The following is a 143587-nucleotide window of genomic DNA, read 5'->3' on the forward strand; positions in this document are numbered from 1 at the left end:
AAACTCACATTGGGCGGTGAGCTTGAGATAGGAGATACACGTATCATCTTGTTCTCCGCATCGCTAACTGAGAACTGTGGAAGAGAGCACCGAAACGTGAGCGTGGGAAACAGATAGCGGCAGGAAAGTGGGAAATATCCCGGAGGTTCGTTGCACAGAATGGTGCAGGCCAAAAATAACCAAGACGTGAACCTCTGCACAAGCCCTTGGCTAGTCCCAACGAAACTTGCCTTTGTCAATAATACCAGCGGGCGCGTTTCGATGGAGGCGAAACGCAAAAGGCGCCCGTGTGTTCTGCGATGTGAGTGCACGTTAAAGATCCACAGGTGGTCGAAATCATTCTGGAGACCTTCACTTGGCACCTCTTTCTCCCTTTCAACTTTCACTCCCTCCTATATGCCTTCGCTTACGGCGAATTTCGGGTGTTCACCGTGATGTATAAGACAATTAATGCGTCATTTCCTTTCCTCAATGAATCCAATTCTGAATAATACCATTGAGGGTTCAATAAATATAGTATTATAGTTTATGGAAACGAAAATAGCACAAAGGAGGACGCGTGCGCTGTTTTAATGCCATAAGGCCCCGTCGTCCAGAAATCCAGTGTCGGCGTTGTCGGAAACGGAGTTGTAAGCGAAAAATCATGGGCATGGCTCTGGCAGGTGATCCCCAGAGAGCCACTTAGGTGGTTGGTGGGCCAGCTAAGTCACGTGACCTTGCGGCGTCATCGCAACATGCCCACCGGATAGAAGATGGTCTGCCAAGGCAGGTGACGATTAAATTAATGATTGGTCACTCGGGACGAGGAATCTGGGCCGCAAAAGGCCCACCGCTGGGAGCTGCTGCCATCGCAGGGCAGTGGCGCATCGCTTAGCCGCTGCGCCACTGTGCCAGTACCGGTTATGAGGACTCACAAGGATCTATGAATGTTAAGTAGAGAATGACCTTCTGCGTATATGAAAATTAAGCCATTACGCTTTCGCGTCATAACCTTAAGGCGGAGCTTAAGTGTTCCCTCTAATTTTTCGTTTCCATAATGTCACCCTTGGTAGTGGTGGTGTTAGTGCACAGGAGAAATTAGCCTTACAGTGTCGTGTGGGAAACTGCTACGGATCAGTCTCTGATTTGAATGATTTTGTCGCTACCGCTTTTCCACAAGGCCAGTGCGCTCAAAAAAACTCACCACGCCACCTCGCCTATATGCGTAAATTTGGCTCTTCTGCGTGTTGTGAACCATTTTTTTTAGAGACTTCGATTGGGGCAACCTAAGGAGAACGAACGTTCTGTTGGACGTCTCTCGCATCGCCTACCCTGAAGACCCCCGAACTCAGCGGCGATGAGTGTGACATTGCCTGCCTATTCTCACGGCATCGTGAGCGAGAGACTGCTAGAAAATTCTAGAAAACGTCCTTCTCGTGCGCAACAGTTTATAAAAATTGACACCAGCGTCGGCTGCAGCAGTTCGAACAGCCCGAAGAGTTCTAATGTCTAAAGGCGTGGAGATAGAAGGACGAAAAGTAGAAAGGGTGGTTAAAGAGAACTAAAAATAAAATTTGCCCGGCCCGCACCTCCGCCGGCACAAAGGGAGTGAGTTCTCGCTTGGAAAAGCCAGGCATCAATTTGAAGTTCGAGTGTTAAACAGACACGATCCCATGACTTCAGAAAAGTCGGCGTTCTGCACGTGCGATATGCTCAACTATGTGACTCGCCTCTTTCGCGACCACAGTCTTCGAGTTTGCGTCCACTATCACACTTACGGACTAATAATAATAATAATTGGTTTTTGGGGAAAGGAAATGGCGCAGTATCCGTCTCGCATTTCATTGGACACCTGAACCGCGCCGTGAGGGAAGGAGGGATAAAGCAGGGAGTGAAAGAAGAAAGGAAGAAAGAGATGCCGTAGTAGAGGGCTCCGGAATAATTTCGACCAACTGGGGATCTTTAAAGTGCACTGACATCGCACAGCACACGGGCGCCTTAGCGTTTTTATGGAGAAAAAACGCTAGGGCGCTCGTGTGCTGTGCGATGTCAGTGCACGTCAAAAATCCTCAGGTGGTCGAGATTATTCCGGACACTTGCTTTATGGACACTTACAGACTAAGAAATTAAAAATGACTACCACCAGCCTGGACTTTTATAGAATCCTACGTCATAATCAAACCCAGAATAAAAGATGTGTTACAAGCATACCGCAGGCGCTTAAGACTTAATATTCACTAATAAAGCAAACAAGTTCCTTCCATTCTTAAAGAGAATGCGCGGTGTTATGTTTCCATGGTAGGACGACGCTGGAAAAAAAAAGCGCCATGTATGGTGCATTACTGCTTTGGCGTGGCTCAAAAGTCTTTATAACACCCATGCAAGTGCGACCTGTGCCTTAGTTATTTCCAGGCAGGAAATATACAGTGAAGTCCAGAGCAACCTTCAGAGTTATGTATATATTTCTATACTTAACGGCAGATTCCTGAGCTCATATTATTGCTGGATATTTAGTATACCATTATGCAGACTACAAATGGACTGACTTTTAAACGCGGTCCGTTAAGCTTAAGGCATGCCGGAGTTTTTCCTGGTGTCTTCATTGAGCAACTTCGTTCCCACATATTAAGCGCCATATGCGAGGTATTGATGTAAAGAAAAATATATAAAATGTGCTGACACCATGTCATCGCAAAGAAGTTGTAAATACGTACTGCGCAAGTTATGAACAGTTCACACAAAAGCAAATGATCGTACCGCTTTTGTGTCAAGGTACTCCACGTTGTCTCTTATCTTTGTTCTTTCGATACGCAGTCGTGGAGACGGCGATACAAGAGATTGTTCTTGGCAGCTGTCTGCATCATCACAGTGTCGGCCACTTTTATGAGGAGTTCCCTGCCACTTCACTTTAAATCCAAAGGTAATCCTTATTTTTCGTACAGATGCCATGGCATGAAAATTCTCCTCGACAGACTGGGTACAAGGCAAGGATGTCCGTTAGTACATAACCAACAAATCTCGACCGAAACAGTTTTGAGCTAGAAATCGTTTATGAACGCATTTTTTTTCATATATTGTGAAATTTTACATTGACAATCAATACGTCCGAAGATCTTCCGTCTGCAGGCTTGCATTTTTTTTTTTGCTGTTCACGTTTTCGCTATCGTCAAAAGCGTTCCCCATTGTTTTTCTATGGCAGCCTTAACTTCTCGATGTGGGCGATGGAACCACTGTAAAAGAAAGACTTTGCTACATATCGGAGGAATGGACCATTATCTTCAATAAATCTATACCAAGACCTTACAGTTTTGCAATATTCAAAATTTTTATTCAAGAATGTTTGACTGGATATCTCTGTACACTACGTTCACCTTGCGCCCGCTATCCTGGTGCGGTGCAGGAATTGTTTTCGCAGTCTGTGCTCTAGATGCTCTGCTTGTATTACTAATTCATAATTGCAATGGTTGTCTGACAACAAAATTAACGTATTCCTTCCTGTCTCTCTTATTATGGTTTAATTCTTACGTCGTTTACTCCTAGAATATCGTTTATTTACTGTGTTTATTCATCATTTACGCTTTACTGCGAATATGACTGTCCACTGCTCAGTGTTTATTTTGCCCTCATTGTTAACATTGTAGAGATTCGCAGATTTCTATATTGTGCTCTGTATGTTGTGTGTTACTGTAGTGTTGTTATTTGTTGCACACTTCGTCATACTTTCTAGCGTGATCGCTTCCCCTATGCGAACATGAGTAGGCGGTGCTGCTTTGAGGTACCAACATCTCCTTAAGTGTCCATGTCCAAAAAGGAGAATAAAAAGAAAGAAACCGGCTGGTCCCGCTTCTATCAGGGCTCTCACAATCCATGGCCGAATAGTTGACGACGACCATCCTTTTTCGTTCAACGAGTTTCGGCGCCAAAAATAATGCCGCCCGTACTCTAAGTTGAGAGTCGAAGCTTCCTAGTCAGGCAAATTACCGCAGTCTTTGCAACACTTCAGCATAATAATAATAATAATTGTTTCTTGTTGAAAGGAAATGGCGCAGTATCTGTCTCATATGTCGTTGGACACCTGAACCGCGCCGTAAGGGAATGTATAAAGGGGGGAGTGAAAGAAGAAAGGAAGGAAGTGGTGCGTTAGTGGAGGGTTCCGGAATAATTTTGACCACCTGGGGATCAGCAAATGTCGCTTTTGCACTAGATTTCCTGCTCTCCTCATGCGTTAAGTTTCGATTTAGTGCGAGAAAAAAACGAGATTTTCTCGTGCTGAGAAGCTTTAGAAAATGACTTTTTCTTCGTTTAAAAACTACTGAGGAATAGTCGCCTTCGTGGATGCAGGTTCGTCATTGGCAATGAGCCGCCAAACCTCGTTAATTAAGAGTTAGTAATACATTTTACATTGACATTTTACAGATGACATTGCCTTGCTGAGTAACTCAGGAGGGGAACTGCAAATCATGATCAGTGAGTTAGACAGGCAGAGCAGATCGATGGGTCTAAAAATTAACATGCAGAAAACCAAGGTAATGTTCAACAGCTTAGCAAGGTAACAACAGTTCACAATTGGCACCGAGAGCCTAGAAGTTGTGACGGAATACGTATACTTAGGGCAGGTAGTGACAGCTGATCCGGATCATGAGAGGGAGATAACTAGAAGGATAAGAATGGGGTGGAGCGCATATGGAAAATTCTCGCAGATCATGAGTGGCAGTTTACCAATTTCCCTCAAGAAGAAAGTGTACAACAGCTTTATCTTACCGGTACTCACCTATGGGGCAGAAACGTGGAGGCTAACGAAAAGGATTCAGCTTAAGTTAAGGACGACGCATCGAGCCATGGAAAGAAAAATGATAGGCGTAACGTTAAGAGACAGGAAGCGGGCAGAGTGGGTGAGGGAACAAACGCGAGTTAGTGACATGCTAGTCGAAATCAAGAGAAAGAAATGGGCTTGGTCAGGGCATGTAATGCGAAGGAAAGATAACCGCTGGTCCTTAAGGGTAACGGAGTGGATTCCAAGAGAAAGTAAGCGTAGCAGGGGGCGGCAGAAAGTTAGGTGGGCTGATGAGATTAAGAACTTTGCAGGCAAAAGGTGGATGCAGCTGGCAAAGGACAGGGTTAATTGGAGAGACATGGGAGAGGCCTTTGCCCTGCAGTGGGTGTAGTAAGGCTGATGATGGTGATGATGATACATTTTAGTTGATTAGCTAGGGTTAACTGACAACCTCTTTATAGCGCCTTATGTCCACCGGAACTGAATGTCCTCCTGTAGATGTTTTCTTTTTTCTCTCCAAAAGTCTACCTTTAAGAATTTTCGAAACTGTTCGTTAGAACACTCAGTATTTTTCATTAGTGGAAGTCTACGCACTGAAGACCTGGGGTGCCAGGGCGGGTATTCTAGTGAAGGACTTATAATAAACGACGGCTATAACCGGTTTCAATGTCTCGAGCCAAAATGTCGTTATGACTGGGCTTTAGGAGTTCAATTCCGTCAAAATTGTCCTGCGCTTCCGTGGTTGAATCCACGACCTAGTGGCCACAGACCATTTATCAGCCGGCAAAGTGTAATACTTTAGCAGTTGTGAGAAGCGCGTCTTCCTTGATGTGAGGTACAAAGAAAAAATTCTAAAGACGTTGTCATTCGACACTTGCCGTGCGGAAATTTCATTGGCGTTGGGTTCCCAATAACCTCGAACTCATTCTTTCAGTTTTCCCACCGCCGAAGCCGGAAACGGAACAGCCACCGCTGAACAAGTACACTTGCAAGAATGAAAACTATCGCCTCATAACGTCGGCCATGAATTCATCTAATCTGATGCTACAGAAGAATCTGCTATCTAAGAGCCCTCCTGCTCCGCCTTTAATGCCCTATGAAGACGGATCGGTGTTTCCAGAGAGCTCAGTCAATAACCTGTTTCCATATTCGGCATTCCTCGATCAATCGGATGCTAATTTTTGGATAATCACCATCGTAAGCTTCGTGCCGTCCTCGAAGGAATTGTTGCGACGCGCAAAACTTGAAACACGCTGCTACATGGACTATGGAAACGGGACACAGAGAACGCTAATCAAAATTTCCGATGTTCCTGAACACCTGTATGGTCCGCACAAGACATCACTCGTGGTCTGCATGCCCCACAAGAAAAATAGCCCCGTACCGCCCTTACGAGTGGCTATTGGTTCAGCGAGGAACGCTTCAAATCTGCACTGGATGAAGGTCTACACACCACAGACTTCACAAAAGGCTTTTCTTTCCCTCTGCCTAGCTCCATTTTTAGGGAATTACACGAGACTCACTCTTATGGTCGAGTTTTTTTCGTACTATACGGCCATGGGTGTGGAACAGTACCACGTCTACCTCAGTGACGATGTTACAGAAGATGTGAAACTTCTTCTTCTTCGGCTTCATTCCCGGGGCAAAGTTAAGATCAACTTCCATAGGTGGAACGTCGACTTCAACAGAAGCTTTGTTCCTGTTTACGGCCAACTGTCGGCATTACACGACTGCATTTACCGGTGTAAGACCTCATCAAAATACGTCGTCTACGCCGACGTCGACGAATACATAGTTCCTCACAAGGACCAAACACTTGTCGAGGCCATCACCCGCCTTGAGCGAAGCAACCGAAATATCTCGCTGGGTATCATACTTATTAGGCAGTGGATGTTCTGCTACGAATACCCTGCCAACCACTCGCTTCTACGAAGCCAACCTTTCCTCCACACAAGGGCGCAGGTGGCACGAGAGAGCAACGCTTGGGAATATAAGGAGCGCTCTAAGTACATCGTGGCCACCAAGGCAGCGGTTATTGCTGGAATCCATTTTATATGGACGCTCCGTCCAGGGTGGTGGGAACTGCGAGTCGCACCGAGTGATCTCGTTGTGAACCACTACAGGCACTGCTGCGGCACATACACCACGATGAGCAATCCAAACCGGGTGATTCTGAATTCTACGGACATCGTAATAGACAGAGCAATCGGACGTTTGAAATGGGACATCATGAAGTCGCCTGCTTTCCAGGCCATTGCTGAACTACTAGAATAGTGAGATTAAGCGAGAATAGTGAGCAGACATTTTTATATCAGTCAACTGAATTATTAAACAAGGTTGAGGAACTGTTAGACTTTAGCGCTCCACTGGGTACTTTGAAAAGAAAGTTAACCGCATTGCTACTAGCCAATGTTGTTTCCTTTTCTTGATCAGTGTCATTCTGTTCCATTTCTGTTTGTATGTACGTACATTCGTTCACAAAATTAATATATACAGTGCAGTTGTGATATATGTGCATTGTGGCCGTGTAGTGCGTATTAAAGGTGTAATATGTTTCTACTTGCGTAAATTCTGTACTCTTGCCTTTTATATGTATTTCCTTCTTTTATCACTGCTGTCGAAACTGTTTACTGTAGGGGCTGGTACCTTTCGTCAGGTCATTGGTACATTTAGTCCCAGTCTCCACTCGATATGACGAGGAAATAAAGTTCATTCATTCAAAATGAAGAAGCCACGCAAAAAAATTCCTGAGCATTAGTTATAAGTTTCCAAAATAGATGATTATTTTCTGTTTCCAGTCAATTTGACAAGCCGATGAATTGAATGTATCGTGTGAAAGTTGTTCTGAATTTCATGTCATGTACGTGACGTGAGTTGTGCGACGAAATGCAAAGTACATTAACTAAAGTGAAAATGAATGAATGAATGAAGTCTCATGTCAAGATTTCAAAACCGCTTTCAAAACTCCATGAAATGCACAGTACAATGTATGACGCCAATTTCTAGTCAGTCAATCATCCTACAGAGCAGAGAATTGCCAGTAATTAAGCATGCCCGTTAGGACAAATAAAATTAATCCTGTACTAAACACGCCAGGTGCAAAGGCACGCGCGCAAAACATTTGACTGCTTGCTAGAAATCTTTTCAGTGCTTTACAGGATCGGTGCCTTGGCGTTCGGCAGCTGACATTGAGGTCACGGGTTCAATCCCAGCAACAGCGGTCACGTTTCGATGGAGACGAAATACAAATACGCATGTGTGCTGTGTGTCGCCAGTGCGCTTTAAAGGTCACCAGGTGGTGTATATTTAGCCCTATGCACCACTCGTAGCCCATGTGCCACTGCAGTACGTTAAACCACACAGTTATCTTTACAATTTGCCTTTAGTGACGCATTAAATACAAGTGGCTTAGACAGAAATGAGGAATCAGTTTGAATTATACGTAAGTTAGAATTAAGAGAGTTTGAATTAGCATAATACCACTGTAGTGAAATTACAGAGAATGTTTACGGCATTCGAATCGGAGCGAAAGCACTGATTTGTGCTACGCAGAAGACGGCGGTGAGCAGGCAGCGCCGCGGGCGGAGCAGATGGAAGTTTATGAAAACGACGCTCTCCAGTGCACAGCGCGAGAGAAGCGCGAGAGAGTGGTGCAGTTTAACAGGCGGTGTGTTGGCTGCACCGATAGCCTAGTGTTTGTGGTTTGTGACATAACAAGCAGTCAGCACCCCATGTCAATAGAACACCACAGTTAATAGAACACGTCTTTATTGATTGCTGGGATGCGCTGCTTTTTTGGGACGTGCTCCAGCGTACAATAAAGAAATACTTATACCTTTGACGCCGTATGGGATACGATTCCTGGACTTTGAGCCGGATATTTATAAATACGATGTAATTTTCTTTCTTGGCCTGGACAGCATTTGGTGAAGCAGGATCACTGTACGACACTGCGATGAAGATGCGTGGTCTGTCCGAGATTTTCTTCAAAGAAAACATATATAAGCTGCGTGAAGTGTACAAGGAGCTCTGTTTTGGAGATGAAGTTATCGATTTGATGGGAGAGTTGTGTTCTTTGAAACAGTTTTGATTTTCTCACGTGAGTGAAACGCATGTCCGCTCTTCACGTTTCAGAATGTAGCGCAGAACACGTTTGTGATCTGTTGTAAACTGTCGAAACAGGCAATAAAGAAAAAAAAAACAAAAGCGCCGATATCCTAGTGGTCTCGCTGAGCGGCCCTTGAAGGAGATCTGCAGGCGCGGATTCGACTCCCAGTAATGGATATTTATTCAATTTCCTTTTCTCTTTTCCACGGCTCAACCTCTAACTCAGCTGAAGGTGAAAACTAGGCACACGGCGATTGAAGGACGAGGTCCCGTAGCGAAGCTTGCGCTTCAATATTCGGGATTTTGATATGGCGCGCTGAACGAAGTTAGGCAACTGTTAACGATGTTTCAAGGTCATCGAAGGAGCAGATGGGAGAAAAGGCGCAGGCAGGCTTCTAGTGAAAGCGTGCTATTCAGGGGTTACTGAAAAGAAATGACACTGATCATCTCAGTGCGCAAAATAATAATGCTAATTATCGTCATCAACAACATCGCCTTGTCGGCGCCTGAGAGAGAAGAGCGAATGCTTTTCATTGTGTGGTCCATTTTTGCCCCCATATAAAAATAACCACCCTAGTACTGCGCGTTCCAGAGTGGGTTCAGGAAGAGAAATGACTCGGGAAGATAATGAGGAAAGGCAAGAAAAGTATAGAACAATATTATCGGTTGAATTAAGAACTGGCAAACGTTAACTTTTATAGATCAACAGTTGTGGGTTGGGGTGAAAACGGGCCCGAAAGCTTCCAATGGGGCCAGTGTCTGGAAGCAAATAACGAAATTTCAAGCATTGCAGCCTCAAGGCCAGTCATGCTCGACTGAAAGGGCCCTTTGGTGAATGGCTATATTTTACACTAGTAATGTTTTCTGTGCGAAGCGCTACTTGAAGGGGTCGAATCCAGTCAAGAATTTTGTGTGAAGCCTGGGAGTAATTCCGGTAAGCTCACGTTAATTCGGACGAGCTTCGCGCAAGCTTCAGGCAATCGAAGGAAGCTCGGGTAAGTTCGGAGGAGCGTTGCGCCAGCTGTAGTCAATGGGATGAGTGCGTCGCGCCAGCTGCAGCCAATGGGATGAGTGCGTCGCTCTAGCTGTAGCCAATGGGCGGATCAGCGTCGCGCCAGCTGTAACCAACGGGATGAGTGCGTCGCGCCAGCTGTAGTCAATGGGATGAGTGTGCCGCGCCAGCTGTAGCCAATGGAAGAGAGCGTGGCGCCAGCTGTAGTGAATGGGAGGAGAGCGCCGCGCCAGCTGTAGGCAATGGGAGGAGAGCGCCACGCCAGCTGCAGCCAATGGGATGAGTGCGTCGCGCAAGCTGTAGCCAATGGGATGAGTGCGTCGCGCCAGTTGTATCCAATGAAGGAGACCGTGGCGCCAGCTGTAGCAAGTTCGAGGAGAGCGCCGCGCCAGCTGCCGCCTAGTGGAGAGACTGTGTGAAGATAAAATGCGAGCAATGCGGCTTCGTATGCATGCAGATTCCAGAAAGAAGAGGCGAGGAATGAACACATGCTTTCGCATCTGTACATGGTTTAAGTATACGTCAAAACCAATGTACTGTGCGATGTGATCACTGCGCGTTAAAGGACCCCAGGCGGTCGAAATCTCCAGAGACCTTCACTACGGCGTCCTTGAGAGCCTGAGCCGCTTTGCGACGTTAAACCCTCATCTCATCATTTGTCAAACTCATTATTTTTGTTTTTGAGCACATAATTTGATGATAATTGGTGCTATAGCTGCGCCTTCTGTCTGACTGCTACTGTCTGGTAGGCGCCTGTTCGGCCTGAGTCAAGCAGCTTTTATCCCAGAAGACCAGCTTCCTTTCTGAAAAATAAAATTGATTGTTTGATTGATTGATTGATTGATTGATTGATTGATTGATTGATTGAGTGAGTGAGTGAGTGAGTGATTGATTTATAAACCTTTCCACTTTTTTTTACTTACACTGTGGCCTTTCTAAAGAAACATGTTGCAGTTTTCCAAATTAACGGAGCGCCGTCAACAGCCATAAATCTGGCGCTCTAGACATCAGAATTCTTAATTAGGTTGCCCGTAGTACACGGGGCTGGCGAGTTTCCAACATTTCTAACGCACATCGCGAACTTCCCGGTTCATCTCGGAGAAGACTTCTTGTGAGCTGCGCGCGTTATCAAAGTCTATTCATCTTGTCTGCGCCCCGTTTTATTTCGCGTGGTTCCTAAAATGCAATCGGTAGCCCATCGCAAGCTAGGCCGCTTTTTTGCGTTCAAATGGAATGTTTGACTTACGGCCAAGGTCCCCGTTACGACTACAAAACATCTCGGTTTCCTTGGCGCAATGCACAAACAGTAGCAGGCTAGAACTATCATGCAGTCCCTTCAGTTGGAGATCAACATCAGTTCTACACTCTGGACGAGCGCGCCACTTGAAGTCAAGGGCAGATTGTTCGGGTATTTTCGAATCCAGCCAGCCAAGTTTTCCGGAGTGCAAATGAGTTCGTTCTTGCAGCACCATCAAGCGTGAAACGACTAAGAACCAGATGCACTCTGAAAGCCATTTTTGAGAAAAACAAAGTTGGTCTTTGGACCAATAATATCTCTTAGCAGTAGAAGCTTGGCAAATCGTGCTTGATAGGTCTTTTAATGTTGTATTGCATGACTATCACCAATGGACTACATACCGTTCCGGCTTTGAGTTATTGATGAATTCATTCTCCTCCTGACATTTATTTGCCGACCATCCTGGCCGCCCTGGCTATCTTGGTGGTGCAACTACCCATGACAGGCGTGGTCCCGTGTTTGAAGCTCGTACAGTGAAGAAAATTTCCCCAAGTGTGAGGTATCTCTGAAAGTTGAGTAGCTTTCCATTGAAGCCGTGTGGTGTGGCTTCGGTTGGTCCTGATAAGCAATTGCCCCCTTATTTTGTTGCTCCTTTTGTAGCAAAATAAGGGCAGGTCTTGGAACCAAGACAAGAATGTGTCATGGCTGCTCTTTTTAAGAGGTTTTGGTTTTAACTTGGTGTAAGTTGTTTCTTCCTGTGCATTGTCATTGAGAATCCGGCTATGAAATGGGGCTCCGATTAAGATGTGTTTGAGGAGGGGTTCGCATTTTTTATCGGAGCAAGCCGCTGCTTCTGTGGTAATGTAATGAATACAATGAAGAAAGATGCGACAAGAACTCCGAAAGGAAGAAAGCAGGCGCCACCCAATCTCTGCTTGCCAACAAAATATTCGCTCACAATGTACCCTCAGCGTCGAATGGAACGCGAACAGGACGCCTGAAACGTAATCTAAATAATTCAAAAATATTAGCTGGTTCAAAGAAAAAAACACAGCCTTACTTCGTTACCACTTACATGCAACCGCCTTCGCACTATGATTTCGCTTGTGTTGAACTTTGGTTAGGTTGCAGAAAAACCGCTTATGAAGTGATCGAAATTCTTTTCTATCGGCACACTTCTGTCCAAAATTAGACAGTTCGAGTTTGAGAACATAAGTGACTATATGGGCGCTGACTCTTTGACCTGAGTGGCAAATGAAGTGGAACTGAGCTTTTTTCATGCACCAGGAATTTCTGAGAAAATAAAACGATCTGCCTCGTTTGTGTGCATAGTTATTTAGCACCTGCTGTTGGCCGCATTTCAGAGGCTGTTGCAGGCTTGGAACATAAAACTACTCATAGATAACAAAGATAAAAAGGCAATGAATACAGTGTATACATGAGGTTATAAACTGGTTGAAGAAAGATCACTGCACTCCTTGGTTGCAAGGTGTACTATTGCCGCGGTCAGCTCCATACGCACAGCTTCATGCATCCATAACGGCTTCCCAATCATGCCTGATCCTGTATCTGTATAGCGGTCTGTGAACTGATTTTGAGGGTTTTTAATAGTATACTAATAGCAGCAGGGGAACCATAGTCTCTACTTTACATCGAATACCCGCCATACGAGAAGCGAAATTTTCTTTTCAGACTGCGCGATTGGGGCCGCACTAGGTGTTGCAACAGCTGTGAGGTGCTGTAAACAAAAAGAAAAAAGTGAACAGCGACAGCGTAATTTTAATTTGGGCTGTAAAAAGTCATGCAACTTTTGTTTTCTTTACAATCCAGTAAATTGAACTGAAGCACTGAGGGCATGGAAGGTGCTTTGACGCAAGAGTAAATTATGCAGCCGCGGGATTATTCTGGACATACTATTCTGTAGAACACATTTCCGCAGCGGACGCGCTCAAAGCAAGTGTCGCGGTCGAACTCACTTCCTGGAATCGCCAGGCTGACGTCACGCAGTGTGCAAGTGCCCTTGATTAGATGTCGGCTTGGAAAGAATTAATCTTGCGGGACTTTCAAGACAGTCGAGTGGTCGTACATTTCTCCGGAGTACAAATGCGTCAACGCGGCTGTCCTAGAGAGGACGAGGATGCGCTTATCGCCTTCGATCAAGCACGCTCCGCACGTGGACCGGGGGAGCACCCGAGGTCGCCTCCAGAAATCGCGACAAGGAAGTAATTCCCTGTCCCGAACCGAACGAGGCGAGTGCAGCGCGGGCCATTTAACGCACTACCGCAGACACCACAGTAGAAGTGACGTAATCCAGTTCTTCTCAATTCAGTTAGCCGAAGTTTTCACAAATCGGGCGGATCCCCATCCCAATCCCACGCCTCTCCTAGGACCGTATGGTGACAGGCTAGAACGCCTTAGGCTAGAAAAGACATTTCCCGCCGCCACACGAACAACTGTCCTCCTCAGATGCCATCTACTGGAGGGGAATACAAACAAACACATGTCCAAGTACTCACATTTTACACAAGATCAGACTCACACAATACCCAAGTTACTGTCCCTGGTGCAGAGCAAGCCCCACACTCTACCATTCATCGTGGGAATGCCCGCACAAACCAGAGAAAACAAAAACTAATAGTGCCACACCCGACACACGAGGAGTGGGTGGAGGCCATGGCCAGCGACAACCTGGACCAGCAGGCCTGGATCGTACAGTAGTCCGCAAGTCAGCTGCCGCCAGCGGAACCCTGGACTAGGGGCCCCGACCACCCGTCTGCTGCGAATTACTCTTTTCTAAATAAGTTTTCTCTCTCTCTCTTTCTCTAAACGCATCCAACACTCACGCCGGACTTCTCGCATCACGCAAAATAGACGAACTCGACGAATCAGGCCCCCTGGATAGCTGCAGAGCTTTTGCCTCCATTTGGCCCGCGAGGTAAAAGACGCCAACCACGGCCAAGCGACCATCCCACCCTTTATCCTTCAAGAGACCGCATCCACTCGCCTCAAAGGAGCCAAAACACGTGCGTCCAGGTAAAGAACGCTCGCCTGCAACAGTATCTCGTTGCGCCATCTTTACGCTCGACGACAGTTACTAACGGTCCGGCCAGCTAGACGAGCGCCTTTGAAAGTATGCAAAGCAAGCCGATCGATTCAAGCGCAGCCGCGGGCGCTGTAAAGCTTTTACTTATTTTTTCTTTTGTATGTATATATACTAATGACTACCCTGTTGCAGACCTTGTTTGTTCTTGATCGCCCGCGTGCCTTCGAAGAATGTGGTGCCGCCATCTCGTACGCCATTGATAGAAGGCCTGATCGCCAAACTGGCATCGACCGACGAAAACAACGGCCTAATTGGCTCAGAGCGGAGCGGGTTGGCGAGAAAATGCTTCGCGCTTACATAAGGACCGGCTCTCGTGTTTCCGGATTTTGATGTATGCGCCGCGCGGAGCAGAAGTGGTCGCTTGCAAGTGCGACGCCTACGACGCTTTGGGATGTATTGACGTCACATATTTAAAGGCAAATATAATTCGCAGGATCTATAAACTCACTTGGATGTACGGCATCACGGGCGCGCATGTTGTTTGGTGTACCTTGGGTGCATGCACTTTGCCATGACGATTGTGTGGGCCCTGGGGCCGTTCCTCGATCATGGGCAAAAGCCTCTTTTATGGGTAGGTGCTGGTGCCATGATTAAGAATGGGACTGCGCACGATTAACATGGACGAGAGGAGAGCTGGACAGGAGAAGGGTCGCGACTGATTTTATTCTTATTCTACGCAGTTCCGTTCTCAATAACGTAAGACGGATTCACTTACCAGCGTGTTCTCTTGAACTTGTGCCACGACCAAGTGCCTGCTTCCTGGACAAAAGCCCGTGTATTGGGCAAACGCCTGTTCTATGGGCAGGTAACAGTGACATCGGTAGGGGCCTATGTATGGCAACAGGTCTGTGCCTTGGGAAGTGCCTGTGTATTTCATGAGTGCCTGTTCCCCGCCTTTGTCAAGTGCATCTGTCAAGGCCAAGTGCATGTCATTTGTCGTGGTCGTGGTACTGGCGTTATCCTGAAGGCCAGCATCTATCTGAAGAGGACTGCGCTGGAGCACTCATAATTCAGGCTTATTCACGTTGAACATGGCGAGAGATTGATTGCTGAACCGTATGTCTTTTTTTTCTACATACTACAACAAGGGCTGTCGAGGAACCATAACGCTAAAGAAATATGCTGATTGCTCCTATTGCTTGGATTCCTATTCGTGATTAGCGGCTGGGATGAGGACCAAGAACTGTTTGGTTCCCTCTTTGTTTCCGTTACCGATAATATAAATTCTAGAGACTATGACGAATAAACGGAGTGGAAAGCCAGCGCTCTGCCTATATGTCTACCCTAGTCTTTCTTGGTCTTCGTGCTGCATTATCTAAAGAACAATCGTCGTCCTGCTAGAGTTTCTGACCTTGCTTGTAAATTTTCACACTCTACGCAGCTGCGTCCCTTCAGATGTTTGGAAGAGCTTTCTCCAGTACATCTTTGTAGTCAAGCACCAGTAGTTGACTGCATTACGAAAAGTATATCACAAATCACGTGGATTTAACGCTATGGTAAGTTCGGCAATTTAAATAATGAGGCCTGCAAAACGTTAGTTCTCAAGAGCTTCCTCTGCCAGAAATGTTCTGCATACTTATGTGCCTTCGATGAATGCGATAGAGTCGAAAGCCATCCAACGCCGAATGTCTTTGTCTAGCCTGTTGGCGGAAAATCAATTCACTCTCTGAATAAGAATTCAGGCAGTGCATAGGTCATCTTTCACACCTAACGACACTACCCCTCGGCTGCTCTCTGGTTCACTGGCTTCGATTGGGAGAAATGGGTCGCGGAAGCGATTAGTTTCCACAGTCATGCCTGGTGGGCGTCCATTAGCCTGCCTTCATGTCTCGGTCAAGTCCGAGGTGATGTAAGCGATAATGCCTTTCTAGTGACTCTCGATTGTCGGTTAGATTCGCCGCGCCAATACCCGTTGTCGGGCCGCTTACGTTTTGACTCAATGTGTTTCTTGGAATGTGAGCAGCTTGTGTGGCGATCTCTGTTTGATACCCGTAGACATTGTGCTAAGGCATAAGTTAAGTTGAATGATAATGAAAGAACGTTACGGACTAGTATTTGCGACCAAGCAAAAAACCTCTTTATAAAGAGCAGATGTGTTCTTCCAGCAAGTAAGAACAATCCCCACCAGCCGCTGCGGTGGCTCAGTCATTGAAGTGCTTGGCTGCTGACCAGAAAAATTCGGGTTTTATCCCGGCCGCAGCTGTCGCTTTCCGATAGAGGCAAAATTCTAGAGGTCCGTGTGCTGCGCAATGCACGTTAAAGGACCCCTTAAGGTCGAAATTACCCGGAGTCCTCCACTGAGTCGCTTTGGGATGTTGAACTCCATATACAAAACCAAAGCCAACAACAACAAACCAAACCAAAGTGCATTAATGTGACATCATTAAAAGGCTTATCGGGAAAGAAAGGCAGTCGGCAGTATTCTTGAAATAATGATAATAATGTGTAGTCTGCGATAAAATTCTCTTATTGGCTAGAGGCAAGTGACGTCACGTGACCGGTTAGTACCCATTGACCGGAATGACGTGACGTAACTAGACCGGAGGTTATGTCAGTTCTAGCAGAGCATCAACAGCCTCTAATGGTATCGCATTGGCAACACTAGAGGTAATTAGGTGTCGTTATGAATTGTGTGTGCACTGTATTGAATACCTCTAGGCATAAGTGTCCTGACTGTAAAAACACTTCTGACATCTGTTATTGCCTTTACGGCACTAGTGTATGAAGGAGATTTCTTTTCCGTTAATGGCGTGAGTTTTTGAGGTGTTGACCGAGACTGGCAGGGTTCCTCAATCATGATTCGCAGTAGTGACGTGGGCCCACCCGACAGTGCACCGTCTATGGTCATGTACGTGTTCGAAGAGTGCCTGGTGGATGTGGTCTCACTGGGCCGCGTTGGGTTTGTCCTACAGATATCGCTATTCCTTGTTAGTGTTCACAACACAAACGCGCAGTAGGAGCACTGAACATTGGGCATAGGGAGCAAAACGTAGTGTGTTCAGCTGAACCATTAGCACAGACGCTTCGAATTGGGCGATCATGCACAATGCAGCTTGTGAGCAGCAGATGTTGCGCTTGCATTGGACTTCCTTTGTACAATGCATCTGATGCAACTTTTAGGTTTTGTGCGGAGAAAAACATTAGTCTGTGTCGCGTTTCTGCGCTTTAGAGAACGGCGCTTTAGTCTTTTCAGAAACTGATATGGCGTCGTCTTGTCTGCCGCTGATAACTCACCACTGCATGGCTCTAACAACCAGACTATGGTAATAATAACAGTTAGTAAAACTCTGTTAATTGCCGGGTTACTAAGCGTTGTTTTCAAAACAACCGATGTCTGCCGCGACTGACCATTGGCTGCTGGAAAGATGTTCTTTCCCTATCGGCTGCCCTACAATCAAAAATTGTTTTTTCAAAGTGGGTGCAGAAGTACCTGTTGGTTGAAAGGTAGTCTATTACCACATGAAAAGTTTGAGAATAAAATAAAGCGAAGAATAAATAGATCATAGAACACTAATGTGAGTGTGACATGCTTCGCCGCATTCTCTTTTCTGATTAACATCGTTTTTTCCAAGACAGAAAAAACTGATAGGACTGACATGCAACGTCACTCAAATGTGTAGATTGTGAAGGAATCACACAGATCAGTTGGACATGGCCGATCGAAATCCGTCCTCCCTAGACATTTGCCTTTGCTCTAGACATGTACCACCGAGTCCACCCTCTGGTAGACAGTCCGGATGTATCAGAGGGTCTATAAATTCACTTAAACCTGCCACATGAACATATAGTTCTTAGATAAGCTTCCCAAAACCATAGCGACACCTTGTCGCCGATGGCCGCCTTCTTTTCCTTAAAACGAATTTCTGGCCGATTATGCCCCTTGGAATCCGCGCTGTTTAAATGCGTCTTGCAAGAGAATGGGACTAGCGTGCTATAGGAGAGGCTGCTTACCAGCAACTTTGCTTGAAGGGCTGTCATGATTGTAGCTACGAGCCACGATTTATGTGCAGCAGTGGTCGTAGAAGGACGATACCTGAGTCCATGTACTGTACATGCGATGTCACCTCCTACCGTTCCGTCACCTCCATCGGTGAATTTATAGCATGGGTAAGCCTTTGGAGTAGGGCGAGGCCGTCGAAGAACAGCCTTGCGTCTCAGTGGACATAACAGCGCAATTCGCTATCCCATTCAACATTCAGGTCCCGGTACGACTTGGGCACGACATGTTGACGCGTGTGCCTACGTACCAATGTTATTGGCCTCGGTATGAGCGCGGCTGTGCGGGAGGGAAAGAAATGGTAGGCGGACAAGGAACTTGTCGCTAAATGGCGACAGGCTTCACAGGGGACCTGACTAGGGCCAATGTCGCTTGTAATACGCAAGTGCAGAGGACACGATAAGAAGCGGCCTATCGGCGGTCCGCAGAAATAGCATCCTCATCGGCCTGCAGTTGAGAGAGAGAGAGAGAGCTTCAGGTACGACAAGCAGTAATGGCGACAGCGACCGCTTTGGCCAATGCCATAGAGCCACTGCCAAAAAATTCAAAGGGACACCTAATTCCATTATGAAGTCGACAGTATGACATAATCCCGTCCGGCAGGGGGGATATATTTCAAAAAACAGAGACGCTCACCAGTAAAATGAAATTTGAATTTTCTTTTACTGGTCGGCGTACCTGTTCTTTCAGAACTAATTCCATTATGCAGTGGCAATGTGCTAGTACTGACAGTGTTATCTTTCCCGGAAGTGACACTTCCAGGATGGTGATATCTCTTCCTTCCAACCAATTGGTATGCTCATGCCTGGTGACGTCAATTCCCTGCAGCCAATAGATAAATTAAATATATTACTAACGACGCATTTTGGCTCCATCGGGCTTCTAATGGTATCGCGTTAAAAACTATTTCCCGCTCAGCTTCCAGTATTCTTGAGCCTTCGTCGAAGCCATGTTCCTATAGCTGCCGCGTTGGTTTAGTGGGCACAGCTTTCGAGTGGTGAGCACGAGGTCGCAGCTGTCAGTTGCGGCTGTCAATACCTCCCGCGCTTTCATAAAGACGGACTGAAGGTGTGCTGCCTGCTGTACGATGTCTGTCCACTTGAAAGAAGCCAAGGTGCCCGAAATCAATACAGAGCCGTCCAGTACTGCATCCTTTTGCCGTCTACCCCTTTTCACTTTCTCCTCCATCTTTTCCCTCGCGGCACGGTTTAGCTGTAGAACATCCTGAGAACATTTCTCAATGAAGAGTGTGCGTTAATAAGGTTCCCAGGGTACAGGCTGTGCTTTTCAACAGTCTGTTCTGGCCATTAAGACGGGTATCAAGCTACCACGGTTGTCAGATGTGAGAGCTTTACTCTTCTTATACCCTACAGGGATTTTCAGATTTGGGGGTGTCATGAATACATCACTAGTTGCACTGCTCAAAGGTAGAGACCCTGTGGCCTGGAAACATTTAACGCATCCCGTACCTCTTCGAGAGCGTGCCTTTAGTGTTAGATCAAAGGAATTCAGGGACTCTTCAGATGTGCTATGCCGTGTCTGTCAGCAGGATCGAAACCCTCACTCTCGCGTACAAAAGAGAATACCAGCGTACTGCCACTCCGCTCTTGTCGACCGCGTAGCATACCGAAGTCGCCCATCGGACAGAGACAGGCGCAGTGCGGCTGTAGGCCAGGAGTGCGATAGGGGTCCTTCGCGAAGAAGGGTGATCACCGCCGGAGAACCGCGCCCAGCGAGGGGGCGCGAGCATGCTGGGCCGGCCTTGCTCCGCAAAAAAAAGGGCGAACGGGCAGGACTGACAGGACCCGAGGCGGCCCCGCTGACCGGTGCGGCAGCCGAGGAGGTCCGTTCGTTCCGACGACGGCGGCGGGCCTCGGGCGCCTTCCCCCCACCCCACCTTGTATAAAAACCAGAGCCGGCCAGGAGAACAATTACTCTCCGCTCTCGGTTTGTTATCGCCAGCCACAGCCGCCGCCGCAGCCGCCATGAACGCTCTGGTCTGTATGGAGCACGCGCACGTGCTTGCGGCGCGCACGCCACTCGGCGTTTTCTTCCGTGACACCGCGAGCAGTAGGTCCCTGCACGCTGTCTGCCGCGCGACGACACTGAGCTTGGAATGAAACTCGCGCGAGGCGTCATCGAGGTGGGCGTGACGCATGTACCGGGCCGAAGGACGCTTCCGGGACGCGGTGTCGACGCTTTCAGGTGTCGTCACGGGTTCATGTCGGTGACGTGGGCAAGTTTTGTGGTCGGGGCGCCATCTATTAGGCGATGCGGGACCTGATCAGCTCACGGGGCTTATCTGAGGACGCTTCCGATAGGAAATGGCAGTGGCATCGGCGCTTTTTGACGTCAAGGATTGGTGTCTGTGACGCAAGCTTAATTTATTGGTGCAGCGCCATTATCTCTTGGAAGTCGGGTGATTTGCGTGTTGGTGCTCGTCGTGGCTGATGACTCTATCTTGAGCAGCTTGCGCCCTGAAGTGGTTCTGATAGCGCAGCGCTTTTCCGTGCCGGGTTAGATTCGTGTTAGTGACGTATGCACACATGGCGGATGTGGTGCTACTTGTGTTATTATTTAGAGAACTTGTCTTGTGCCATATTGGTGCCACTGTCAATATATTTTCGAAGGTCGTGGAGGTTATTTTCATCCAGAAAGCTGATCAGTCTCCGGCTCTTAACGTTGGCCGTCACAGACATGGAGAATTCCCCCTCCCTAGAAGCTCTTAGACCAACTTTCTCTAGTCGTCTTGCTCTTTGTTCCAGGACATGTGAACCGCGCCGGGTGTGGAATATTTAGAACATGTGTCTTTTACTAAGTGTGGTAACCACTGTTTCTTCTTGAAGACCCCGTGTACACGTCAGCGACGGGGTAAGGGCCGCCCCAGCCTTTGTGTAATCCTTCTAAGGGGCATCTCCTCCAATCTATTTAATGTGTGAGAGAGGAGGTAAGTGCACGGCGGAATTAGGTAGCGTGTCGGTCGCCTTAAAGAGGACTTCAAGATGGGGAGAGTGGAGCGGAGGTCGAAAGGAAGGGTTTTTGGGGAGTTATTCGTGGCAGGGGCTTGGTGTGCAAGAGCGTCCGCTGTCCTCTGGTCAACACTCTGCAGTTCTTCTTGCGGGCAGTGTACCTATATGCGTTTCATTATTCTGTTATTGGAATCTTTCTCCTGAGTAATGCCTAATGTATTTGTAACTCTTATCAGTTGCCTAATTGCCGCCGAAGAGTCGGTGTAAATATGGGCTCCTCTTATAGATACAAAGTTATTTATAGCCTCCTCAGCCCCAGGGGGTCGTAAAACTTCACCACAAGTGGAATCGGGTGGTTGCACACATGTTCCCAATGCGTGATTAACTCAGTGCGAAGGCTGCGACGGTCATCACGTACTTTCTCTTTTAATTGTCTTGTTGCCTGTCACAGTTCACCAAGTTTACTCAGTGTATTCAACTGTGTATATTCCTGGAGAACCGGGATATATGTATTAGTTTTGGCAGCACCGTGATGGCGCGCACTCGGTTGCTATTTACCGTTGCCAGCGCCGCTCATTGTCGGCTCGGCAATCGATGAAACTGAGCCAGGTATAGTATGCGGGGCTTAGGTAGGTACTGAACATCTGACCATCTCAGTTCGGCCTCCTCCTCCCCTAGTTGATATGCGTTTGATCAAGTGTAACGTAGTCACTGCTCCCTTATGTCCTCTGGAGCAATCGTGTTCCTTTGCCAGACTTATGAATGTCAAGTCCAAGGACTCTCAGCTCGTACACTTCTTGTAATGTCTAGTTTCGAATTTTTATACCACGACTTTTTTAGCTGCCAGTTGCTTTCTTTCGTTTTTGTTATCCACGTTAACGTATCTGGACTTCTGGGGTGAGAGCTCTAATGCTGCTCCGCGAATGTACTCTTCCTGTGTATTTAAGACCTCTTGTAAATGAAGGTCCCGCGTCTCCAAGTGTTTATGAGTGGATCATACTTTGAAATCATCTGCGTAAATCATGAACTCTACTTGTGGTATTTCCGCTAATTTTCACGCGAATCGCATCAAAGATATATTAGACACCTTTATTATACCGTTTACTATGTTACCGATACCGGAGTACCAGGAGGCCATCCACCGCCAATACGCACGACCTGATTGGTCCCGATGCGGTAGGCGTCCATGTGGCTGCCGGGTACCTGGAGCCATCTGGCGCCCTCAAGTGGATCTGCGCATGCGCACTGACTGCGCCGGGCTCCCAGTACTCTGCTAACGGTAACACGGTACACTGTAAACTAAAGGCGTCTATTAAATAGTAAAGAGGCTACAAGTGAACCCTGTGATGAACCATTGTTTAGGCGTAATTACCTAACTGTTCTCTATTTAGGCGGATAAAGAATAACAGGTCCTTAAGCAGGATATGTACAACTTTCATATTATGTACCACCTAGGGCTGAGCGTTCCAGCGAAATCTGTGTTTATTTAACGAGCCCACCTTTTTTAATTATGTCACACGTTTTCACTAGTGGCGTTTATAATTATCTGTCCTGCAGGAATCATCTAATTTTTTAGAACACCTCGTTCGTTGCTACAGCTACGTGAATTTCAACATAACATCGAGGTGATGACGCAATGGGAGATTGAAGCTGATGGGTCTTTTGTAACTCTTGCCTCACGTTATAGCTGAATTGGTCAGAGCAGAACGCTTCCCGCTGTGCTACCGATCTGAGAGAGCAGCTCGATCGAGAACAATTAGTGCTAAACGATCGTATAGACTAAGATCCCATCTTTCCCTTCTTCATCGTCTATGTAACCATACCCAGCAATTTTGTACAAGAGCATTTTTGAACGAAAAAGTGTTTATGAACAAAATTTTTTTTACATATTATAAGACTTCACTATGACAATCAATATATCGGCAGATCTCTCGTGAGCAGGCTTGCGTTTTTTGCTGTTAGCGCTTTTGCTATCGTTCTCCATTGGTATGCTATGGCACTCTTAGCTGCTCGATGTGAGTGATGGAAACACTTTAAAAGAATGATTTTTCTGCGCGTCGGAAGAGTGAACAATTGCTTTCAATATTTCCTGAGCAGTAGCTTACAATGTCCGAATTTTCAAAATTTTCGCCCAAGAATTCTTCACATGCACCTCCCCTCACGGGCCCGTTTACCAACTGCAATGTTCATCTTGGGCTTTTCTCTGAGCATGACGTTTTTATTTTACGGTCTGTCTCTCTTTGTCGTTTATCGTAGCGTGCTGATCAGCCTTTTGGGGCAGGCAGGATGTATGATTTACAAAAAAAACATTTGTTTGCGTATCTCTGTACCTTGTGCTTTTGTCGGCGTGTCCTTGATTCAGAATGCGTAATATATACAGCAACTCAATCATGGTGGTATATGTAGCAAAAAGCTGCGCACACTATATGCCGACGTGCGCCAAGTCACAGAAACTTGTATTTTTTGCTCAGCAAGCAGCATGACGTGCAAAAACCCGGCGGACCGGCGCTATTCTGCCATGCCTTACCTATTCGCCTCGTATTGTTAAGCTTACTTTTCTTAACTATTAGTGCGATTAGTTAACCCAAGAATATGCGCTTCACGGAACCTTTTCCCGTAATATAGCGATGTCCCCTGATGCTCCTGCCTTCTTCTCGAACGAGTCCTCAAGTCTTCTACGCCGCGAAAATACCAAATTGACCTTTATTCTGAAATTCAGGTCCGAACGATTGCCTAGCACAAGCAATCCGACATTTATTCTCGCCAAGTTGCCGCAGTTTTTCCCATCATTAACACCTTTCAAATGAGGCACGGGGGAGCCCACAGTATACACTGCTTTTCGACCTAGCCCTTATCTTCGTCACGATCTTTGAAAAAAAAAATAGTACAGAGGTCGGGTCGTAGTTCGTATTTCAAACGTAAATGAGATTGTGTACAGCGGCCGTTGTCCTCGGTGTGCTTGCACGGTCTTATTTTTATAAGACCATCCCCCCCCCCCCCCCCCCCCCCCCCCCCAAGTATGCGGCTACCTAAGCCAGAGCTCAGCTAGCACTTAGCGCATCCCATCCCAATAGGTGTTCGTGAGCGAGCTCAGTGAGAGAGAGAGAGCTAGCGCCAATCGTTACCGTCTTGGACCTTGGCGTTCCTAAACGTCGTGATGTTCTGCCCGGTTGTAAAGAGTCTTAAATGGCTCGCTTCCATTACGGCGCTCTCAATACCCCACCGAATAAGAAGAGAAAAAAGAAGTAGAGAAAAATAGGAGCGGCCCGCGGGCGCCTTTGATTCACGGCTTCACTTTGTGCCGCGTCGGGCCGTGCGCAAGGCTGATGCTTTAAATGCGCGAGGCCATTCTTTCTAGCTTTCTCATTTCAATTCGTGCAAGCCTTCAAGGTCTATCTGCTCTCGAAGCTACGCTGTTGATTGGTGTCTACGCCGCATTCGTACACCGTGAGGAAAGTGGTTGCTCAGGGAACTAGAATCAGCGTTTTTTGCCGATTTGGTGGAACGTTCTCAGCGAAGGTTTTTCTTGTACGCTTATTCTCTGCGACGGCGCTGATCTTTGCTTAGTGAGATAACTGGCAAACACAGGAGACGACGGCGTTTAGAGTGGTTTAAAGTTGTACAAAATCGAAAAGGGCTGTTTAACGAAGTAAAACCAGGCTAGTCTGTATCTGCAGGCTGAGAAACATGCTTGATGTGCGGGCGTTGTCGCTGCTTTGAGCGCATGCACTCGCTTGTTAAGCAGCGGTTGATAAGTCTCAGCTAGGAAGTACAAGTCTGCTCGTTTAATTGCTTTCCGGGCCTTGACGATGCAGGTCACCAGAGCGGCTCGTTCAAATACAAGATAAAGAGCTATTGCATACAAACCCGTTAAAAACGATAACGATCGTAAAAAGAAGGCAATTAAAACCGTTATCATTTCCAGAGTAAGAGGACTTGATAGCAGTCGGGGTTTTTCTTTCCACCAGTGAGCCATCATGACAGGGGCTTTAAAGGGGATCTTTGATTTTAAAACGTGAAGGTTAATGAGAAAATGAAATCTGTGCTCTAAACATCTTAAATTAAATCCATTTATGCTGTCCAATGATTCATTTTTACGAATTTTATTGAGAAAGGGTTTGAAATTGGCATGTTTTCGCGAAAGGAAAGGAAAACGCGAGTGGGAACGCATAGCGCAAGTACAGAAAAGGCCGTACAAAGAAGTCGGCATCGCGCAACAAGCCATGCCAGCAGAAAACATGTAATAATTCATTAGTAGACATGGGAGTATTCAAAACGAATGGAAATCATGCCGTTTAGACAGTATTCTTTTTTTTTCTCTCTCAGCTCTAGTGATCAGGTGGCACGTGTTCTCTACAACTGCTCTCAAGTTTTCGCATACCTAAGTGATCGTTTCGAGATTGCCCATTTCCTGAGCAGTCCTATCTTTGGCTACTGCGATCGTACAGCGCAATGGTACCGCGCAATCGCGAACCCATCTCGTCTACAAGGGCGTACCGCCAGTTTTTTATTTTTTGCCGCCGGTTTTTATTGTACCCCCTCCCTCTTTTCTTATCTCAAAATCTCTACTGATTACCGTTGACTTCTTCAGCCAGTCGTTTTGTTTAAACGCGAAAAATAGCTTAATATCTCGCTTACTACACGAATGATTGGTTTAGGCGCCCAATATATTATCTTAAAACATCACGGTAATTTTGTTGGAAGATGTTGGAAGCGGCGTGTGGTCTATGGGTGCGTAAAACGCGCTTTCCATCAAATTTGTTCGTACGATGTACACAATGCGTGCCGCAGTACCAGTGCGAAAGCTTCTAATGAATGCACTCCAGGATTCTAGGATTTAAAAATGAGCACTTTCTAGTACGCAGTGTTCCTTTCGTTTACATATTTTTACCATTAGGTAAATGTCACCACGTCCATGGCCTTACACCATTGAGCTTCTACCACGTGTCTAGTTCTTTTTTGTTTTCAAATTTTCATGGTACCTGTATAAGCGAAATTCTACATTTCACTTCTGTTGTGCAGATATTTTTGTTCATTTTGTTCCTTGACTTTTTTTGTGCTTTCTTCCTCCCTCTCCTATTTTTTTTTGTCGGCTCCCGCACAGGATTTTTTCCCCTGTCTGATACCAGAGTAGAGAAGTCGCAAGTGTAAGAAAAAAAAGAAAAAGGTGCTACAAGCCGTGACAAGTAGTCATCGAAAGCTTTCTTTGAGAATCGAGGCAGCTTTCTTGCTGAAATATTCTTGTATTACCATTTATTCTACAGCTTGTGCCAATGGGTTGGGTTGTGCTTGGCTCAGTGGCGCATAATCATATAAGGCTACCATGAACCAACCTCAACTTGTTCCCATGAATCATTCCTTGCCATAGCTTCCTGTTTTGTTCTCTTAAAGCCGTTTTTTCCTATTTAACTACTCATCCTGAAGAGAGAAATCAATTCTTTTCACATTATAGGTAAGCCTTCTACTTTAGGTTACATCACTGCAAAAATATTTTCGTTCAACAGGACTTCTCGGATCGAATTTTTGCAGGTCGCCCACAGTGGGGATGTGCAATTTTCATTTTGATGACAATAGGACCAAAAACAGCATAACTCCGCTGAGAAATGGGGCCTTTTAAGCTCTCATCTTTCCTCTTATGTCTTTAAGCTCGATTGTCAGCCTTTTCGCAACGTGACAGACGGTCGCTGTCTCACTAATAATGATGTAGATAGACGTTGCTACAGCTGTCTGACGGTGCGCCACCCGTGTTGCGTGCTCAGCTCGCCGCCGTTCTTCTGGGCCTGGCGTCCTACGCCGCCGCCGGAGGCTTCACTCCTCCGTCGCCGTACGCCGCTAGCGTGTACGGCCCCGCCATCGGATCCGGAGGCTACGGATACGGCGGACGCGGATTCCTGCCCCAGGCCTACAACCTCCAGGTAAGACGCCACACTGATCACAGTGGAACGGAGCAGGACGAGGACTTCGGTAACTCTCTTCCCATGTAACAGGCTTTTGACTTTTTCGGAAAACATGGGGAAGCATTGAAGAACGAAGCAGATGGAGGGGGAGCTGGAAATGGGACTCTTGGAAGCACACGATGAGCACGAGGTTGGAGAGAAGCATCCCTCTTTTTTCCACAAAGCCTGAATTGTGAAAAAGGAATTTTAGAAGAACTCCATACCCGCCGCGGTAGCTCAGTGGTTAGGGCGCTCGGCTACTGATCCGGAGTTCCCGGGATCGAACCCGACCGCGGCGGCTGCGTTTTTATGGAGGCAAAACGCTAAGGCGCCTGTGTGCTGTGCGATGTCAGTGCACACTAAAGATCCCCAGGTGGTCGAATTTATTTCGGAGCCTTCCACTACGGCACCTCTTTCTTCCTTTCTTCTTTCACTCCCTCCTTTATCCCTTCCCTTACGGCGCGGTTCAGGTGTCCAACGATATGAGACAGATACTGCGCCATTCTCTTCCCCCACAAGAAAACCAATTATTATTATCATTAGAACTCCATAACGCTTCTCGTGAAGCCTCTCCCCCACAGCGATTGTCAATAAATAATTGCGCAGAGGTGATGAAAAATTTGTTCGTGTTAGATTGAACTAACAATCGGAGCGGTTTAGACTAAACTTTAGTCGACAGTATTGCCTGCTCTTTGGCCTCTGTTTTATCGTCGCCCTGAGCGCAAATTCGCAGACACTTAACTAACGCGCAGTTGACATCTCTACGTTTTGTTTCATTGCATGCTCGTGAACTAACCCAAAGTTTCTGGGAAATTCTGGCTTCGAACTTTGCTATGAGATGTGTTTTTTGTTCCTCCCGATATTATGAAGAATGAACTTTGAAAAATGCAAGAATTAATACCCTCACTCCGGTAGCACTTCTTCGTGCAATTGTAGACTGCCAAGGGAAAACCTGAATTGGCGATAAAATGACAGGTTAATTGTAAACGACGAATCCTTGATTTGTGCATAAAGATATTGGCATTGTCTGGTGGTCACTCTAAGCTATAATTAGGTGTGCTTTATTTGTCGGCAACGGAATGCTCTTTATCCATCAACTGTGAGTTGTGGACCCAGACACTCTTGCCATTTCGCATCCAATTGATAATCACGGGCGTTTACAGGTTCGTTTCGGCGGTGGTATCAAGGCTGGCGTCGCCCACGGAGGCTACGGACACGGCGGCTACGGTGTTGCTCTGGGAGGATACGGAGGATACGGCCACGGCGGCTACGGAGTTGCCCTGGGAGGCTACGGTCTCGGCCACGGCTACGGAGGATACGGTCACGGTGTGCTCCTCGGCGGATACGGTGGATACGGACACGGTGGATATGGAAAGCTCTACGGTTAACTGGTGCGTATTGTCCACCTGCCTCAGAGCTATGTCGTTTTGTTCTGGTATCTGTCAGCGACAAAGTGTGTTGACGTTTACTAAGAGAGAGAGCTTGCCTGGAAACTCGTCCGGACACGTTAATCCCCGCAATTTGAAACGCAACCAGCAGGCCGCCAAGAAGAGCCGTGGATGTGAGCTTCTGGGCTGTATTGTCCACTGGAATGGCTGCCACAATCGGAAGCATAGTTCCGCGGCTGAATTCGAAGCTCTTAGCTACGATGCGCTTCACAGTCCTATGGTTGGCAAGGCCTTAGATATGGACTATATTTCCTGAAGTTCATGATTCTCAAAAACCGCACGAAGCTCTGACTTTGCTCAGGGCAGACAATATTAACTGTGTTTTTGTTTCTTTTCGTTTTCCAGACTCACCTGAGTAGCGGCGACATGCGTGTAAATTAACACAGAAACCCGGGCAAAGGCTCCGCAGGACGGATACGCTACGTGTTCGCCATCGGCCGATGCGCTAGAGTACAAACACCCCGAATGTGCACAAAACACTCTACAAAGCTTCCAACACTGTTTACACATCACGAACACTTTTCGCGCATTCTTCTGTACAAGGAACACAATAAAACACGTCTGTAAATCTTGTGTGGAAGTCGTTATTTCTTATCTTCAAAAAAGCACCGGACCATCTGGAAGTATTGTTAAATGGGCGAGTTGCTATCACGCCGCGGTGATAAACTGCGAAGAATACAGTACACCAGAGAACAAGATCTAGACGGGACTGACGTTAACAGTCGACATAATTTTTAATTCCTATTTTTTTAGTTATATCTTATTGAATCCGCATCTCGCGCCTAGTTCACGTCCGTGACCCGAGTTTTCCCTCTAACTACATTTTACTCTCCAGGGATGCGTTTTGTTGTAGGTATGTGCATATTTATGCTTCGTGTTCAAAAGAATTCAACCCACCAAAAAATCTCTGTGTCTTATGAAACTTACTGCAAGCGCTTCACGTGCAGCAGGAAGTGTTTTGGCTAGTCTATTACAAAGCGTTTTTGTTCAATTGATAATCGTTAGTGCTCTATGTCCCATCATTATGTTCAGCGCGCATGTATATTGTCTCTGACGCTACTGTATAGCTATTGGCGCCTCTACAGCTGCTTGACATATCAGCGTACTTGAGGCGCACATCCGCGCTTAGCCATGTGACGACCTCTATCGGGCAGTTTTTCACACGTGATTCTCACCAGGCTGCAGAATGTGCCAAATGTTTGGAAAATAGCTAATCAACCAAAATTCGGAGCCAAATTCATGTATTGTTTATTTTTGTTTTTGTCTTTATATCGCTAAGAGATGAAGCTCTTTCAAGCACTTCTCACTGGAATCCAGGTCTCTAGGAATGCTTATTACTAACAAATAACATGGCGCGATTTGTTAACCACAAATATTTCCAAAATCTTTGCGTTCGTCCATATTTGCCTCACTGGACCCTCTCTACAGGCCTCTACCTTTCTCTGCATCACCAATATGTAGCGCGCCGAAGCTTGGGAAGTTATTGTGTTGCACCTCATGCAGTCACAGTAACTACCTGCAGAGCTTAAGTACAACAACGGCTCCATGTCACTGTACTCTGTTCATCCCCTGCGCTTTTAATCTTCCTCAAAAATCAATGCCTATTAATGTCTTAATCTCAAAAGCTTTTTCATTATTTAAGAAGATACTCGCCAATGACATCCGTTCTTATGATCTTATATAGAGCGTCCCCTTTTTAATGCACCTTCATAGGAGGGCCTCAAACCAACGATGTCGCCTGACTGTCATGACGCTGAGATTAATCCCAATTAAGTATAGCTAATCGCTTCTCATCTACCACTTCCTGCAATGTCACGCTTTCAGATCCAAGTGGATCAACCCCGAAGCCATGAGAATCGATCGACACCATTCACTGAAGGGTATCCCTTGAAGTGCATTTTCTGCCTCGTTCTTAAGCGGTACCCGGCTAAAGCTCCATATAGAGTAACAATAATAAAATCTCCCCTTTACAGTTCTTTTCTGACCCTCGAGCTTTCACAGATCACAGAGAATGCACGGTTCTTCTGGAAGAATTTAATCAGTGAGATCTATATGGACGCTGCAAAGTTCGATTCTGAGAGTATTACTTGCAATTCTGCAGAAGATTTCAGTGAACATCAAGAAACCGTCAGCCTGTGTTTTTATTCTTCAATAGGCGCGGCCCATACCCGGAAGGTACTATCGAACTACTTGGTTATCTCCTTGGTCATTTCGGTCATCCTGAAAGTTTTGCCGCCTCAGCTACGCTGGAGCATTTGCCAGCTCCCATCTCCGCTTCCCAGCGGCGTTCTCGTGTACGTTCCCGCATTCCTGATCTACGAGCTCTATTGTCTTCAGCTCTGCGGACAATAGCGTTTTCGGGCACCACGTTGATGACTGCTGAGATCCTTCCCACTGGAACATGGCTTCAATATCTGCAGCGGTCAGCGAGAAAGCGACTAAGGTGGGCGGGTTTCACACGCGAGGGCATCGCATTTTGTCTCTCGTTCTCAGTGCTCACCGGCCAGTTCCTGTTGGGCGTGGCGAGCCAAAAACCCGAGGCGGCCGACCTTGTTCGAGGTATGCGCGCTGGCTTTTTTTAATGAACGGCGCCGGCGCCTTGGCGGTCGGCGCTCAGCGTTAAGCTGTGCCCTGATTGCGAGTGCTGACAAGAGTCGAGCGGCGCGTGCGACGGCGTGCTTTTGGGCTTCCGCCACTGCTTTGCTTTTGTTTTACATTGTGCCCTGGGCAACGGACCTCAAGGCAACTGCGACCACGGCGCTGATAAAGCGTGTCCCGCCGCGTTTGCAGCTCGACAAGGCCTGCTACAAGGGACTCACGGCGTGCGTTGGTGGATGGCGTTGCGTCAGTTCTCACTGCGACCCCTGATGCCAAGGAAACGGCATAGCTAAAGTATTTCCCCGTTGTCGTTTAAATGTGTCATGTAGTGACCTTATGCGAAATTGTCATTGCGTAAAATTAAACAAGCACTATGCAGACAAACGCCCCGCGGTGGCTCTGTAATTAAGGCGCTGGCCTACTGATCCGGAGTACCCAGGCTCGAACCCGACCGCGGCGGCTGCGTTTCGATGGAGGCGAAACGCTAAGGCGCCGTGTGCTGTGCGATGTCAGTGCACGTTAAACATCCCCAGGTGGTCGAAATTATTCCAGAGCCCTCCACTACGGCATCTTTCTTCTTTCAATCCCTCCTTTATCATTTACCTTAGGGCGCGGTTCAGGTGTCCGGCGAGGTGTGATACAGATACTGCGCCATTTCCTTTTCATAAAAACCATTTTTTATACAGACAAGAGCTCAGAAAGGAAGTACAGCATTTGACAAAAATATATAGCCCAAGTGGTTTGCTTCCAAGGCGCGTAGCAGTGCTCTTTAGCACTTTTCACAGTCCTAAGCTTGGGAGAGTTAATGACTTAAGTTCTTCCTGCCTTTATGAGATTATTGTTTCTGAGTATGCAAGAGGAGCCGCACTGCAGGGCTTAGAAGCAGGACCCCTGGGCTGTGTATTTTTTACAAAGACTGTACATAACCAGTGCTTGTCTTTTGTACAGTCTTTGCCAAAAGTTTACAGCCCTGCGGGGTTTTACTTTTAAGCCATGCACTCAGGCTCCTTTAGTATACCTGGGATCCCTGAACTTCGGAGGGAATAGGTAAAGAATTCCTCTTACCATGAAGAGATTTAAAACGCTGGCGGTGTATACTGAGCTGGAAAGCGGGGCCCAGATGCAAACCCCCCTAGAATCTAAGCGTTTGGCAAAGGGTGTGTCTATGCCACCATATCAGTGTTGTTGTTTTGTCAAGATTGTTTATATCACGTATGAATCGGCAGCGACTCACCCAGCCCTCCGTATTGCGTCAGTGTTGTGTAAAGCTTAACGTTAAGGCTGTGTCCCATGTGCATGCGTCAATCTAGCGTTTAAGGGGCACATATGGTTCTTGCAGAGAATGCAGTAAAATAGTGGTACTCGATTCCATACGAGGAAGCAAACAGCATAGAAGACCACAATGAAGTGCAATAATCTACAGTATCATAGGCTTCACACTGTCACGGCATCTGCTTACCGCAGGAACATACCGAAGTGTGCACGGCCGTTGAAATACGGCCAACTAGAAACAAATTAATCAAGACTTGGCCAAGGCTCGAAGCAACTGATCCAAAGTACTTTCTAGCTGCAATAAAATTCATCGGGTCACATCAATAGCGATGGCATGAATCATAAAGGCTTGCCATCATGGTTGTGTACGAATAACGGCAGGACGAGGCTCCGAACTGTGCTTTACTAGGACATATGTCATGACAGCGTGCTGGCAGTCATCCTGAACCTCGTATTTAGTGGCGTATCAGGCATGATGGTTTTTAAAAAGGGAGTTTTTTTGCATGCGACCTGTTCTTTAGCGAAGGCATTTTTCAATATTTATGGCTGGAGGAAACTTAAAGCCTCGCTTTTTTTTCATCAAGACAATGTTTATTTTGCAGCTGTAACTCATACACTTGGGATGAAACTATGCTTGACAAGCCTCGAGTTATAAACTGAAATACAGCGTGTGCCAGATAAGATCGAATAGTTGTACCTGCTTAATCATTGTCGTGGTCCTGAACTCTGCTCAAAGGTATTTTCACTTAGAGAGGCAGCCAGAATAGTGCAAGAAAAGCGCTGTGATGTCTCGAGTGGACGTACAGCCAGTAAGTCTCGTATCACTTATGAACACAATACAGTGGTGTATGCAGCAAAGTCGCCAACCTCAAAGTACAGCAACTCAATTTTACGCAGGCGCACAGAAAAACAATATCTGTTGTTGCTGGAAGCTATAAGCTTGAATCAACATGTGGTTTTCTAAACAAGCACTTCAGTAGATGAAAACTTGTCGAGTATGCAATTCGCCTGCTAATAAAATGAAAAAAAAAATACGTTTCAATATTTCATGAGCATCATCTGAAAGAAGATGCGGTAAAAGCACTCCGTTTAGTTAACCTAAAGTGGCGAATTTAGCAGAAGGACCATGGCCGATTTAGCACATCCTAATATAAGCTATGAATGTAGCAGCAACGATGAAACCAGGATGATGTCAATAAAAGCTGCAGTTAGTATAATCAAGTGACGTCCCCTAGGTTGTCGCTTACGCGGCGATGGGGAGAAATGGCCAAGGCAAGCGTTGCATTGCAGTGTGTATTGCAATGGCTGTCGCATTCTTTTTTTATGTCGTCGTATATAGTTAGCATGCAAACTCCAGAGTGAAAGCGGCAGCCGATGTGAGATGGACCCCATCTCTATAGTTTTACTCTCCGCGCACTCACCTTGCACTCACCTTTATCAAGGTTAGTCACACTCACCTTGGCAGGCTACCGCTGTTACGCTGTTATGCGGACAAAATTCATGCGCCACTAATCTCAAAGTTGATCTCTTCCGGTTAAGTGATTCCAGGGAGTTTCGGAATGGGTGGCATCTCTAGAAAGCTGGAATGTAGATACCACTTCTGCACCATTTTTACGTTGAAGCTGGTCTGTAGTGACAAAATATCCAGCTTAAGGAGGCCTCAACGGTTCTGAAACCACTTAGTCGTTCCTCTTGTATCGTTTCTTTTTTTGTGGAAATAATACGTTAAACAACCCTTTTGCAGCGCTTTTTCTGCAAATATTATGTTAAACGCTACTTTCGTATGGCTTTTTGAGCAAATAGTACGTTCAACAACACTTTTCCATCGCTTTGTGTGGAAATAGTACGTTAAACAACTAACGGCGCTGGTTAAACCTCTTTGGACAACTGTTACCTAATCACGATGGCGATGGTTAATAAAACCGCTTTTCCAGGCTTCGGCCCCTCCCTGTGTTGTCTTTTCGACCGTGTTTCAATTAGGGTAAAACAACATGATATACCAATTTTGCTTCGGCATCAGCGGCTAACGTTTGCCTCTGTCAAAGCCTTTCGCTTCGGCGTCGCCCGTCGCGGACGCTAGGTGGCAGCACCTCCCAGGAGAAAGTTTGCGCGGTTGTCCTCCGACTTCGTCGCCTTCGCATCGCCCGTCTCCTTCCCCTCCTCCTCTGCTCGCTCTTGTTTCGAGCGCAACGTAAAAGACAGAGCCAAGCAGCAGCCGTTTGCAAGGCCATCGCAGGCTGCAATCGCTCCGCAAACCCCGCGCATTCGAGATGGAGCGAGACGGCTTGCGCGCCGCCGTTCGGTGCCGGCGCCGATTAATCTGCGCTCCAGCTGGGTCGGCCCGGTGCGACCTACTCCAAAGAACCTTCGCCATGATAAATGTATGCATTAAGATAATCCTCCCTCCGGACCCCCACATCACTGCCGCCATAAATAAGAGCGCACAAGAAGCGAACACTTGCGCTCGGGGCAAGTCGTCGGTGTTTTCTTCAAACCCACGCATTCGTTTACAATCGAAGTTTTCCACGATAATGAGAAAGATCGATTCCCTAGACTCAAAAAACACGCCAAGCTCTGCCGAGCTCATGGCGCAAACAATGCTTCCAACACAGGGGATGGTATTCACGTGTGCAAACATACGATTAAAGCCCCAAATACATAGGTGACGGATGCCCGTTTATTAAACAGTTTAAGTAACCACGCAGCTGGTTTCGGTATTTTTAAAGACCGTGAATAAGGACCGTCAGAGGCTGTTCCGCAGCCCTCCGACGAATGAAGCTACAATTTACTGGCAGCGCCTGAACGGACGGCAGAAAACAGAGTTCAGTGCGGGCTTTTACCAAAACGATGATCTTTTTCTTTCTCTAGGACCAAATGCTCTCTTTGTTCTCTGGCTGGTACTTCCAGCGCAGAAGCAAGTCTTTCCGAGCGCACTGCTAAATCACTTCAAAATTTGCCATTAGAATGAATCAAATGTTGAGGTTGGTAGAATCACAACTCTTGTTGCTTGCAAGGCCATGAAATGTATACAAGATTTGAATACTGTCGCATCGTCCTTAATTAGCAGGCGCTTCCCGCCTAGTGGCTCTGTAATTTATGCAAATTTATTGCTTAAGTCTTTCTGTTATTCTAAATGGCCAGTAAAGAAAACATTCTATGGCCATATGAACGAAGCGATGGTTTGTGTCCGTGAAAGAATTAGCGGTCTAATTTCATATGCGAATGTAGAAGAGTGCAGTAGAGAAAACAGTTTAACGCAATGGTCTTTGAATTCATGAGCTCGAGGTAAAACCAGTTATCCTAGCACAACGCTATGTTGAATTTCTTTTCACAACGATTTTCCGCCTCAGTGATACACGGTCGTGTCAGTGTAGTTGGTTGCACTGCAATATTACAAGACAGGGTGCGGTTTGAATGCACGTTTCCCGCTCTGGTCCCTCTAAAATACGCTCCGAGATGTGCCCCAAGACTTGGCCGCAAATTGGTAGGGGCCTCGAAAGCACCGGAACCCCTGCATAGTAAACATTCATACACATCACCCCTGTAGCATCCTTTATAGAATCATTTTGGTGGCATTACATATTGCTTCATGAGGTCCGTGATGTCCATGTCGCATAATGTTCTGCCTCCAGTTCCCTACATTTGTGGTGCGCCAGGCAGTCACAAGAGATGTTTTAATTTTGAGCTTTGTTGAGACTGGCGCATTATATACGCAGCCTCTATTGCATTCATCCTACAATCTTAAGTTACCTCGTTATGGAAACTTTCGTGCGAATAGTGGCAATTTTATCCGATACAGTGGCTTATGGCTTCGCGCCATACCTTTGCAGTATAATTCGCGCCTAAAATGCGGGACACAGACAAGACGATCGGTTGACATGACCACTGATCTGTGCTCCGTCGTTTAGTCTCTTCCAATGTTTGACAAGGTTAACTCACCAAGTAGCTTACGGTTTTAAAACACTTTTTGTTCGAACACCTTCCTGCTTTGACTGAACGAATGTCCGTCAGTAAGTGGAGGATTTCCTCTTTTATGGTTGAGAATATAGTTTTTTTTTGTTATCTTGTAAGGCCCATCTAAGCGAGATTGTAAATTTCCGAAAAGAATATCGCGGCCTATTTTCGGCCCAGTCTATCACGTTGTACGCTCATCCAGACTAAGAATTTCGATGCACTCTGCCGCCGTCAGCAATCAAAGTGGCAGTCCTGGGGTCTCTTGTTCAGCCTGTAGCGGCTGTACTGGGGGCTTCTCCAGGGAACCCACACGCCGCCGAACAGTCCCGGGTCTGCGTCCGCGTCGCCCAGCCTCTCGTTCTCCCAGGGTACGTAGCTGTCGCCGTATATGATTGCCTGCTTCATGCGCGCCAGGACCTGCGCAGCAGTTTCGAGTCCCATACTATTGCGTCACTGCTGGCCATGCTGCAACTGAGAAAGAGGACACTGTCCAGTTACTAGGATTACTAACCGGCACATAATCAATTGGGTGTACTTGCCAACTTTGTATTTAGCACGTTGAAAACGAGGGTCCATGCAATGAGAGATAGACTGCCAGAGTGTGCCACCGAGTTCTGAAGGAAGACAGCACAGTTGTGAGTGTTGCATTTGGGTTGTAAGCCCCAAGGGTAGCGTTGGCCTGGCGGCCTGGGGCAAAGCTGGAAACATCCGAAGGTCCCGGCAAAGGATGACTCGACTGGCAACAGAACAACTTGTTTATTCTGGCATCGCAAAAGAGCAGCCGGTCAGGGCGACCACGTTACTCGAAGGAAGGAATCGAAGTCTCTCCCGCGTCCGGCGCAGCTGTCTTTTTTTATACCCTCGGAGTCGAGGGCAAGAGGGAACGGCTTGGGAAGAGTCATCCGATACGGCGACGCTTGAACATGTTCAGGCGTGACGGGCGCGTCCGCCAGGCCGGCGCCGGTCAGACCTCCTCGCCTCCCAGTTGAGGAGCTCCTCTCCCCGGCTGCCGCGCTTTGACAAGCGTGGGCAAAACAAGCACACACACACACACGCACGCACGACGACACGTGGCACTGAAACATGCCTGGACGCGCTTGGCGGGAGGCGTCGCGGCGGCGATGAACGAAGCCGCGGCGTCCGTTGCATCTGCGCCGGCTATACCGCGCGTCGTAGGTAGGCGAGACGTAACAGACCGCCCCGCCGGGAGAAGGAGATCCCGATGGTCAGGGGACTGCATCCGCTGTCCAGAGGGATGTCGCTCGATGATGCTCGTAATCGAAACCGATCGTCCCTCGACGTTGCTTGAGCGCAGCGCACAGAGAAGGCCTCGTTCACGGGTTCAGGATCACATAGGACACTGTAAAGTCACTTCGGGAGAGTTGCCATTTTTGTGCTCGTTCCCAGCAAGCGTTAGAACTACGCCGAAACGCAACCGCTCAGTCAGCAAGCACGAGACAACCCTCACTAAGCTCTGCCAGGCTCTTTCCCCTTTTATACTACTGCCTAGTTCCTTACAGTAGTCAAGCAGCACTCAGAACGCGTCCACAAATTGGAAAATTGCACTAGAAAGCACATAATCACTTTGAAACACTAAACAAAAGCAATATGTTAAAAATCCTGCCTCAGGAAGAAAACATCAGTAACCAACAACTTTGAGGCGGATTCCTACGTTAGGGGCTTCGACTTAAGCCATCGGCGTTACCGTTGAGACTCCCCTTTTTGTAACGCACCTCAAAGGAATATTGTTGCAAAGCGAGGCTCCAGCGCAGGAGGCGGCCATTTTTGGGAGAGATGTTCTGCAGCCATTGGAGAGGGCAGTGATCCGTCTCAATGATAAACCTCGAGCCGGCTAGGTAGCATGACAATTTCTGAACGGCCCACACGAGACACGCACACTCTTTCTCGGTGGCGCTGTACGCCTGCTCACGACAGGTCAGCTTACGACTAGCATACAGGACGGGGTGTTCCACTTCTCCATTGTCCCTTTGGCACAGTACAACGCCCATGCCTCGCTCACTAGCATCGCACTGAACAACGAACCCTTTGGTATAGTCTGGCGATCGTAGCACAGGCTGGCTTGTTAGGGCGCTAAAAGCTCTCTCCTTTGTCTCGCTCCAGACGACTGTTTGGGGCTCTGTTTTTCTTAGAGCATCCGTCAGGGGAGCCGCGATATCGGAGTACCTGGGGATGTACCTCTGATAGTAGCCGGCGACACCCAAGAACGACCGAATATCGGTCTTCGTGCGCGGTTGCGGGAAGTCTCGCACAGCGGCCACCTTTATTTCAGAGGGGCGGCGACGACCCTGTCCAATCACGTGACCGAGGTAGACAACCTCTGCCTGTGCTAATTGGCACTTGGGAGCCTTGACTGTCAAGCCCGCTTCGCGCAGGCGGGTTAGCACTGCCCGCAAGTGTGCCATATGCTCAGACCAGGATGCGGAGAATATCGCTAAAGCAAATTCTTCCTGTCCCCGCAACACTTTGTCCATGAGGCTTGAAAAGCAGTATGGCGCGTTCTTCAAACCAAAACTCAAAACTTTAGGACGGAATGTTCCCATTGGTGAAATGAACGCCGCATACCTACTAGCCTCCTCTGTAAGTGGAACCTGCCAATAACCCCTGACAAGATCTAGGGTGGAAATAAACTGAGCGCTACTAACTTTCTCAAGGCGCTCCTCGATGTTAGGGATCGGATAAATTTGATCCTTAGTGATAGAATTAAGCCTGCGGTAGTCGACGCAAGGACGAGGTTCCTTGCCCGGTACCTCAACTAAAATCAAAGGGGAGGTATAATCACTCTCACCCGCCTCAATAACATCGAGCTGTAGCATTTTCTTTACCTCAGCCTCCATAATATCGCGCTGGCGGGGTGACACCCGGTACGCCTTGGATCGTACTGGCTCTGGCGAGGTAAGTTCTATATCATGAGTAAGGACAGAAGTCCTACCAGGCCTCTCAGAGAACTGACCTTGAAACTCTTGTAAGAGTTGGTGTAGTTCGGTTTTCTGCTCAGGCGACAGCGGTGCTTTACTGATTAAGTCACTAATGACCTGATCAGTGTCTTCCCTGTTCGTCACTGAGCTTAGTCCCGGAAGCTCGACCGGAAGCTCTTCTAACTTTCCCGTGTCGTGCATTTCATCTCCAGTACCTGGTGCCTTCAACGCTACAGGCTCAATTTTATCCAGTTCTGACGTGCTCGGAATATCAGCTTGCTGCGCCTCCGACCCTTTCTCATTGTTCGACAACGTCGGCCCCGCAACTACCGCCTTTGCAGCGAGCTCCCGAACTCTCGATCTGGTTAAGGCCTGAACGCTAGCCTCACCAAACAAAAGCCCCTTCTCGCGCAGGAGGTGATCGGACCTGTTCGAAAATAGGTACGGGTACTGGGGGGGCAGCCTAGATGACACTACGGCCTCAGTCTCAAGTGCTCCGAAAGGTCCTTCAATAAGCACTTTTGCTACGGGCAGACACACGCTATGAGCTTCCACGGCTTGCTTGATCCATGCGCACTCGCCCGTGAACATATCGGGTTCTACGTAAGAGGGGTGAACTACATCCATTGTAGCTGCGGAATCACGAAGCACTCGGCACTCTTTCCCGTTCACGAGGAAGTCTCGCATGTAAGGCTCGAGAAGCTTCATGTTCTCGTCAGTGCTACATAATGACAAACACACGACTTCTCTTTTTGTTTCTGGACACTGCGCCGAAAAGTGACCCGGCTTCTGGCACGTATAACACACGCGCGCTTGCCTCCTCTCGAACCGCTTTCTGCGTTCGGCTTCGGCTGCCGCCGTCTCCTTACGTTCGGTCGGACTGCTTTCACTCGCATCCGCACTACGCGTGTCCCCCCTTGCTCTCATGGGTGTGAACTTCGGCCTCTCAGACTTGGAGCCAAATTCACCCTTTTGACCGTCCTTAGCTCCGCGAGCCCGACGCGTCACAAACTCCTCGGCTAGCTCGGCGGCTTTAGCCACTGTACTAACGTCTGGCCTATCCAAGACCCAGTACCGCACGTTCTCAGGTAACCGACTATAAAACTGTTCTAGCCCGAAACACTGCAGAACTTTCTCGTGGTCACCAAACGCTTTCTCTTCTTTGAGCCACTCCTGCATGTTTGACATAAGCCTGTAGGCAAACTCTGTATATGACTCATTTCTGCCTTTTTCATTTTCCCGAAACTTCCGACGGAACGCCTCCGCTGACAGCCTGTACTTTTTTAGCAGACTCGATTTCACTTGGTCGAAATCCTCTGCCTCCTCTCTCTTCAAGCGAGCGACTACGTCGGCCGCCTCGCCGGGTAACAAAGTGAGCAAGCGCTGTGGCCACGTTTCCCGAGAGAACCCCTGCTTCTCGCACGTTCGCTCAAAGTTAACCAGGAACAAACCAATGTCCTCTCCAAGCTTAAACGGCCGCATCAGGTCAGTCATTTTGAACGATACCCGTTCTCCTGCACCGTGTGCCTGACTTCCATTACGAGCGCGTTCCATCTCTACCTCGAGACGCTTCATTTCTAAAGCGTGGTCGCGCTCTTCTTTCTCTTTTTGCTCTTTACGTTCGCGCTCCTCTTTCTCTTTTGTTCTTTCCGTTCGCGCTCCTCTTTCTCTTTTTGTTCTTTACGTTCGCGCTCGTCTTTCTCTTTTTGTTCTTTACGTTCGCGCTCCTCTTTCTCTTTTTGTTCTTTACGTTCGCGCTCCTCTTTCTCTTTTTGTTCCTCTCCTCAATGGTCTCAAGGCATTCCGACAGCTCGTCATCCTCAGCCTCCAACTCAAGAATCGCCCTTAGCAGTTCTGGTTTTCTGAGTTTGTCTGAGACATCAAGACCCAACTCTCTTGCAAGCTCCAGCAATTTCGTTTGCGCAACGACTTCAAATCCATGGCCTGCTCCCGAATGCTGCTTTCTCTACTGCCTACTATTGTCTTGCCGCAAACTAACCCGGCAGCAACGACAACCACAATTACCAGCTCTGTTTCTGACACTAACAAAAGCCTGGCAAAACTCAGAAGAAGAAAGTCCCGCACTCACCAAACCTCGCAGCCACGAATTCAGCGCAGTCGTTCCGCTGCAGGCAACCAGTCATCACACAGGGCTCGTTGCACTGCTCCCGGATGGTCGTTGTTGCTGCTCAGCATACAGTTGACCGCATATCTTCGCTGCTGGCCTCCGTTGTCGGGATCTCACCGCTGGCAACCAGTTGTTGCATTTGGGTTGTAGCCCCAAGGGTAGCGTTGGCCTGGCGGCCTGGGGCAAAGCTGGAAACATCCGAAGGTCCCCGGCAAAGGATGACTCGACTGGCAACAGAACAACTTGTTTATTCTGGCATCGCAAAAGAGCAGCCGGTCAGGGCGACCACGTTACTCGAAGGAAGGAATCGAAGTCTCTCCCGCGTCCGGCGCAGCTGTCTTTTTTTATACCCTCGGAGTCGAGGGCAAGAGGGAACGGCTTGGGAAGAGTCATCCGATACGGCGACGCTTGAACATGTTCAGGCGTGACGGGCGCGTCCGCCAGCCGGCGCCGGTCAGACCTCCTCGCCTCCCAGTTGAGGAGCTCCTCTCCCCGGCTGCCGCGCTTTGACAAGCGTGGGCAAAACAAGCACACACACACACACGCACGCACGACGACACGTGGCACTGAAACATGCCTGGACGCGCTTGGCGGGAGGCGTCGCGCGGCGGCGATGAACGAAGCCGCGGCGTCCGTTGCATCTGCGCCGGCTATACCGCGCGTCGTAGGTAGGCGAGAACGTAACATGAGGCTAGCATGTACTGCTCAAGAGCACAGGAGAAATAAACGAATGCGAGCAGCGCTCATAACTAGCACATGTTCTGCCCTCTGGCGGGGGTACCTTAAACTACTAAAAGCGACAAGGGAAGGGCAGAACAAGTGGGAACAAAAGAAAATTAGGCAAAAAAATTTGCACTTAGGGAAGCCTCTCCACTTCTCAGCGAAAAAGTTGATTAGCCGGACTTAACCGTGGTTAAGGAAACTTATGCGACAAGGCTACTAACCGAGGTCGGTCACCTCAATCGGCGTTATACATGGTTAATGAGATAACCGCATTCGACTTTGCCGTGCAACCGCACGCAGCCACGTTTAGCGATTGCCGCGTTGTCCTTAGCCGTGCTCAAAGTATCCCTTGTCACAATCGCATTTGAAACCACAATTCCTTGTCTAGGACTGGAGCGTTTCGAAATCATGTGAACAAAAGCGACACTGATGCGCAATAGAGGAAGATGGTGCCAGTATCATTAAAAACAATAGCACAACCCATAGTGCTTCACGTTCAGCATGTGTTGCGATTCAAGCTTCGCAGTGAGCCTCCCGGAGTGTTCCATACTGCAAAGGTGGACGCAATGCAAGAAGTACTTTATTGCTATGCAGTGAATGATTACTCTGCATCAATGACTGAAAACCATACTTTATCTTTTATTTTCTGATTAGTTCTTCGCTAACGCCTGACCCGTTAAATGCACTTCAGAGGCCAGTGGAAAAAAATTACTGGCTTGTCTGTGCATGCATGCCGAGTGTTCGCCCCCATTTGTCGTAGTTTCTTACAAACTACAATAGGTAAAACGGGGTGCGCAACCATCCAGCATGTGGTGAATGTGATCGAGAAAACAAGTACTTTATTTAGATCATCGGATTCCTAATGGCGGCCGCAGAGGCATTCAGTACATGGTTGGTAAATTCTACTTTATGGCTTTACCGCCTTCAGCACTTTTTTCGGCCCGATACAGTGCCGTAATTTTTGGCACAAGAGATAAAAAGAAAACACACAGCAAAGTAAGCCAAAAAAAGTTTCAAACAGAATTATGTGTGAACAATGAAGCGCTGGCAGACGACAGACGAAAGTAGGACGAGACAGACGAGGACTCCTTTCGTCCGTCGTCCTGCCAGCGCTTCATTGTTCACAATGTGAAACTAACTCGCCCAGCAACACACCCTGCTCAAGAATTATGTGGTTTGAATACGTAATGCTCCGTTACCGCTAGTTACATCTCGTCGGAACATTGCACGGTGTGTTAATGAGAAGTAAGCCAGTGGGGTTCAGCGAAAAACGGGCTAGCCTGCCTGAAAATATTCCCTCTGGCCCTTGGCCATAACCTGCGACTGGATAGCTGGCTACTCCGAGGTTGTCGAGGTGCGATTCCCAGCGGGGCATGAGAACAAGTGCTAGGCTTAGTGCATGTTGGACACCGCGGGAGCAGTAGCAATGAGAGCCTGGGCAAGGGGGTAATTTTTGTGACCCTACGTCGACAATGACATTGAGAGGCTTGCCAAGTCATCTGGGGTTGGCCATCCACATGAATCTTGCCCACTGAAAAGAGCGCGTCTTCAAAGGAAGCGAGCAAGAGGATAGTAGCAAGCGCAGCATGCTTATTTTGCTGAACTTAATAATTATTACAAAATGTTGTTAATTGCTACTGAGCCATGCAGAAAACTGCATGAAGTGAACAGTACCAAACCTGCGCTGCCTTTTAGTCTTGTTTTAACTGGTACAAAAGCTGCTCACGCACAGCGGCCAATGCTTCCTTTTTTTCAGAAGCCCAGAAATTCCTGAAGGAAATGGGGTTCAAGCATATCTGAAGTGTACTCTATTATCCGACAATGAGGAAAGGATAGAGTTTGAAACAAGGTAGACCTTGACCAATGTCGTCATGCAGAATAGCCCCTTTCCTGCTGCGCGCAAAAAAAGTTCACAGTGACACCAAGTTAGATTATGTTTTTGGCAATGCGATATCGTTAGAAACTGTTAATGCCTCTACCGGAAGAGACTTCGCGGCAGGTCTGATGACTTAACTTCCGTCCAGCCAATGAGCAGACTTGTTGACGAAAGACATTTTTTCCTGGTGAAGCTTCTGACGCTATCTCATTAAAAAAAAAAGTCGGCACTATGCGCTAGCTTCGTTTAACCTTCTTTTGTTCGGCTCCATAGAACCATTTTCCTATATGCGCCCAACAACTTGGACACCTAGTCATTGTTATGCCTGTAGTGAGAACCATTTTTTCAAATGCGCCCAACAACTTCGGCACCTATGCCTGTAGTGATAAGGACAGTTGAACTAGTTGGTACTGCATCTGTGAAAACAGCAGCGCAAACAGACTAGGGACGAATCCAGGAACGGACACCACAAGCGCTGACTCGGAACTGACGGTTCGAGAAGAAAACGCACAATTGGAACGTAATTTTTGCGCGAAGTTTTCATTGTGTGGTAGTAGTTGGTCTCACGGTTTTTTGTGAATTTCTATAATGTGTACTTTCTTTTAGAACGACTACTTTCTTTTCGAGTAACTATACTTGATTTATGTTCATCATACTTATTTGTTGTACATTATTGATTATAAGTGTCTCTCCTGATGGATTCTGTATTTTCTGATGGTTTCCGCACAGGGTTTTGCTAAAACGGTTTTTATTTTGTTTAAATATTGGCACGAGTGTTGTGCACAATTTCAAACATCATGTTAAATTGTTTTCGCTCAAAGTGCTTTGTTGGTTTTTCTTCGTTAGTTTATTATTTGCTTATTCGGAGTGCATCGCTACCAACTTTGTTATGGGGTCAGGGGACCCAGCCAGGTACAAGTTTTGTACCTTTTGTCCCCGGCCCTTAGTTTTCTGTACTGAGAACTAAAATGTTAATAAACTCAACTCAACTCAACTCAACATGGCGACTCGTATTCATGCAGGACGATCGATGGGTCGATATAACTCACGTGTGCTTGTTCTTGTAGTTATGGTAGGCTTCTGAAACTACTAACGCGAACTGATTAGGATGCCGAAACAGAATTGTAAATTTATAAAAGAGAAGTTGGTACCGTGGGCATTCATTACAGTGCTTGGCTAGATTTAGAGGTGGAGTTTTTTTCCAAGGACTGCGTTTGCTCCCACAAGCGCATATTTAAACATCCACTAGAAATCCAGCGAGCCTTAACCTACTAACTCGTTCGCTGAAACAGCCCCTCGTGGAGTTAGTAAGCGATTTGTACAGTAATTCCAAGCAAGCTAAACCAACCTCAAATTTAAAGACTTTTTGAGCGTCCAGACTTAAATGAATGGTTGCGGAATCTTCCAATTCAGCCAAGGATTGTATGAACGCAGGCGGTGTGACCTTGTTTGATAAAACGACATTTTTTTGGCACGTTATTCAGCTGGCTCGGGAGGTTTCGGAAGCATACCATATCTACTATAACAACGCATCAGCGACACACCGAAAATCCTGCAATAGAAAGGGTCGTCAATCTTTGATGCGTCTGACTTGTCCGCATATTTTCATGTTGTTTCATGTTCAGATTCTCGAAATTATGAACAAAATCTTCGTTTTCCTATTAAAGGCGTAGTGACGGATTCGCGCTAGCGATATCTGTTTTTTCCTTCGTTCCTCGTCTCTTGTCGCTAGCGTTTTTAAGCACCCCTCATCACTGAATTGAGGAAAACGAAACAAATTTCTACCAAGCGGCAACGCGACTTCTTTGAACGAAATGTTCCTACTCAATCATGGAGTGGAATGTTCGGTCTGAAACATGCAGCCATCGAGAAAGTTATTCTCCGTGTTCCTAAGGCAGCAGCTCAATAAATGAGGGGGGGGGGGGGGGGGGGGGTAAAAAATAAATAAATAAGCAGCAAATAAATATGCAGAGGCGGAAAGGAAGAAAGAACTTGAAGAAAAGGAAGAAAAGGAAAAGAAAAGAACTACAAAGGGCTGCTAAAGAAATATAGTCTTAGCTCGCCCTCCAATTTCTAGCAGGGAATGCGACAAGCTGAATATACACGTATACATTAAACTTTCAGCGGACACTCCCTCAGCACCGCGGGTAGGCGCAGGAAAATAGCGGGCTGGTCATGAGTGCCTGCCTGTGGAACGTATCCTTGAGAGCAAGACCGATGGAATTTCGGCTACGTGTCTAGGGGGCCCACACCCCGATTAGCGCACTCTGCGTCTTTTCGTCCTTCAATCTTTTTTTTTCTTTTTTTTTGCCTGAGCGACTTGCATGCTCGTTGTACTGGAAATTTCCTTTGGCCAGAACAGCTGCCTGTTTTGCAAGTTGATGAAAGCGCATAGTTCCGGGAGCACAAAGTAAGGGCTCTTTGTCTTCGATGTATTCAGAACCTTTTAGGCTGTTCTTATTTAACACGCCATAGACTGACCTCTTAAAGCATTTGCACAATGCTGACTCTATAAGCATTATTTCTACTAGCGATAAAGGGGAGTGCCTTTTAGCTTTATTTTTTTAATTTCGATTGTATGATTTGTATGCTCAATATCACCAGAGGCGACACAATTGTCACGTTTCTTTTCAATAATTTGGAGAGTACTTAAACTCGAAGCCAGAAAGAGACAGTATTGCTAGTCATTTCTAAACTGTCTCGCCTCTTTTTTGCCAATAAGGAGAAAGAAGAGCTATGCCATCTCAATCTCATAAAGTCATCGCCCTGACATTTTACGAAATTTAGTCGGCCAGCCGAATTATTTCTGATATTTCCACTGCTGCCGCTTTCACTCTATATAGATTCCGTGAGTCACACAGACTATCTAGAAAACCTTCTGCTGCTCTGCGGAAAAGGTGTTCTGCTGCCGAAACGCAAGCATTGAGCGAGGCAACGTACAAAATATACTCGCACAAGGGAATCAATTTTTGTTAAAAAATTAATGACAATTATTGGCAATCCCTCATGTAATGCTCCATACCAGGGGTTTTTGAGGTATCAAATAAATAAATAGTGTGCTAATTAGGTTTGGTAAAACTTACATCGCGTCAAATTAAAATTTCCCCAATTTTTCAAGTTAATCATTGAAACAAGGCTATACGCGTGCGGTCGTTTGGTGAGTAAATATCGTATGGTTCTTCATTGCTATTTGGTACTTGTTCATCGAGGTGGATTAATTCCCATAAAATATGATACAAAATTCAGTCTTCATTTCTTTCTTAAACATCTGTGGTGCACGCAGGTAACCAAGTTGCACATTTTAAAGTCGGGGACGTGGGTATGGTGCGAGGCACTGTGGGTCCAGTACAAAAACACTAAGCAACATGACATGAAGGAAAAGGCAAGTCAAACAAGATTAAATGTCAGGAAAGCAAGAACTCCCAGAGCAATTTTAGGCAACTTAACCACCGAGCGACCTCTAGCCGATGGCCTACGCTTTGCCGTACATATGTATTACTTAGTTGTACATTATTTTCACGCAGCTGCAAGCGCGAGTAGTTCCTCTTTATGTTTAGGTAAAGGGAAGAAGAATTCAGAAAGCGCTCGGCACCAGGGCACAGAGAAACGCAGATTTCACTCGACAGCCCCAAAACTGCTCATCTTGCGGGTAAACTGGACTGTTAATGAACAACTGCACGGGCTAGTAATAGTAATCCTGTGCTCTCCCACAACGCTTATGTACTGAATCTGACACAATAAGCGGGGCTTCTCTAAGTACCTTTTTTTCTGTGGAGCTCAAAAGCAAAACATGGCAGGACGATTAATGCTTTGCAAAGCTGAGATTCAGCAATCGCTTTCAAGCTATCTATATTTTAAGATAAATTGAGGTAGAGAATATGATAATGATGTATTTCGACTATCCCTCCTCTCCAGTCCGCCGCTACAGGTGCGCGCATTCATCGATAACCCTATCAGGTGGCGCGCTTCACAGGCGTTGCGCGGATGGACCATGCTACATTCCTCCGCTTACGCCATACTATCCCTCCTCGTTACACGGCCGCCAACCTGCAGATGGCTCTAATAGTAACCACCCATCCTGTTATGAATTCGTACGCCCTCGCCATGCTCTCCTCCTTCCAATATAGTGCTCCTACACTTACTTCCAGGGTGTAGCTACCCTCCGTGTGGTCCTGTGGCTACCACCCAGCGGTTACGCATTCGTCTGCTCATGTCCTGCCCTCCACCTTCTACGGGAACTACCCTCCGGTTATGATTTTGCTATGCTATCGCCATACCCTCCTCTTTCTACGGGAACTACCCTCCGGTTATGATTTTGCTATGCTCTCGCCATACCCTCCTCCTTCTACGGGAACTACCCTCCGGTTATGATTTTGCTATGCTCTCGCCGTACCCTCCTCCTTCTACGGGAACTACCCTCCGGTTGCTATTTCTCCTTTCTCGCCACATCTTTATCCTTCCACCTACATAACTAGCTGCCCTACGGTTCCCGTATTAACTGGTAACTACTCACCGGTTACGCCTTCCTATGCTCTTGCCGTACCTTTGTCCTTCCACAAAAACCCTTCTCCTCCAGTTTCGGTAACAACCCTCCATTGGTTCCCGTGGCAACCCACCCGCCGGTTGCGCCTTCCTGCTCTCTTGCCATACAATCCTCAACCCACGCCAGCCATCCTCTGGTTAAGCGTTCTTTCCTTTCTCCACACCCTGTTCCTTCCACGGTAACCCTCTTCCGGACGACTCCCGTGGTAACAGCCGTCTGGTACGCTTTACTACGATCTCGCCACACCCTCCTCTTTGCGCAGTAGCCCTCCTGTTCATTCCAAGGTAACTACTGTCCGGGTGCATCACGTGGCAACCACCCACTGGCTGAGCCTTCTTAAGTTATCGCCATACCTTTCTCCTTTCACAATAGCCAGCGTCCGGTTGGGGGATTTAACCGCTCTCGCGACAACCTCCTCCTTCAACTCTGACACCCTCCGGATGGTGTTAGCGTTCAGGATGCTATGCGAAACAAATCCTGGTTTCAATCATTTCGAGCGGAGTCCTACGATAGAATCTGAGTGGTACCACTTACTGCGGGATGCTTCTTCACGATGTTGTTCTGCTCGCAAGGGTCCTTGTCCAGATCGAAAAGGCACGGCCCGCGGCCCACGAGGCAAGCACCAGGTTTCTGCACGTCTTCACACTCCACCAGCGAGCCCCTCTTGATGGGGTCAGTGAGGTTGAAATTCTTGCCATGGAATTGCTGCAGGACCTGGGCGTATCGGAACGACGCCAGTCGCTTCACTTTTATCCACCTCATGTTCTTGTCTTCGAGGATTTACCATTAAAGGGAAGCTAAAGCACTTTTCGAAAAAATTGAGTTCCATGCGGCATTTTATAGTTTATAGTCCGCTGAAAAAAAATATAGCATTCGAAAAGGGCAAAAGCTGTTTTTTTTGGAAGAAAACGGGCACCAGCGTCTCAGGGCGCCGATCGAACGCCGCGAATGGCCGGGATCGTCGTGACGTCGTCTACGGGGATCTCCGGCCAGCACCGACTGTGTTGCTGCGTAGCGCGTTGCTTCAGCTGCCTTGAGAACTGCGTTTCGCAAATTATGGATCCGTCGTTCACCAAAGTGCGGGCCGAAAAGCAGCAAGCAAAGCAGGACGGCCGGCAGACTACCCGTGAATGGCGTCACTTCCGCCAGTTCCATCCCCCTATTCGGCGCTTACGGAACCGAAGAGGGCGTGTCGGCTACGGATTTTTAACAAGCGATTGCGGCTCATTTTGAAAACAGAATCGATAAAAAATTTACACACATGATTTTCAAAGTCCCTTCTTCCCAAACACAGCGTTTCATGCAATTTGAAAACCGTTTCAGCTTCCCTTTAAGGCTTTGCAAGGCGTCTCCGCAGAACTGTCGGTGTCAAGATTTAGATTGGCTTCAAATTCATTAAAAAAATTTGTAGCCGCCCCAGGATTTTTCTTTCCTCGTGCTCTGTTCACAGTAGCAATAGCTGGAGGTGTGGATTTTTTGACCCATGGTACTTTTTTATTCCATTTGGAAGCCTTCGTCCTCAATACAATAGAGCCCAGGAACACGAATAGCCACTGATTTCGAAATTTTTTGAATGCATAGAATGTTTCACAAATTTAATCAACGAGCAGATTCACTTCAAGTGCAGTCGAAATTTTCTTTACAGACTCCAAAATAAAATAATCAAACTAAACTAGGCTGCGAATCAGTTAAAAATGCGGCGAGAGCCGTCATTGCTCGCTATGGACAATTTTCAAAAACCTGTAAGTCTGTGAAAAGCTATTTTTTTGTAACAAACTGCCACTCACAGACCGGTTTGCATTCAGTGCTCTACACACAAAAAATTACTGCAAAAAGAAATGTGCCTGTCCTCCTTATTGAATTTTTTTTAAATAGGGACCTTGCGATCTCCAAAATATTTTGCGTTAAGAAAATTCTACAACTTAAATTTATAAATTGCATCATTCAAAACGGCAAATGGTAAGATTTACATTTGAATTAAAATATATATATACACGAGAAATAACTTTTGTATTCAAATTTATTCTTAAATATATTAGAACCGCTATTGTAATTAAAACATCAATATTGTGACTTGTAATTTAGATAACTACAATTTTCAAATTAAAAATGTTTGCACATTCGGATCACGAATTGTTTTAGATTGAAGTTCAAGTTACAATTTTAATTTTAATAAAAAAATAAAAGATGCAATATAAAGTTTTAAACGCAATTTTGCATTTAAATATGAAATCGGAATTAACTTTGCATTAACGATATTTTTCACATTAGAAATTGAAATCTGAATTGAATGTAAAATCGGCCAAGCAAAGAGCAAAAGCTCCACGCACTGGTTGTTAGGAATTCGGCTTCTTGGACGGTCCAAGAAGGATTCCAATCTCGGCTGCGTGGAGATGGGAGGAGGGCCAGTGCCTGTTTTCTGGTTCCACAAATCGTGGTGCTTTCTTAGAACTGCGTCACATGACCGGATGCCGACTTCTATCTCCTAAAGTAATTTAACGCTCTGATATTTCCCTCCAAATTGCAAATAGGTATGCCCTTTTGGTTAAAAGAGTAGCTTATTATTTTATTAATTTGGTATTATTTTCACTCTTATCTACCGCGAATGTGATGCACATTTCAACTGAGTTGAATGGAGCATTGCCTCCAGGTCGTCTTTCAGACGACACGATTCGCCTCCCGCGATGATTTGACGCGAAAGATCTGATCCGTTTCCATTCGATCTTTCAGTTTACGGCACACATTCCAATGTGTGTCTCCGTTTTTCAAACAGCAGCCGAGGAGGCAATTGCGATTTGTTCCATGTGAAACGCGTCTTGAAGACAACATTGACACGCAGTTCCAACATTCCAGAAAGCTCCAGTCACTGCTTTTCATCCGGCCTATTGTTCTGCAGTCACCAACATAGCAACATTTATAACCAAAAAGACTGTTCGGCAGTTTTCATCGACCCGCCGCGGTGGTTCAGTGGTTAGAGCGCTCGGCTACTGATCCGCAGTTCCCGGGTTCGAACCCGACCACGGCGACTGCGTTTCGATGGAGGCAAAACACTAAGGCGCCCGTGTGCTGTGCGATGTCAGTGCACGTTAAAGATCCCCAGGTGGTCGAAATTATTCCAGAGCCCTCCACTACGGCACCTCTTTCTTCCTTTGTTCTCTCAATCCTTACTTTATCCCTTCCCTTACGGAGCAGTTGGGCTGTCCGCCGATATGCGAGACAGATAGAGCAATTTCGTTTCCCCAGAATCCAGTTGTCCATTCTTTTTCATCGCTCTGCTTGGTAAAAGGAGAACAAGTTCGCAGTTGGTCTTCAAGCGGCCATGTTGTCACGCTTAACCCGACAGTGCTAGTAGTAAACTCAAGTTAAAATTTTTTCGAAACTCCACAGAACCCTTATCATAGTGGTTTTTCGAAGCAAAACGAACATCATACAAACACAACATCAGGAACAGATCTCGGCGCACACGCGGCTTCTCGCTCTCGCCATGAAATAACTCACAAATATGGTAACAGAGAATCAAGAAAAACACTCCATTGCCTAATATGCGTTCAGTGAGAATACCGGTTACGCATATGATGCAGAGGGTAATGAATAAAAATAAGCTGAGCTGCAAGCGCCGGTTTTTATACTTATACTTGCACTGAAAAGACCTCGTATTATAAACGTAAGAGCGTCCTAAGTCGGCAAAAATTATCCGGCGTCGGCGACCGGTTGAATCCTCGTGGTCGGAGAGGCTGGAGCAACTGGCCGCTCTGGGAACCTAGATCAGCCACCTAGACCACCTCTTAGGCTTCATAAATTTCAATTGCAATTCAATTCTTTATTCACCAGAAAACTGGACGGTCTCCAGGGCTAAAAGTTGCTGCCTACAACTTGACTGGGGCCCTGGAGCCGTTTACAAAGCGGCAGCAGGCATTGGTGGCAGAGTACGCTAACATTAATTACAAACACTGAGTAGCAGAAGGCATCAGAAAACAGAGACCTGCTGCATGATTTATCACAACAATAGATTCACAACCAGGTCACCGTATTGTGCGCAAACTGAATGGCAGGCGGCAGTTAGATTATGATTAACTAGGAGTGCAAATAAAATGCTTCCCTGTTTGGTGAAGTTTACGCGGGTGTAACGTCCAAATGCGGCTCAGGCTGTGATGGACGCCGTAGTGAAGGGCTCCAAAAATTTCGACCCACTGGGGCTCTTTAACGTGCACTAACACCGCCTTTAGAATTTTGCCTCCATCGAAATTCTACCGCCGCGGCCGGGATCGAACCCGCGTCTTTCGAGGCAGCAGCCGAGGGCCATAACTACTGAGCCACCGCGGCGGCCTTTCTCCATGTCGATCGTCTTTTCAGAAGTGCTGTAATGTACTGGATTTGGTTTTCAGCTTACCTGCAGGATTAATTTGTCGATGTAATTTTCGTACTGCGCATTTTCTTTTTCAAAATGATCGCTAGGCGCCACCCCTCTAAGTAACCATCTCGTAGTTTGTAACGTATGCGCTGTATATTCTCTCTATCTCTCTCTCTGGGGAAGTTTCGCGACTGGTATTGATCACATAGCTCCGTAGAAATCGTAAGCAGCAAAATGGCCGTGGTAGTCTGCGGACGACCGCACCTTGTATGTCTCGCTGGACGAGACGCGCCTTTTGAAACTGGATGCCTGCTTGAGCTCGCAGCCGGCGACAGGGAATCGGCCCCCCTGCCGTTCCAGCTTGACGTTGGAACGCTTGGAGATGAAGCCTTTGTAGTTTCCCAGCTGGATGACAAAGTTCGCACCGGCCAGGTCGAAGCAATGTATGATAGACTTGCGGGGAGACGGGACGTTCTTGCTCATTGCGGGCCACTGGTTGAATGAGTCAAAGTCGGCGAGGTCACCCAGGACCTTCGGGTCACCGCCTGCAAGGAACAAGATCGGCGCCTGTCATCACAGAGTCCTTGCGCAGTAACGGCAAAGTGGTTACTTCGTTTAAGCAATGTCCATTGTGTTCTTGAGCTTCTCTGACCCTGCGTCAGGCTACATCTCTGGAAGTTGCCCGTCACGTTTCGAGGCTTTACAGTGCAGGCCAGGTAGGCTCCCTACAGAAATATCGAGTGTAAACATAGCACTGTGTGCTGCACCCTAGTGTCTTTTCAGCTGCTTCCTTGCTGATTTTCCCGGAATTTCCTGGAACGTGACCCTCAAAAGCTGACGATGAACGTATTAGTAAGTTATAGCCTAGCGCGTTCCGTGATCTGCTACCGTGATCCGCTTCCCCGGGGCACCACTTTGTATTGCTGATTGGCCCCGACGCGGCAGGTGCGCACGCAGCTTACTGTAATGTAGCGCCATCTAGATTCGCCATGGCGTTATACGCACGCGCAGTGGCGCCTTGCGGAAGTGGATCACGGTAGCGGGTCGCAGATCGCGTTATGTTATAACTCTCTATTGTCACGTTACGAGAACACACCGTAAGCTTTTCTGTGCAGATAAAAATTTCAGAAACAGTGTACCGGCAACATGGAAAAGAGTCGGCATCCAGTCCGTGACGTGCATGAGCTGACTGGACACCCGCGCCTGGTTCTGAAGCAATGGGCTCCAGATGAAAGCCGGGACCCGGATGCCGCCCTCGAAGTAGGTTTCCTTGGTGCCACGGAAAGGCCAGTTGAAGGACCAGTTGCTGCCTTCCATCTCGTCCACAGGTTGTCCGCCGCTGGACGAGACGAACACGAAAACCGTGTTGTTGAGCATGGTCCGGTTGTGCAGGGTGGCGAAGATCTGACCCACGGATCGGTCCACTTCGGCCAGAGCGCCTGTACCGCAGAAACCAGAAACGCGGATACCAGATTCTTTCCGTCCACTTAGTTCTTGACGTATTTAGCGGTTTCCTCCGAGTCCCCGCCGTGAGCAACAGCCGGGGAGAACTCGGCTGTAGCAACCTGCCCTGGGTGTTAGCCATGAAACTTTGAGAGGTAAAAGTCGCACGCGGTTCCTGCTGCATCAAGTACTGTGCATAAATTGGACAACGCGGCGGTTTCCCGCCTTTTCTTCGTCCTACTCTAAAAATTGCGCTGTCGTGTATTCCTAGCTTTCGTGAATTACGAACTAGCCTGATCAGCCACGCTCGAGAGTAGCATTTGATCCCTCTAGCGCAAGCGGCGTAGAACAGCCATGTCCTGTTGTACCCTTCCTTCCATAATGTTGGACATAGCAAAGTGAAGCACGCTCCATGTTATCGCGCTATGCACCTTCTCGTGACGTAGTTGCTGCGAAGGCCGATTAAGCACTCTAAAACTCGCCATTGTAAAGCGAAGCTCACGTAGTAGCTCTCTGTCGACACCTTTAGCGTCCTCTTAGCCTCCACAGCGCGCCAATGCCCAGCGACACTAGCGCACCCGTGGTGGCAAAAGCACCGAACTCCTCCCCCACTGCTGTACGTCATCATCATCGGAATCAGCCTGACTACGCCCACTGCAGGGCAAAGGCCTCTCTTATGTCTCTCCAATTAGCCCTGTCCTTTGCCAGCTGCGCCCACAGTATGCCCGCAAACTTCTTAACCTCATCCGCCCACCCAGCTTTCTGCCGCCCCCTGCTACGCTTGTCTTCTAGTGGAATCCACTCCGTTACCCTTAAGGACCAACGGTTATCTAGCCTTCGCCTAACATGCCCTGCCCAAGCCCATTTCTTACTCTTGATTTCCACTAGGATGCCATAAATCCGCATTTTTTTTCTCATCCATTCTGCCCGCTTCCGGTCTCTTAACGTTACACCTATCATTTTTCTTTCCATAGCTCGCTGCGTTGTCCTTAGATTGAGCTGAACCCTATTCGCTAGCCCCCACGTTTCTGCCCCGTAGGTGAGTACCGGTAAGATACGGCTGTTGTATGCTTTTCTCTTGAGGGATATTGATAAACTTCCATTCATGATCTGAGAAAACCTGCCACATGCGCCCCGCCCCATTCTTATTCTTCTAGTTATTGCCCTCTCATGCTGTAGGTAAGGCGACACGGATTCCTCCGATCGTAGCACTAATAGCTTTACTGCAAATTAATAACTTTGTTGGTGGTCACGAATGCGCGATTAGTCTTTGCTGCCAAATGTGATGGTGGTTTTAAAAGGTCTGTCGTCGTTTGGGTCCATACATTCCTGTCGCCATGAGTTGTTTGGCTTTATTTCGCAGGGCACTGTCCAGGGCTGAGGCGCAGAGTTAAATCGACTTTTCCATCGCTGTGAGTTTGGCCCCGTACTCTGTATCCCTCAGCGCCTCCCGTATTCTTGTACATTTTGCTACTCTCTCACCTGCCAGCAGAATCCTTTTCCGGAGGCCGATGCCCTCGAATGTGTGCAGGTACTTTAGAGGGCACTGAACAGAACCGTGGGAGTTGGCTGCCTGGACGCCTTGGTGGGCCACGAGCAAGAAGAGTGGCTGCAGTGCACGGCATAGCGGGAACCATAAGGAAGCGCTAACACGACTGCAGGAGGCATTAATGCGGGAATACAGTAAACGTCTACGTTTTGGGTCCTGCCTGTCCAGTTCATGACTACCCAAAATTTCTCCACGTGGCTGAGCATCTAAAGAAGGAGGTAATGAGAAGGTAAACGCAACATTTACACGAGGGGTGGCGGCGGTGCAAACACAATGCAAACCCAGAAAAGCCCTTCACAATCCGCGCTGGAAGCGTGCTTACTCACTGAATTACTTCCGACAAAATCACTATTAATGTAACCCGTGGTGCTGATCAGTAAACTCACTGGATACTGATGAGCTCTCAAGGACTAGCATATGTTTGAATCACAAACTTCTTTGGAGGCTTCACTGCCGCTTACGTCTAGCTTGCTATTTCAATGAGCTTACCTTAGTTTTGTCGTGGCTTTGGATGATTTGGACGGCCCTCTCTGTAAACAGGCGGGTTGCGTACTTGCCCGTCTGGTTCCAGAGTACCTCGCTGTTGAGCCGCAGGTCGAATCCGTGAAAGTCTCCCGGCTTTGGCTGCACCCAGAAATGAAAGAAACGTGAAATAGTGGGAACCTTCAAGTCTATCCTCTCTTCCTGTCCCCTCACCTCTTTCATTTCATTTCTTCATTCTGCCTGCTGTCCTTTATTTCCGCTGCCCCAGCTCAGGTGCTTCAGTATCGATGGCAGATGCCGGGGCTAGCAAAAATCTTTTCCTTCCTTTTTACTATTATTTTTAATAAAGCCACTACCACCACCACCACCTTCAAGCAGAAAGAGCATTCAGGGTGCCAACGAAGCATGCGAATGGGAATTACACCCAAATCAGTCTCTGGCTAAAGGAGACCGAGCATTCTGGTTCGGAAAGCAGAGTCGTTTAGTATAGCCTCAGCATTTCAAAGGTTCAATTTGCTAAGTCTCACAATGGCAGTCGCAACAGGAACGTTCCTTCGCGGACCGCTACTTTCTGCTGACGTTTGCCTTGTATTTGCGTGGCTTTAGCGCGCAGCAAGGCATCTTTTACTGGTATCATCATCGTGGAACAATAAATACTGCCATTAACTTTAACCAGTTATGAACATCGTTAATGCACTTTAATTCAAAATAATAATAATAATAATTGGTCTTGGGGGAAAGGAAATGGCGCAGTATCTGCCTCATATGTCGTTGGACACCTCAACCGCGCCGTAAGGGAAGAGATAAAGGAGGGAGTGGTAGGAGATAGAAGAAAGAGGTGCCGTAGTGGAGGGCTCCGGAATAATTTCGACCACCTGGGGATCTTTAACGTGCACTGACATCGCACAGCACACGGGCGCCTTAGCGTTTTTCCTCCATAAAAACGCAGCCGCCGCGGTCGGGTTCGAACCCGGGAAATCCTGATCAGTAGCCGAGAGCCCTAACCACTGAACCACCGCGGCGGGTGACACACGTTGGTCGAAATCGAGTTTTGGTGTCTGCTTCCTGCTTTTTGCTAGTAACCAGTTCGGTTCTTCATTGCTTTGGAAATTTGTGCTCTAGATTTAGGCTGGTAGAACAAGCGGCTTTATGTTGGTGCACAAAATAAAATAACGGGTGGTGAAGTTTGTGTTCGTCAGGTTGGTTCTGATCGATGGCTCCGGCCATCGCCTCACATGTCATAGCTAGGAAAAATTGCCGTTATTGGCGATCTAATGTCGTCCAAAGACAATGCAGGCACGCAGCTGGCCATTTGTTCCCATGTCAGCTCTCGCTCTGCGTCTGCCTGTGATCCAGCCTATCCGGGTTTCCCCGTGACAGGTTCTATCATAATTGGGCAAAACAACAAAGGCGGCAACATTAGCCGCGTTCATAGCAATGAGTTATTGAAGCGCAATAGAAGCAGTTTTAAAGCTCAATTTCTTCCAACTCGGCATTGGAGCTAAAGTGCACTTTGCTGGTATCGGTGCATAACATGGAAGATAGAACATACGGCGCTCAACCGTTTTCAGACTACAATGTAACAATGACCAGCGATGAAGTGTTGATTTGGCATGGTTTGGTTTATGAGGCTTTAACGTCCCAAAGCGACTCAGGCTATGAGGGATGCCGTAGTGAAGGTCTCTGGAAAATTCGACCACCTGGGGTTCGTTAACGTGCACAGACATCGCACAGTACACGGACCTCTAGAATTTCGCTTCCATCGAAATGCGACCGCCGCGGCCGGGATTGAACCCAATGAAATGTTGAAATCGCGAAAAGAGTGAATCTAGTTTCGCTGCCCGTAATAAATTTTCTTGCTGTAGTGTATAGTTCCGAACATAGACGGCGCAACACGTCCGTTTTAGCATATGAGACACGCGGTCGGATATAACGCACGAAACTTTTGGGTTGAACTCAAAAAAGTCACGATACGAGCGTTTAGGCAAAATTTTTTAAATAGCGACGATGCTCGTAAGTCGACTTGCAGGACACAACACACTTTCCGTGATCTAGAAAAGGGCGCTTCAGGGAAGCATTACAAGCAGTGAAGTACAGTGTCTCACATCAGTCGACACGTGTGTCCAGTAGTCACCCGGTCCGCTCCATTTGGCAAAGGCCGTGTCGAAGCCGCGGTTCTCGGGGATGAAATCTTCTTTGTAGAAGCCCAGGTTCCACTGGGATTCAGTGTTCACACATAAAAGAGAATAAAATACGGATCAAACACAGTCATTTTTTTCACTGGTTGGTTATTTCGTCTCAGGCGCTATATTTAGCAGCCGTCTGCAACCTGGTGCTTGGCCTGCCTCTGAATTCAAGATATTGCATCACTTTTTCAAAGCTAAGCGTAATAGGGGTCGTATTTTGCAGCATTTAATTTCGTTATTTCATATGATCGTCCGCTGCCATTGACGTATAGTGGAAAACGTACACTGGTCGGGGCACAAGCACACCCACGATGCCTTTTATTCGTATTATCGGGGTCCTACGCTCAATGCTGCATTGCAGAACCGGCGCCGACCTACGACGAAGCACAATGACGCGTTTGAAAGGCCTGACGAGTTTTTTCATCGCCACTTCCCTCTGTGAAAAAAAAAATTGCCGTGGCTGTGGAACGAACCGGCGTAGAATGGTGCATGTGATACGGCCAGACTGGACAAGGTGGCGATATGACAGCTACTGCAGGCGCCCCGTCCAGACCGGCCGCTTGGCTACATCTTCATGTTTTCGTCACGTTTGACGTCACGACCAAATGAAGCGAAAACTAAATCAAGCGTTACAGAATGACGCAGCAGATTTCCAAGCGTTGTTTAGCAGCCTTCATAATGAATTCTCAGAACTTTCATTCAGGATCCAAAGGTACATGGGACCATTACCACAACTGCCATCATTATTTACCGCAAAGAAGGTCACGTACTTCGTGACGTAACTTGAGTTCTTTCTTCCTCGCAATGCACACAATGGATAACAAATAACGTTCCGAAAAAAAGAACCGTGCTAAAATGTTACGTGTTTGTAAAAAAGGCCTCATGCATACTGGCAAACCGAGAAATTTGAGCTTTTAGATAATTATCAAAGATTTGTGCCCCTTATCATGTCGTGCGGCATGCGATGTTCAGTCATAGCTGGAAACTGTCTAGTTTGATAAGTCGTCCCCTCATTAGAAGCTTTCGGCTGTACATTTGGCCGTTGAATTAAGCCATGGAGGCTCGAGATTAAAATGAGTGCACAGCTGGAAGCAATGACCAGTGCCGGCGCTATCCAGGAGTCACATCTTAAATTATTTCCCGCTGTCTTGAGCACCAAAACTCGCTGCACCCAAAACCTGTGGAAGTGGCCTTAAAAGCCTCAAAATAAGCACTGAAATATTTTTTTTTTGGCCCCACGAAATCTCGCTTGTATACAGGGTCTACTGAAAGTAACTGGAGACATACAGTACATCCAGAAGCATATTTGTGAGGATGTCGTAGTGTCGTCGACTGAGATGTGGTCCTCCGCCCTGTCCTGTCAATAAGTTTTCAATGAAGCCTGCCATCCAATTCTGCACATAGGTGTAGCATAAAGAAATATCAGACACTTTACCTGCGCTACTAATCTGAAGCCGCCCTTCACAGGTTGGTGTGAAGATTACCGCAGCCTCTGTCAATCCTATCACCAAGGAGGGCCAGTTAGCAAGCGGGAAGCCCTGCACCGAAATCGCAGAAAGCGAGGCGCACACGCGCAAAGACTTACAACGCCGACGAAATGCGTATCGTAGCCCAAAGACTTCAAGAAGTCGGGAAGCGTTCTGAAAAGTGCGGGAAGAGCAGTTGGTTGCGAAGGCCGTATTGCCTTCGTGATACCTGCGACGAGAAAGACGCATGTCAAAGTCAGTAAAGCGTCTAAGTTTGATACTTCTTTTTTTAAAAGATTACGTTATTATTATTAACTTGCAATCAAAAGAGTCACCCGCCGGGGTGGCTCAGTGGTTAGCGCGCGGCTACTGATCCGGAGTTCCCGGCTTCGAGCCCGACCGCGGCGGCTGCGTTTTTACGGAGGAAAAACACTAAGGCGCCCGTGTGCTCTGCGATGTCTGTGCACTTGAAAGATCCCTAGGTGGTCGAAATTATTGCGGAGCCCTCCACTACGGGCATCTCTTTCTTCCTTTGTTCTTTCACTCCCTCCTTTATCCCTTCCCTTACGGCGCGGTTGAGGTGTTAAACGATATAAGAGACGGATACTGCGCCATTTCCTTTCCCCCAAAACCAATTGTTATTATTATCAATACTATTAATCAAAAGCGTCTGCGTATAATGGTATACTATGAATGCAGCGTCTATTCTGGGCCCTCTATCCTGTTTAAACAGTTTTGCGTATCTGCGAGGCATATTGCTTACTGGCGAGACTATCGCACAGTGCGTTGAAGTAATCTCTTAATATGCAATGTGCAGCTGGTGTACGGGGTTTTGCGGTCCTGAAGCCACTCAGGCTATGCAGTAGGCAGTAGCAGAGGGTTCCAGATAATTTTGACCACCTGCGGTTCATTAACGTGCACTGACATAGCACAGTATACGGGTCTTTAGCAGGTATTGAACATAACTATGAAACAACTTTATACCTTTTTTCTACTCAGTCATGTATACGACTAAGTGAGGATCGTAAAGTTTTGCACGGCTTTTTCTGCGGTGGTTTTCTTCATGACGGTTGTCCCTCGTCAGTGGAACGTTGGTTCGCCCTGATACTATACCTTCTCCACAGGAACTAGGACTCTGTAGCTTTACAGTGGACATAGTTCGTGTGTCTATAAGCGACGTAGCACTATCTTGAATTTTTACCTGCACATTTTCAGCTGAGGTACAATTGCGCAGCGTGTCAAAAGGGGAAAAAATTAACTGCAAAGGACCCATAAGCTCCGCCTTAAGCGTACGACGCGATAGCGTTTGTGGGTTAATGCCCATACATGCGGAATTGATCTTTCGCTAATTTACATTCATGAATCCCTGCGAGTCATCATCCCACTCCAGGCGCAGCGGGACAGCGGTTAAGCAATGCAGCACTGCCCTGCGATGGAAAGTGCTGCCACCAGTGACAGCACTTTCCATCGCAGGGCAACCGTGGCAGCACCAGTGGGCTTGTGCGACCCAGGTTGCCGTTCCCGAGAAACCTCTCGCGACCAATCATCAATTTTACTGTCACCTGCCACGGTGGGTGGTTCGCTCACAATTCCGACACGCACGCAGGTTGTGATGACAGCAGAAAGTCAAGTAACCTAGGTGACTCCCTTAGGTGACTCTAAGTAACCTGGGTGACTCCCCTCCAGCTACGAGGGAGGCTTGAAACGGTCGCCGACACCGACTCCTGGTAACACTTTTCAGACATGGTGCATTAACGCTCTCGCCTTGAAACCATGCAATCAATGAAAAAAAAAAAAACCTTCGTGCGTTGTGCATCTGCCGGAGAAGTAGCTGCCCTGTGCGAAATCTCTCAGTTTAGCAACCGAATCTTGGCGATGTATTCAAATGCCACTGTGGGATGACCCTTGGAGTTATATGCCATGAAAGTAAAAAAAAACTGACATCAGATTATCAAAGATGCTGGTAGTTTCAGCGCTTGCGGACACTGACTCCGAGCAACCAGTCTTCTTTGTGCAGCAATGAGATCCTATGTGGGGCCCGCTCACTGGCTCAGAGATCAAGCTACACCTGCGTTTATCCAGCGCACAGCTACACCTGTTCGGACGCACCTGCTCGGAAAGGATACACGCCAGTCAGGAATCCAATCTTGGAGCCCACGCCGGAAGGAAGGGTGTAGTACTTGTGCAGAATGACGCCGTCGGCGGCCAGGGCATCGATGTTGGGCACGCGCACCTGTCGGGAGCCGTGGAAACCTACATCGGCCCAACCCTGCGAAGAAACAGTGGCGCATTACAGTGGTACAGTGGTTCAGGTGGTACAGTCGTACACAGACCTGTTTCGAGCGCTCGAACTCCGTTTCGTCTGCGCTCCGCAGCGCGCGGAGTGACGTCTAGCGGCAGCGCCTGGTTCGAGAGAGCGCATCTTTGAGCATCGTCTGAGCGTCAGACACTCGATATCTCAAACCAGGAGCTGCCGCTAGACGTCGCTCTGCGCGCTGCGGAGCGCAGACGGGGCACGGAGTTCGAGCGCTCTAGACAGGTTTGTGGACGACTGTACCGAAGCACAAAAGGTCGTACACGTAACAGCAACAGCAATGAAACTAAAGAGTTACCTAACAAGCCGATTAAGTATGGCAGTGGAATCACAGGTTTGACTTGTCTCCCAAAAGGAAAATAGCGAAGGAGGAATTAGTGCTTTTCAATGAAATTGAAATGACGAACATTCATGTCTTAAAATTAAAGTGGAAGTTAGAGCTTCCCAGGTGTTCAAAGAAAATGCGCAACCCTTGCTTGACTGTGTGCCTACCAGAACGAGTTGAATTTTGGCTTCGACTGTGGGCAAAACGGCTGGGAGTAGGGAAATTTTTCAAGTCTGCGTTGACATCCAGTAAGACGACTTCTATACAGGTAGGCAGTAAAAAAAAATGAGACAGTTAACATCGTCCAATGTACAAAACATTTTTTTACGAAAAATGTTCGGAGAAAGTAGTTTATCGCGTACACATCCTATATGTTCGCGGCTGCCTTGGTCAAGTCAGGCTGGTTCATCATTTTGTGCTCTGTTAGTGACGTAACAAATGGATAGATGGCTGCCCCAGTTAACTTCTCTGATTTGCAGTTGATAGCACACACATTATCTGCGGAAACAACAGGCAATCGCTTGCACTGGTGGAGCAGCTGTGGTGTAATTTAGCTTAAGGCGTAATTTTATACATAGGGGAAGTTTGGCACTATAATGTGCCAGCAAGGAATTATATCTGAAATATAAGGTTGAATACAGAATTGTCAACCCTTAGAACACAGCAGAAAGAAGGTCTATACTTCACCGTCTTGCCGTTATAAAGAAGCGCTTTATATATTCTTAGTTTTTCTTTGTTTTTTATTATTTTTGACACAACACACATCAAGTCAGTTTAAGCATTCTCGAAGTGATTTCGCAGAACTTCCACGTGGGTTCTAGAATGGTTTCGTTACCGGGGCATCGTGTCGCGCTACGCACGATTTCGTCACATTTGGCCGCCTTTTGTCACACAAGCATAACATTTTGTCACACAAGCGGAGCTTAAGAGGTGCACAGGCTTGTCCATACATAAATTGTGTATAGACAATGCATATACATCTTATAGACTCTATTTCCTTCCTATAGATATTTATTTTCGTCGATTCATAGTATATAGACTGTCTATAGACAAAAGTCTACTGAACGTTTATGGCCATAAACCTATATATTGTGTATAGAGTCTATAGACAGAGGCCTAAGGACAGTCTATAGACTGTTTAAAAAAATTTTGCAAGGGCGCAGTGGTTGGGCAGTTTAACATCATGAGACGTGCGGCAAGCAATAATAAACAGCTCGAAACTGCATTACATACAACACAAGATCGGGTTATTTATATGTCCTGGCGTGACATAACCATCATCACATGCACATTATGTCCGCTGAAAGACAAAGACATGTTACAGTGATCTCCAATAGACACGTGCTCAGCTGTTCCCAGTCATCGATCCCAACAAATTTCGTAACATCATCTCTCTAGCTTTCCAAGTACGCACTACAACTTAACAAGTGCATGAAGCAGGAGGACACCAGTAGTAAAGAGCAAGAAAATACAATGCAAAAAAACCTTCCACGCACCGAACCCTACATAATAGCACTGATCAAAAATTCCATGATATTCAAACCCCTTTCACAGAATTCACTTAATGAGGCACACTTGCGCTAACAGGCCACAGGAACTTCAAAACATTTTAAAAGAGAAAACATGCATTGAGGTGCACTCACCAAGTCTTCAACCATGATCACAACAATGTGCGGCTTCAACTGTCCTGTGACGACGAGAGCTGACGGCAGCACAAGCAGGAGGACCACGGCATTGCATACCTCAGGCATATCGATAGCCTCCCAATTTATGGGCCACCAAAATAAAAGACGAGTTACCCCCCGACCGCCTGTTTCTCAACGGCGTGCTTAAGAGATGCCTCTGCATGTCTTCACTGTGTACACATACGGGCGTGGATCAGGCCATGGTCGATCTTCACGCCGGACGCGGAGCTGTTGCTCTTATAGCCATTGCCGCCGATGATGGCACAGTCGGCGCACCAATGACAGGCATACTTGCGCATACACAAAGGCAAGATCGGATAAGATAATTTTGTGCTACGCACCAATTGTTCAGGCAGCGCACAATTTTGGACAGCTTCTTCTACGCCATGTTGGCTGCTGTTGATGATGATGATGCTGACCTCAGGCTTACTGGCACATACCCACGGCGGGGGATTGTTCACGGTGCATTGCAGATACAAGCGCACTCATGGGCAAGGAATGAAGAAGTTGGATAATTTCGTGCCTTAGACCCGAATTAGGATTTAAAAAATGAAAAAAAATAAACGAAATGAAAAGCTTCTGTTGTTTGTCGCCACCGTCATTTTCTTCGCTTCAAGAGTAGTGTTGATTGAAGGTCAAGTCAGTGGCATTAAGTGACACTGGGAAATTTGTCTCACTTCTTGTGCAAGCCGGTTATAGGGAACCAGTATTGATACCGCATCCCCCCCCCCCCTGGTCTAATGCTCGACGCCCTCGAGCCATTACTGCAACTGATTTTCGAATTGAAGTGAATCATCAGTGGTTGTTCCGTCTCATCTAAGCAACGACGGACAAAATCGCATACTTTTACAGAACCTGAAATGTCAGTCTCAGAAAACGTGAACGGGATCTGAAAGAGCTTATCAAAAATTACTTGTAGAAAACGGTTCGTTGTGAACAGATTAACACCAACTCTAACTAGAAAGAGAAAGATGAACAGAAAGGCAGGGAGAACCTTTGTAACCAACGCGGAGCACATCTTTTCTTTTTCGTTTATTTTGTAGCGAGAGCTACACTGCGCAACCCAGTCGAGCATTTCGGCGTGAGCCTGGGAGGTCTGTAGTGCACATTCGCGAAACCAGAGAGGAGCAGAAGGTGCGCATCGCATGACGTCACAGTTCGCCGCAGCCGCCGCGCGAGGAGCCGCGCCGGCCTGACTGCACCCGCCGCCGCCGCGCGTGAATGCGCATGCGCGGCAATCGGAGAAGGGCAGCAGGTGCGCGGCGCATGACGTCAGAGCTCGGCCGCCACCACGGCCCCGTGTAGGGTCATGTGGATATACAGCGTATGTGCGGCTGTGTATAAAAGCTGAGGTGATACGACTAGGTGTATCACAATCGCTTCGTATGGGTGACGAAAAAGAGACTCCAGCCGCCGCTATGCGGCGGTATCGTCAGAAGAAGATCAATTCTTCGGACGCAGAAGTCGTGGCCTGGCACTTGGCCGCTCTGCAGAGAGAGAATGAACATCAGAAGGCTAAACGAGTGGCTGAGATGCCTGAGCAAAGAGAAGAACGTCTTGCCAAGCGGAGACGCCAGGAGGCGGAGCATAACAAGCGGCACATAGCAGCTCGCATGGTTCCTTCGCAAGAAAATAAAGATAAAGCAATGGCAGCATCATCATCAACAACAACTGAAGAGGAGGATGTAAAGGCTCGTCGTATAACTGACCACGCGATTAGACCAGGGGGGAACTGTATCTCTCGCTACGTATATCCTGGCATAGCTGAGCTAAGCCACTGCCAAGTATTGGGAAGGGGATGGTGGTTTTTACGAGCAAAAAGCTCGAAAATGCCATTATATTATTTCTAGTGTGGACAGGAGAGTGAACAGTAATAAAACTGTAGAAATCAGCCTCTGAATACTGTGACGCAGTGAAAACAATCGGATTTTTCTCAGCGCGCAAAACCACTGGTACACATACTCAGTGGGTATATAGAAAAAATAACAATCACATCGAATTGCAGCTTCTTCTCTTTTGTCCCTTTTGTAATCCAAAAATCAGTACTGAATGTGCAGTGTTATTGAGGTTTATAGGACCTGCTTTTGAGCTGGTATTTTCAACATGGGGCTGCATTTTTCTGCTAATGTTGAAACCGCAAATAAATAACAAAAATTATTTGTGAAGAAAATTAAAAACAGACCCATGCTGCAGCTTGCTCTAGCGGCGTTTCCGTTTTTATTCTCCTTATTATCCGTCTTGCTCCAAGAACGAATGACTCGCCATTACTTACCGTACCAAGGATTAACAGTACACAGCTCACTATCACCGAGGTTACCAACCGGATATCTACCAGAATTTTGCCGGCCTTGTTTCGTGTTCCCCGGGATTTTTCGTGACCATTCGGCCGTCGTAGTGTTATGCCGTACATAGATTCATCGTAGGAGGACTTTTGATCCCCGGTGTAGAATGAATACGAGAATGTCGCGCTGAATAAGGACGTGAGCTAGTCTTGGGTGCTGGCCTATTTTTACAAAAGCAGCACTTCAGCAGATATGGGCGTTCGCGTGAGCCAAAAATGGTGTACTATTATTAAATACAATGAGCAATTGTGCCCTTTTGATGGAAAGCGAAGTAGAACAGTTAGTTTATTCTTAACGAGACTGTCTGTAGCTGGAAGACTGTCTTCAACCGCGCGATGAGAGATCTTTGCCGCCAGCTTTCTTCAGATACATGCCCTTGAAATAGCTCTAGCAAAGACATGGTAAGTTCAGGAATGGACGCTGATTGCATCGCTTTTTTCAGAACTTCAGCTTCGGCAAACTTCACATGTGTGTTTGAGCAGAGAGCGGTGGTGATTCTGTGGCCTGCAGTGTGCTGAGGCGCTTATAATGAGAATGAAACGAGAGAAAAAAATTAAGCCGCTTATGAACAGCAACATTTAGTGTTGTGTCTTTATTTTCTGAAATAGTCGGACTGCAAATGTTGCTAAAAATTGACACTTGGTAGAGTTACCTTTCAGATATAATAAGCAGCATCAAATGCAAACTTATTCCTTTCTTCTTTTCATCCTTATTTTCTCTGTTCTTTATTATTGCTTGCTTAAGGTTCTTTCTCCCATCTGGAATTTTTCTCTGGTTCTCTTGCCCCTTACAGCTCATGGCATACGTATACCTAAATGTGAATAAAATGTTGCGTGCAACGAGTAATTTATCTACAGCATAGAAAATTATCAATTGGACATAATTTTTCGAATCGTTGAGCGCTCGTATTTCTGACATTTACGTGACTGATATGTTAACAGGTTCATGGCGGTCCGTGTAATCAATATTTCAAAATAGAAGGCAAGATTGTTTAGATCAAATGATTTACTTTGTTTGACGGTGTGCCCCTACATATAAATGTGCATTGTGCAGGATGCGCTTAGTGGAAGTGGTGTTTAATTCACACAGTGATATGTGATTGAGAGCATAATTTAAATAGGCCCGCACACCTTTAATATTGCTGCCCGCATCGAATGTCAGGACGCTGATTGGCCTAGCACACATCATGGTTTGCAAACAGTAGACATATTAATATGAAATGAAAGGGCCGTTGATTTGAGCATTTTATGTACCACTGTTTCTTCCTGAATTTTTCCTGCAGTACGCTTCTGAAATCTTTCTCATTAATTTGCAGCGTAATTTCGCGGCTGTCATGCAATTAAAAAGGCATGATGGGTGCGGAAAGAATGACGCTACTATGCACGTAATACAGAGCACATATGGAAAGATTAGGGCATATCGAGGCAACGTTATTTTACTCACGGGTACCTGTTTTTGGGAAATACTTGCATTGACATCTTCATAAAACAAAAAAGACTGCGTGAAAAAAGAAACCTACCCGCATTTCCATTACTCGTGATGGGGACGCGTCATATTTGACTACCGGTGAAAGAAGTTTTTGGCATGTTTGTGCGTTACTGTTTTATGCCGTAGTTTGATTTGAGGCCCTGTTGTTTTGCACTCTGGGTGATAGACAGCAATACGGCGTAGGTCTCAGCTACGTCACCTTTGTTCTTTAAGGTCTACCTTGCAGTTTTTCTTTTGCGCTGAAGTCATGGGCACCTGCAAGGGCTAAGTAATCAGAACTTCTTTAAGAGGTGCCGAAGAGACAGGGCAGTGTAGAGCCCGATTTGTAGAGATCATAACAACGGATGGTGCAGGACCGAAATCTTTAAACGTGTTTGCCTACAGGTACAAGAAAAGACAGTGCCATTTTCGTTGGAGAACCAAAATTTATTGTCGACCTATACAACTTTATTTGCCTCTCAACATCATACTCGCGCAATAATATATTACTTCGCCAGCCGGCGTTTATTGTCCTGCTCACTTCTTCCTCCGGCGGAGAAGCTCGATGTACTTCACCTCCCATCCTGGCTCCTCGTCGAGGCCATTGCCGTAAGCAATGGTCTGTCCCAGGCCGAGTCCTGATGCGAAGAGCTTCTTGTAACTGAGATCGAGGGCCAGCGGGTCTACAGCTGCTGGAGCGGCGTGGTGGACTACTGCGGCCGCGGGAGCCGCATGATGGACAAGAGCGGCAGCAGAAGCGGCGTGATGGAAGACCGCCGCGGCTGGAGCAGCTTGATGGACTACGGCAGGCGCCTGCTGGACAACGGCCTGCTGAACCACAGCGGCTGGCGCGTGATGAACGAGGGTCTTGACGTGAGGAACTGCGGCTGGAGCTTGAAGCAGGGCCGGACCAGCGAAAGTGTGCCCGAACCCGAGGCCGGCGCCGAAAGTGGCCACTGGTGCGGACAAAGCGGCTTGCCTGTAAGCAACCACGCCTGGAGCGGCTGCGACGGCTGGAGCGGGAAGGTGGTGGACCAGAGCTGGTGCTGGAGCGTGCGCGACAGTCACGGCAGGAGCAGCTGGCGCAGCGAATGCCGGTGCAGGGATAATGTGCTTTACGTGGTGTACAGCCGGCGCGGCGTGTTGCACGAAGGCTGGTGCAGCTGGGGCGGCGAAGGTGTGGCCGAAGCCGAGACCAGCTCCGAACGTGGCCAGTGGAGCGGCAAGGGCTGCCTGGCGGTAGGCGACTATGGTGGGCGCCTGGAACTGCTGCAACACTGGAGCGTGGTGAACGACGGCCGGCGCTGGGGCCGCGACCGCGACAGCAGGGGCGGGCGCGACAGCCGGGGCAGAGACGATGTGTTTGACGTGCGGCACAGCCGGAGCGGCCAGAGTGTGACCAAAGCCGAGCCCAGCTCCGAAGGTGGCGAGAGGAGCGCCGAGGGCGGCGGTGCGATAGGCGACTAGGCTGGGCGCGGGCGCGGTGTGGACTAGAGCTGGAGCCGGCGCATGCGCGACTGCGGCGAAAGCGGGAGCCTGGGCTACGGCAGGAACGGACACAATGTGCTTGATGTGAGGGACGACGGGCGCAGCCTGGACGACAGCAGGAGCGGGAGCGTGAGCAAATGTGAATGCTGGAGCTGGTGCGACTGCCGGAGCGGCGAACACGGCTGGTGCTGGTGCCACTGCCGGAGCGGACACAATGTGCTTCACATGAGGAACAGCCGCGGGAGCGTGGTGAAGAAGGGCTGGTGCAGCAGCAAACGTGTGTCCGAATCCGAGACCAGCTCCGAAAGTGGCCAATGGTGCAGCCAGAGCGGCCGTGCGGTAAGCGACAGCTGGTGCGGCGTGTTGCACGAGAGCGGGAGCGGCGTGCTGGACAAACGCCGGAGCAGGCACAGGAGCTGCTACCGAAACACGTTGCACAGCGAATGTTGGTGCCGGTTGGACAAACGCGGGAGCAGGTGCTGGTGCTGACACAATGTGCTTAACATGCACGGGAGCCGGCGCAGCTGCGAATGCCGGAGCAGCCAGAGTGTGGCCGAAGCCGAGTCCGGCACCGAAAGTAGCCAGTGGTGCTGCAAGAGCGGCAGTGCGGTATGCAACAGCTGGGGCCGCGTGGTGAACCACAGCGGGAGCGGCGTGGTTGACAAATGCCGGAGCAGGCACGGGGGCTGCTACCTGGACACGTTGCACCGCAAATGCCGGCGCCTGCTGGACAAAGGCGGGAGCAGGTGCTGGTGCTGACACAATGTGCTTAACATGCACGGGAGCCGGCGCAGCTGCGAAGGCCGGAGCAGCCAGAGTGTGGCCGAATCCGAGTCCGGCACCGAAAGTAGCCAGTGGTGCTGCAAGAGCAGCAGTGCGGTACGCAACAGCTGGAGCCGCGTGGTGAACCACAGCGGGAGCGGCGTGGTGGACAAATGCCGGAGCAGGCACGGGGGCTGCTACCTGGACACGTTGCACAGCAAATGCTGGCGCCTGCTGGACAAAGGCGGGAGCGGGTGCTGGCGCTGAGACAATGTGTTTAACATGCACGGGAGCCGGCGCAGCTGCGAAGGCCGGAGCAGCCAGAGTGTGGCCGAATCCGAGTCCGGCACCGAAAGTAGCCAGTGGTGCTGCAAGAGCAGCAGTGCGGTACGCAACAGCTGGAGCCGCATGGTGAACAACGGCTGGCGCGGGAGCAGCTACGGTAAAGCGCGGAACGCTAAACACTGGTGCCGCCGGCGCGGCATGAACGACGGCTGGTGCCGGTGCAGAGACTACCTGTCTAAGAAGGGGAGCCTGCTGAACGAAAGCCGGAGCGGGAGCCGGAGCCGCCACAATATGCTTTACGTGAACGGGAGCCGGTCCGAGAAGTGGAGCAGGCGCCGGAGCCAACGTGTGGCCGAGACCAAGGCCAGCTCCGAACGTTGCCAGGGGAGCGGCCACGGCAGCGGCGCGGTACGCAACCGCAGGGGCGGCATGATGGACCAGAGTTGCGGCCGGCGCAGGAGCAGCTACAGCAAAGCGGGGAGCAGCGAATGCCGGGGCAGCGTGATGAACGACAGCTGGTGTGGGCGCAGCCACAATCTGCTTAACGTGTATGGGCGCAGGCGCCGCAAAGGCCGGGGCAGCGAGCGTGTGACCAAAGCCGAGACCAGCTCCGAAGGTGGCCACAGGAGCTGCAAGAGCTGCCGTGCGATAAGCGACAGCTGGGGCAGCTTGCTGGACTACGGTTGGGGCGGGTAGGGCGAGCGGGCGGAAGCTAACGGCTGGCGCAGGTGCCGCGAAACTGACGGCCGGAGCAGCATGGTGGACAACTGCGGGTGCAGGTGCGGCAAAGGTTACGCGTGGAGCGGCGAATGCTGGAGCGGCTTGGTGGAAAACTGCTGGCGCCGCCAGTGTGTGTCCGAGACCAAGTCCTGCCCCGAATGTCGCCAGTGGAGCGGCGACGGCAGCTGTGCGGTACGCTACCGCGGGAGCGGCATGATGGACCAGAGCCGGTGCTGGCGCGGGTGCAGCTACTGCGAAACGTGGAGCAGCGAACGCCGGGGCAGCGTGATGAACAAAAGCTGGTGCAGGTGCAGACACAAACTGCTTAACATGCACGGGGGCAGGCGCAGCGAAAGCTGGAGCAGCGAGCGTGTGACCAAAACCGAGGCCGTGCCCGAAGGTAGCGAGGGGAGCTGCAAGAGCTGCTGTGCGATAAGCAACCGCGGGGGCAGCATGTTGCACTAGAGCAGGAGACGGAAGAGCCAGAGGACGGAAACTGACTGCCGGTGCAGGTGCCGCAACACTAACAGCCGGAGCTGCGTGGTGCACAAAAGTAGGCGCTGGTGCAGCCACGGTGACACGTGGAGCAGCGAATACTGGAGCAGCTTGCTGAACGACTGTCGTGGCAGGGGCAGGAGCTGCGACCGTGAAGCGAGGAGCAGCAAACACTGGCGCGGCGTGGTGAACGACAGCCGGTGCTGGAGCAGGCACGAACTGCTTAACGTGCACAGGTGCGGGCGCTGCGAAAGCTGGAGCTGCGAGTGTGTGTCCGAAACCGAGACCAGCTCCGAACGTGGCCAGAGGAGCTCCAAGAGCAGCTGTGCGGTAAGCCACTGCCGGAGCGGCGTGCTGGACTACAGCAGGCGCGGGAAGTGCAACAGGGCGGAAACTGACGGCTGGTGCAGGAGCTGCGACGTTAACGGCTGGTGCCGCGTGATGGACTAGAGCAGGTGCTGGTGCAGCTACGGTTACTCGAGGAGCAGCGAACACCGGAGCAGTCTGCTGAATGATAGTAGGGGCCGGTGCCGGAGCGGCGACCGTGAAACGCGGAACAGTCACAGCTGGAGCGGGCGCAGGCAGGATCTGTTTGAAGTGCACAGGAGCTGGAGCTGCGAAAGCTGGAGCAGCCAGTGTGTGGCCAAAGCCAAGACCGGCTCCGAATGTAGCAACAGGAGCAGCTACTGCTGCTGTGCGGTAAGCGACAGCTGGAGCGGCGTGCTGCACTACAGTAGGAGCGGGCAGGGCAAGGGGACGGAAGCTAACGGCTGATGCGGGAGCGGCATGATGGAAAACAGCAGGTGCTGGTGCAGCTACTACACGCGGAGCCGCAAAAGCTGGGGCAGCCAGCGTGTGGCCAAAGCCGAGTCCAGCTCCAAAGGTAGCAACTGGAGCAGCAAGAGCAGCTGTACGGTACGCGACAGCTGGAGCGGCGTGCTGGACTACAGTAGGAGCCGGCAAGGGAAGGGGACGGAAGCTAACCGCCGGTGCGGGAGCAGCATGATGGACAACAGCAGGTGCTGGTGCAGCTACTATACGCGGAGCCGCAAAAGCTGGGGCAGCCAGCGTGTGGCCAAAGCCGAGTCCAGCTCCGAAGGTAGCAACTGGAGCAGCAAGAGCAGCTGTACGGTACGCGACAGCTGGAGCGGCGTGCTGGACGACAGTAGGCGCCGGCAAGGCAAGGGGACGGAAGCTAACCGCGGGTGCGGGAGCGGCGTGATGGAAAACAGCAGGTGCTGGTGCAGCTACTACACGCGGAGCCGCGAAAGCTGGGGCAGCCAGCGTGTGGCCAAAGCCGAGTCCAGCTCCGAAGGTAGCCACTGGAGCAGCAAGAGCAGCTGTACGGTACGCGACAGCTGGAGCGGCGTGCTGGACTACAGTAGGAGCCGGCAAGGCAAGGGGACGGAAGCTAACAGCGGGTGCGGGAGCGGCGTGATGAACAACAGCAGGTGCTGGTGCAGCTACGGTTACACGTGGGGCCGCGAAAGCTGGAGCGGCCAGAGTGTGCCCAAAGCCTAGCCCAGCTCCAAACGTAGCGACTGGAGCGGCGAGGGCGGCTGTACGGTAAGCAACAGCTGGAGCTGCTTGCTGGACTACTGTAGGAGCGGGCAAGGCAAGGGGACGGAAACTAACTGCTGGAGCGGCGTGCTGAACGAAAGTCGGGGCGGGTGCCGGGGCGGCCAATGTGAGCCTAGGAACTGCGACTGCGGGAGCAGCGTGATGTACGACGGCTGGGGCCGGCGCGGATACGAACTGCTTCACGTGCACTGGTGCTGGCGCGGCAAACGCCTGAGGGGCCAGCGTGTGACCGAAACCGAGGCCAGCTCCAAAGGTGGCAAGAGGAGCGGCAACAGCTGCCGTACGGTACGCGATGGCAGGAGCGGCGTGCTGGACTACTGCAGGCGCTGGCAAGGGAAATGGACGGAAGCCAAAGGCTGGTGCAGGGGCCGCGTGATGAACAACGGCCGGTGCGGGTGCAGCTACTGTTACACGAGGAGCTGCGAACACCGGAGCAGCCTGTTGAATAACGGTCGGTGCTGGCGCGGAGACAATCTGCTTGACGTGGAAAGGTGCGGGGCCAGCAAGAGTGTGACCGAGACCAAGTCCGGCACCGAACGTGGCAACGGGAGCGGCCACCGCGGCTGTGCGATAAGCTGGAAGGGCCAGTGGTCGGAAACTGACGGCTGGGGCAGGCTGCACGAGAGCTGGAGCTGGCGCCGCGACTGTTACACGGGGAGCCGCGTGAACGAACGTTGGCGCTGCCACAGCTGGGGCAGGCACGGCGAATTGTCTCACGCTAAAGGCTGGAGCTGGCTGGACAAAAGTGGTCGCGGGAGCCGCAGGAGCGGACACGAACTGTTTCACGTGCACCGGTCCCGGTGCTGCGAATGTGTGCCCGAAGCCGAGACCCGCGCCAAAAGTGGCCAGAGGTGCAGCCACAGCGGCGGCCCGGTAGGAAACTGCTGGTGCTGGCAGAGCGACCTGGCGGAAACTGAAAGCTGGCGCTGCTGGCTGAAGGAACGTCGCGGCAGGAGCCGGAGCAGCGGCGAGGGCCACGCGGCGAACGCTCACAACTGGGGCTGCCTGCTGAACGAATGTGGGAGCAGGCGCCGGTGCGGAGACGATGTGCTTGATATGAACAGGCGCTTGCTGGACTAGGGCTGGAGCAGGCGCCGGGACTGCGAACTGCCTCAAGACTGGGGCCGGCTGCACAAAGGCGGGAGCAGGGGCAGGCGCAGGGATTATGTGCTTTACATGGACGGGTGCTTGCTGGACTAGGGCTGGAGCAGGCGCCGGGACTGCGAACTGCCTCAAGACTGGGGCCGGCTGCACAAAGGCGGGAGCAGGTGCAGGGGCGGGGATAATATGCTTTACATGAACGGGTGCTTGCTGGACTAGGGCTGGGGCGGGAGCCGCTACAGCGAAACGCCTAAAGAGTGGAGCTTGTTGGACAAATGCAGGTGCTGGGGCAGCTACGGCGACCTGCCTCAAAACTGGCGCTGGTTGCACAAAAGCTGGAGCGGGCGCCGGTGCGGAAACGATGTGCTTTATGTGTACTGGCGCCTGCTGGACGACAGCGGGTGCCGGGGCCGCGAGAGCCAATGGACGGAAGACCGGAGCAGCAGGAGCCTGGTGAAAGACAGCAGGGGCCGGAGCAGCAGCGGGGACGATGTGCTTCACGTGGATCCCTCCTCCTGGAGCAGGACCATACAGGGTCTGTCCTACGGCAGGAACTGCAGCTGGCGCCGCGTAGGCCACGGGCTGCTGGACGCTGAATCTGACCGGGGCAGCCTGAACGAAGGCGGGCCTGACTTGAGCCACTGCTGGGGCAAAGCCGGCTCCTCCTAGAAGGCTACGGAAGGCTACTGGCGCCGCCTGTTGGACGAAGGAGGCAGCAGGCGCGGCAGCAACGGTCACAGCAGGCCTGGTGATGGCGACCGGAGCCGCTTGTTGGACGAAGGTGGCCGCCGGTGCTGGCCTGTACGCGAGGTTGGCTGGATAGGCGGTGCCGACGGCGACACCAGTTGGCGCAGCGGGCTGGATGATGGCGGCACCTCCGCCATGCAGGAAGCCCGCGAAGGCGCTGCTGGCCAGGCCCAAGAATACGACGATGCACTGCGCAGAGAAGTCCCCGTAAAGACGTAGCCATTGTTGTGACGAATGTTGAAAAATCGAAGGGAGTAGCAGTGGCCTGGATGCTAAACTGAACTGATGTTCGGTAACCGCGTTGACCTCGGTGCAGATATTTGTTCAGCAGTTATAACTCTTAGAGACATCAGTTTCCCACTGGTTACGTTCTTTATGGTATACATTAATACTGAAATTAACCGGAGAGACTTGCATTTCAGAGATGCTGCCTATGTTTGGCTCAAAGATGATCTTCTACTCAGTGTCTTCGCTGAACGTTTCAGTTCTCTAGAAGTATGGTGGTCGGCATGACGCCAAACGGACTTACAGACGCGTGCGAGGGCCGCACGGTAAACATGTAGTCAAATAAAAACCGACTATTTGTTGTACGTTTCCTCTACCAGCCGTGGTGCGTCAATTGCCCCGAGTTGCTGTGACGTGCTGCATGCATTTGTATTTTAGAAATTGTACGCAGTATCAGTAATTGCTCATGAGGGTGAAATAAAATTTTCATTATGACCGCACCATTGAAAGATAGTATGTAATCGCGGGTCGGAAGCGATATCTCAGAAAGAGACCTGCTGGTCACTAAAAATCAAGTTCAGGGGTGTGATCATAAGTACATGTGAGCACAGAGTGAGGGTAATCGATAACGATGATTTATGGCTCTGATTATGACACTGTTATGAAACTATTGAAGGTTACAGTGCATTATTCTCATATGTAGCAAAATCTTCCTTTTAAGTTTTTCCGTCGCTCGAAACGACCAGTTAAGGCTGCCATAAAAAACCAATGGGGGGGGGGGGGGGGGCGCTTTTGACGATAGCAAAAATGTTAATAGCAAAAAATACAAGCCTGTCGAAGGGAGATCAGCGGATATATTCATTGTATGTGCAGTTTAATGCGAGTTTAATTGGCTGTGGATGTCTCTTTCAAAACGACATGGAAAACTTGTCTCATCTGTAATCATGAAACCTAAGTGGGCATTGGCCCTGATACACATGTGGACAGGGGAAACGATGCTATGCAGTGGCTGGGTTTCAACTATCGATCTCTCTTGTTCAAAACTTACCGATAGCAAATGTTAATGTTAATTACTATTTCATTGTTTTATCATTAACTCTGCTATCAATTCAATAATAGTGATCGTAAAATTCACTGCCTCACATAGCATAGGAGTTGCAGGAATCGAGGTGATAACAGAAAGTTGTTGCGAAATAATTTTCCGCAGCCGGGCAGCACTTCACTATTATTATAAGCAAAACTACGTTTACCCATTCGATTTTAGACTTCACGCTTACGTCGATTGCACTAGGCTCCAAAGTTTCAGGCACTAAAATCGTAAGAAAATACTTATTTCACAAGGTAACCACGGTTACCCACCGGACCTCACGCTGATATCCACAGTTTGAAGTAACCCTAATTTAGATTTCTTTTTGATGCTTACTTATTCCGGTGTACCCTCTAAAGGAGAAAGCCGCTGTCTATCAAAAGGCAAGCACTACATTGGCTTGTGTGTTTAACGTAGCCCTGAATGGGAATTTTGTATTAGGCGTACAGATGGTACACCATTCCTCTTGGCAGATTATCCAGGTCCTGGCTATTCACGGCTATTCTCTCTCCCACGAATAAGTTCGTGACTTTGGATATACCTGCTAGCTTTTTCCTTGTGCATTCACGTTATCGTACCCAGTTTAGGTCGCATCCTCATCTTTGCTTACGATGACCCTATTCCGCGTCTTCTCCAAAGACTGGCTCAGAGCAACGGGCTGGAGCACTTACCACACTGACCTCTTCTTTAACATTCATTCCCTGCGTTTCACATTACGCTGGGTCATCCCAGAAGTTGTACTACTGCTGTGATTTAGTTACCAGAAATCCCAGATGTTTAACCTCCCCCATGAAGCAGAAGTGATTGGTGGCGGTACCACACGCGCCTCTTAAATTCGTCTGCGACACCTGCATAAATGCCAGGCACACCTCCGTCACCTGACTGCAGACAAGAATTTGTTGTATTTTAAAGAACCTCCGGTGGTCTAATTAATTTGATCTCTCCACTAGGAATCCTCTTTTTATATTCTTTCAATTCTTTATCTCTTTCTTCACGGCGCTGCTCAGATGCGCAAAGAGGGTGACAGTGTCACTTGCGCCGTTCCTTTCCTCATACTAATTATTATTCAAAATTCTTGAGCGCTCAATTTTTGGCCCGCGTGTCCCTTATGAGTTACCTAAGCGTAGGCAACGTGCTTTTTGGTCAAGCGGTCGGCGCGAGCTTTCTGTCACGACATACGACGGCGACGTCATTCGCTCTGAGTAGGTGTCGTTGAAAAAGTTCGGGGGACATTAACTCTCTGCATGTGTATGGCAAGCACTTTCCCCTCACAATTTGTTATGCTCTTACTCATGTGGAAGGGAAGGCCTTACACCAAGGGACACATCATTTGTAAATGGAGACTCTGTTCTGTGCACCCCCACAGTTGTGTTTTCTCCAGGCCATTTATATGACTGCGTCTTCTTGCTGTTTCATCGTGCAATAGCACCTTAGTGGTCATTGTCCGGTTTATCCAAGAATGACGTCACAGTGCCTGACCAATAGCGTTGTCAATATTCCAACTTCAATGTGCGAGAGGACGGGAAAATTTGCCACGGCTTGTGAAACGGAGTGTTAGTTTACTTTCTCTTAAAGCTTGGGAGATGTCCTATCGCTCAAAACAGTGCTGTTGAGGCGAATGTTGATTCACCGTCCAAGTTACTGCAACCCTTTGGCTTTACGACAGCTGTTCCAGTTAAGATCGGCGTCGTGCTCCAGGCGGTGTGAGCCTACGTACAGGCTTTGGCGAAAGTGTCGGGCGCAAAATGTTATATGCCGTACCGTCATCCGGGGCACGGCACTGACAATACCCTTGCAGTTCCAGACCTCTGCAGCAGTGAGGACGAGAGGTCTCCTCACCTAACAGAAATCTGGATCTTCAGGGGTATAGTAAGTGTATTTCTACACGGTGTCGAAAGCGTGCCCAGATATAGGAAACCTTTGAAAAGCACATTGATAGATGTGTAGCTGATACTGTCCGATTCCGTGAAGCCTCGAGAGAAAAGTTACACCTTCCTGTACGTAAACATTTCCGAGACCAGGGTGTTGATGACAAATTTTTGTATCCCAGGGGCATATGTAGACCAATAAGGCCTTTGCACAAGTTTTTTCTACTCAAGGAATGGAACGCCGGGGAGGGGGGGGGGGCAAAGACCAATTTCTCAAGCATTCGACCATAAGAAAGCGATCACCAGGCCAGTAGAAAGCTTGTATCTATTGTATGACTGGTAGGTACCCAGCGGTACAGGGGATTGAACCCCGAACCTCCTGCATGCGAGGCAGATGGTCAAACCGCTAGGCCACCGCTGCGGCCAGGCCAGAGTGTTTGATTTTGGAGGCATGTAGCTTGGTATTTACGACATCCCAGAAACTGCATGTCTTGAGGTTCGTCCTCACTTGCGAAAGCACAGCTGTGGCGTCTGAAGTGCCATAATGTACCCCTGAAAAGAGTGCCCTGTGGCCTGGTAACTTTTGTCGCACCCTGTACCTCCAACCAGTTGCACAGTGGCATTGTTAGTTTTATAAATTACCGCACATGTCTATAGACCTGCGTCATAAAAAGCTGTCAAGTTTGCCACCTTTCTCCAAGTGATAGAGTTAGGTCTACCGCACACCGCTACCCCTTGCTGCTCCTAATTCTGAACCGAGCCAGGTACAACGACGCTGCAGAGCACATTTCCGGCTTCCCGCGGCCTCCGGTTACGTAGCATTACTCCGCCGATTTCATTGTTGAAGGAGAAGCTGCAAAATTCTTGCCAGAGTATTACTTTTTATAACGGCGAAGAAGTGACAGCGATAACGACACTGCCGCTCCCCTGTAGTAAAGGTAGCGCAATGTGAGCTCCGGCCGAAAACGCTATGACGGCAGCATAGCGTGTCCACGTGATTACCCTGTCATGAACGGGATACGAGGATAGCGGTGTTCACGAGCCGCCCAATGAGAATGGGCTGTTAGAGGACATCTGATATTACTGCGTTTGATGGCCGGCCAATTCCTCTTTGCGAAATGCAGTGACACAGCCACTGGCAACAGCGCCACTTAGCGAAAAAGATAGGAACTCCGTAACTCGCATATTTATACAGTATGACGAATTGTTCCACTTCGGTCCTGAGTGGACTGACGCCTCACTTTGCACGTGAGGGATGCGAGCTTACGTCAGGTACAGGTGTTAAAAATGTTCTTCCAAAATGGTTACTTGTTACTTATTATAATGGTTAAAATGGTTACTTATTCTCGATTTCCTTGACGTCCATATGTTAAACGGGCTCTGAAAGGGGTTCTAATAATGTTGCAGTATGGCTGGTATCTTAAAGCACGCCTCTTCACAAATACTGTCCAGCAAGAAATTTTCTAATACGCTTTGTAGAAGCTGAGTTATGCGCAGTCAAAATTTGAATTTCAGCGTCTTCGCGCTTTTCCCTCTCCTCTCGTCACTTCTTGCACTCTGGAACGTCGGCGCTCCTCCACCGGCCCCACCCCCGTGGGAGAGCTGCCTGACCCACCGGAGCTGCGCGGCTAATTGGCCGCGGCCTTGGTAGCTGCCTGACGTCTGAAAGACTCTAACCAATTGCCACTTCTCAACGTAGATGCGAGCGACGGAGGAGGGTGCGAGCATGAAAATGTCGCCGGGAAGGGCTGGTCTAATTTCGTGCGTGAGAGTGGGTCCTCTGCTGCGTGTTGAACTGCATTATTTGGCTCAGGTTTTCATGACAACACAATGCAATGATTAGGCGAGTTGATGTGTATTCCTCGGAAGGTGTTTCAGAACCCCTTTAATGTGTACTGTAGGATTGAACAACTATACTGAGATGCTTTGAAACTTTAATTTAGTCAATTAACCAACCGCGAATCAAGTTGCCTCTACTGATTACAGATGGCGAGTATGCGCTCTGTCGGCAGGTGTTATGTAGATACACTGTCGCTCGCTGAGAATGTGTCGCAGCTGTCGGTGATTTCATTCAGTCGCGATAACGACGCACTGTATTGAGAATTGCGCCTGCAATGAATAACGGTATTATTGAAGAAAGTTTGCGCCATGAACTTCCATACACCTCGCTTACACGGCTATAGTGGCAAAAGTGAGGCGTGCCCAAAGTGATTCCTCAGAAATAATTCTGCATGACAAAAGAAGGCAATGTCAGATGAAGTACAAAACATTTGTTCCTTCCATGATAAGGTTTAAGAAATAGCCCGGTCATTGCTGTGGCAGTGCCCACAGAGAGGAGTTACTCTTGACAGGTAACGGCAAAATTTGGGTGCAATTGCAGTTACTGCAAGCTTGAAACTAATCGAAGAATTATTACACCGAACACTTTTGGAGTCTCGTCTCCCACAGTTGTAGACTTTGGCTACGCTTTCTGTTATAGGTAGTTTTTCGTGAGTAGGAAGATTATTTGTTTGTTTTATAGTGTCTTTAACCTGTCCTGGCGACGGTTGAATAAAGTGGACAAGTGTCACTGAATAGGCGAAAGCCTGCGCTTCGCAAATAGCACAAGATCTAGAAGCATTTTCACGTCAGCTCGTGGAAGCGTTATTCTCCTAATAGCGGAAACACATTCTTTGTTTTGCAGAGCCATCAGCATTCCGATTAAAATTTTCATCGTAATCAACTCCTCAATATAACATATGCCATCAAGGAAGCACAGAATTCCGAAAGTAAGCTTTGAAATCCGTATTTTCTACATAATGTGCATTTTAGTGAACATTCTCAATAGCATACCGAAACGACAGTACCAGCTCTTATCGTTGCAAAACGCATTATCTTAAATCCTAGTGTTGACACATTATACGCACTTTTCCTCGGCAAGAGACAGTACGGAACAGCGCCAAGCCTGGCCATATTCCAGTTCCATGAACCCAGTGGCATGTTTACAAACCACGGCAGATTGAAAACTTCACAGAGAGTCCGCACAACGCTGGAAACTCGTACACGCACGAGAAAGTCTTCACGTATGAGACTTTCGTGCGGTCATCACGACGGGCAACAACGACTATAAGAGCTCGAGCATGCTTTGTCACAACCTTACCACTCGGAAATCTTCACCATTTCACCTTGTTACGACTTCGCCAATATCCCTGACATTTATTGAAGTTGCAGAAACCACTTGTAATGACCTAATCTTGTGCATAACGAATGCGTGTTTCACGACTTTTCCCAACTTCCTGGCTTGGACACAGTGCGTTTCTTTCTTGCCAAGCATTCTAACGAGATATTTCAAGCTAGATGTCTACCTCATTTTGCTTTATCTGCTCGCGCAGCAAAACATAGTACTTTTTCCATCTGTTTCCGATATACATCAAGAGCCAGGTTCAGAGCGTTGTTCGTCCTTATCCTCAGGCAACACCGATCTTTGATTTCATCATCATCATAATCTGCCTGACTACGCCCACTGCAGGGCAAAGACCTCTCCCATGTCTTTCCAATTAACCCTGTTCTTTGCCAGCTGCGCCCACCCTATGCCCGCGAACCTCTTAATTTCATCCGCCCTCCTAACCTTATGCCGCCCCCCGCTACGCTTGCCTTCTCTTGGAATCCACTCCGTTACCCGTAAGGACCAGCGGTTATCTTGCTTTCGCATCACATGTCCTGCCCAAGCCTAAGCCTAAGCCAACGGTGTCTTTATGCCTTCTTAGTGGCTATCGCAACTGGCCAGCTATTGCCCAAGCAGCACAGATGATCGGCCCAACATTGGTGATGGATGGTTTCACTCAGGTTCTCTGTAGGAACGGCCTTTGCCAATACATTTCCAACATTAGGCCCATTATCTGCGCTGCTGGGGCAACGAACATCGCGAAATAGCGAGCCGCGCTCCACTATTACGACACCTGAGCATATTTCTAGAACCAAGCCTGCATACGCTGCCTAAGCCTTGCTTCTAGATTTTTAACCGTTGTGTGCTCCACAGGCTTTCCGAATAGCGGCACGCTTATTCTCACGTCGAGGACGCGGACGTGTGAGGCGTCCGCTGGTCTCAAGGAAGACGTTGGCAGAGCGTAATCCTTTGGGGCCGGCAATCGTCCAATGGCTTGCGGACGCCAAACTCTGGTCGTAAGCACGGCGTAGGCGGAATTCGCGGGCCTCGGCGTGAACAAAAGAAATTAGGTCGCAGGGCGTGTCCGTGTACTCACGAGGGCCTGCATCTCGAGCGTGGCGGCTGGTCCGCTGTCCCAACCGAGCGGCACTTTGCGCGGATGGCCTCTGATCCCTGCACCTTCACTTTTATATAGCGCTTCAAATCAGGGTGCGCGATCGCCGGTGCCTCCTCACTCCCCGTAAGGTGCGTCGACAACGAAGGAAGAGCTCTCGCGACCGTCCTCTTCTTAAGCCACCCCACGCCCACCCTTCCCCTCCCTTTATTCTTCCCCCCCTTTACCATCCACCCCCCCCCCCCCCCATCTGAGAGTCGATGTCTCTCAAACGATCGCTGGCGACGAAAACTTTGTCGCACCGGCGCATCGTCCGCAGCATCGGAGGCACGACGACGGCTTCCACGGCGACGGCGGCGTGTGGCGCGTTCTGCAGCCGCCGGCTAATCCGATGAGCGGCGAGGGAGCCGATAAGCCGCGGCTCTTCGACATCTTTCTCGCCCCTCCACATTCGAGCCGCGTTGGCTTCAAGGAGTCGCGCGGGATACGCAGCGAGACTTAATTCGGCAGTTCCAGGAGCCTCCCCGCTAGACTCTTCGTGGACCCTCCTCCCCGTAGACATCCCATAAGACCCCCTCGCGCTAAACGATGGTACCTGTTGGAGAGAAAGGCCGTTTCTTCGCGTAATTGAATCCAGTTCAGTTCAAAGAGGAAGAGAGAGAGAGGGGTGGGGGAAGGGATTGAAAAACACCGCGAGGAGGAGCTCTTTTTTTCACCGATCGGAAGAAGACAGCGACATCGCCCTCGCCCGCGACATGGTGTCATCAAACGCGGGCGCAGCGGGGAGCCAGCTAACAACCCCAGCGTGGCGGCGACCTTGGCTGAAAAGTAGAATTGGGGCTGAAGAGCACGGCGTAAGAAAGCGAAAATGTCCCGACACTCTGCCCCGGTGCTTACACGCCGCCGTCTACAAGAGGCTGCCGTGCTTCTTACCGGGCCGGAATGACAAATGCCTGATTAACTGAGTCCCCTAGAGAAGCGCAAGAATTGCGGAACGCATATTTAAGCCCACCCCGAGATGCGTTGAGATGTGTCCCGTTAAAGGTGGTGCCCCTCAAAGCCAATCTCTCCTGGGCTTCATTTTCGATTTGGTCTGGAAGCGAGACCTTTGTACGCGATTCACGCGTCCCTTCTTTTCGTCGCCTTTGAGTAACGGCCTTTTGCAATCCGACAAGACTTAAACGGGTCGTCGCTTTGTTGTTCCAGGCTACAACGGATATGGTGCACTGCTGGAAGCTTCGAGGTCTCGGTTTGAGTTCGCGGTAGGGAATAAAAGAGAAAACTCCAAGGACACTCACGTTTAGATAAAGAACCAGTGCAAGTTTGCTTAGCGATGTGTGATAGTGATGCCAACGGTTCTGAACGAGAACCGAAAACGCAATTTGATTTCCGGTGATTGCTTTGCACTGGTACCTCACTTCATTAATGTTCGCGGGGGAATAGATACTTTTGAAACTGCTAACAGTGCGGCTGTAATGAAGACGAAGAAAACAAACAAGATAAGCAAAAAAGAGCCGACTACTCAGAAATACAAGAACTAGTCCTCGAGTATAGTGTCTTATAGTAAAATTTCGACTCTCTCTGGCTGAAGATGTTGAACGAATTTTAAAAATTTAGTTTGTGTATCTTGAAACTTTGAAAACACCCTGGCGCAAAAAAAAATCACACACACAATAGAGACGAGGAGACGACAGAAAGGCACCAACTTCCAACTTCTGTCGTGTCTTCGTTTATATTGAGTGTGTGATTTTTTTTGCGCCAGGGTGTTTTCCAAGTTTCAAGATGCTAAACCAACAAGCCCGGCAACATGTTTTACTAAGCTAGTTTGTATATGACGAGTGTGAAGACTGTCTGAATTATTGGCTGTACAAAATACACTGTTCATACGCCGGTCTAAGAAACTCGTTTTCAGTTCTGCTTGAAACTGGTTGCATGAAAGAAAAATTTTGCGAACCAGACGACGAACACGCAAATCCATCCGCATCTGTAAGGTCAGCCTGTGATTAACCCGCAGATGGGAGCTTGCCAATGGCAACTGGAACTTGCTTTGAATCAGTTACGCGATTCCGCCCGGAAATGAGGACTCTGATTATCAGGTGCAGGAACCTTGCTGGAGAGCCAAGTAGAGCGCGGATTCGGTCAGAGAGGATTACCGAATTCAATTCATATCATGTACTTCTTACGTATAGCACATTGATTCGAGGAATAGCTTAAGTGCAACTGGGAATCTTGTTTAAAAAAATTGACGGTGGTTTAGCTCTGGTTAAACCTGGAGTGACGCGAAAGCTGCAGCTGGCCGAGTGGAACTTGCTCAGTTGAATTACAAAGTCAGGCTTTCGCCGCTCCGTTTCGCCGGGCGTTCCTCCTTCATCTTCGCCCCACTTGACACGGCGCATGCGCACAGCTGTGGCAGCTCGGTTTCGCCGTCGCGCCGCACCATCGGCAGCAGCAGCTGCTCTGCGCCAAGTGGCTGGTCACGTGAATAACCACGTGACGAACCACGTGATCAGCCACGGGGCCGCGCCGCCGGCAGCTGCTCCGCACGGGACCAACCACGTGACAGCGTGGCGGCGCAGCCACATGGTGATAGCGCAGCCACAGGGTGGAGGCGCCGCCACGCTGAAGGCTCGAAATGCTGCCGTAATGTAGTTTTCGCTACAAAAAACATCGCAGTAGAACTTTATAGATTTAGTATACGTCTCGCTCATAGAGCGACGGGATTTATCACTTGTAAGTGGTAAAAAGATGTCAGTGTTGAATTACTTCGCTATACATCTCGGACTCAGATGTCAAGTTCGATTCAGCGTCCTAATTCTCCCATGTCTCCGTACACAGCTGTATCGAATGCGAACTCGCTACTTTTTCTGAGAGTGTGCCACGGCCAGCACTGATTTATTCGCTTTAAACACATTCAGATCTCTCAGTTAGAGATCAAAATTTCGGAGCCTTTGTGCTCGTTAGTGAAGGCAGTAATTATTATATCTCCAACCAGTAACCATGTAATTAGTGCTTAGATTTGGTTACGTAGACAAATTATGACACACGCATCAATATCCTTTTGGCCTGCATAAAGAGCGTCATGGGTATCTTTTGCTTTCTTTGTTTCTGTGCGGGCTATATAGACGGCGTTTTATTTAATGGAATTGACAAGCTGCTGCTGTAAGGGTTAGGATCTCTTTTTCCAAGTCATAACAAAATTTTATCGGAACTTTCTTATCGGTTTGGCAACATTTTGACAACTCTTGATCACAGTAGGATATTCAACTCGCAGAGGTCAAGAAGAAACTGGCCGAATCACAAACACGGGTAAAATACATTAGTAAAGACCAGATCTATTACCTCTCAAATATCTTGAAAGTATGTTACCATAAGCCATTATTTACATTTGTTTATTGGTTGCTTGTGGCGCTCCTAGGACATTACAGCAGGGAGTCTACAGATACTAAATATGCAAATCACCAAATTCGAAACATGAAAAATTATTCAGTGCGATATATACAGTGCTTGATAGCAAACTGTCCTAGTCTCGAACAGTTCTAAGAAAAAAATAACTATATATGTCACCATTATACTGCATTACTAAGCGAAAAGCCGACCATGGTGCCTCATCAAACAAGAGCTCCTGGATTTTTGAGCAGTTGAACAATGTTGCTTTATCTTACCGAGTTTGACATGTGGACGTCGTCACGTAGATGACCGCAACCACATTTAGTGGAAGATCTGCGACTTAGCGATCGGCGGAACGCCGACAGCAGCGTCGATAGCAAGTAGCCGGCAAATCTATGCACAAATGGGTAGGGGCAAATTTAAGGTCAAGGTGCTGAATGGGCCATAGAGTGCCTTTGAGTGCCGAAGTCGGAGCTCTGGTGGTAGGATCTTGCTCTGCAGACTCAGGTAAGCCATCGGGGCCTGGGCATTTGGTGCGGCAGGATACGTATATGAGCCCCTCCTGCGGTTTATGGGAATCCAGCCCATGGGGCACCGGGGAACGGCGTGATGTGTCTTGAGGGAAGCGCTCAAGATATGCACGGCAAGGAGGCGCACGATCACAATAGCGGCGGGAATAGGGCTGCAGCGCGCTGTGTCGGTGGTCTTGGCTGCGGAGGTATGGGCGTTCAAGCAGACGGCAAATCTACATCGGCTGCTGCAATACATAAACGAGATAGCGGCTTGTTCTCGGTCCTGGATGGTACACAGAGGCGCTTCTATAGTGACGGGTATGGCGCGTGGGTTCAGGAGATGCTGCCTAGTGCGAGGACCGGGTGAGGCGCGTCGCCTGAGCCTAACCTTGGTGAAGGTCGTCACAGGTTGTCCATGTGGGTGCAGAGCGACTCCATTGACGGGATAGCGTGCGCTCCAGGAAGAGCGTGGTGATAGTCGACCGCGTACGATGTAGCCACTGTAGGGAACAAGCGCACACAAGGGTCCTAGAATGATTCTGCTGGAGGCATGTGAAGCTTGCCCGAGAGGAGGGTGTGCTGCTGGTCCTGTGGGGCATCACTGGGCGGAGACTGCTTAAGTGTGGGAAGCAGGCGCGCATGGGCAGAAAGATGTCCTCGAGCTGCAGTGAACCTAAAGTTGGCGAAGACACGGCGACATCCATGGTCTTAAAAATGAGAGGACAGGTTGAGGTGGCAGAGAAGGCGCTGTTTTCCGGGTGGGTTAAAGGCCACCTGGTGTGGCTTGAGACTCGACGGCTTGGCCCGAGACGCCGGGCAGAAAGAGCAGGGAGGCTGCCGGTGGCTGCTGGGGTGGGCTGAGTCGCGATGTTAGATGCGTGGACGAGACCGGGGTGGTGCGGGGACTCTGGCAGCGGCGAAAACGGGTCTTTCGCGTCGTAGAGCGGCAGCAGGTAGTAGGAGTCACCGAAGTCCACCAGGATGGCCGTGCACAGCTCACCGTACGACATGCATTCCAAGGCAGGGCAAGCGAGTCTACGGAGTAAGACGGGCGGGAGGAGGTCGCAGAGGACGACGTACTTGAGCGGCTGGACAGTGGCACCATCATCACCATCCAGGCAGCATCCAGCTGGGCGAACCACCCACCGGCGCCTTTGCGGAGGGTCGAAGGCCGTGTCCTGACAGTCTGCCATCTTGGAACGCCGTTCGGGAGCGCAGGCACGGCTCTACGGGTCACCGCACTGTCGAGGTCGTGACGTAGGCGACCATTGCAACATTTATTGGAAGATTTGCCGACGTAGCCATCGGCGGAGCGGCGGCAGAAACGTCCGTGCTAGGTGAAGGTCCCAGAATGTCCTAACAATCACATGCTGGCCATAGTTCGTAATCTTTGGCAGTTCGCCTGCAGTGGCCACACAAATTGCTACAGCGCATTTTTATGTCTGGCAGGTATTTGCTGTTTGGCTCATGTACTTTTCTTGTTTTGTGCATTTTCTTTGTGCCGCAGCATGTTTCAGTTACGTTCCTTTTTCACAGTGAGGTCCTCTGCTCAACTGTTAAATTAGCTATGGGTAAAGGAAAGTAGCGGCCTTGTGAGTCTAAAATTGAGTTTGAAACCGGAAACCTACATGTAGTATTTGATGAAAAAAAATTGTCAATTCTCACAACCGGGGCTAGTGATCGAGATTTTTGTTACGAAAACTGCCTTCTACTCTATTTTTGATGTCCATATGTTACAATGTTTATGAACAGAAGAAGGTATTAAGCGGTGTATAGCAAAAAATGCATCTGGCAGTGTTATTCAGATTTGAAACTCTCGATATTGCTGTTAGAAGGAGTACTCTGTGTGGATGAAATTATGCGGCAGTATTTTGCTAACCACAAAAAGTGGCCACGGTCTGCTTATGCGCAACAGTGGCTGCGCTTTATATAAGCACATCTTCTTCAGGCCAGCGGTGTAGAAAATGAAACTAGCTGTATATTGACCGTTACGATTTCTTTTTTGCGCATCAGTATTCGTGACGTCTTCTTACAACTGATTCATGCCTCGAAAGTGCAAGTATTCGTCGCCGTTATAAATTCTGCGGGCATAGTTCCAAGAACAGCAGCCAGCACCTTACCTTTATCCCCCTTTACATCTAGCTAGAGTTTGCTTCGTAGCCTGTGCACCGTATGCCGGCTAGGCTGTGCTCAGTGCAAAGGTACCGAACCTATTCTACTAGAATAAGCTAACTTTGCATCGACAACTCTTAAATCTGAATGATCGGAAGTTTTATCCGTTACATGTTTCTAAAGCCGTAATGACCATTTCTTGTGTAACGCCCTCCTTACCATCATGCACCATGATCAATAACTATGGGCACGCCTGTTCATCGACAGTCTGGAGCGTCTAATTTATTTGCGTTCTGAGGTTGTATATAACGCTTCTTGTTGTTACAATAGATCTGGCAATGACGAGCTAGTTCCACGAAAATTGCTGTGCTTACAAGACATGGTGAAAAACTACAGTAACAAGACCTCCAGTGAATCCAAAAAGTGTGCTGCAGTGTCAACGAAAAAATATTCGAAAAGCGATGGTATGGGAAAGCTCCATCCAAAAGTCCAAAAATTATGGCTGGCATTGAGCCGACCCCTTAGCTATTCCTTCTCTGGAATACAAAGCGACCTTTTTATTGAAACGCTAGCAAAAAGGGCCGCTTTGGAGCAGTGACCTTCGAATGCTTTGCCCCATTTCCCACTGCAGGTTTTACAGGCACCCTCCAGCGTGATAGAGTTCGGTATTCTTGGAAATATCGTTGAAATTTGTCGGTCACTTGATCTTATGCCGAAGGAAGTGCTCCTTCGTGACCTTGCAGGGCATACAACTGCATGGTAGACTATATATTGACATTGTCATTGAGCGCCGAGCGACGGTTCAAGGATACACGCTCTGCAATTCCAAAGCCGCAGTGCAGCCGGCCCCAACTTACACGGGTTCTACACCACCCTTGTGCCAGCAGTTCGCGCAGTGATTTCGTGCTCTTTGCCGAAGAGTCGTTTCAAGAGAAAAGGGCGGCCTTGCGTCGCTCGGCTCCCTCGCAACTCAACTGCTCGGTATACGGCTCCGTCTCTCGTATTTAGCGCATACCTTCGCCTTCTACACACAATGGTTGTGCTTGCCTCTATTCGTCGGTAACCGCTATCTCTCGGCACCCAGTACCGCATAGTGCCCTGGTGGCCTCTGCGCCAAACGGGCAACGAAAGGGTTGATGCCAAGAGAAGCGGGCAAAACAAAAAGATTCGACGCGGCGTCGCGTACGCCAGCTTTTTTGTTTGCACCGATTCTGGGGCACACAAGGGCACCTATTATTGCTAACCCGTGCCAGCCGTCTTCTATTTACAGTCGATCTCTAGAAAAAGGAGACTAGAATGTAGATAGAAGGAAAGCCCAAACAGAGCAAGCCTGCGTCTCACCCATTCTTCTTGGTTTTCCACCTTTCGTCGAACTTTCGGATAATCCGGTACGGAAATAGATCACCCTATAGGCAGGCTCCTCCGAGGAATACTAATGATGTGCAGGATCGATCCGTCGAGTCCAATTTTTTAGGGAGTATCGGTGTTGAAGGTGATGACCGTGTCGCGAAGGTTTACACGTCGTATTCGCACTGCGATTCCTAATTTTCGTTCATTCGTAGCTCGGCGATATGGAGCATGAAGAGGGGGTGGGGGGGGGGGGGGTGAAATATGAACGCCTTTCGCACCGGCGCCAGTCGCCCGAGGGCCCGGCGGCGCTATTGGAACTCATATCTCGTACGCACGTGTTGCGCCCGGTGTGGCCCCGGGGCACTTGCGCGTAGAAGACCCGGCCAAGATGTGCGTGGGGTATATAGCTGGCGGATGAAATCTCGCCGGTCGACGCGCATGAAAACGAAAAAGGGCAGTGTGCAGTTCTTATGAAACGTGCGAGCGTTTTGAAAAAAAAAAGAGATTACTCGCCTTCGGCGCGAGATTTGTGGTGTCGACAAGAGCATTTGTGATCATGTCGCGAGGTGTGAAAACTCCGTGTCATATCTGTGTATTTTCGCAACGCTAGGTGTCTCCGGCGATGCTCTGCTTGGCGCGAGCAGCGCACGGTGTCGCAGAGCAGTTGACGCCTTGACGAAGAAAGGGACGTCGATACGGTTCTTCGCGAACGCATCGCTCATAAGGTACAAAATTTTAAGTTTCAAATGTTGTAACCCCTAGTCCTTCGGATATCTTAAGGTCTAACAAAATTGCTGAGACATATGTGAAATACAAATTGAAAGAGAGATATCTTTGTAAGTGAATAGCGCTGGTTTTAACTACCCGCTTCAATACCGCGCTTGTATGTTATTCTGCTCAGAGAAGAGTATATGCCTTTATAAAAATAGTCTATAGATATTCTATAGATTTTTTTAGACTTCATTGCCTTTCTGTAGATAGTTATTTTTCTCAATTCATAGTCTATAGACTCTGTATAGACAAAAGTCTACTACAAGTGTATGGCCATAAATCTATAGATTTTCTATAGACTGTCTATAGGATTTGTATTGACTAAAGGATTTTTTTAGAATTTGTACAAAGTATATAAAACTTATAGACGGAAGTCGACGGACAGCCTATAGACTGTCTAAAATCTTTTTGTAGGGGTAGACAAATAAGCCTTAGAAAGACAGCGGTGAAGTTTGAAGAGGAAAGATGCTTAGAAATGAAAATAGTGTTTATGAAATTCTGCACTTACTTTTCCAGACTCTGAAAAGAGAGTAAAATTTATTGTAGAGGCCAACATCAGGATGCTTTGTTTTGCACTAGAAAAAAAATTACTCTTATGCCCATTCAAGATGGGCGGCGAAAACCCATAAGAAACTCTTGCTATAGTGACGGGTACGTTGCGTTCATCAAAACATTCTTAATGATTTACAAATGAAGCAAGTGTCGCGCTACAGATTTTTTTGTAGTGTGAGAAATCAACTACAGGGAGATGACGTACAGCAATTTCGGTGAAAAATTTTGAAAATTGGAAAACTGTAAGATACTTTTACGGAAATATTGCAGGTAATGGTCCATTCTTCTGATATGCAGCAAAACCTTTCTTTTAAAGTGTTTCCGTTGATCTTATCGAACAGTTAGGACTCCCGTAGAAAACCAATGGCGAATGTTTTTGATGTTAGTAAGAACGTTAACAGCAAAAAAAAAAAAATTCAAGACTGCCGTCGGGTGATCTGCGAATATTATGATTGCTATATTGAAACCTTACATTATCTTTAAAAATTGGCTCTCATGAAATGCTTTCCGTTCAAAAAGTGTTTTTATAATAAGGGAGTATTTACCCATTGGCATCCACCTAAGCGCAGCCGTATACGACTACAAAGGGAAGCTTTATAGCTTTTCTTTGTAGCCGATGGCTGCGCTTGGGTGGATTCCAGTGAGTAATTACTCCCTTACTTCATATCTACTCCACCTTGGCGGATGCCCCTAAACATTTGTCCAAATATGCTTTTGGCCAGAACTGTTCGGTATGAGAGCGCTATCTTCTGCAACGCGTTCAACACGTCAACGTGTAATCACAGGAATGTGTGGCGCATAAAGCCGAGCACGTTCGTTTGAGTTAGTGCACTGTCAAACTGCGCTGCTTTCTCTCGAAACTTCTTTTAAAAAAGACAGCGCGAAAAGACATTGCAGTGCGACAGTCGTACTTCCTCATTAGGTATTTAATTACGCAAAAGCTTTGCAGTCCGAATTAAACCTATCTTGCAAAAAAACTTACCTCGCGATGGAAGTCAAGACATATTCGTCAATGCGAAGGACGATGGCTCCAAAAATTGAAAATTGGCTTTTGGGGAAAAGAAATGGCGCAGTATCTGTCTCACATACCTGAGCGGACGCCTGAACCGCGCCGTAAGGGAAGTGATAAAGGAGGGACTGAGAGAAGACAGGAAGAAAGAGGTGCCGTAGTGGAGGGCTGCGGAATAATTTCGACCACCTGGGGATCTTTAACGTGCACTGACTTCGCACAGCACACAGGCGCCTTAGCGTTTCGCCTCCATCGAAACGCGGCCGCCGCGGTCGGGTTGGTACCCGGGTACTCCGGATCAGTAGCCGAGCGCTCTAACCACTGAGCCACCGCGGCGGGTCCGACGGGCCCACGCCGGACATAGAAACGAATGGTCGCCTGCCATATCCCTTGCAAAAATTTTTTAGTCAGTCTATACACTGTCCATAGCCTTTTTCTATATAGTCCATAGACACTATGTAGACCATCCCTAGAGAGCAACCTCTAGGCAACACAAATACTATAAACAGTCTGTAGGCAGTCTATAGATTATGAATATACAAAAAGAAATGTCTGTAGAAAGGCAACAGAGTATCGAAGTAGTCTATAGACTGTCTACACATCATTTTTTAAGGGATGACACTGTTAAATACTCATAGTTGCTTTAAAGAGAACGGGCTGGTGCTGGACTAGATTTATGCTGTGTTCCAAATAAGACAGAGACTCGTTTCATACAACGCCCATTGCGTGGCACGCATAAACGCAGCCAACCAATGTACAGAACAACGTAGCCGTCGAACGCGCAGGAAATCGCATCGTGTTGCGGTCACTAGTCCGGAAAATTCAACCTCTGTGCCTATGCGGGGCCAAAGGGAAAGTTTTGTCAGCTCCCCTAGCGCACGTCTTCTAAGAAGCAGGGCAGTTGTATAGAACAAAGCTTCAAACTCCCTGCCCCCGTTCCAACGTCAGTTTGGAGGGTTGTAATTAAGAGCCCTGCCCCATCCCCATTCCTTCGTAAAGCACATTTTCGGAGCATGGTTGTTTCTGCTTGAAGACCTGCCCCTCAGTTCGAGCTTTTAGTTCCGACCCTATCAATAACAAGGTACCTGCCGGGCTACAAGACTGCCATGCAGGAGACTTGCTGCACGCCAAATCTGAGAATGAAAAGGGTCTACACCCTTTCATAAGGCGAACTAGGTAAGGAGCGCAGTTATAACTGTACTCAATAAATTTCGCCTTCAGAACTTCAAAACTGTATTCAACTCATAAAATTGAAATCTATTGCATTCTAATGAAGCTGTGGAAATTCATCAAATTAAAAAATTGAGAATAAAAATTTGGAATGTTATCCCAGCTTGAGGGTGTACCGTTTCGGTCGGTGCAATAGTGAGAAAAGGCATGGTTGATATATTCCTGTATACAAATCCGAAAAAAAATTGCTAGAACAGCATCTGAGGACCAGTTTGGAGCCGAAACGCCGCCACGATTTAATAATAATAATATGTTTTGGGGGAAAGGAAATGGCTTAGTATCTGCCATCGTTGGACACCTGAACCGCGCCGTAAGGGAAGGAATAAAAGAGGGAGTGAAAGAAGAAAGCAAGAAAGAGGTGGCGTAGTGGAGGGCTTCGGAATAATTTCCACCACCTGGGGTTCTTTAACGTGCACTCACATCGCACAGCACACGGGTGCCTTAGCGTTTCTCCGCCACGGTTTCCCATTTCAACTATCGCATAACCACTTTTACTCTGAATAAAATGCCCCAAGAAGCCGCTACAACGTAGCAGGTCGCGCTGCAGGTGTTTCCCAAACTCCGTGTCTCAACACAATGACGAGACACCAATCCGTTCTGCCACGCCCCGATCTTCCATCTCGCGGCGAAATTTACGAGCTCGATACTTTCAATGACCCCACAATGCGGTGCCGTCCATGTAATACTTGTGCAAAGCACTTTCCGCTCCTCTTCAAAACTGCACTCTCTCCTCCCTGTCTCTCTCTTTCCACCTGCGTTCCGTCACGGTTGCCCCTCGCCGGAAGGGGGATCCGATCTTGCCCGCGAATCGCTCGCTAAGCATCCCCGGTTGCAGCCCGCCTTGGCAGGATGAGCAACTCGCCGTTATCTAGCGCGGGGGGAAAGGTGGGCCCACCGAGTAGCGATTTGGGGGGAGGGCAAAATTGTAGTCCGCGTTCCGAGCGAATTGGCGTTGGTAGACTCGCGCCCCGACGTCGCCGACAAAAACGCGCCCAAGTACAAACACGTACAAACGCTCTGGCAAACGCTTTGTCGTTGGGGTGTTTCGGAAGTTCCGTGTCGTGCGTGCCCAGAATCACCACCGGCCGGTACAAACTCGTTGGAGACGATCCCGTGCGTGCACAATCGGTGCGGTATGCGCCAGCTGCCGCGGCGACTACGTCTTCCCAGGTTTCGTAATCGGTGACGGTGATTGCAGGCGCTGCCGCACGAAAGAACGCGGCGGTTTCACACAAAATACCAGACTGTGGCGGAGGAACCATTTGGAGAGGCATCGATGAAGTGAACAACCAGTTGCTGGTTTCTTCACGCAAGAGGCAGATATTTGTTCCGAACATTAAGCGAATAGCTTTCAATAAGCGTCATTCCCTGTGAATCATTGTCGAGGAACCAAACTACGTCTATTGCAGAGCACAGACCCGCCACCGTGGATGAGTGGTTAGGGCGCTCGGCTACTGATCCAGAATACCCGGGTTCGAACCCGACCGCGGCGGCAGCGCTTCGATGGAGGTGAAACACAGAGCCGCCAGTGTGCTAACAACAATAATAATAATAATAATAATAATAATAATAATTGGTTTTGGGGGGAAAGAAAATGGTGCAGTATCTGTCTCATATATAGTTGGACACCTGAACCGCGCCGTAAGGAAAGGTATAAAGGAGGGAGTGAAAGAAGAAAGGAAGAGAGAGGTGCCGTAGTGGAGGGCTCCGGAATAATTTCGACCACCTGGGAATCTTTAACGTACACTGACATCGCACAGCACACGCGCGCAGTGTGCTGTGCGATGTCAGTGTACGTTAAAGATGCCCAGGTGGTCGAAATTATTCCGGAGCCCTCCACTGCGGCACCTCTTTCTTCCTGTCTTCTCTCAGTGTCTCCTTTATCCCTTCCCTTACGGCGCGGTTCAGGTGTCCACCGAGATGAGAGACAGATACTACGCCATTTTCTTTCCCCAACAACCAATTTATTATTATTTACTAGAACATGTTAACCCTGTCCTGCTGTCCCACTGCACCCGCATAAAAAGCCATGATTTCCTGCGGTGACCGGTTAAGCAGGCAGAGAGAGAGTAAACATTTATTTGTAAATAGGAGACCGGAGACTCCAGTGGCTTCCGCCGGCGCTTTGGCGATGGCGACTAACGCCTCCTGGTTTTCCAGGGTGCCTTTGGCCAGCGTCACCTCCCACTGCACCAGTGCCGCGTTGGGCGGCTCTTAGTGGTTCGGTTTAGCTGAGCATGTCCATGTAATGTGCGCGAATGTGGGACTACCTCCTCAGCAAGGACATGTATCTGTATATGTGTGCTACAACCGAATCGGCCGCTCGTCACTGCGGAGAAAAGGGAGCAGCGAAGCCATTTAAAGATTGAACCAGGAAACTCTGGGCTAATTGGAAGAAACAAAGTACAGATCTGGGCAAACGGAATGAAAAAAAATTGCTTAAAGTTCCTCATGCATGCATGCTAATCGCGCCCTTCAGCTTCTGTTGTGCCCGACTGAAATAAGAAGTAATTATGGTAGCTTGAAAATATGTGTGCCGAGGGCGTTAGGTTAAAGAGTTCATGATTCTTGCAACAACGTCGTCACGTTGCCAACGTTACCATGAGCGAAGTTGGCCTATGCTTAATTTTTTTGGTTTGCTAGTAGGTAATTAAGCTGAATTCCGATCAGAAAAAGAAATCCTGGAACATAACCGAAGTTTACGGCTTGAAGGGCTAAAATTAGAGGGGCCCCTTTGGCTCCACCTTATGGGTATGGCGCGATAACTTTAATGGGTTCATCATCATCGTCGTCATCATCAGCCTGACTACAACCCACTGCAGTGCAAGGGCCTCTCCTGTGTCTCTACAATTAACCCGGTCCTTTGCAAGCTGCACCCACCCTATGCCTGCAAACGTCCTAATCTCATCCGCCCACCTAACTTTCTGCCTCCCCCGGCTACGCTTGCCTTCTCTAGGAATCCACTGCGTTACACTTAAGGACCAGCGGTTACCTTGCCTTCGCATTACATGCCCTGCTTAAGCCAACTCTTCCTCTTGATTTCGACTATGATGTCATTAACCCGTGTTTCATACCTGATACCTGACCCCTTCTGCAGGGTGGTAAAAGGCGGGAGGGAAGTACCCAGTGCCCACCTTACCCACGTCTACGGCGGTAAGAATGCGATAATGTGATCCATGATCTCAAGGATACAACAAGAATGGCAGCTTCCAGTGTCTTCATGGCTAATAAGTTTTAAAATGTTGTCGCGCAGAACCCACGCCGAACCAAGTCTGCGCACAAGTGTAGCGTCATGGGGAACTTGCGCTGAAGTTTGCGGTGCCGATTGCAGCGCCATAACACACTGCCTAGCGAGAAGAGCAAGCAGTTTTGGGTAGTACTCTTAGCACTTTTCCGCGCCACATTCAGGCGCTTATTGGCGTGAGCCTCCGCGCTCTGTCGAAGGCGCACGTGCCGAGCGTCAGTTATCTGGGCTACGCCGAGAGAAGCTAGGCAATGAATGCTGTCAGCCAAACGCGGGCATCTAATCGCGCAGAATGTGTTCTCGCGTTTGCAGCGGCCCAAGCGGCTGACAAAAGCAGTTTTGAGTCACTAAATGGAACGATTGCAGTGCCACCTTGGCAGCGCAGGTTCCCCATAGCGCTGACCGCCACTCGGGCTTATGAAAGTCGTGCTCACATGCAGTCTTTTAACGTGGAAAAAATGAATAACTGCGCAAAAAGGACGGGACAAGAGAGAAGAATCACACGAGTCAAGCGCAGTGTGATTCTTCTCTCTTGTCCCGTCCTTTTTGCGTAGTTATTCATTGTTTCCGTAATATCGTACCAACTAGCCCCTCACCGCACTCTTCGAACGTGGCCGCACCGAATGCGTACTTGATTCCTGGGTCATTCCATGCAAATGTACGAGAGCTTGATCACCTCCGATCTGCTCGATAAAATTTGTGGCGTTTTATTGAACCGGGTAAAGTAATTACCCTTAAGAATTTTGGCTAACAGAATTTCGTGGTTATGTGACACCCCTTCGAATTTCTCCGAAGGGTGCAAAATTTGGTGTCAGAAAAATGTACAAAAAATCATATATTTTACTTTTGCGCTTAAAGAGTGTTTAGAAATAATGAACACGCATTGTGGTTTTTATTCTCAGAGCAAGGAAACTTGTAGAGCACATTTTTTGTGTTGCTTTACTTCATTATTTTGCCCACAAAATACTATTTTTGTAACTTTTTACGCTCTTTCACGGCATTGACGAGCAACATCGCATGTTTCGCCGCTTCTCTATAACATATACGATCTCACTAAATGGTTTAAAGCATGATACAACGCAGGATATTTCAGAAAAACATGTCGAACTTTAGAAAAAGTGTGGTGTGCACCGTTTCGAGCACAATTTCGTACAAAGGTGTGCCTAGTACAAACATAAATCTTAGTTCAACTGATAGATAGTTGCAATGAAATTTTGCTCAGTGGTTTTTGTCGGAGCCTTAATTGCATTAAGCGGGGAAAAAATTGTTCAGCGCTGCACCTCGAGTAATGGATGCCCCGTACCACCGCTGCATAGCTCGGCATTTTTTTTCCGGTTCCCTAGAGTCATACACTGCCTGAGAAGCGCGCTGCAGCAAACATTGCAGAGATAAGAGTGCTCCTGGGGGCTCTGTTTCGTCAACGAAGCCTGTGTGCTGGCCGGCTGCAAAATCAAAATCGGTCCACGGCGCCACTACCACCGTCGCGACGGCTTAACCGCAGTGGCTGAGTACGCATGACGCAGGGAAAGAAAATTCTGTCGTCACCCCTGCTACATGGGCCGATCCTATAGGCCGCGCAAAAGCGGTGTTGTGATAGCGGCAGCAAGGCGGCTTTAGTAGGCTGCGCGCTGTACTTAGACACCAGCTACTTCGTGACTTTGGCAGTGGTTATGGAGACAGCACAAGAACCTATGCAAGCAAGACAGCCTGCGGCCTTTGAAAGTCGTCATGGAGGTGAGCCACATTAATTCAGTTATCCTCCAGCTATACTCGTAGTTTAGACCACACATTAAGCGGGAATTGCATGAGGCTATGCTTCTCGCGACGCGACGTACGGTTATGCGCGTGTACCACTGGCATACATCACGAAGCGGAGAGCCCTTGCTATGGGGAACTTGCGCTGAAGTTTGCGGTGCCGATTGCAGTGCCATAACACACTGCCTAGCGAGAAGAGCAAGCAGTTTTGGGTAGTACTATTAGCACTTTTCCGCGCCACCTTCAGGCGCTTATTGGCGTAAGCCTCCGCGTTTTGTCGGTGCCGATTGCAGCGCCATAACGCATTGCCTAGCGAGAAGAGCAAGCAGCTTTGAGTAGTACTATTAGCACTTTTCCGCGCCACCTTCAGGCGCTTATTGGCGTGAGCATCCGCGCTTAGTCGAATGCGCACGTGCCGTGCGTCAGCTATCTGGGCTACGCCGAGAGAAGCTAGGCAATGAATGCTGTCAGCCAAACGCGGCTATCTAATCGAGCAGAATGAGTTATCGCGTTTGCACCGGCCCAAGCGGCTGACAAAAGCAGTTTTTGAGTCACCGACTTGAACAATTGCAGCGCCACCTTGGCAGCGCAGGTTCCCCGTAGAACAGCGCGATTTCATTGTAGCATCCTCTGCTACCGCTTCAACATTCAGTCGTCGCGCGTTATCAAGAACGTATCACCCTACTAGTACCCCATCAGGATTGATAAAATCAATGGTGAAAATCCCTCTTTCATAGCACACAAGCGCAGTGGCGCTAACTATATTTTAAGGTGCCGATACTATTAATAAGTGATCGAGATACAGGCTACAACATGCTTTCTCTATTTACTAGCCGCCGTGTTGGCTGAGTGGTTATTCTGCTCAGCTACTGCGGACCCAGCATAGAAATGTGAATGGCGCCAGAGCCGTGCTCTGCAGCGCAGGGGCGGCACGACAGGGGCAACCATTGCTCGAGATGCAGCGCTCAACTTTGAAACCTTTTTCTCGCCTAGAGAAAAAAAGGCTTTGATAAGAAACGCTGAGCAAAATTTCAAAGCTACAAGCTATCGATTGAGCTGCAACTTATATTTTTACTAGGAACGCCTCTGTGCGAAATTTATGCCCGAAAACGCTGCACAGCACACTGTTTTTTTTAAGTTCGACCTTTTTTTTCTGAAATATACTGTGTTGTATTATACTCCAAACCATTTAATTAGATTGTACATGTTATATAAAAGCGGCGAAGCATGTGATGTTGCTCGCCCATGTCGCGAAAGAGTATAAAAAATCGTAAAAACGATGTTTTCTGGGAAAAAATAACGACACAAATGAACACAAAAATTCGCGATTCAAATTTTTTGGCTGCGCGATTAAACCTACAATGCATATTCGTTATCTCTAAAAAATTTTCAAGCGCGACAGTAAAATATTGGATATTTTTATAATTTTTTTGGTGAGACCAACTTTTGCAATCCTCTGAGAAATTATAAGGGCTATCACGCGACCAGGAAACTTTTTTCGCCAAAGTTATCAAGGGTAATTACTTCAGCCGGTTCAACAAACCGTCACAAATTTTATCGAAAATATCGGAGGGGGCGGAGCACGAACTTTGGTACGTTTGGCATGGAATGACCCTCCTGTGTCTCGCTGTCGCACTCTGTGAAAAAGTGAAAAGAAGGCACATTACACCCGGTTTCTAAAATGAGTTTGGTCATGCACCATTGCTGTAAGCCACCTTTCTTTCTTCGTCAGTACGTTCATCCCAATGCAGCCCGCAGTGACCCGGTATCCACTAGAAGACTATGTGGCATCATTTCCCTCGATCTGCTGATTGCCGCTTGGCGGCATTCAGTGGCCAAATACTAGTAGCAGTTATAGTGCACAAACTACACCGCTAATTGACGCACTCGTTTCGCATCGCAGAGTACACAACTTTTGAGCAGTGTTCCCAAGCATGCAGCGGATGGCTTTTCGGATAGCTACAAGATTAGCGGTAGTTGTTTTATAGTACAGACAGCATTCGCCAATATTCTAGAGAGCGCTCATAAGAGTTTTGGATGTTATTACGGTGGGCCAATCCGTCCGTATATGTGTGCACGTGTTTGCTATATTGTGAAGAAATGCATTCAAGCGTAAGCAGCTTTACCCGCCGCGGTGGCTCAGTGGTTAGGGCGCTCGGCTACTGATCCGGAGTTCCCGGGTTCGAACCCGACCGCGGCGGCTGCGTTTTTATGGAGGAAAAACGCTAAGGCGCCCGTGTGCTGTGCGATGTCAGTGCACGTTAAAGATCGATCCCCAGGTGGTCGAAATTATTCCGGAGCCCTCCACTACGGCACCTCTCTCTTCCTTTCTTCTTTCACTCCCTCCTTTATCCCTTCCCTTACGGCGCGGTGCAGGTGTCCGCCTATACATGAGAGATACTGCTCCATTTCCTTTCCCCCAAAACCAATTATTATTATTATTATTATTATTATTATTATTATTATTATTATTATTATTATTATTATTATTATTAAATTAGGCAGCTTTATCTCTGGCAGTAGAAGGCGTGGACCAGAATAACGAGGAGGCATACCGAAAAGTTTGCCATTACCCAAAGTGGTTTGCTGGGAATACATGCAGGGACAATTCCATAATATCAGAGTATAGCGGTATATTAGAGAACAAAGTTGCTCTAAAACGGCTGCATGGTTAGGGTAATAAGCGTTTTATATTGGAGAAGCTTGAACAGCGATATACCAGAACAGATTCCCCTCAGAAAATGTCATCGCGGGTCGCGAAAGATTCTGGTCGCCAAGTGTCATGTAATATCTAAACAATGGGTCAATTAATTATTGAAAACAACTTTTGGCGCAATTTCTAGAAACGCGTAAAAAAGTTACGCTTCAGCTCGGAGTGAACACAAATAAAACTAGACTAACACTGCTGGTTATCTTTCGCGGCATTCGTAGTATATGTCGGTAGTGTACGTTAATTTTACTCTGCATATACTTTACACTCTTCTTCTCCCTATTTCAGAGCCATTGCTAACCTGGCAATCCGTTAGCTTCCCAACCATTGGTAGACATCACCATCTTTGAGATTAAATCTGGTAGCTTGTAAGCGATGTCAGCCGCTGGATCAAGCATCAAAGGCGACATTTAATAATAGCGAAGATGTGAGTTAAATAATTTTAAAAACAACTGATTTAGAATATGGTTCATGGACTCCAGAAAACTTTTTCTGCGACGCTATTGTTTGTTTTACTCTATCTGAGTCTTCTTTGAGCTTATATTCAAGTTGCGTGTATTGAGTTTACGCACGAAATTTATGTTCTAAGTCCCCTCAAAAAAAGATACTGAAAAAAATATTGCACTTCCGTAAGTAATATGCACCAAGTAGTAGCTGATGGCCTGCTACAAGTGGAGCACAGCCCAGTGAAACATAAAATTCTTTTATATGAGAGAAAGCGAAGAATGAAAACGAGGACCTTTACCGGCCTGATCGTTCATTAAAAACCGAAGTTAACATTGAGAATTTCTGCTCAATTTCAGTCTGTCGCCGTTACAAACTTCGTTGAGACCACACGTGTGCCGAATGTGATGCCTGAAAGGAGGCGGGGACGGTTTCTTTCTTTAATCGCACCAAAAGCCACTCAAGACGCATTTGAAGACATGCAATGGCGCATGCAAACTTGAGCCACTGCTGAGTCCTTATTTATGTAAACACTTTAAAAAAAAATTCATCACAGTAATAGGAGCAATCTGTGAGTAAACGAGCCCGAGGGTTGCTACATACGAATAACAAGCATACGGGAGAAGTTCGGCGCACAAAGTGGATCTTTTAGTCAGAAAAAAACCTCTATATAATCCCCTCCCTATATAACCCCTATATAATCCCTTCCACTTTCTGGTGCTCTGCGGGAATCGTTGCCTACTCGGCCACTCGACAATCTTCACGGAGACTCCACCGCCACAATCTTTCATTATCTCAGTTATGGCCCGAGTAACTTACGCCCTCACATCATCATTCCCATCACACATCAAACACTGGTTTTCAAACTCCATCATTTGTTTATCTGCCGGCATGCAGATCAGTAGACACAGTAGCATCATGCAGGATTACATAAGTAGAGAAAGGAAGAATGCTTAACGACTCTTTCGATACTTCCTTCGAGCAGCGTCAAGAGGGATCGATGCCTTCATCCTGATTACCGCTTCGCTCCCCGCATCGTCATATACAAATGTTCTTTCTCTCGAGACCTGACAGTGTGACGCAGTACTGTTCTTTTTTTTCGCACCGATTTCAAATCAACGGCTTTAATCAACCGTGGAGGCGTCCGTTCCACATTCATTCCCCATCCAGAGCATATCGCAACACATCACTCTTTTTTTCTTCAAGTCGATTACTGGAGGCGCAGTCTTATTTAAATTACGACACTGCCCCGACCAGCATCGCCTGCACTGTCAGAGCGGATTAACGTATTCTACGTGTGTGTACAACGCCGCGATGCGTGGCGAAACAACTGAGATCTCCCCCGGTAGGGACAACTGCAGGCACGCCCAAAGCCAACGTCCTTGTCCATACTTTGGCTGAGTCTGCACCTCCTTCAGGTATACAAGTGAACCGCGGATGTGGAGTTCGCAGTCATTCAAGCAGCGAATCGAGAATCGTATGAAAAACAAAAAGAAGAGGAATCACCGGGCTTCGGGTTGCCGCTGAGGAACGGAATATATATCTCGTTTTGTTTTCTCCGTCCCCGCAGCGAAAAGGTCCGGGACTGGTTCTCTTTGTCGGAGATCACCGAACGACCCTCATCGGCCTTGGTGCCGGGCTGCAGCGCCGCCGATCTTTGGGGTCTTCCAACGCCCTTCCCACCCTCCCCCCTTCGGGCTCTTTGGCGATGAGCGGCACGTTTTTGAGCCGAGGCACGCGTTTGCATTACAAATAGAAGTGTGCGGGGTGCGCTGAGGGGCACGGCGCTGGGAGCGTCTCTGTGTTCGTGTGTCTATGTGTGTTTGTCTTACCTGTAGCTCGGCCCACGCGCTCTGCAGCGCCCACGGAAGGAGAAGGAGGAAATACGGTTGAGGCAATATTCGCTGATCGAGAGTCGTGATAAGATAACTGGCGCTCGTAACGGGCCTTTGCGCTTCGCTCCTTTGAACTACGGGATTGTTTTATTTTCATTACCCGGCCTACTCCACAGCCGGGGCAGGTCGTGCCATTCCACCCCGATGTCAACAGAGCGGACAATAGCGGGTGATTGTTCTTCTTTGTTGTCCTATTTGCGCTTTGTGTTTGGAGCTTTACTGTTTTTGCTGCTTTTTTGCGCGTGGCACTCTCCTCTGACCTCTTTTTTCACTCAATTCTCACATCGACACGATTATCGCGAAGATCTCTCGAAGGATATTCTTAACTGCTCTCAGCTATTTCGTCGGAAAGAGCGTCCGTGAAAAGCGCTAAAACAAACTTAACTAATCCGAGGGGGACGTGTGGCGACATCGTCGTAGCAGAATTGAACGAAAGCGTAAAATTGAAGGTGTTCTAGACAATCCCCAAGGCGGATAGGGTTATTTCAAAGACAGTTGCTTTAATTTCAAGAATAGGCGCAGCGGTGCCAAGGTAACCATTTCAGAGGCTGCGCGCTCAAGAATAGCATTACGAGGATAACATCATAGCTCACCACGTTATCGGGAGTAATTATCATTTCGATGCTTATGGAACAGCCCTTGAAAGCGGTGTCGCACTGTGGTACCACCTTAGAGAGAAATGAAGGTTGCACGGCATTCTTTCGGAGATCGAAGAAATTGACACACACGGACATCCCTTCCCGGCATTCATTTCTGTTGGATCAATTCTCTTAGACAGCTAAGGGATGTATACAAGCGCTCGGTACGAGCTAAGGCCTGTGTGTATTCATTAGACATCACTGTGCCAGCGTTGCCGTGAGGTCCTAAACTAAGCCCACAGTTCAGCCTGAGCGAGACCTTGACTGCAACCCAAAAGGTCGCGATTTGGAAAGCCTGGTGCCGTCTTGGCATAACGGGAGCCAGGCAGTGTTCGGCCCGCCTTAAAATTTTTGGGTTAAGAAGTCGAACCCGCACTTCATATTTTGAAGATGCAAAGCGTTCACGCAAATTGAGGTGTTATTCTACCCCTGCACTACCCCTGTTCTTCTACAGTTCTCCGCACACGTGTTGAACGTTTACACAACAATACTGCTTGGGGAACAAACCCACAGCACAGATGCGAGGTGTGAAGAAAAAAATAGAGTTCAAAAACGGGGCACACCCATAAACAGATGTGCAGACAATGAACTCTTCTTTATGTGTTATCGGCGCTCACAAAAACAAAAGTGAATGGAGGAGAAAGATATTACCAATAACTATGTTAATAAGGGTGCGTTTATGCTTTTCTTCCAAGCTTTATAACCTATTCACAATTCATTTAATAATTTGAATATTACATTCGTACTAGATCAGGTTCTCATTTTAATCAACCCTTACTTGACTTGTCAGCTGGGCTTGTTAATGCAAATTATATTTTCTAAGACAATCGATCTTTTTTTGCTGCATCATATCCAATAATTGAAGAACAGATTGGTTAATAAAAGATACAAATGACCGTCTCAGAGTCGTGAACTAAAGATGGATCCTCGATGAATCCGTATTAATTAGGAAAACCACAAAATAAACCAGGCAGGTAACAAACTTGAAAATAAGAAACACAAAGTTAACGTAACGAATGTACCTAAAAGTTTGGAATGGCGCAAAAAGGGTGGATGCCACATGCTTAAGATTAAACTGTATAAAATAGTCAGTAAGACCTGAATAAAAACAAAACGGTAGTTAAAAAGAAACAAATCGCCAAGCATAGACGGTTGTTATGAAAAATGGAAATACACACTAATATGGGCTCCGGAAAGTTGCCTATCAGTTCACCATTTATAACAAAAAGAAAACATTTTACGTTATGTTAAATAATGTGGAAGTGCCATACTGGCTTCGTACGTAAAGCACTTCATTCCGTGGTTTTGTGGGGCAAACCTGATCGTCATTATTCTCTAATTAGTTTAGTATTTAAATACAAATATATTCGTATCAGTTAGGAATATAGAGCTGTCAAAACTTCTCACCATAATTTGAGACGGTGGCTAATAAAAGCAATTAATACAAGACTAGTAGCGCATTAATTAAAGTTATTTGCTGGGACACGATACAGCTGGCGGTGGGCAGAGTTAAGTTTGGTTTATGGTTTATGAGGGTTTAACTTCCCAAAGCGACTCAGGCTATGAGGGACGCCGTAGTGAGGGGCTCCGGAAATTTCTACTACCTGGGGTTCTTCAACGTGCACTGACATCGCACAGTACAAGGGCCTCTAGAATTTCGCCTCCATCGAAATTCGACCGCCACGGCCTGGATCGAACCCCCGTATTTCGGGCCAGCAGCCGAGTGCCATAATCACTCAGCCACCGCGGCGGCGCAGAGTTAAGTAAATAGTAGGTAAATAAGAGGGGCATTCATCCTGCAGTGGACGTATATAGGATAGTTTATGGTTTATGGGGGTTTAACGTCAAAAAGCGACTCACGCTATGAGGGACGCCGTAGTGAAGGGCTCCGGAAATTTCGACCACCTGGGGTTCTTTAACGTGCACTGACATCGCACAGTGCATGGGCCTCTAGAATTTCGCCTCCATCGAAATTCAACCGCCGCGGGCGGGATCGAACCCGCGTCTTTCGGGCCAGCAGCCAAGCGCCATAACCACTCAGCCACCGCTGCGGCGTATATAGGATGATAATGACGATGATGCTTACCGAAGCTTTTGGCCCTAGAATCAAATTCGCATGTTGGCATGAAACTTAGTTTTGGGAGAAACTATTTGAAGGGCTGGAAAAATAATTTCCCTCTCACAGGCTGAAAAGACGATATGGGGTGATATTTAGACACTTTAAGTCAATGACGGAAACTTTAGGTTTGAGTGATATACATTGGAAGACGCCTCGTGTACGCATTAGTTTAACTGCGCTACAAACTGTTCTAAATAAATGACCGGGAATATGAAGTAAACAATAATTGGAAATATTATTTAGGCTAGTGCTGGCATTTTTAAGAAAGAGTCCTGGAATAAGCTCCATTGCTAGTAAGAACGAAAACACGAAAAAATGGTTACTACACTTTGTAGAACACTGAAAAGACCATCTATTAGTGCTGTAAAATTTGTTGCCGTAATGCGAAAGGAGCGTGCCAAGTGGTGTACTAACTGATGATTTGACGGTTAGAATTTGTTATGAATGGCAATGTTTGTTCTGTGTCCATGAACCCGATTATGAGCTTCCGTTGTTTCTTCCGGCAGTTCTTGAGTTTGAAAAATTGCTCCTCAGTGTAAACCTTTCCAACACGTGATGTAGCAGTATTTGGCGCATAGAGTCACGGACTTGTTGAAAAGCTCTTTCCTGGTTTTCTGCTAATATTTATTCTTTTTTCGCCTACTTGCTAATAAGCCGTTTGATCGCGAAAGATTAAACGAAAATAAAATTCTTTTTTGCATTTATTGATAACCATTCTACGAAAAGCAGTTGTAAGAAATTTCTAGGCAACTTTTCAAAGTACTTATTTACCGTGTGGTTCATTTCTTTATTAAAACTTCTGAGCTTTAGAAGGAACGCAGAAAACTAGTAAAACTAGAAAGGATTGTAATTTACAACACCAGTGTGTGAGATAAAATATTTTCCATTGTAAATGTTGTGAACTCAAACTGTTCACTACAATTTTGTTTATGGCGCTTCTTTGGAGCCGATATACACGTCACAACTCTTTAACCTACACACTTTAGAAGTCCTCCGCTGCGCATGGGCTGGGCCTTTTCTTTCATGAATAGGACTGACGCATAGTGCATGTCAAAGATAAAAAAATTTCGCAGCTCATGATAGCCGTTTCAAAGTCATACATACTCTACGCTCATCAACTCCTTCGAGTAGCTCAGCTTCAGCACATGGCAATATAGAACCTACACCGTGAATCCAAGCGCGCCCTCACGGCTTACATTTCGATGTAAGCACCAACCTTTTTTTTTTTACACAAGTAGGGGCGGTTTATTGTGCTGTCGGAGATGGAAGACAATAAAGTGTTATCCAGAAGGGAAAAAAATGGAGTACAGCAAACAAGGCACTGGTCTCTGCTAGTATGTCAACGTCAACGTTATTCAAACACCTTATGTTCCATTGAAATAGCGGAAACCCCCGCCTGGACACGCACTCTGGTGGGACTTAACAATCTTCAGAAGCCAGCTGAGCCGCGCATAGCGCCAGAAATTCATTCCGTGCAAGAGAGACATATGAAAACGCCGTCGGTCAAGCCATATAGCTACGAACAAGGAGATATTTGCCTACACCTCAAATCAAGCCACTAAAAAGAGCGAACGAGAAAAAAAAAGCGTTCAGCCCCTTCAATTGCCAATTGTCGTAGTGGAGGGCTCCGGAATAATTTCGACCACCTGGGGATCTTTAACGTGCACTGACATCGCACAGCATATGGCACGTTAGAGATCCCCAGGTGGTCGAAATTTTTCCGGAACCCTCCACTACGGCACCTCTTTCTTCCTTTACTCTTTCACTCTCTCCTTTATCCCTCCCCTTACGGCGCGGTTCAGGTGTCCAACGATATATGAGACAGATACTGCGCCATTTCCTTTCCCCAAAAACCAAGTATTGTTATTATTATTATTCAGTAATAGATTGTGTGAGGCGGCGTATATGTTCTGCATTATTTTGGAAACGTATCCTGTGCACTTACGAGGCCGGAGGTGGTCATTCATAGCAATCTACGCAACGGCTTTGAGCCAAACAGCAAGACAATGCGAATAGAAGTGACGTCTAGTTCGTGCGCACCAGGCCGCGTAACCCACGAAACAAAACCCCATTCTGCGGACATGTGCAGCCACAGCCAGGTGTATACGCCAGCTCACGGCAGCGACTGGCCTGTGTTGGCAAGACGCAACGGCCTTCGAGCGTTGGCCAATAAACCCCACTTCGAATCTTTACTAGCCGACATTGAGAGCGGTGACCCGCATTCCTTCGAGTAGGAGGCTCCCCGCTCGCAGGCCCGGAGGGCTTAGCTCTGCTTTTTAATTTAGTATATTTTTAGACACTAATGCAGACGTTTAGCTTTTGCTATTAGCACACACTGCTTACGTACAGGAACCGCAGAAGGCGGCGACAGAGAGTCAGGGGGCATTAGCCATTAGGCCTAGGAAGTTCGTGGGGATAGGATCACCGCATATGAAGCTCGCCATAATTAATTAAGGGTCAATGCAAGATGTTCCTGCCTTGCACTCTACGTAACAGGGTTGCGAACGATGATGACTTCGTACGCTCTAAATCTAAACATCACTTTTTCTGCATCTGGTATTCTAGCATGTGGAATTCTCTAGTTGAGGATTATTTTTGTGTCGTAGCTTTCTAAAGGTGCGGCACTTGTACTGATGGAAGAGCCATCGGTAGCAATGCTGAAAGAAAGCGATCGAAGGCTACAGATATACCAGGTGTTTCAGGGAAGCTAATCACTCGTGTTAAGAAATAGGGTTTATTTAGGGCAAACAAAAGCTTTTTCCGGCATAGTAATGCCAGCGTTGGCGGACGTCAAAAAACAGGCATGTCATCTTAACTAGTTAAGTGACTGACTAAATTCTAATAGCTAACTCTTTATCTCTTACCAATATGCCGCTGATTCCAGTTAGAGATTTGTAGCAGGCAGTTTGTAATGACCATATCGATTTTTAGAATTTCGAAAACGCCATTACTCTCGCCGCTTTGGCACGACAAAATTTGGCTACATCGTGCTAAAAAATACATGCACTTTCGAAAAGTATGCAGGCATAGCAACCCCTCCAGTAGTCGTAACTAGTCGAAATAGCCTAATTTTGTCGTGCCACAGCGGCGAGAGAAATGGCGTTTTTGAAATTCTAAAAATTGATATGGCTATTACTAACGAACGGCTACAAATCTCTGATTGCAATCAGGTACCTTTTGGTAATATTTAAAAAGTTAACTAACAGAGTTTAATTAATCACTTAGCTAGTTAAGATAATTTGCCTGTGTTTTAGCGTTCGCCCACACTCGTATTACTTTGCCGCAAATTGCTTCTCGTTAGCTCAAAAATCTTATTTTTAAAAATTAGTGATCACCTTCCCTGAAACACCTGGTATACCTAACGTTGTTCCACTTTAAGGGATATAAAAAGCAGCATAACTATGAAATGACATGACGACGCTTACAGTGCAGTTGCATTTAATGTATTTTTCCACATCCCGGTAAATACAATATTGTATTGAAAGTTTTCCAGGTAGCATTTTCTGGTTCGATATTTGCCATAAGGAGAGCGCATGTTCCCGGAATACTAAGTAAATCTATGATAGCAGTCTCTGCACTGAAGCAACTTGTTCTGGCGTACATCTGGTCAGAAGGTCAGAACTACGTTCACGTGTACAATGACGGATCTGCGTCACCAATGGCATCGACAGTAGCTGTGGTGATACCCGCTCGGCAGATAACTCTCAAATTCGTTCTACGTCATGTTTCAACGTCAAACGCTGCTGAACTTGTGCATATCAGGGATGCGATTCAGAGCATCTGTGGGGAACAACCTCAAAAGTTGTGTATATTCATGGACTCCAAGCCTGGACTACAAATTTTAGCATGGCTTCTACACCACACCACCTACCAGTCTCTGGCAAGAGAGATCACTGAGTTTTGCCACCACGGTGGCTCAGTGGTTATGACGCTCGTCTGCTGACCCGAAAGACGCGGGTTCGATCCCGGCCGTGGCAGTCGAATTTCGATCGAGGAGAAATCCTAGACGCCCGTATACTGTGCGATGTCAGTGCACGTTAAGGAACTGGTGGTCGAAATTTCCGGAGCCCTTCACTACGGCGTCCCTCATAGCCTGAGTAGCTTTGGGATGTTAAACACACATAAAACATAAACAATAAACGATCACTGAGTTTCTTTCATCTACTCAAGAAAGAGGTCACAGAGTAGTATTTCAGTGGATTCCTGGACTCTGCGGGCTCGATGTAAAAGCGAAGGCTGATGCTGAAGCAAAGAGTGCTCTGAGCATTGACCGCCATACAGTTGTGACTTTCTCCAGGCCGGACACCACTTGCTTTCTCTCAAACTTTATGAAGAGCGTGACGGTGAGACGCTGGGCCTCTGCAGAAACTCGGCACATCCTCATGAAGAGACTAGTCCGGGTATGACATTTCTGGTACCGCGTAGAATGTCGCGGTCTCATGCATGCTTGAAACATAAATTTCATTTAGACGTCGTTTCGCGCCAAAATACTTACATTTAATTGGACGAGCGGACACCGCGGACTGTTCCACTTCTGGCATGGCCGAGACTGTGAGGCATGTGTTAGTGTTTTGTCCGGTATATGCGCGCCAAAGACTAACGTTGAGTGCTTCTTTGTCATGTTTGGACAGCAGGCCACTCTCTGAGGACTTAGTCTGCTGGGCGCTTGGCGGTAGAGTTGGCAAGCAGCGCGAACAATACGGGCGTTTTCGCGTGATCGCTTCTGACGAAGCAGTGATTGCTTCTGACGAAGAAGGACCTTCGTGTTAAACGCTAATGTCAGCGCACAAGCCTTGAGTCGAACTCTGCACTTGGGAGTGAAACACTCCATCTTTGCAGGCTGAGTTGTTCGAAACTGGGTTTGCCCCTGAAATGGCGCAGCGGGGTTTGCGGAGCCTCCTCCAAGCACACACCCCTGAAGAAGCCGGGCACCGGGCAGGGGGTGGCTTGTACCCATTTTTACCTGTGGGTGTCCGGCAGTGGGTTTCAAACCAACCAACAGTGTTGATGCCATCAAATGTGCATGAACTTGCTCTCATCTCTTTTTCTCACCACATCGTCACCCATCACGACATTTTCTTCTCCTTCCCCCTTCCCCTGTGCAGAGTAGCAGGCCAGATATCCATCTTCCTGACCGACCTCTTCCCTTCATTTCTTTAAATATCTATCTATTTATCTCGACCCTCCCATTCATATCATGCAGCTACCACAAGCTATAGTCTTTAAAGGAGAGAACACTTTTGGATGAATGTCTTTCTCTTTGGAGCGATGCGAAGAGACCGCGTCTTCGCTGCCGGCGCGTGCTCACTAACACGCCTTCAGTGCGCAATGATTGTACGTGTGCACCTCGGTTGCGCGTGGCGCGAGGAAAGGCAGGTGCACCACGGACTTTCGATTATCGACACGTGCAGGGATTGCGGTGCTGTTAAAACGCGGCAGCACATGCTCCACTGTGCCCCTTTCAATGAGCCACGTCCTGAGATGCGCGCGGGGATATCATCCCGGACTACCTGCGCCCGTGTGGCCGCGCAGCAGTACGCGCACACGTGATAGAACAATGGTGAGCCTCGGTGCGTACTCCGATCAGGCGGGCTTGACGTCCTGCTTGCTCATCGCCGGGTAGTGAGCGGAATGACGAGAACGTTCGGCGTGTGATACTCTTTTACGATATGCGGTTGTGAGCCCCACCTTGATTGCTTGAGCAGCAGCCCGCACGCATGATTCACAGGCACGGCTTTGTATGCTAAGCGTTTATTTACACATGTATACAGTATTCGCTCGCGCGCACTACTAATTCAAACTGTGCTTTGACACTCGCGTGCGAGTGGTGTAGACATGTTTATTTCTCTCTACATTTATAAATAGCGTCAGAATACCTTTATCCAAACTTTCTTGCTACAGCTTCTTTTTGTACTTAATCTCGATATCCTCTCCCTGTCTCTTTTATTTACGCTGAACGCAGCTCGGGGGCTGTAGACATTAGATGCAGTTCCGCAGCCGGCAACATCTATTCCTTTCATTTTTGTTTTATTTCATTGCTGTTTTTGCAATAAACCGCTACCGCCAGCGAGCCGCATCTGCAACGTCGGGGCTTGTTAAGTTACAAAAATTTTGGAGAAAATGTCTCACAATTTTGTTCGTTTTTCCCAAGCGCGCGCGCGCGCGCACACACACACACACACACACACACACACACACACACACACACACACACACACACACACACACACACACACACACACACACACACACACACACACACACACACACACACACACACACACACACACACACACACACACACACACACACACACACACACACACACACACACACACACACACACACACACACACACACACACACACACACACACACACACACACACACACACACACACACACACACACACACACACACACACACACACACACACACACACACACACACACACACACACACACACACACACACACACACACACACACACACACACACACACACACACACACACACACACACACACACACACACACACACACACACACACACACACACACACACACACACACACACACACACACACACACACACACACACACACACACACACACACACACACACACACACACACACACACACACACACACACACACACACACACACACACACACACACACACACACACACACACACACACACACACACACACACACACACACACACACACACACACACACACACACACACACACACACACACACACACACACAAACGTACATACATACATACATACATAGATACATACATACATACATACAATATTGGGGATTGATGGTTTCACTGTGTTCAGAAGAATCTACTGTTGGGCGAGTTGGTGCATCACTCGAAGATACAATTCGCAAGAGTAGACAGGACGAATGAAATCGGGCCAATTAGCTATGCTTCTGGGGGCATGCATGCGTACGTACATACAAAGATACGTTACTACTTATATAATTTTACAGGATTCACTATTTAATCCGGTTTATTTCAACTTTAATTGCTTCTATTTTCAATGTAATTGCAGCTTTCTCGCCTAAAAACTCAAATATTATGGTGTGCCTTCGGTCGCGAGTTCCTTGCGTTATTTCACTGTTCTAGCTCCAGTGACCACTTCTGTCAAGTTGTTTACATGTACCAAACAACATCCAGTGAAACCGGTTTCTCGGGTATGAAAATTTCTTCCTGGGAGCATGCTTGCAATTACTGGCAGATTTGTTAAGCACACCGTTTCGCACTGTGCATGCAAACACAATTTTACAATACTTATTTCAATGTTTATACAGTACCCAACTTTTTCACAGATGTTTATAGCATGTCCTATAATAATTTCTGTTCTCTTCTAATTCAACCTAGATTTCGCTGGCTGAATTTCCGCCTCGGTTTCTTCGTGTCTCTCTCCAACTCCGATCCCGTTCCGGACCTTCGCAGCTATCTATGTTGGAGGTCGTTCTTTGTTTTTCCCCACAGGAAGGTACGGCATTCCGTTCGCGGGGCGGATTCCGAGCGATACATTTTAAACTGTTACTTAGAATCAGTTTTATAGCGCCGACCTGAAAGTGAGGTCAAAAAGAAAGGCAATGCAGTGAAGACGGTACCGCTTGAAACCTTGCCTCATTTAGACGATAAGGTATGGGGAAAGACAACGCCAAGAAAAACTTTTCATCGTTAAACAAAACGTAGTAGCCATAATAGGCAATGTTTTTTCCTGTTGTTTTTTTTCCTGCTACTACCGAAATAGATACTTCTTGTTTATGGTCCCAGAATAATGCACTGACCTAGTTATAATGTTATGTTGTATTCATTGCCAGTATCTTGCAAGAGTTTGGGCAAGAGTGCAAGAGGCGAAGTAAATAAAGAAAACATAAAGTTCAGTTGAACTGAAGTTGAACTAAGATGACATTAAAAGAAGCAGCGAATAAGAAAATAACTAGTCAAGCATGGCTTGAGAGTTACAACGTCTCTGAAGAAAGTAGGTGACAGAAAAAAGGTACTTTAACTAAAAAGCAATAACACAACACTCGCAGGGACTCCAATTCCATTATGTGTTGTAAATGCGAGGTCACTAGCACGTTCTGCTGCCGTTGGTGGATGTTACCTCACTTCCGGTCTTTTGACGTGCCTTCACTCCAGCCAAGGGGCGAATTTAATGAGTGATGACGCATTTTGACCTCATTTGGCATCTGATGCTTTCGAATTAAATTAACTAGAAAAAAAAACATGAAAATCTCCATACAGATGTCAATTTGAGATCATCTGCCCTATATTTGCTGCAATTTCTGTACCTATCTATAAATAACATTGAAAACAGAATTGGCTGCGAATCTGGCGAATGTGAAGAAGATGGTTTGGGTTTTAGCATAGTTAAAGCGAGTAGACGTGTGAAAGCGTGTGTTTAGCCTGACTGGCTCATTGTTTTGTTTTGCCGGGTCGTCGGCACGTCTGGCGACGATATTAGAATCAGGCTAAGCTCTGATCGAGGTTAAGCCGATCTGATCTGTTCGCGCCGCAGATTCGAGTTGATGAAGACGACGATGTCCAATGCACAGCGCGGTAGTGTGCTGCAGTTTAGTGCCCTAGCCTGGCGTTCTCGCGCAGCGGCCTTTGAAGGTGATCTGTTCGCGCCGCCTCGAGTTGAACTCTCAGTGGTAGATATTGATGTGTTTTTTTTTTACCTTAACGTGGAGTCGCTAGCTGTTGCTAGGTAACGGCACAAGATCCAAAGGTGACAAGATCCTTGGTTGGTGCTGGTGAGCGCATGGGTGCTTTCGCCCTAACAGCGAAATGACAAACACGAGAGAGCACCTCTGGCAGTATGCTACTTCTCACCTTTTAAGAGCGTTAGCTTTTTACTCATCACGTTTCGAGATTTCCTGGGGTCTGCTACCACCCTCAGATCACAGCGCCATCTGTGGCAGCAACTACTCAACACGTTTCGAGATTTCGTGGGGTCTAGTACTACCCTTAGTCTTCTTGTATATGCTCTGCGGGAACACTAACTACCCTGAGATCACTGCGACATCTGTGGCAGCAACTAGAGAACAGTACATCTTGCATTGAGACTCGTAGCGCCGTCTACAATGTATACATTCTTTCCGCTATATATAGTCCGACAACAAAGGGCACCCATCCGGGGACAGTTGTGTACCCAATTTGGTAGGCAAATAAAACCCTATGGGTTGTGGTTTAGAAATAAAACCGCTATTAAATGAAAAAACGGTCGTGGCTTAGCTTGGTTAAGCCTGGTGATTGCGAAGCAACCACCAGTAAATACATAACGTTGTTTTCTTCGCTTTTCGTTTTCCTTCTCTCGAAACGCACGTTCCTTCTCGAGCCGCTGCTGCCGCTGTTCCGGGGTTTCTTGGACACGCCTCTGCCGTTTAGTCGCGTTCTGAACTATGTGACATTCCTTGAGTGACGACCAGAACGAAGGGACCCGCCGCCGTGACAGCGGCATCATCAATTACCCAGCCATGCTCTTTGAGTGACGACCAGAATAACCGGACCCGCCGCCGCCCCGGGGAAACAGGCTTTATCCTCCCCAATTTCCGGGCACATTCCAGGACAAGGGAGCTGTCAGCGGGCCAGAGCGCGCCGTACCACAGCCGACGCTATGCGCTACCGCGAAGACGACATTCTTTCCCTCCCCCCCCCCCCCTTTGTCGTGGGCTATCGCCGGGAAGGCACCCACAGCTTCCCAGAAGGGCCGCGACGGACACCTGTCATGGCGGACAGGCAGTACTCGCCAAGAATGTGGAAAGACAGGCGCTAGTGAATTAGCTCCGAAGAGAGAGCCTGTGTATACTCTCACTTGAGAGAGAGTGGTGGCGTTTTTGTTGTTTATTTAGTTTGTATTGTTAACAGACTCTGGGTTCGAGGCTAAGCCCAACCCAAGGGGTGGTCCCCATCTCGCATGTTATTTTGGATTGGAGAATTGATACTTTGGGCGGGCCACTGGAAATGACCGCCCTTAGTCCTTTGTTAATCAAGTGCTTAAAAGCACATGTAAACGGATGCAGTCCAGTCTGAGCTGGGGCTCCATGCTTAGCATGTAATGTGATGCTACTTAGGCACTAACCTGCCCGGTCGATGAGTAAAGTAGTGCAAAGTTTGTTCTTTTGTAAATTCAGTTCTGCTTTTTCCAGTTTAACTCTGTGTATATGTATGTTGTAAAATTATGCTCTGCTGTCATCATCTACAAGCTCGCCTCCTGTTCATCTTCCAAGCCGAACGACACTAGAGGAAGGGTTTGTGAACCATCCTCGAAGAAACGGACGACTATTGAAATTCTACTGCATACACGCTCAGGACGACATCGTTCGCGAAGAGGGCCTTCAGCGCCGAAGCCCGACGGCGTGCAGCTTCTGCCAGCAACCGCTCGAGCCCAACTCCGGAGCCACTCCATCGCCCCCATGAAGTCGTCGGCACGTAAGCTCGGACGCCCCAGCCTCTGATGTATAACCTTAATCATGTGTAATTATTGAATATACCTGTTTGTTTAAACTGAGCCATACGGTGTCTCTTTGCCTCTCCGTCCCGTGTGGACCTGCGCATTATGGGGGTCATCACAACTAGTAGAAGGAGACTCACTGTCGGGCATAATTTCTTCCTTTGCTTCTGCTGTTTCCACAGAGGAGGTTGCACGTTGTCGCCGAGCTGCATACTGGGCACGCCGCTTAGAAAGTCGTTCTTCTTCCGTCTCCGTAGCTCGCTGATGCTTCCTCTTTGCATTCTGCCGAGCTGCCTTGTTCGTAGGCACCATCGTAACATCTGGCTGTATGACTGCCTTGGCGAGAGGAGCGGAGCTGTTTTATACAGCTGGTGTGACGTCACTCTGACTGTAGCGCCCCTGGTGAGAGGAGCGGGAGTTAGGCCGCCGTTGGTGGCTACCGCCTCGCCTCGCGACGGCGTGAGATGGGGCCCCGTTTTTACACAGCTGGTGTGACGTGACACCGACCGTAGCGCCCCTCGTGAGAGGAGCGGGAGTTAGGCCGCCGTTGGGGGCTACCGCCTCGCCTCGCGACGGCGTGAGATGGGGCCCCGTTTTTACACAGCTGGTGTGACGTGACTCTAGGTCACGTGGTGTGACGTCACGCAGCGAGGTCACGCTAAAGGTCAATGGCGCCTACCACCGCCTCGCCACGGAACGGGCTGAAGTGCGACCTAAAGTAGTATTGCTTCGCAATAATAGGCAAACATTGTATACATGCAATCAAGAATTGAAGCGTTACCATATCGCACCACAAGCCGAATTCTAGGTCCACCTTGACCCCCAAAACGAAGCGAATTCCGTTTGGGACGTATCCTGAGGGGGCGCAACTCGACAACGGGTAGACGTGCATCGTAATTGCTCTGATAGATGGCGCTAGGCGTCGATCGCTCCGCTAGGTGGAAAAGTTATTACTTCTCCTAACCCCTCAGGGTTTTCTTCACTGGCCCCGCTGGATGCGGAAAGACTCGTTTTACGCATGGTCATTAAACCTAACGCTCGTTACTTCAACGTCTTCCAGACGGTGGCGGCCATTTTTAATGTCTTCGCGCTGTTCTCGCCAGGAAATCTTCTAAATAAAACTATGCAGCGTTGCTTTCACAAGAGCTAACGTCACCTAATCACTGTTGGAGATCACAGAGCTGCTTTTACGCCTGGGCGGTTCGAAATTGACTGGTGCGATTGCGGTGGTTAACCACTATAGCTAATGACACCACTTCCAAGACGCTTCTGCTAATCAAGAACCGTAATTACCACGCGCAGAAAGTGTTGTAAATTAACTAACTGGTTAGCTTTACGTTGTACAATCGACGCCTGCGTCTTGGCAGGCACCTCTGTGCACTTTGTGACGGACCTTGCATTCCTTGACGCGGTTTTCTTTCTCCCAATCCATTAAGTCTCTCCTTCTATTCATTCACTTTTCAAGGTGATCACATAAGTCAAGGTTCAAGGAACATCCGTTTGGCAGCGAACATGTTTGCTCCTTGTTACTGGTTGACAGAACGAAAAAAAGTATGTATCAAGCGGGACCCCATTGCCGGCGCCGATCTCTGCCAAATATTTGCACTAAAGAAGAAATAGGAGCTTTCTCGTTTTACTCTTCGCAGCCTTTACGCTGCTATTTTGTTTTTCTGTTATGATTCTGGTTGAGCTTTATTCAAGAAAGAATGCAACATCTGTTACCTTGATGACTGGCAAGAAGCCTTGCAGTTATCTTTAGATCATTGCATTCTTTGTTTGTGAGGTCGCTCTGGTCTGGCAGCGTAGATACCGAAAATGATGTGTCGCCCAAGTAACTGACAGAACAAAAAATCATAATCAAATTCTGTTCATTGCTGTTTTTTTTCATCTTGAGATGCAGCTTTGCATATACGTGGAATAGAAAGAGATACCTCCATGACATCCATTAAGCTTGCTGAAGTGATTTTCGGGAGCATGGTGTCCGTGCTGAACATCTTCACAAAACAAACTTTGTAAAATTCTCCGTGCGCAACGTTCTCTCACAGAAAGTAACATCGATGATGTTCCAAAGAAACCAGTACGCTTCGAGAGTTCCCATTTTGGCAGCAGCCGTAATTACTAACTAACCCCTAGCTCGGGGCACGGCGTCCTTGGTTGTGCACGAGACATTTAAAATTATGTTCACCGCAGTGTAAGCAGACGTCTTCACGAAGTCCGTGGTGCTGGGTAGATCTGAAATACTTGCTGGATAGAATGTTACTTTCAAGGAAAATTCTTGTTTTTTTAACGCGAGACATAAACGGGACAACACAGGCGCCTGTGTTGCCGTGTTTATGTGTCGCGCTAAAAAAAAGAAAGAATTTCCCTTGGAAGAAACATGAACCAACTGGCCCCGAAGCAAACGCTGCTGACATAGAATGTTAAGGCAATTTATTCGGGTTTAGTAAAAAAGTCTTGACGTTGACGGTAAAGTTGAATTTAAATGGCACAAGTGAGCTTTTGTCAAAGAGCGCTGAAACAAGGTATATTTCTTTCCCCTAGGTGAAGTCAATGACCGTTGTCCAAACATTCCAACCCATTGAAAATGAACCCTAGGCCAAGAGGATGCTTGCGTACATTCTACCAGCGTTGGGTACGCTGTTTTAACGCGACAGCATTAAACCAAGACCCCGTTACGCATAAAATCCGGTAAAGGCCTTGTCGGCGTCGGTGTTATCGACGTTGCCGTCTTTGTGAGCTATAAATAGGCCGTCGTAGGGTTGTTCAGGCAGCCTCTCCCGGAAAAGCAACCTAGGGGGACAAGCTAGGTAACGTGTCCTTGTGGGGGTCTCCACAACCTATCGGCTGGATTGTGAGCAAATAATCACTCTGGCAGGGGCCAGTTAAATGAATAGTTTGTTGAGAGAGGTTGTTCGGGGAGAGAAACTTGGGTCGCACGAGACCCACCTGCGGCAGCAACTGCCATCTCACGGCAGTGGCGCATTCTCTTAACCGCTGCGCCATTGCAGAAAGATTGGTGTGGAGATTATACCAGGGTTGCTGTAAGGTTGAGAATCATCAATTCCGCATATATGGGCATTAACTCATTAACGCCATCGCGTCATACGCTTAAGGCGGAGCTTAAGTGTCATCTCCAATTTTTATTTCAAAAACAAGGTTCACAAAAACAACTATTTACTTCAAAAACAAGAGATGCGCGTCACGAAGGTGCGAATGTGTCTAGGAAGGGCTGTGTGGGGCTGTAATATTTTTCGCGGTATAATATTTTATTCAGCAGCTGAATTTAATAATTAATTGGACCCAAGTAGGCTACTTTCGAGAAGAGGGCAGCGATTCCGTGAGTGCGGAAGTATGCGGCATGCGGGAATTGAAAAGTTTTTGAGCCATTCACGCCCAAAGGGGGTGCAATAAAGACATAAATTTTCAGATTTTTCCGAATAGTTGAACACAATGCATTTCTTAAAGAATAGATTACCATAATATGGGTTGGTTTGGTTTATTAGGGTTTAACGTGCCTGCCTGCCTGCCTGCCTGCCTGCCTGCCTGCCTGCCTGCCTGCCTGCCTGCCTGCCTGCCTGCCTGCCTGCCTGCCTGCCTGCCTGCCTGCCTGCCTGCCTGCCTGCCTGCCTGCCTGCCTGCCTGCCTGCCTGCCTGCCTGCCTGCCTGCCTGCCTGCCTGCCTGCCTGCCTGCCTGCCTGCCTGCCTGCCTGCCTGCCTGCCTGCCTGCCTGCCTGCCTGCCTGCCTGCCTGCCTGCCTGCCTGCCTGCCTGCCTGCCTGCCTGCCTGCCTGCCTGCCTGCCTGCCTGCCTGCCTGCCTGCCTGCCTGCCTGCCTGCCTGCCTGCCTGCCTGCCTGCCTGCCTGCCTGCCTGCCTGCCTGCCTGCCTGCCTGCCTGCCTGCCTGCCTGCCTGCCTGCCTGCCTGCCTGCCTGCCTGCCTGCCTGCCTGCCTGCCTGCCTGCCTGCCTGCCTGCCTGCCTGCCTGCCTGCCTGCCTGCCTGCCTGCCTGCCTGCCTGCCTGCCTGCCTGCCTGCCTGCCTGCCTGCCTGCCTGCCTGCCTGCCTGCCTGCCTGCCTGCCTGCCTGCCTGCCTGCCTGCCTGCCTGCCTGCCTGCCTGCCTGCCTGCCTGCCTGCCTGCCTGCCTGCCTGCCTGCCTGCCTGCCTGCCTGCCTGCCTGCCTGCCTGCCTGCCTGCCTGCCTGCCTGCCTGCCTGCCTGCCTGCCTGCCTGCCTGCCTGCCTGCCTGCCTGCCTGCCTGCCTGCCTGCCTGCCTGCCTGCCTGCCTGCCTGCCTGCCTGCCTGCCTGCCTGCCTGCCTGCCTGCCTGCCTGCCTGCCTGCCTGCCTGCCTGCCTGCCTGCCTGCCTGCCTGCCTGCCTGCCTGCCTGCCTGCCTGCCTGCCTGCCTGCCTGCCTGCCTGCCTGCCTGCCTGCCTGCCTGCCTGCCTGCCTGCCTGCCTGCCTGCCTGCCTGCCTGCCTGCCTGCCTGCCTGCCTGCCTGCCTGCCTGCCTGCCTGCCTGCCTGCCTGCCTGCCTGCCTGCCTGCCTGCCTGCCTGCCTGCCTGCCTGCCTGCCTGCCTGCCTGCCTGCCTGCCTGCCTGCCTGCCTGCCTGCCTGCCTGCCTGCCTGCCTGCCTGCCTGCCTGCCTGCCTGCCTGCCTGCCTGCCTGCCTGCCTGCCTGCCTGCCTGCCTGCCTGCCTGCCTGCCTGCCTGCCTGCCTGCCTGCCTGCCTGCCTGCCTGCCTGCCTGCCTGCCTGCCTGCCTGCCTGCCTGCCTGCCTGCCTGCCTGCCTGCCTGCCTGCCTGCCTGCCTGCCTGCCTGCCTGCCTGCCTGCCTGCCTGCCTGCCTGCCTGCCTGCCTGCCTGCCTGCCTGCCTGCCTGCCTGCCTGCCTGCCTGCCTGCCTGCCTGCCTGCCTGCCTGCCTGCCTGCCTGCCTGCCTGCCTGCCTGCCTGCCTGCCTGCCTGCCTGCCTGCCTGCCTGCCTGCCTGCCTGCCTGCCTGCCTGCCTGCCTGCCTGCCTGCCTGCCTGCCTGCCTGCCTGCCTGCCTGCCTGCCTGCCTGCCTGCCTGCCTGCCTGCCTGCCTGCCTGCCTGCCTGCCTGCCTGCCTGCCTGCCTGCCTGCCTGCCTGCCTGCCTGCCTGCCTGCCTGCCTGCCTGCCTGCCTGCCTGCCTGCCTGCCTGCCTGCCTGCCTGCCTGCCTGCCTGCCTGCCTGCCTGCCTGCCTGCCTGCCTGCCTGCCTGCCTGCCTGCCTGCCTGCCTGCCTGCCTGCCTGCCTGCCTGCCTGCCTGCCTGCCTGCCTGCCTGCCTGCCTGCCTGCCTGCCTGCCTGCCTGCCTGCCTGCCTGCCTGCCTGCCTGCCTGCCTGCCTGCCTGCCTGCCTGCCTGCCTGCCTGCCTGCCTGCCTGCCTGCCTGCCTGCCTGCCTGCCTGCCTGCCTGCCTGCCTGCCTGCCTGCCTGCCTGCCTGCCTGCCTGCCTGCCTGCCTGCCTGCCTGCCTGCCTGCCTGCCTGCCTGCCTGCCTGCCTGCCTGCCTGCCTGCCTGCCTGCCTGCCTGCCTGCCTGCCTGCCTGCCTGCCTGCCTGCCTGCCTGCCTGCCTGCCTGCCTGCCTGCCTGCCTGCCTGCCTGCCTGCCTGCCTGCCTGCCTGCCTGCCTGCCTGCCTGCCTGCCTGCCTGCCTGCCTGCCTGCCTGCCTGCCTGCCTGCCTGCCTGCCTGCCTGCCTGCCTGCCTGCCTGCCTGCCTGCCTGCCTGCCTGCCTGCCTGCCTGCCTGCCTGCCTGCCTGCCTGCCTGCCTGCCTGCCTGCCTGCCTGCCTGCCTGCCTGCCTGCCTGCCTGCCTGCCTGCCTGCCTGCCTGCCTGCCTGCCTGCCTGCCTGCCTGCCTGCCTGCCTGCCTGCCTGCCTGCCTGCCTGCCTGCCTGCCTGCCTGCCTGCCTGCCTGCCTGCCTGCCTGCCTGCCTGCCTGCCTGCCTGCCTGCCTGCCTGCCTGCCTGCCTGCCTGCCTGCCTGCCTGCCTGCCTGCCTGCCTGCCTGCCTGCCTGCCTGCCTGCCTGCCTGCCTGCCTGCCTGCCTGCCTGCCTGCCTGCCTGCCTGCCTGCCTGCCTGCCTGCCTGCCTGCCTGCCTGCCTGCCTGCCTGCCTGCCTGCCTGCCTGCCTGCCTGCCTGCCTGCCTGCCTGCCTGCCTGCCTGCCTGCCTGCCTGCCTGCCTGCCTGCCTGCCTGCCTGCCTGCCTGCCTGCCTGCCTGCCTGCCTGCCTGCCTGCCTGCCTGCCTGCCTGCCTGCCTGCCTGCCTGCCTGCCTGCCTGCCTGCCTGCCTGCCTGCCTGCCTGCCTGCCTGCCTGCCTGCCTGCCTGCCTGCCTGCCTGCCTGCCTGCCTGCCTGCCTGCCTGCCTGCCTGCCTGCCTGCCTGCCTGCCTGCCTGCCTGCCTGCCTGCCTGCCTGCCTGCCTGCCTGCCTGCCTGCCTGCCTGCCTGCCTGCCTGCCTGCCTGCCTGCCTGCCTGCCTGCCTGCCTGCCTGCCTGCCTGCCTGCCTGCCTGCCTGCCTGCCTGCCTGCCTGCCTGCCTGCCTGCCTGCCTGCCTGCCTGCCTGCCTGCCTGCCTGCCTGCCTGCCTGCCTGCCTGCCTGCCTGCCTGCCTGCCTGCCTGCCTGCCTGCCTGCCTGCCTGCCTGCCTGCCTGCCTGCCTGCCTGCCTGCCTGCCTGCCTGCCTGCCTGCCTGCCTGCCTGCCTGCCTGCCTGCCTGCCTGCCTGCCTGCCTGCCTGCCTGCCTGCCTGCCTGTCTGCCTGCCTGCCTGCCTGTCTGTCTGTCTGTCTGTCTGTCTGTCTGTCTGTCTGTCTGTCTGTCTGTCTGTCTGTCTGTCTGTCTGTCTGTCTGTCTGTCTGTCTGTCTGTCTGTCTGTCTGTCTGTCTGTCTGTCTGTCTGTCTGTCTGTCTGTCTGTCTGTCTGTCTGTCTGTCTGTCTGTCTGTCTGTCTGTCTGTCTGTCTGTCTGTCTGTCTGTCTGTCTGTCTGTCTGTCTGTCTGTCTGTTGTTGTTGTTGTTGTTGCCAGGAAGAAAGAAAAGGAAAGTGCACAGGCCTGCTCACTGGCTCAAGCCGAGCTACAATCGCTACCACGTGCAGATAGAAGGAGCGTTCAAAGATGGGATAGAAAGACATGATAGTAAAGACGCGCTAAAGACAAGGCCGATACCGGAGGTGCAATACCGGGCCAACCGGTGGCGGGAGTGAAGCATCCTTCAAACTCTCCGCCACATTTCCAAAAATAAGTCCATTGGACCCGTAACAGATACTCTACAGGGTCCGGAGCCTGGGGTTCTTTCACGTGCACTGACATCGCACAGTACACGGGCCTCTAGAATTTCGCCTCCATCGAAATTCGACCGCCGCGGCCGGGATCGAAGCCGCGTCTTTCGAGCCAGCAGCCGAGAGCCATAACCACTAAGCCACCGCGGCGGCAGATTACCGTAATATAACACTGTAGTAAAGGACTTCTTACAGGGCACTACGTTGCGATCTATTAGTAGAACGTCCTGCAATTAGTCGGAGTTTGCCAGAGCACGCACGAGCATCGGAGCGTTCAGCCAGATGTCGTCTTCTTCCTTGGGCGCCAACCGCCCGCACTTCCGGAGCTGAAGGTCTATGTTAAAATATTAAAGAAACGAAAAGGAAAAAATATATAGAAAATCAAATATGTACACATTATTTCATACAAACTCAAGTTGCGATCTTTAGCAGGGATGTTATCTGAATAAAATGTGTGCATAAATGCAAACCCTGAACACTCACTGTACTGTTCTGCTCTTGTTTTCATCAACTAATAAATCTAAATTATTGCCGCTGTTTTGTTCTTCGAGAATTACTTGCAGCCCGCATCGAATGATAAATCAAAACTATGTGCTTACAGGGTTGACAAGTTTTATTGCTGTTGTTATTATTGTTATTTCAGCACGCTACGACACTGTTTCGCCCTCAAGACATTTTTCTTACGACATGACCATCTCTAATCCACAGAATAATGTACACATAACCATTACCTGCTTTGGTGACAACTGCTTAAAGGTTAACGACTCATAAACCCAACTGGTTTGCTTCAGATCCCCTTTAAAACTAACAGTAATAGAGGCACAAATTCTTCTGCACACTAAGAATTGCCATGCGTTTCGGTGCAAGCTGGTTACCGGCATGAACTCGGTGAAATGCCTGGGAGCATTCTTCCACAGTGATATGTCGTGGCACACTCACCTATCACACATTTACAATAAGCTTAGGAGCGCTGCAAGGTTATTTTTTCACATTTAATCTGTTGTCTCGTTTCAAATAAATCAACTATTTCTCATGCTCTGGTCTACAGCGCTCTTCGATACGGCATCACTGTTTTTGCGTCTTGCCCCATCCGATGGAAAAACCTTGTTGACTCTTTGCTAAAAACACGTACTAATGAATACAGCATACAACACTCCGTTAATTACAAATCCTAACATGTTCTCAGCACTTGGCCTTCCATGATTCTGGACTCTGTTTGTGCAAACTGGGGTGCTACGGCATTTCTGGTTCAGTGACTTGAAAATACTTTGCACAGCTCCCCGAAGTCTTCGTACGTAGCAGTGTTCCTTTTGTAGTTCCGCGCTCTTCCACGAGATATGGCGAAGCTAGACGTTGTATTTATGTACCGAGAATTCTGAATGATTTGCCAATGAGGTGTTCTTGGTTACATCAAGAAATGCTGAAGAAAAGCACATCAAGAAATGCTCAGTGGGAAAAATGCATGCTCGGTTCTCTGTTACATGTTAAACTGTATTTGTCATTATTTCTGTAATATTTACGCGCTACATATCCGTCGATTATTATTTAGTGACTCGCCCCTTGTTGGTGTTGATTTTCCTAACTGTTGGTTCCCTTACATGACCTTTCCGTCTTTACATGTTAAATATATGGCGCACTCGTCCGCTGACTTTGCCGGGCCTAGTCCCTCAAACCATTGGTGCCTTTGGCAGGCCTGCTTCTGGTACTTTGTATTTTTGTGCAATAAAAGATTCTTCTTCTTCTTTTTCTTCTTCTTCTTCTTTGGCAGGCCCGCTTCTGTAACTTTGTATTTGTGTGCAATAAAAGATTCTTCTTCTTTTTCTTCTTTTTCTTCTTCTTCTTCTTCTTCTTGTTCTTGTACTTCTTCTTCTTGTTCCTCTTCTTCTTCTTGTTCTTCTTCTTCTTGTTCTTCTTCTTCTTGTTCTTCTTCTTGTTCTTCTTCTTCTTGTTCTTGTTCTTCTTCTTCTTCTCCTTCTTCTTCTTCTTGTTCTTCTTCTTGTTCTTGTTCTTGTTCTTCTTCTTCTTCTTGTTCTTCTTCTTGTTCTTCTTCTTGTTCTTGTTCTTCTTCTTGTTCTTCTTCTTCTTCTTGTTCTTCTTCTTGTTCTTCTTCTTGTTCTTGTTCTTGTTCTTGTTCTTCTTCTCCTTCTTCTTCTTCTTGTTCTTCTTCTTGCTCTTGTTCTTGTTCTTGTTCTTCTTCTTGTTCTTCTTCTTGTTCTTCTTGTTCTTCTTCTTCTTCTTGTTCTTCTTCTTCTTCTTCTACCTCTTCTTCTTCTTCTTCTTATTATTATTATTATTATTATTATAGTAGTCAATCAGCGAACGTAGTTTGAAGGGTAGAAATTTGGTCTTGCCCATTTACAGGCAACAAATCCCTCACCTGAAAGCACGTGCAATCAGCGACGTGTCAAGTCTCTCTACACTGCTGTGCCGACGAATGTAGATGACCTGTTCTTTTAGGCTTGTTAAACCTCACGTCAAAGTTTCCTGTCATAACTCATTGCTGCAAAGTCGATTTCCTCTCACTGACAGATCACAGCCGTCACATGATACTTCATCCGAACGTCTTGCCGTATTCCAGAGTTGATTTTCTCACTTCTCGAAGGAATTCAGAGTAATCTTTCACGCTCAGCTCCTTTTTCTTTTTTTTCATTCTTCTCTCTCTTGCGCCTTGAACTGTGCACCGGTCAGGTGCCGGAGCTTGATACACTGTGCTTTCTCGCTGGGCTTTGTGCGTGTTTCTCACACTTTTATCTTGACCTAGGGGCTTTGCTGACGCTTGTTTTTATCAGCTTGCCGTTTAAATGCTCTCTTCTCCGCACTGCTTTTCTGTTCTAATATTTCTACGTTGCTTTGCGTACGGCATGGCAGTACCAGGAGCCTACGGTGTGACCTGGGCACTTGAAATAAACGCTTATTGATTAATAATATTAAAGGTTCAAGTACGCGTGAACCATGGTTATAAGATGCAAGCAATGCCAGCCGCTCGCGTGCATTTGAATACGATAATCCGTATGTATGACTGTCGTCCGCGCTCGTAAAAAAGAGTCATATATTTGTGCGGAGAACTGGGTCCTTGCGCGAGCTTCGCCTGTGTTGTCTTTGCGTTCATTTCACGTTACTTGCGCAAGCGAGCCAGCGCTGTGCCCTCTATGGGGTCGCGCATTTTTCAGCCGTCGGACGCAAGCCCTTGCGCATTCCGTTCTGATTTTTCTGGTAAGCTGCTTTATTTTGTTTTTGGTTTCGTACCCTGCACAGATATACATTGCTTTCTTTTTCTCCATAGGATTACGAGGTAGTACAAAGGATTCATTTTCTCTGTTGGATCGACCTTTTCTAGGCGCTCGATAAGCTGAAATGTTAATTTTCCTTTTCGTGTCTTGAACGCAGACACTTTCTCACCATGTCTGTTGAGAAAATTTAAATACTCATGGAGAAAAAACCATCTCTGCAGCCCCCTAGCTAAGATGTATTGAAACGATGAACTAAATTGCGACGCGCTCTCGCGATTTGACGTTACTAATTTCGGCAGCTTCGAAGCGGTGGTCTTGGGGTAGAGCCTCGCATTCGGGAGGTGCTGGGTTCGATCCCCAGTGCCGCGAGGTACTGACCGGTTTTCTAATGGGTCCAAGATTTACCCGGCCTGCCTGGTGCTCGGTTTTTCTGGGGTGAAATGCTTGGGAAAAGGGTCTTGTACCAAACTGTTGTTTTGACGGGTCACTGACTTGTTCCGCCGTCAGCCAATCCTAAATCCGCCTTGCGTGGTAGAAGCCCATTTGTTACCTTTTTGCGAGCAGCGATTCACAATGTGGCCGCGACACCTTTTCAGGAACAGCACTTTTTGTTGTGTGTTAGCACTACAGCTGGCACTCAGCCGCATAGCCGTTGTCTGTGAGGTACCTCTGTGTGGCCACCCGGGTTGGAGACAACCTCTCCTAGGTGGCCAGCCTGTCGCCTGATGTCGCCTGATGTCTCATGATGTCCGATGGTGATGTTAAGAATCGACAGAACGTGGTGAAGTGGTGCCGTGGATTCCTGGAAAGCAGAGTTGATGATCATGACGATGAAATGAGCGGAAGCCCGTCTTTTGTCACTGATGAACTTCTTTGCAAAATCGAACAATGAATTCGTTTGAATTGGATCATGACGATGTGGGAATCCTTCAGTCACAATAATTAACTTTGTTGTATATTGAGACACCATGGAACAGTTACGGGAGCGCATTTAAAGCGGGCGGAAGAGACTGCTGATATGCGGCGTACACAGGCTTCGTGACAAAGAGTATATTGGGCGAAAAAAAAGGAATAAAAATTCCAAGGACCATTGCGATTCTTCCTAATGCGAAATTTGAGCGCAGCTCTGTCGGGGTCTCAGAGGTCTCACCCAAGCACTCTTCCGATGGGTAAAACCCCAGCAAGATCTTGCAGTATTTGTGGGTTTGTGCCAAGTGAAATAAACAAACAAGAATAAATCAAATCAATATTGCAGCGTCTGGGATTGAAAACCGCGGTGGCGCGAACAATTGAGCTTCTCTGGCAGCTGCGCGAGCGCACTAGGCTATCGCGCCGCAGCTGATCGCGCCTCGTGCTAAAGTGTTGTTGTTGTTGTTGTTGTTGTTGTTGTTGTTGTTGTTGTTGTTGTTGTTGTTGTTGTTGTTGTTGTTGTTGTTGTTGTTGTTGTTGTTGTTGTTGTTGTTGTTGTTGCTGTTGTTGTTGTTGTTGTTGTTGTTGTTGTTGCTGCTGCTGTTGCTGCTGTTGCTGTTGTTGTTGCTGTTGCTGCTGTTGCTGTTGCTGCTGCTGCTGCTGCTGTTGTTGTTGTTGTTGTTGTTGTTCACATGCTATAGCACATGCCCACATAGGGGGATTGACCAAGAATTGGGGGCACAGATAGTTTTTGAGGTAAATAATTCCTCTACGAAATTAAAATCAATCGTAAGGACGGAAAGGAATGGTAAAGCGGAACGCACTCTCACGCTGTGCATTGCACATCGTCTTCTTCATCGATGAATCCCACTATAAATCTAATGTTCGCGCTTTGAGCTACGTGTCGGGAGCGTGCCAAAGAAATAATGCGCTGCATGCGTTGGCGTGGACAACGGTGTTGCAAAAACGAGGCACTAGATCACACCGCGTTGGCGTTGACAACATATTCCTGCAGAAATGGGGCACTATAGAGCATAGGGCGCCTGCGTACACTGAGTGAATTTGCACTGACGATGAAGAAGTTGAACAGGCGCATAATTGGCTACCTGGCTCAGTGGACACCTCAATCGCGCTTTCAGGTACTTTGCGTGGGGTCCATTACCAAAAAGCTGTATTTTGGCAGAATATTTCGTGCTTAGCAATGCTAAACCGGCAGAAATTTTTAGGGGCCACTTTTTATACCTTCCAAGAATAAAAAAATATATAAAGAATGATTCGTAAATGCGAAATCAAATGAGCGTTAGCGAAGTTGTTTTCACATGTGCTTTCGAATGTACTTTACATTATTATTAACGATGATTATAAACGTGCACCTTCGTTATACCAGTGGCTCAAATTCGTTGTATCCGAATTTCACTCCCAGGTTCCAAATTCGGATGCCAACGTGTACATCACGAAAGTACTATTCGTTTGGTACCAGCCGCATCACTCTGCGACCACTGGTTCGCCCGCCACGGCCCTCCGAAGGTCGCCCCTATTACGGTTTCGAGTACCAAAGGTCGTCAGTACGAATCCCTCACATACACCAGGCATCGACTGGACCAATAACTTTGCGCGCCGAATTACGCTGATTCAAAATTCGTTTGCCACCGCTCCGAACCCTCTGCGCCAAACGGGTGTGCCACAATTTTGTCACCAATGGCGACCCCAAGTGGCACCAATTTCTGCACCCGCTCAGGCCGGAACGCCACCGTGCCGGCCCGAACACTGCACGCGCGGTCACGTGATGGGAGGCCACATTTTGCACAATGCTGCCTTAATCTGATCACATGACCGCCCGCCATCTTGAAATTTCGGACGGACAAGAAACGTTCGAATGCGAGTAGTAAGAGCTAACGCTCTTAAAAACAGAGCTCTCTGCTTCGCGCAGCAGTGGGAACACACGAAACCCCTCAGGTGAACCCACTCGTCCCAAATATCCAGCATTTATGCAGATAAGCATCGTGTGGTGAAGCAAACCTTACTGCTTCTTGCCCATGCGTCACGATTTGCGCCGACGCGGCCGGATTACAACTCCCAGAGTGCATCGCGGCGTCGGTGGCGTAGCGAACTGCTGGAGAAGTCGGTCTCTTGGTATCTCGAACGTTGATGGGCCAGCAAACGCTAAGAATGCCGTCTACGTCTATTCCGGTCGCCTGATCAGGACACAGCGTAAAGGGGTGCCTGTCCCGGGCTGGAACATCTTCAGTGCAGCTGGTATAAACGATGGCTAGCATGGCTACAGTAGCAGCTGCGCGCCTTGTTTCCGGCTAACTTATTTCAATATTAGTTGGCTCTGTAGTTATGGCGCTCGGCTGCTGACCCGAAAGACGCAAGTTCGATCCCGGCCGCGGCGGTCGAATTTCGATGGAGGCGAAATTCTAGAGGCCCGTGTACTGTGCGATGTCAGTGCACGTTAAAGAACCCCAGGTGGTCGAAATTTCCGGAGCCCTTCACTACGGCGTCCCTCATAGATTGAGCCGTTTTGGGACCTAGAGCCCGCACTAACCAAACCAAACCTATATGTGCTTGATAGTTGCTTTTGATTGTTGCAAAACTGTACAGGTTAGTAAAAACAGAGATGTGGGCATGGCATGGCTCGGCATTGCATGAATAGATAATGCAGCTCAACTGCGTAGACAGCAATTCAGCCTCTGTGCAGTGTACCATTGTTCTCAAGAATAATCGCGCGACAACACAAACGAGGGCAAACAGCACGCCTATAGCTGTCACTTTCTAACCGTGGAAGAAGGCTGACGAATACGCAGATTTTTTTTAAACTGTACGTCTTGTAGCACTCTGGGGGGTGACATTAAATGGTCGATTAGCTTTGGCGAAGTGCATGTTTGTTTGTTTCATAAATTGTGCGCCAATACAGAGCTCTGCCTCAAAGTCAGTAAGCGCGCAGAGCTCAGCTGTACTCCTACATTATAGTAAGGGAGTAATTACTCATTGGCATCCAGCCAAGCGAAGCCGTATGGCTACAAAGGAAAGCTATACAGCTTCCTCATAAACTTCGTTATTAAAAAAAAATCTTCCCGGCCCGGGAACGAAGTTTATGAGGAAGCTGTGTAGCTTTCCTATGTAGCCATATGGCTTCGCTTGGCTGGATGCCAATAAGTAATTACTCTCTTATTACAAATCTATTCCAGCTTGGGGGATTTCCCTTAACGTCTGACATACTCCTACATTAGTCAGCCCTCCCGCCGGCTGCTGCGGGCGCCGTGGAGTCCCATCGTCGCTTTCCTTTTCTTGCTCTCTGTATAGTCGCTACACCTCTCGTTCTTGTGACGTCACTTTCCTCGTGTCAGTCAACCCGCGCCCTGGCTTGTAGTACTTTGTGATGACCCCCCATAATGCGCAGGTTCACACGGGACGGAGAGGCAAAGAGACACCGTATGGCTCAGTTTAAACAAACAGATATATTCAATAATTACACATGATTAAGATTATACATCAGAGGCTGGGGCGTCCGAGCTTACGTGCCGACGACTTCATGGGGACGATGGAGGGGCTCCGGAGTTGAGCTCGAACGGTTTCTGGCAGAAGCTGCACGCCGTCGGGCTTCGGCGCTGAAGGCCCCCTTGGCGAACGATGTCGTCCTGAGCGTTCCTCCTTCGGTACTCCTTGTCGATTTTTATATCCTCTTATCCCCACACTCCCTATGGTGAGGACGCCCATGCCGGAGTGGGGGGGTGGGGCCTAGGGCTTTCACTTGGGCGCACAAACACACCACCGCACTTATGGTCTCGCCCCCCTCACGTGTTAAGTCCGAGGGAAAGAAGGTTGCCGTCGAGGTAGCGCATAGCGTCGGCTGTGGTAAGGCGCGCTCTGGCCCGCTGTCGGTTCCCGCTGGTCACCGGCCTCCGTTCTCCATCAAATGACACTCGCCCCTCAAGGCCGGAACGCGAGGTCACTAAAAGGCCGGGAAAGTGGTCCCTTGTCCTGGGATGTGCTCGGGAGGGCTGATTGATGATGCCCGCCGTCTTGCCACGGGGCCAGGCCCGCCAAAACGAGGCCACCCTGGAACGGCCACGCCAATTGGGGAAGATAACGCCCGTCTCCCAGCGGCGGCGGCGGCGGCGGCGTTCGTCTCGTGCCGACACTATGGAAAGGGGGTCCGGTTGTACTTAAACCCCTTCGTTCTGGTCGTCTCCGTGCGGTCCACGGCGGCAGGCCCGAAAGCAATCCCACTCAAGTTGCTTGCAGCCATATACAGTAGAAACATGAAAGGGGGTCCGGTTGTGCTTTCGCCGCCACTGGGGGCTCCGTCTACGCCGCGCCGTCGAACGCGGACGCTCGCAGCACACACAAGGAACGTCACAACTTTCTACTCCGCTTGGGGCGTTGTAGTCGGGCTCTGCTACTCTATCCTGCTTTCTCATTAAACGCTATATCTCTTCTTTCTCTTCTTCTTCTTGGCACATGCCCACGCAGGAGGATTGGCCAAGGTACAGTAGAGAACATCTCCGCCTTCCTTCCTCTTTTCACATTCCTCTTAGTACTTCTACGCTCCGCTTGGGGCGCTGCGATGCTTCTGTTCTCTAGAGTCACTTATCCAGGGACTCTTACTCTCCTCTTGCTCGCCTCTCCATTGGGCTCTATGGCTCCCCTCCTTCTCTCCTCGCTCTCTCACTGCTCTTAAATGAAGCCTCGTCCTTCTACTAGGCGCCGGCGTATTAGCACAACAGGCCTATAACTTCTTTCGCAGTGTACTTCACTGGTATCTCTCCAAAGCGTCTAGTGGTTTCTTGTTATGTGCCCTGTTGAGTACTTGCTGCGTAGTTTACGTCCGCGGAATATGCTATGCTTGTGCTTGCTTTATTTGGAATGTGACTGATTCCTTTGGATTCGGTCTTCTATGCGAGAAGGCTGGCATGTCGGTCGGCTGTCTCTACGCCTTTAGTCCATGCTTTATCTCGTACCGCAATGAAGAAAATAAAACTTATGTCCTGCTAACAATTCCTAAATACTTTTCATTCACGCCTACTGCGGACATTATCTGTTAGCTCGTTATGCCTGAACCCAATGATCTCAGATGCTTATTACTGCGGCTTCGATTTATTAACAGCTACTGCTGCATTAAAAAAATATGTGCTTATAATTTGACCTTTACCTACCTCATACTTCAGATCAATCGTCACCTTAAGCATATTTCTTTTTACAGCGGCGTGTACCCACCGCGCTGGCTCAGTGGTTAGGGCGCTCGGCTACTGATCCGGAGTTCCCGGGTTCGAACCCGGCCGCGGCGACTGCGTTTTTATGGAGGCGAAACGCTAAGGCGCCCGTGTGCTGTGCAATGTCAGTGCACGTTAAAGATCCCCAGGTGTTCGAAATTATTCCGGAGCCTTCCACTACGGCACCTCTTCCTTCCTTTCTTCTTTCACTCCCTCCTTTATCCCTTCCCTTACGGCGCGGCTCAGGTGTCTAACGATCGATATATGAGACAGATACTCCGCCATTTCCTTTCCACAAAAACCAATTATTATTACAGCGGCGTGTTCTACGGAGTTCTGATGATAGTCCAAGCAACACAAACCTTCATCTTCAATTATCGTCAAACGATTCTTTTCTGAGCTGACTTCTTGTTCTGAGAGTTTTTTTTCTTTGTGCTAACGTGGCTCTTTTTAAAACGAATTTATCGACTTTCAATTCGTCCTAATGCTTCTTATTGCCCCATTGAGGTTTCCGGCAGACTTACATGCTATCTCTATATTTACAACATTCTGCTCTGAATGAAGTGCTCATAGTGTTCAATCCACCTTTACTGCGGCTTTATTTTCCCCATCGTATTTTTCTAAGTATAGCATGCTGTCGTACATCATATTCCGAGGTATTTGTACTCGCCCACTCTGCACATCTCATGCCATTGTGCAATAAGCGACTGATTAGTAGTGTTGTTTATCAACATACCTTAATAAGTTCTGCTGTTATTTAAGCTTACGGTGTCTTCAACATTTCCACAAATATTGACAAGAAGCTGCAATATCCTCGGCTATGAACCCGGGTGGCGTTGCTCCCCATATTTAAGCCTAGGTTAAAAGAGGCATTATAACCTACGTTACTTCCGGCCTCACTATCTTCCAAACTTATTTCATAAATAAGAAAAAATTAACAGTTGCGACATTGGAAATATCTTTATTAAAGCTTACAAAACTGACTGTGTTCTCGTTTCTAGTATACTGTTTCCCATGATCTTTTAACTGTTGTTTGGATACATTTCTCAAAAAATCAACTCTATTAACTCGTTAGCGATCTTGTCTTTGAGTGTGCTCTATAAGATCTGACTTTATACGCTACTGTGCAGACTGTTGGACTGCAAGAAGGCTATAAAAAGAGATGTTTCCTGCCATGGTTACTTTTACACATATGTAAGCATGGATAAGCTATCGTCTCCGCTCCGGCCGATTTGGAACCTATCACGAAATTCCTGCAATACTTCAAGCCTATCGGCACTTGTCTCCATCTTCAATTATAATGCTTGGGTGTGGCGCCTGTAATAAACCGACTGTCTTTATTTATTTGTGCATGCTGCAGCCTCAGTGGACCATTTCGGGAGTGTATGTGAAAATAATTGTGTTTATAGACGAAAAATATAACAATGGCTAATAAGTCAGAAAATGTGAACGATACCAACTAAATGCAAGAAAAAGCCCAATACTATTCAGTTGCTTTTAAAAGAAGTTTAAAGGAATAGAACTAGTGGGACCAGTGGCATAATTCCAGCATTCAATGGCACGTGGCAAGGAACTAGATTTAAAAATGTCCCTACGGGCAAAATAAAGCAGATGTTCCGGTGATTGTGCCTAGTTTTAGATGGTTTAGCAGGAATCGGGTAATAATTTGAAGAAATCCGGCAAGAGGAGTACGCATGGTATATCAGTGTTATCGTCTATTCCCCTAATAAAATTCTACTTGCTGTATTGCCAGATGCGTGGAATTATTTTATCTTTCGTGACTTTTTGGTAGCACTTTTAGCATTGCTTCTCTACTTCTTCGCCCCAAATCATCAATGGGATTCATCAGAATTTTATGTGTTCCTGCTGTTGCAGATTTCAAAGTAAAATTTTGCCCTCTATTTTTCCACTGAAGATTATTCAAATGCAATTTTCTTTTGTTTATGTTATCCTTCGCTGCGTTTCCTCTCCCAGAATTGGTCGTGGTGATGATCGTGAACATGATAGCCACCCTTTAGAACGGGAACGCATCCATCTGGCCAAAAGAATAAATTTTATGAGAGATATGACTCACAACGCAAACTACTCCTCTCCCATCGGTGATGTGGCCCAGTGCAATAAAGAAAAAAAAGGTGATAGGGTTGCCATACGTTTTATTGCAGATCCCCTCGCTGTAATTATGCTTTGTCTTGTGCTTTCTTACGCTCCGTCACTCGGAATTATTAGTATGAAAATTAATTATCGATATATTTTGGGTAAGTGTTATTGCAATTTACATACCGAGATGATTCTTTGTCAACATGAGTTTTGGGCCGCTTTAAGACGATCTTCGAATCTTAACCCGAAGTTCGTCTGTGGCTTTAAGACAACGAAATTAAGCACCTTAGCTCACGCAAGCTGAGGTTGTTTGGCGTGTGTTGTTCGCGCTTAGACAGCCCCCGACTCTTCTCGCGCGAAGATGTCGAAGCGGGGTGCCAGCACCGTCGATTAAGCTTTATGCGGGACATGCCAGTGAGGACCCAAGCAGCACAGGTCATCGGCCCAATATTGCAACAGGATGGTCCCATCCTGGTCCTTTGTAGGGCCAGCTTTGCCAATACAGTTCCAAAGTTGGGCCAATTACTTGTGCCGCTTGGGGACACGTCGCTTGGACGCCAAGCGCTTTGGTAATGAGGTATCGTACTCTAGACGGCAGTCAAAGGAAGCGAAGTTTTTGGAGACGTCCGTGATTACAAACGGTGATAATCAAAGAACAACGTAACAAGAACAGAAATAGCGTCAGCGCAGCTGAGGAACATATTGAAACCCACACGTGTTTATGTTTGTATGTTATTTTGTCCAGCTGTTTGTTGTATATTTCCTCACATTGTTTTATTTCGGCGGCGCATTTTCATACTCGTTATGCGTATCACCATCACTTCCTTTATCATTTTTTAGTTAATGATTACGCACTGCTAGCCGTTAAAAATCTAAACTGCGCTACCGTAAGGGTCCAGCTGCAGACTCTGGGGCCGGGTACAATGCACTGCCAGGTTAGCTTGTCCCGATTCATAACCTGTGTATCTAGTCTACTGTTGTCACTAACACATCTCTCATGCGAAAATGAAAGCTTTGAAGTATAAAAAATATAAATTACTACTAATGGCGAGATGTCACTTAGTAAAAAGGTGAAATATTATATGAAGCCAAGTGTCGTGTACAAACATATAAGTATTACACCCGTGAAGCCCTTAGATGATACCTTTGGGCACTCTTTAAATTAACTCATATAGAAAAAGCGGGCACTGGCCGAAATCTCGGTAACGTAGAGATGAATGCAACTGCTCAAAGCCTCATTTTAGACACAACAGTGTTGATAAACGCCTCTATACAGACGTGTCACGCCACGTCACAAAGCTTCAAGCATTTAAAATGATTCTTATTTGTTTCCTATGAAGACCTTTGGTTCATGCATTCAAGGCATGGCAATAATGTTAGAAGATGTGGTAATAGTTTTACCAATATGTTATAACTGGGTTGTTTCCTTAGCTTCGCACCTTTTCCTAAAATTTAAATACCATCATATGTTTTTTTTCTGAACACGTGTCGTTCAGCCATAACGTTCACTACAGTATACATGTTTTGTTCCGATTACTCTTCATCTCTTTACTTGATTACAGCTGTATTAAGCTCTTTTATTTTCTAATCGCCATGATGCATGCAAATCTTCATTTTGATTCGTAAATTATTGTCACTGCTTTCGCCGCTATAAAGGGCCAATAACAAATAACAAACCATACCGCACCAGGCATACAAGTTACCAACTTGTCTTTTCAAACCTCTTTTTTTGCTCGTGTGCGCTCGTTATTCGTAGTCACACATACTATCTTTAACGAACCTGATAGATCCTACTTTCTAAAGCACTTTTGTTTATTACTTTCCGTGTTGCATCAAGTTACAATCACTGCCATTCTTGAAGTCTGAGAGAGCAGAACAAAATGGTGATTAGTTAGAGAAAGCCGGGAGTCATAACAAAAGTTGTAACATCATTTTTCTTTATTCGTCTCACAAGCTTTGAGGCCTCCTATGTCATGGAAGCACAGGTACTCATCTTGTCATTTTTCGTCTAAATTTCGACGCTGTTCTAGCAGGTGTTTAACCATTCAGTTTCGTTTTGTTGATGGGGCCGAAATAAATATTCGCTTCACATCCTCCAGAGCTCCACTCGAGATCCTGTCTGGTCTGGCCGTCCCACCTTACTTCTTCTTAGCAGGAGTGAGGATCTTGACGTGCGGCACTCCGGCGGCGTGCCCATAGGCCAGGCCGCTTCCCAGACCACCACCGGAGACCAGAGTCCTGTAGTGAGTGCCGTGTCCCACAAGACCAGCGTGAGTAGCGCCGAGGCCCGTGCCAGTGACAATGGTAGCTGGAGCCGCGGCATGGTGGACCAGAGTTGGGGCGGCGGAGTAAGTTGTGTAGCCAGTGCCAAGACCTCCAAGGCCGTAGCTGACTGCCGGAGCCCCGGCCGTGGTGTAGCTACTGACCGCAGGAGTGCCGTAGGAAACGGTGCGGAATTGACTCAGGGCTGGGGCAGCGATAGTGTGGCCGAGGCCGATTCCGGCGCCGTACATGGATACAGGCGCAGCGTAGGCAGCGGTGCGATACGACACGCCTGGCGCCGCAGCAACGCTGTATGCAGGAGTGCCGAAGCTATGGCTGAGTGTGTGGCCGAACCCGAGTCCCGCGCCGTACGTGGCCAACGGAGCCTGCAGTGCAGCGGTGCGGTACGACGTAGTGTACGCAGGCCCAGTAGCGTAGCTGAGGGTGGCCGGTCTGACGGCCGTGACAGCGGGACCAGTGGCGTAGCTCACGGTAGGCCTAACGGCGGCGACGGCAGGAGCCGTGGTATAGCTCAAGGCTGGAGCAGCCGCGAAGCTGAGGGCGGGTCTCACGGCTGCGAGAGCTGGGCCAGTGGTGTAGCTCACTGCGGGCCTGACGGCGACAGCAGGTGCGGCATGGTGAACCGTTGTGACGGCCGGAGATGTGTAGCTCACAGCCGGCCTCACAGCGGCGAAGCCAGGGGAGTAAAGGGACTGCCCGAAAGTGGTGCCAAGTCCAAGGCCGGTTCCAAACGTTGCGACGGGAGATTGAAGGGCTGCTGTGCGATAGGAAGTGGTGAAGGCAGGTCCACTGGAGTAGCTAACAGCGGGCCTGACAGCGACAGCAGGCGCCGCGGATACACTGACCGTAGCTGGCCTGAAGGACGTGACAGCGGGCGCCGTGGCATAGCTGATAGCAGGTCTGACGGCGGCAACAGCGGGAGCGCCGTAGCTAACAGCTGGCCGCACAGCAGTCAGAGCTGCCCCGGTGGTATAACTCACGGCAGGTGCTCGAACAGCGGTGACTGCAGGGCTGCCAAAGCCGAAGGCTGGAGTGGCATAGTTCACGCGACCAACCGTGGAGTAGGCCGGAGCTGCCAGAGCTTGTCCGACAGTGTGTCCAAAACCAAGGCCTGCGCCGAAGGTGGCGACCGGGGCACCAACGGCAGCTGTGCGGTATGCCACAGCCGGGCTGTGGTGGAAGGTCGTCGTGACAGCGGGTGCGGCGTAGCTTACAGCGGGCCTAACCGCTACGGCAGGAGCTGCCTGGTGGACGGTGGTAACGGCAGGAGCTGCGTAGCTCACGGCCGGAGCCGCAGAGACGAGAGGCGCCGAGTATGACACTCGGCGAACCTGGGACACAGCCGGAGCCGCCAGCGTACTGCCTACGCCGTAGCGGAGGCCTCCACCGTATCCGAGAAGTCCGGTGCCGTATCCGGTACCGTATCCGGAGCCATAGCGCAGTCCGCCGTATCCGAGAAGACCGGTGCCGTATCCGGCGCCGTATCCGGCGCCGTATCCGGAGCCGTAGCGCACTCCGCCACCATATCCGAGAAGTCCGGTGCCGTATCCGGCACCGTATCCAGAGCCGTAGCGCAGTCCGCCGCCGTATCCGACAAGTCCGGTGCCGTATCCGGCGCCGTACCCGGAGCCGTAGCGCAGTCCGCCGCCGTATCCAAGACTGGTGCCGTAGCCGAGTCCCGTTCCGTATGCCAGTCCACTTCCGAGTCCGGCACCGTATCCTGCTCGGTAAGTCACTGCTGGCGCTGCCGAGTAAGCCGCCCTGACAGCTGTCACAGCAGGGGCGCTGTGAACGAGACTCGTGGTGTACGCCGGCGCGCCGCCGGAGACAGCATAAGCTGGCCGCAGGGTAGCGGCTGCCGCAGTGTGGTGAAGGCTGGCGACTCCAGGAGCACCGTGGAGGACACTGCCGGATCCCCCGTGAAGGAATCCGGCGAAGGCGTTAGAGAGCAAGCCTAAGAGGACTGGTAGTACCTGGGCGAAAGGGAAAAGACATATCGTTAGTAGGCCAGGGCCTGGCCAGTTGATTGAAAATCATTGAATTCAGGCCGTACTTGTACGCGCAGAAAGCAGCTGGGGCGTTGCCTTGAGTAGAATTTATTTGATAACTAAGCTCAAACAAAGCCTTTGAAAGATTGCTCAGGGCTGTCTTTTCGTTAAGCTAGTCACTGCAACACATTTTCAGATTCATTTTCGCCGCCCCTTCCTATAATGTACAAATACTGCTTCAGGTGTGCATCATGCGTCTGGAAACATCGTACAGAAGTTAATGTGTGCCCTACACCTTAAGCTGCAAGCCGAAGCAAGTTAACAAATTTCCAATCATTAGGAGCGGGGAAAAAAATTAGTCATCCGCCAAGCGTTGTTGTAATATTTAAGTTTGCTGAAGAGTTTCAATAACCAAAAAACACATAGACTGGGACCTGAAGTTTTACTTGTCATTCGGGCGAGGACGTAAGGAATGACATTTAGGCTACCTTTATTTCGTGGTTTTATCATTGGAAACTGAAAATGATTTTCAAGCTGTGAAGCATGTTTTTTTTTACTTATGTATCAATATTCTTCCCTCTAAACCACGATACGCGTGTCTAGAACAAGGTAACAAACAAAAAAAGGCGCGTCAAGAAGTTTAATTTTCTTAGCTAGCGAGATTCCATCGTGCAGATTGGCAACAATCTGACAAGAGCTTCTTTACGCACACGTTAGAATTAAAGCTGAAGACATGCACACGTATTTCATTTTCTCCGCGCATTCAGCTGGGAAGGGGAAGTGCAATCAATCGAATCAAGATGGACGCCGTTGTCTCTTTAACAGGTTGGGTTATTGCACTCGTTAGGACTCCTATGGTCAAAGGGCAGGGGCCCTTATTATGAGAGCCAATGTGCCCATTTTTTTTCCCTACCGAATAGACTTCAATCTCACGGCAAAGAAAAAAAAACCTGAAAATCCAATGCTTCGGACTGGCTTCCAAGTGTAAGCTTAACGAAATCGTTGCTGAGCAAATACTTCGATTGAAAAGACATGGTTGGTAAAGCATTTCCCTTGAAAAGCAAGGCTTTCCCTAGAAACTGCAGCGAAGCTCACGGTTTCCGTAAAACTCTTGAGCGTCATTGGTGAAGATTATAACTTTGTTTTTAAAATCAGAACAGGCCATGTCATTACATCACTGAGATTTGGGCAAGGTTTTCATTCAGCATATGTTTCGGAGGATTGAGGGTTCTTCAGTTTAGTACTGTTTTTGATTTTCCTTTTTCGCTCACGCATGTTATGGATTCGTCGTACGCCTCCTGCCAGCCCACACAGGAGCTTGGATGATCAATGCAGGTAACGGCAGCTCAGGTAGTCGGCAATTAATAGCACCCTCCGTTAACGAACAGCTTTAGTAATGCTTAGCCACAAATTTCATCACTTTGTGTGGCACTACCCAGATTAACCGATATTAATGCCATGAATGAACTGCTTATTGAGTAACCTGCCTATTGACCGCAAACTCTTTGTCGACATCCTCCCAGAACAAAATGCGCTGCTCACGAAAGTGCTCTAACTGCTTGCTCGCGGTTCATCAGCCCTTAACTTTTGCCGCCGGGGTGCCTCAGTGGTTATGGCGCTCGGCTGCTGACCCGAAAGACGCGTGTTTAGTCCCGGCCGCGGCGGTCGAATTTCGATGGAGGCGAAATTCTAGAGGCCCGTGTACTGTGCGTTGTCAGCGCACGTTAAAAAAACCCAGGTGGTCGAAATTTCCTAAGCCCTTCACTACGGCGTCCCTGAGTCGCTTTGGGACGATAAACCCCTATAAACCAAACACATAAACCTTAACTGTTGCCCATGCACTAGACTTGAATACTTGGCTAGAATAGACGAAGTACTTCCGCTGTGTCGTTAGACGCATTGCATGCACTTTGATTGAGAAACCCTCTTGCCGAATTTATTGTGAGCCACATACCGAGTGTGTCGCCTGATATGTTCTGAAATTTTTAAAATGTACTTTTTGAGTTAGAAGAGCGCTTTTTCGGCGCAGCATTGTCAACGGTGTAGTGCATCAGAGTACAGCTAAGACGTATTAAAGGTAGGCTGGCCAAGAAATATTGGATAGTTAACTTTTTAACTATTACTGTTAGTTTAGTTATTTATTGAGAGTCCTGTATTATCCATATCATGTAATATGTAATAACCATAATATAATAAGCTATATAATATGTAACTTATATAATATTATGTCATGTCATAATATAATATACCATATACATTTTCATATATCCATATACACATTTCATATAATATCCATATCAGTTTTTATAATTACGAAAATGCTGTTACCGTCGGCGCTGTGGCCTAGCAAACTGTGCCTACATCGCGCGAAAGTACATGCACTTTCGAAAAGCTTGCAGGCAAAGCGAAACTTTAAGGTACGCCACTCCTCCAAATAGCCAAAATTTGTTGGGCCACAGCGCTGTAACTGCGTTTCCGAAAAGGTGTCTTACCCTGGTTTTTTTACCAAGTTGTACAGAAAGCGAAATATACTTCGCGTCACTAAACTTCACTTTGCTTATATGAAGATTACTTGAGGTGGGTTACAAGCCTCTTAATAAATCAGGAGGAATTAACCCCTAATTATCAGGTAACCATGACTACTAGTTAGCATATCTTAGCTGTATTCTGATGCGCTGCACCATTGGTAATGCTACGCTGGAAAAAGTGTTCTTCTAACTCTAAAAGCCTGTTCTTCTTTTTTTTTTAATGCAGGACATCTCAGGTGAAACTACCTGTATACATTAAATTATGTCAGCCTATCGCGTTGTTGACTGCAACAACACGATGTGACTTTTACTAGCATTCATTCTTGAAATTTCATTTTTGCATCAATAATTAAAGTTTTAACCTTTGTATGATGCGCATTTATCGCTTATCCTTGCTTCCCAGCAAAATATTTCTGAATATTATGGTGGCAGAAAAATATAAAGAAGAGAACGCTTCCCTATGCCTCCCGGCTGCTACAACGTAACCGCTAACAGCTTTTTTTGATCCTTGAGATGACTACTTAGCTAACTCTGTGCAGAACTTGTTGCTAGGCAATTTGGTCAGTATTGTTCGGTAAACGTTAGCGGAACATAAAAAAATCACGTAAAACCATCAAGCGCGTCGTCCTGTCTTCCTTTCACTTGATTGTTCTATGTTGCGCAAATGTTTACCGAATTCTATGTAGCTTCCTGCTATAAACACTACGGCGCTCACTCATGGGACATCATTAATTATTTACCTTTCACATTATACTTATCTGCCCTGCATATTCGAGCTGGACCTCTTTCCTTGAGCTGTGACCTTGGCGCCAAAATCGCACAGCCTGCAAGACCCGGAAATCCCTCCAGCCTCCACTGGGTACACTGCAAGTTTTGCGCACGGCCCGCACACACGCGGTGTCATTCGTTTGACTAACGGTCTCGCCAGCGGCGCCGACGCTGCGGTCTCATCTGGTTCTGCTTATTAAACATGTGCAAAGGCCATACTGCTCCAGCCAAAAACTG

General features: G+C 48.5%; 4 protein-coding genes and 1 long non-coding RNA gene across 7 annotated transcripts in view; 2 read left to right on the forward strand and 3 right to left on the reverse strand.

Moving 5' to 3' along the window:
- LOC144100991 (uncharacterized) overlaps positions 1–2893 on the forward strand; it is a 6764-nt gene extending 3871 nt beyond the window's left edge. Inside the window, exon 3 of the long non-coding RNA XR_013307907.1 lies at positions 2794–2893. This is a non-coding gene — a long non-coding RNA (uncharacterized LOC144100991). The remainder of the gene's footprint in view (positions 1–2793) is intronic.
- A 17156-nt stretch (positions 2894–20049) lies between these two features.
- On the forward strand, positions 20050–29130 carry LOC144101395 (uncharacterized). Its single transcript, XM_077634539.1, has 4 exons — positions 20050–20206; positions 26938–27093; positions 28278–28505; positions 28908–29130. The coding sequence occupies exons 1-3, from the start codon at positions 20195–20197 to the stop codon at positions 28500–28502; spliced, it is 393 nt and encodes a 130-aa protein (XP_077490665.1). The 5' UTR covers positions 20050–20194; the 3' UTR covers positions 28503–28505; positions 28908–29130.
- A 6836-nt stretch (positions 29131–35966) lies between these two features.
- On the reverse strand, positions 35967–64967 carry LOC144101398 (arylsulfatase J-like). Of its 2 annotated transcripts, none has more exons than XM_077634541.1 (10): positions 64353–64879; positions 62180–62339; positions 60190–60299; positions 58524–58634; positions 56425–56559; positions 55869–55995; positions 54083–54382; positions 53208–53488; positions 49127–49306; positions 35967–36803 (listed from the first exon to the last, which is right to left on the reverse strand). In XM_077634541.1, exons 1-10 carry the CDS (start codon positions 64458–64460, stop codon positions 36618–36620), a joined length of 1698 nt encoding a protein of 565 aa, XP_077490667.1. In that variant the 5' UTR covers positions 64461–64879; the 3' UTR covers positions 35967–36617. The 2 variants fall into 2 exon arrangements, with proteins under 2 accessions (XP_077490667.1, XP_077490668.1); XM_077634542.1 differs by lacking the exon at positions 35967–36803 and adding an exon at positions 36893–37000 and having other exon boundaries at positions 64353–64967.
- A 3662-nt stretch (positions 64968–68629) lies between these two features.
- Positions 68630–82963, reverse strand: LOC144101397 (uncharacterized). Its single transcript, XM_077634540.1, has 2 exons — positions 82804–82963; positions 68630–75571 (listed from the first exon to the last, which is right to left on the reverse strand). Exons 1-2 carry the CDS (start codon positions 82813–82815, stop codon positions 68741–68743), a joined length of 6843 nt encoding a protein of 2280 aa, XP_077490666.1. The 5' UTR covers positions 82816–82963; the 3' UTR covers positions 68630–68740.
- A 54736-nt stretch (positions 82964–137699) lies between these two features.
- LOC144101399 (uncharacterized) overlaps positions 137700–143587 on the reverse strand; it is a 6198-nt gene continuing 310 nt past the window's right edge. The window contains exons 2-3 of one of the 2 annotated variants that reach the window (XM_077634545.1): positions 139341–140039; positions 137700–139310 (exon numbers count right to left, since the gene is read on the reverse strand). In XM_077634545.1, the coding sequence (XP_077490671.1) occupies positions 137922–139310; positions 139341–140039 (2088 nt within the window). In that variant the 3' untranslated portion in view covers positions 137700–137921. Of the gene's footprint in view, positions 140040–143587 lie in introns of both variants that reach the window. The other variant, XM_077634544.1, reaches the window with a different exon arrangement.

Source organism: Amblyomma americanum, chromosome 8 (assembly GCF_052857255.1).
Source record: "Amblyomma americanum isolate KBUSLIRL-KWMA chromosome 8, ASM5285725v1, whole genome shotgun sequence".
Taxonomy (NCBI): domain Eukaryota; kingdom Metazoa; phylum Arthropoda; class Arachnida; order Ixodida; family Ixodidae; genus Amblyomma; species Amblyomma americanum.

Coding starts and splice junctions, on each gene's coding strand:
- LOC144101395 (XM_077634539.1), top strand. Junction 27,094..28,277: donor CCCAGGCCTACAACCTCCAG/GTAAGACGCCAC, acceptor GGGCGTTTACAG/GTTCGTTTCGGCGGTGGTAT.
- LOC144101398 (XM_077634541.1), bottom strand. CDS start 64,460: ATGCCTGAGGTATGCAATGCCGTGGTCCTCCTGCTTGTGCTGCCGTCA. Junction 58,635..60,189: donor ATACGCATTTCGTCGGCGTT/GTAAGTCTTTGC, acceptor ACTGAATCCCAG/TGGAACCTGGGCTTCTACAA. Junction 56,560..58,523: donor GGACACACGTGTCGACTGAT/GTGAGACACTGT, acceptor TTCTGGGTGCAG/CCAAAGCCGGGAGACTTTCA.